Consider the following 137,583-nt stretch of genomic DNA (forward strand, 5'->3'; position numbering starts at 1 on the left):
ACAGCTTGCCAAATTATGTATGACCAAAATATAATGATTGAGCCCTTTCGTATTATGAAAATTATTATTATAACACTGCTACACAAAATACCTTTTTTTGGTTATTTATTCAAGAGTCTTAATAGGAAAAGTGACCAATTTTTGTGAAATTACATTGGTAAGGACTATTACAGAAATATCTCAGCCGGAGGAAGCTCATGCCTGAAATCGTATATTAACCAATTTTAATATAATAAATAGTTTTCACGGTCAAAGAAATATATATTTTCCCTTTATCTAATTATGTTTCTAAATAAAATTCTGTATCTGCATTTTCACTGATCTTTCCCCCGTTTTTTACATATGTATACTCTCCCAGAAGGGGCTGAAGAAGGGGGCGTGGCTGTCGCCTGGGGCACAACGGAAATAATGTGAAAAACATTCGGTTCCCGCTCCCTTTTCCATTGTGATTGTGTGCGTCGACGTCAACGCGTTGATAAATTCAATTTATTTTTGTCGGCATAGTTCTGCTCACTTTCCCGCATATTTTCTTTCCATTTCCCAAAAGGGGAGGGGGCGGGTGAGTGAAAAGAAATTAGCCAGCGGCTGATGATGTGGCTTAGGCGCACGGTCGCGCACTCACACATGCACATAAACGGAGCCGTTCAAATTAAATGTAGCATACTTTTATGGGCCAGTGCGAAATGAAACCAAATACGAAATTAAGTTTATCCGGATTTTCCAAATTGTTTGCCGGTTTAACGGAAAATCTTTCTGAGGGCAAACTTATTTAAAGAATTTTATTTCGTGAAAATAGAATTTTCAGCTAAGGAAATATTGAATAAACAACGTAATTTTCTAAAAAACATTTTAAAGTTGTAATATGTAACGGGTTAGCTTTAGCATAAGTCAAAAATAAATAAGCCCGATTTCCAAATACATTTTATTTTCGTATTCCGCCCTCGCGTATTCATCACAAATGATTCATTATCCCCATTTCCGCCCTACGGATTACCCGTCTTTTTATTAATATAATTTGCCTGGCCAAGTCGGCCGGGATTCGTTTAATACTTTTTGCGATTGTATCGCATTTATTTGCTTTACATATTTATGTTTAGCCAGAGACACACAGATGGCAAATCAAATCCACTCAGGCATGGGCACTTCCGCTCTCTCTACTCGAACTAAATACATTTCCGATGCGCCATATTTATGAAAGCCGAGACGCAATGAAGTGTGGGCTGAGTTGGGTTCGAATCGGCTGATTCAAATGATTCAGATGAGTTGGAGTGAATCAAACGGTGCACTATGGGGCATTTGACCACTTTGGTTGGCCAAAACCCATTTTTTAAAAGTCGTTAAAACAAAAAATGTTGTTTGAGGATGTGTTAACAAAATACCATTTAACAATGTTACGTTTACAGAAATCCGATAGAGGTCGCCTCTGTTAAGGTAGGAGCTGTTAAATCAGCTGTTCGATATGCAATTATCGAGCTGTTGAATTTCGACTTTTTGCTTGCAGTCTTAAAGTGCTTTAAATTTGAGTTTTTAAGCAATCTAAGTAAACTTTTTGGATTGGATTTAAAGGATTATGCTATTTACTAAGGATTTGTGTGGTTCGACGACAAAAATGAGACGGTTTTTTCTTACAAATGAGTGTTAAAGGGAGTGGTCTAACAAGTACATTTTTGTAAGAAAACTAATTTTCAAATGGAGCAACAAAGTGAGTCCAGCGGAGTCCACTTCTGGAACCTATTGGGATTTGTAGATTATCTAATTGTTGTTAAAATGTATATGGTCAGAATCGCCACTTATTGCCACTTTTTCTGTAATTTAATTTTTTAGACCATAACCTCAAATTTCACAAACTCCTATCGTTTGCACTGGTGGCTAAGGAAGTAAGGACTTTCGTGACTTTAAATTATTATCAAAATATAGTAGAAATACTTAGCTTTGTAATTGACTAACTTAAGTGGACTTTAGCGGCTTTAAAACGAAAGTTCCGCTACAACTTGAACAAAAAGTCGTACAAATGTAAAGTAAATTCTTGCATTTGCCCCTTTTTTTTAAAAACTTTGGGATATAGTCGTCCGATTTGTATAAAACTGTTAATATTGTTTTAAAAACTTACATAATTGCTATTTCTAAAGTTATGTGCATTTATCTCCAAAAAACAGCAAAGTTAATTTGATCGTTTCTATGGCAGCTATATGATATAGTTTTCCGATCCGGATGATTATCATATATAATATGCGGGGGGATAAGAAATGGTGACTGGTAAAGTTTCAAGTCAATATCTTTTGAAATGACCGAGTTATTAATTTCGGCCAACAAAAGTGGTCAAATGCCCCATAGTGCGGTGGAGGCGGTGGGTAGCGGGAGGGAATCGGTCTTTGGCCCTTTTCCTTTTCGTTATGCAATGAAATGGCATTCGTCGTCGTTGTCACTTGATGCATAATTTTTCAAGCTCTCTGCCTGTCGCCGTGTAGTTGTTGCACATTTATAACAGCCAGCAAAGAAGCACTAAAACAAAAAATATATAATTTATTTGGGTTTTGAAATATCTTATAAAGTAGGCCACAAAATATTTGTTACTAATATTTTTTATTGAACTTATATTATTACTACTGATTTATGGAGAAATAGAAAATTACTATTAAATTCCACAGGGATTATTGTTATTAATTTCCCCAAGTGCAGGTTAAAATGATTGCATTTATAGAGGTGAAGGGGAAAATGGAGAGTGGGCTGTTGGTGGAATGTGGAGCGAGCAGGCGGGCAAGACAACGACGATGCCGTGACTATTTTAGTTAAATTAATGACGCTCTATTTGCCGAGCAAGTGCCCCTGCGATGCAGTCAGCTTGAGGCTCTGATAAGTGCTGCCGGCATGAGTAACGGCCAGGAAGCAGGTGGTGCAGGTGTTGCAGGTGGGTTTTTGCAGGTGGGGGCTGCTTGGTTGGGGGTCCTGTCACCTGGACGACGGCTGCCGGCATATGGCACACATATATATTCTTGTGGACCCACTTAGCCAGCTAATCACACGCTGCTCCGACCATGTAGTCCATCAATCTAATTATAAACGAGTGCAACTATTTGACCGGGGCAACCAACTAAACTTACACACTTAGTATGGGCAGAAGCTGGAACCCCAAAACCAAAATTAAATGCTATAGACGGCAGTAAATTTACGACACCCCAAATGTTTGCATCAACGCACGATTATCGGTTTTAATTATGACCTCCATTTGACGCGGGGATTTTCCGTTGGCAAATAACCGAAAATATATTGAATTTCCGGCCGCAATCAGCTGCGGTTAATGATCGCAGCCCAGCTAAATAAATTCCGGCAAAAAAGGAAGTGAAATGTGGAAAATGTGGCCAATAAAAAAATTACTATAGTTTTTATGGGCAGCAATGGCAAAAAATAAACTGATAAGCAATCGGTCAAAGCTGTCAGTTAATGAAAAACGCTTCTATTTAAATGAAAAAAAATAAATAAGTAAAAAAAGATTGCAGTTATATTTTAATATTTTCCCAAACATTTGAGCAAGCTTATATTTATCTCGGGTGTCATAAATACTTTAAAACTATTTTTTTCTGAGTCATGGGTCAACGCTTTTGGCTCAAGTAGGCATTACAAATTTAAAGAAATCCTTAAACTTTTTGCCAAAATTTGTAAATTGCAATTGCGCAAAATTCTCACATGTGCGAAATAAAATTTTAGTTTGACATGAGATTTGGGCGAGTATGTAAATGCAGAACGAGTGAAGCAAAACGAGTTGGAATCTGAATCTGAATCCGAATCCTCGCTCACTTATGTATGTATCTCCACTCTCCATCTTGATGCGTATGCAAATAAACATGGAGGGCTCCGGGAGCCATTCGAAATGCACGGGGTCGGGTGATATGGGAGAGTGATTCTATTACGGCCGAAGCTGCTGCTCAACTCGGCATAAAATTGCAAAACAAATTTTATTATTGAAATTGAAAATCAAAGAAACTTTCGCACACAGCCCCGTTGGCAAATGGGAAAAATATCTAAAATATATAAAGGAAAATAACTAAAAGGCGTCTCTAAGAGGCAGAAACTTTTACTTCGATTTTGATAATTTATGAGCTCATCCGGATTGAAAGACAACTCCCAGCAAGTTCAAGTAAACTCACAAGCAATGCAAAAAATGGCCTTTAAACACTGGAAAAAAAACTTAAATTGAAATATTTTTCAAAAAATTTCTTAAAAAATAAATTGTATATGCAGCGGAATTAAATTTTTGTTGGACCTTTGTTAATGAATTAAAAAATTTTAATTACATGTGAAATATATAATAAATATAATTATTTATCAGCTATTATTATTTTTTTAAGTTTTTGAATTATATTAATAAAAGTAAAAAATATAGTTTTTAAAAATAGAAAATTATATATTTTAAAATTTAATGCATACCTAAATTAAATACTCTCTTGTTACAGGAAATCCAAGGTACTTCCCCTTATTTAAGGGTTAGTGTAAAATGAGGAATTTACATTTCAGGTAATTCTAGGACGAGCAAAGCCGGTGTAGGAGTCCTGGCAATGGCATACCAATTTGTATGTATAAGTGGCAGGGGGAGCAGCCACCTTGGAGCGCCTTTTCAAGCTTAGAGAGAATTTCAATTATTTTATTAGCCACATGAGCGGGCCAAGGCTTGGGGTTTCTTTTGAGCCGAAAAGGGATAACTTTCCGGGCAGGTGAGAGTGAGTTTCGTTGGCTCGGTTGGTGCGGCAGGCATTGTTGGCCCGAAGGCGATTATTATGAAATATGTTGCATACTTGCAGAAGGTACAGGGTCTAGTGGTTGAGTGGGTCCTTTGCATAAATCTTTCATGTACTGTATGAAAGCATATTCACTAATAACCCAATATCCCTTTTTTCCGGGGACTGGGCGACTGGGCAGCCGTAAAAAGGACATACATAGTTGTCCTTTTTCGGGGGAATAACAGGGGTGCCGAGGGGATGAAGCGGATGGCTTAGTCTATCGACGCTAGTTTTCGTATTTAGTTGAGTGCTTTGTTCTGGCGGTACAGTACAGCAGAATTGGGACATTCTCGGCCTTGCCTGTGCATATTTTTAATTAAAGCACAAAAGGCCACAAAAACAAAAGGCTGTTAGGGCGACGACAACGAGCACGGAGAGAGAGGAAATCCCTTTTCGGCATGAGCCGGCAAATAAATGAAATATTTATTAACAACCATCCGACATTCTTGGCATTTTTGCCAGCGTAAGTGAAAAGCCGAAAGAAAAATAAAAGCCAAACAAAACCATAAATGAATTCAATTACATTAAGTTTTTCTTTTCGCTCTTTTTTGTATGGCAGCGCGTTCGTTGTTCGAAGTTCGCTGTTCTCAGTTCCCAGTTTCCAGTTCCCCTGCTCACCGCTTTTTTCTGCTCTTTGGTGACCCCTGACCTCGCCCCTGACTAAAGGGGTATCGAAATCGCCAGCGTATATTATGCTTTATTCAATTCCCCACACTCGCCGAACCGAGCCATAAAAAACCAAGGGAAAGAGACCAGACCAGGGAAAGAAACAAAAAATAATAAAAAAGAAACAAAAGCACAGAGTATCCAGCATCCGAAATAAAGCGCAAAATAAACAAGAGACGAAATTCAACGTACGCGAACCGCAGCAATTTAAACAATGTCCAATGCAGTTCCAAGTGGTTTTTACGCCCAACGCTTCACTGGCTAACCAGAGTGGAGATCCGCCCCGCCCACTTTCGCCCCCTTTTCCGACCACTCTTCCCGACTTTTCCCACTTTCCCGGGCTGCATGGCAAAAGAAAATTGTTAAGCCCCAAAGGCCATCATCAAATAAAGATGAATATTGTGCAGGTTTCTTTTTACTTTCAGCTCCAAACAAGTCGGCGGCCCAGGGTTTTGTGGGTCAGACAGTAGATCGAACTGGCAGCGATTGCAAACACATCACAGGAGCATAGGGTAGAGAAGGTGAAACTATTAAAATATAGAATATTTAAAGTAAAAATCTCATAACTAATGCCAAAGCTTAGTCACTTCGGGTCTCTTCCTAAACAATTTCTGGCCATAATGTCTAGTATCAATTCAGCCTAACCTAAACTTTCAATCCGTGGCAAAAGTTCCCAACAAGTTGCTCAATAACTTTGAATAGTTTTCCTTTGGCGAATCCGATTATGCGAGTCCCAGGCATTTACCGCAACTTGAATAGTTTCAGCTCATTGATAACTGGGCACCGCAATATTTACGGTAAACTTACAGAAACAGAGAGCTTAAGGCGACCACCAAGTAATAAGTTTATTTACATGCGAGCTGAACGGAGTTGCTCATTAAAATGTATTTATGCTGGTCCTTGGGATGAACTTGTATGCAGAGAAAAAAATAAGGAGTTCCTTATAAAATAGATAATATAATTAAATTATATTTTAAGTAATTTATAAAAATTATTTATCTTGCTTTCATAATTTTTATACCCACAAAAAAAAAAAATGCAAGGATCAAACCGATATGCGCTTAGTAAATTTCTGGAATTTTTACGCATTGATATTAAATAATATAATTTTGCGAATATTTCTCTTAAATTATTCCTAAAGTCATAGATTTATTTATGTGTTTTACCCTCTTTTTCTAAGTAAATCGTTTTGAATTTTTTGTTGTGTCTTGCATAATTTTTTTCAGTGTTCTCTAGAACACACACCTTGAGCCACCGGGATTATCTGCCTTGAACCGGGTGACCGCTTAACCGTGACTCGCTGCTGATATCGATGGAGTGGCCTTAAATGCCAATATTTCGCATTAAAGGCAACCGCCGAGCGGAGTGGATGTGGGTCAGAACGAGGAGGGTGAGAAGAAGGAGGAGGATCTGGGGAAGAAGGATGCGAATGCGGATGTCCTAGGACGGCAACTTGTCCTGTGGCTCCTGCGGTAGCGGCATCACTGCTGGTCGAGGGCGTTAACCGAAAATCGATGGCCGTGCAAATGGAAGGGATGATGTATGCGGTCGGCGTCTGCCAAGTGGAAAAGTTGTGTACGAGTGCCTCGCCAGTGTATCAGTATATCGCATTTGCGGCCAAGATACTGCGCCCCGTTAGCCGGAGATGTAATTGGAATTTGCGGCATGGCCTCCACGGTCTCTGTTCGGTTCGAATCGGAATGGACCGTGGAGCGGCCATTGTTTACTCACTCTCGCTCTCGTCGGCCATGATTAACTGCACCTGCAGACACCGGTAGGCAACGGAAGGACCTCCCACGTTCAGTTCTTGATCCAGTTCCGCCCACCTTGGTCCACTTTGGCCCACCTTCCACCCCTTTCGTTGGATCGCCCAGTTCGTTGGCCGTAATGCGAGTCGTCAATCAGCGCCGGTTGCATCTGCTTTTGGCCAACGTGGGCGTGTTTCCTTGCAGCGCCGTGTGTGCGGGGTCAATGATAATGAACCCTCATTAAACACTCGCTGCGAGAACGGTCATAAGGTTCAAAGGTTTCCGTTTCGCTGCAAGTGTTTAACCAAATTGAGTGGGAAATTGATGTGGATAGCGTTTCTAAAACTTGCATCTTGAACCAAGATATGTTTATTTTAAGAATTAAAGAATTTTCCTGTTGCCTTTTTTTTTTGTTGGTTTTTTATGTTTGCCATGCCCTATAAGATCGTCCATCCTAAAAATAAATTAAAACAAGAAAGGAAGCTAGCTTCGGCCAGCCGAAGCTTATATACCCTTGCAGATCATTCCTGTTAATTAACAAATCGCAAAAATGTTCAATTTTCTAATATTTCTCATTAATTTTCCGATCGTTCCTATGGCAGCTATATGATATAGTCGTCCGATTTTGATCAAATTAAAATTGAAATTCGGAAAAATTTAAAAAGAGTCATATCCTAGAGTAGAAGATAATACAATAAAAACCAAAGAAGCTAGAATTTATTTCCTATTACTTTTCCATTAATTTACCGATCGTTCCTAGGGCAGCTATATGATATAGTTGTCCGATTTCTTAAATATTTAATTCGAAATTCAGAAATATTTAAAAAATAACATCCCCAAAAGTAGAAGGTAATATTTCAAAAAACACCGAAGCTAGAATTTTTTTAACGTTTTCTTTTCCGATCCTTCCTATGGGAGCTATAAGATATAGTTGCCCGATCCGGTTGGTTCCGACATATATACTACCTGCAATAGAAAGAAGACTTTTGGGAAAGTTTCATCCCGATAGCTCAAAAACTGAGAGACTAGTTTGCGTAGAAACAGACAGACGGACAGACGGACAGACGGACATGGCTAGATCGACTCGTCTAGTGATGCTGATCAAGAATATATGTACTTTATGGGGTCGGAAACGTCTCCTTCACTGCGTTGCAAACTTCTGACTGAAATCATAATACCCTCTGCAAGGGTATAAAAAAACAATGTTTTAGGCGTAAAGGAGTACAGTCAAAATACTTTTGAAAAACCCTTAAACTTAATTTTATTTGATATTTTTTATTTTCATCAAATTTTCTATGTCCTATCCGAACTTTATTTCAAACTAACCATACTGCTTACTGCACTCACTCCCTTTACCTGGAATATTTTATTTATAAAAATCTTAACTTCTCTGTAGCTATCAGTTTTCCAGTGAACATATGAATTCATATCCCTCTGTCCGCTCGACTGTCAATTGAAATCCCATAAGCCTGACATTTTATGTGGACCATAAGGGACCCGGGACTATAAACGATGGATGGTTATGGCGGAGGGCGTCATCGCCGTCCTATTTCGCTATCGGTAGCCGTCAAATGCAACAATTTGCAATGCGATTTTATTAGCCGTCTGTGTATGCTGTCATAAAAGCGATTTACAGGCGGGGGGAGCTTAAGGAGTTTGTCCATAAAAAGCGCATGATAAAGCATTTTGCTTGAAATACTCTTCTGCTGGCCAAAAACTCTTCTGTTCCTTTTGATCTGTGAAGCATATGCTGTGTGTTGTCTGTTGTTCCCAGCCATCTTCAGGCTTCATTTAACTTGGCTGGCACTCAGCGTTTGGCAGGCCGCCCATTACCATTATACCTGGCCATACTTTCAACCAAGGGGGCGTGGCAAGCGCCTAACAGTATCATCGACATAAAATAAACATGCATAATGGAGCATCTTAAATGCAACTTATTTTGCATAGTTAAGCATTTGAGTGGCACCCCTTCTTCGCAGCCATTTTTCCCAGCGTCTTTCCCGCTTTCCTCACTTTTCCCACTTCACTAACTTTGATACTTCCACTCGACTCGACTTGCCTTGTGTTCGGTGGGGGGAGGGGTTTCCGGGGGAGTTTCATGGGCAAACAGGAAACTAAATGAAAATATCTAACGCTGGCAGCTCCTGCCGCCACCGCAAACCGCACACAGTGGCTATGAAAAGTATGCCCCTTCTTGTCTGAAGCTGCCTGGGCTGAATAGAGCTGCCTCTCTCCATTTCCCATTTGCCCATTTTTTTCGCCGCCTCTTTCTAGGCAGCCACTTGCCATATTTACACCAATTCCCTTGTCTGTACGCCAGACTAGCCATTTTTGTGCTCCGCCAGTCGACGGCCTTTTTGCCTTTCGCCGCTCCGAAAAAATTGTTGTTTTTATTTTGCCGCAGCAGCCAGGCAGCAGAGCGGCTTCTTTCATACTTAAGTAAAAAATTTAATGTTTCCCCCATTCTGTTTTTCTGCTGTTTTGCTTTGTCCAACATCACGATGATGAGCAGTCAAAGAAGCAGCCAGAAGCCCAGCCAAGTATGTCTGCCAAGAAGTCCGAGGAAAGGTATAAGCCGGCTATTGAGACAAATGAAAACATAAAAAATAAACTAAACGAGTTTATTCACTAATGAGATAAACAAAATAATTCTCTACATTAAACAAAAAAAAATTAACAGAAATATAATACTTTTAAAAAATATTTAAATAATATTAGGTGCTTGTTAAAAATATATTTTTGTATAAAATAATTTCTTATTCAATAAAAAATTTAATTTTCCTAATAATTGGCCTAATTTTCATTGACTTTTATAAAAGAGCATTGTATAGTCCCCTAGGAATTTATTTTCCTCATCCAATGCACTTCTTCGCTTGGTCCATGGGCACTTAGTCGGTTGTCTGCGCTGCGTCTTTAGAGGGCATTATATTCAATCTTGGGGGTTAATCATTAGACAACGCTCTGCTCAAACACAATCTCACTGACGGGCGGGAAAACTAACTGGCAGATGGACTGGCAGACAGTTAGCTAGTCCGTCAGTGGATGTTTTGCTTTGCAAATTGTGCATAGGAAATGCAGCAGTTGAGCCATGAGATTGAGTGGGCCACGCGGCGTATGATTGATATTTCCGCTGGCAGATTTGCTTTGCTCGCCGATGGCGGGGAATTTGCACGGCTCACGCTAATGACTAACACGGATAATTATAATGGCCTAAAATCCCACCCACGCAGACACACACACGCACATAAACGAGATGTGCTCATTAATTGGGGGCTGAAAAACGCTAATTATTTTGTTCAGTGAATGCGCCTTTAATAAACACCTCTTTTGGTCCTTTTTGTGCTCACTCATCCTAATTAGTTAGCCTGAATTTCAGACATACGGTCTTTATAAATAATACAAAAGTCAAGGACCAAGGCGGCGCCTGATTATCACGAAAATATCTCTTAGGGGCGAAATGTGAGAAACGACGCCATTGAGGCATTTCATTTCGGGTTGGCCGGCATTCGAGGAAATCATAATATTCGGTATAAGCCCTTCTGAGAACTGTTATATGCATGAACTTACTCAAGCTTAGCCTTATATTTAAGCTCAACTTACTGCACTTAGGGCACTTTATATGTCACAAAGTAGAGGGCTCGGTAATGCAATGACTAAATACACTTACGTACGTGTCCTGTCTGATTTAACTTACCTTTGGGGTTTTGGGGGTTTACGGGGAGTGAGCTTTCCTGTTCACTTCTATTCGTTTAATTAACGGTCCCTATGACAATGAGTGAGTCAACCCATGCAACCCCCTTAAATTGTGGTAGATAAAGCTTGTATGGAAAATATTTTGGTATCAATACCCATTAGTTGACTAATGACATAAGTTATCTATGCACATTTTTAAACCTAATAAATATTCGTCAGATGCAGATATTTATTTTAGTCAAAAATATCTTGTGAATTAAAATGAATATATTTTAGAACTAAATATAAATGTATTTGTATTTTGGGAAGATAAATAAAATTTTAGAACGGGTTTTCTAGAACTGGAATTTAAAAGGATATAAAAATATTATTTATTAAAATCCATGATTTAAATTTGTTAAATATAATATTATAAACATATTATAATAAAAGGATATTTCTTCAGTTGAGTTTATCTCTTGCTTTCCCCCATATATATATGGTTATATCCCGCCATTTCTTGCCATAGTTGGCATTTGGTGCTCGCATTGCCGTTGTTGTTCTGCCATTTTTGCGGCTTTCGGCCAGCACACATGCAACAAACATAGAGCAAACAACAAACAAATAGAGAAAGCCAAACAACCAAACCAAACAAAACAAAGAAGTGGCCCAAGGACTGATGGAGGATGCGACTGCTGCAGCCCATTGGATGCGACTGTGAGAATTTCTCTTGGCATTTTATTTAAGCGGATTATTTGGCACATTTGCGCTTAGGTTTTTTCTGTTTTTTTTTTGCTGCCCATTATTTTGCCCTGCTGTATGTGTGTTTTTGTTAGGGCTTTTTGGTTGGCATTGGAATGCCTAATGAAAGCATTGCCGACGGGCATGTGTGTGTACGTAAATTCACCTAAATGATGTGCACCCCAAATATGAAGCTTATTTGGCATTGTGACAAAAGTTATTTAATTATGATTATGCCGGGCCCTTGGTTCTTAGCCCAGGCACCTAACTGCTCGTCCGTGTTTCCCCCGACTGCCCATTTGCACTAAAATTTACTTAGTTCCGTACTAAAGCTGCACAGGCTCAGCAAATGTAGACATAAAACTTAAACACGCACAACCAACTACATACAGCTGTGGTCAGGATAATAGTGGTGGTTATACTTTAAAAAAAATTTGGTAATAAAAATATGGTTTAATAAATTTACAATACACTAAGTACTAATTAAATAGCTCAAACTTAGACGACTATACTATACTATACGACTATATACCAAGAGACTAAAAAAATGGAAAATGTCTTGCAAATAAAATAGCTTGACATAAAAATCTACAAAAAAAAAACAAAATTCGGAAATATTTAAATAGGGGAGAGCGGGGGAGCATCTTGAGACACGTTATCATATTTCTATTTTTATTGTTGAATGCGGTTAGCACCAAGATTAAAAATGTGGCATTCCCATTTTTTTTAATTACCTTGGTGATTTATAAAAAATTAAAAAGTAAAACCAATATACTGGGGCAATCTCACCACATACAGGGGTAAAATCGCCACAAAACTGGGGCATTTTCGTCACCTGAAAAATGTAGGGAGTTTAACGCCTGTAAATATGCTTCACTGATCAAGCGTACCATTTTTGTTGACGTCCTATATTTGTTGCTGCTGCTGGTAGTCTGTTTGTTAGCCAGCTCGTCAAATAAAAAAAGATGTATCTAAAATAGGTGCGAATTTACCCTAAGCATAGGGTGGCGAAATTTCCCCAGACAGTACTTTTTTAGAAATAATTATTTTTCTTCCGAAATTAGGCGCGAAGTTAAACATCACTAACGCAGAAATGCACATTTTAGCACTGTGTATTATATAAAAAAACCTGTATCTTATCCCTTTTTAATTCTGGCATACAGAAAAAATTTCGTCGAGAACTAAATGTAGCTTTTGAACTATTAAAACACATTTAATATTATAGCTTAATTATCTTGGCTTTCTGTGCAAAAAAAACGCATTGGTTGTGTCTGGCCGTCTTGAAGGACTAAAACAAAAAAAATATATATTTTTACGACTTATGGATTCCGAGATATTGCAGGTGACGAAATTGCCCCTGTGACGAAATTCCCCCACTCTCCCCTATACATTTATGTATTATTGGTTACCAGGCTTACAGATCCAGTCTTATTTAAAACAAAATATTTTTTTACAATACATAACAAATAACACAAACAAAGTACAGTTCTTTTATTTTCTCCAGTATAACAAGCATACTTGTTTGCACCCCTATCGATATAGACCTCAACTGTATATAGGCACTACCATTGTGGACTTTCGGTCAGAGGAGAGAGCTTATTTTGGTCCGAAACTGCTTACATGTTAACTTTGGCGCCAATGTCAAACGCTGGGCACATGTCGCACGCACACTCCTCTCCCTTTTCAGCCCACCCATCTCCAACTCCATCTCCTTGGGATGTCTTTGCTCTTGTAATACCCTCGTTGTAAGTATCATAATAATTTCCAAATTAAGTAACAACCGAGCTGGTAAATGAAGAGATCTGAACCGAAGTTCTCATATCCTTGCCGTGTTTTGCCAAATATTATCCTAGTTAACACGATAATGGACTTTACATTACTAGCTATAAAAAGGTTTGTGAGGAACAGTTAAATAAAATTTAAACTAGGTATAACAACTTTAATGGATAACAAATAACAAATAATTTACATTTTTATAAATTTTGTTTTTCATGCACAAGGCAATTAGGACAGTTTTAATCAACTTTTATAATAATGCAGCAATTGCTTATTGATCTTGATCTTTTGGCCTCAACTCTGTATTGCAACATTGTCGGTAAATGTCCATTTTAATTAGGCAACATATTGAGCAGGTAGAATTTTGTCCATTCGCTATATTGCATTTCATCTAAATTGGCCTGTATTAAATTCCAGGAACATGCCTACCAATTTTAAGTACAATTGCGACAGAGCCCACCTATTAAATGTCGTGAAGGCAGGGGGAAAATGGGGACTGTGGCCATGCAAGTTGATCGCCCATTCATATATTCATTTATAATTCAGACGGACAGTTATTAAGCCCCCGGGCTGAGTTTCAGAAATTTGAATGGCCATTGCCGACACATTCTGACGCTACTGTCCGAAATGCTCGTGTTTGTGCGCTTATCCACCTAATGAAAATTAATGCTTGATTTCCTTGCATTCTCTTTGCGAGGTCGTCAGGTTGATAATCCCCGTCAGGAAGATACACACATATATCCAGTACCACAGTCCCAGCATTTGATTCATTTTCGGTTAAGCCCCACATTTAATTAAGTGAGCATCACTGCAAGCCGAAAGAATTTCCCTTCGTTAATGCAGCAGAAGTGCGTGTTAAGTGAGTGTTAAGCTGATTGAAGTCTATAATTAATTGAAGTCCCCGTTTTCTCGGGAGGGTAAGTACAATTTGATATGGTTATGGGTAATAGCTTTATGGGATTATAAATTAACGAAAATGCTGGGTGATGGGGTGACACTTCTTTTCCACGCAGCTTAAGGGATTTATAAATTTTTTCTCATTGTGCCAAACTCGTTTTATGACAATTGAAAGCCTCCGCTGGGCTTAGTTCAATTATAACAGCTTTTGCCAACTGCCAAGAGAGAAAAGGCGAATTGCGAGAAGCGTAAACAAATTAAACTCTGACAAGTCGAAAGCAACGGGGAATGGATGCAATTGCAGTTCCCTGAACAAATTGCACTTTGACTGCAAAAGGCAAGTTTTAGTGCCTCGCAGGGGGGAAAGGGAAGGGGAATGGAAGGGGAAGGACGAGGGCAGCAAAAGTGCCCTCCAATGCATTTGACGGTCGTCCCGGGCGACCAACTGCCACTGCTTTCTCTCTCTGTTCTTCTCTACATCTCTATCCCCATCTCTATCTGTACAGAGAAAGAACAATAGTATCAGTTTCATTATAATACTATCTGAAGCATACAAAATAAAAAAGCAAATTTTCCAAAATATTTTTTTAAAATTAACCTTAATTTTTAAAAATTCAGAAATTCACTAGCCTTGTTCTCAAACTAAATACAAATTTATATTATTAAAATTAAATTTAAAATAAATTAAAAAGGTGTATAAAAATATGCTGCAAAAAAGAACGTGGAGTTTGGAAATGTACTTAAGGGACTTCCCGAAATGTTTGCTTCCTTTAACCAGTTTTTATAATACCCCCAATAAAACTAATATATTTTATGTTTATATATCTTGATTTTCGTATTAAAATTATAAGTTCTTGAGCAAGGATCCACTAAATAATAAATAATTTTCCGCCGTGCATCCCTCCCCAGTAACTTTGGTTTTCGGAGCAGTCTAAAGCCAAAAACCGAAAATGCTAAACCAACCTGAAGACGGGAGATGGATGAGTGGTAGCCATTTTATGGGCAAGGCAGCAACAGCAACAGAAACAGCCATAACAAAAGTCAAGAAAATGAAAACAGAGCTAAGAAGATGAAAGGGGCCAGAATAAATAGGGGAAATGGGGAGAAGCCGTGGGAAAGACAGTAGAAATGAATTTCAAGTAAAACGAAATGAAATGAAACAAGGGAAATTACAAAGTTTTAATTCAAACATTCGCATTCGTTGAAAATACTTAAGCTGCAGCTTTTCCAGAGATGGATGTTGAGAGGGGCGGCGTAAGGAGCTGGGGGCGTGGCAGTAGCCCTGCTGCTGCAGTGAGACTAAACGGAATGTTTTCCTTTCCAGCTGCAACCGCCGGCGCCTTGACTTTCTCCTTCGACCTCAGCAATGCCACCCACTCACACTCACCTGGTTTTTCCGCACCCTTTTCCCCACTCTTCCCTTTTCCCGCCCTGGGCTTTTTCCACTCTGAGTTTCCAACCCCCCTAGTTGGCATTTTGATGCAAAGCTGCTTGTGGGCTGCATTTAATTGCAAATTAAAATTCTGCGCACAAGACTTTGTACGTAAGAGACTGACAGACGCAAAGGATCCTCAGATCCGAGTCCTTTGGGGTCTTCTTCGGCAGTAGCAAAATAAATAAATGTTGCCGGCTGTTTTTGGGTTCAACACAGAAGGGCCTTTTCCCATTTCCCATTTCCCCGGCATTTACCCAGCACTTGCCGCTTTTGTTTTTCTTTTGCCGAGCGCGCTCGACAAAAACTTAACACAACTTTACTCTTAACTCGTTTGCCCGAATTAAATGTTGAGCGTTAAAATTTGCCAAACCAAAAATACCCGAAAAAGTGCAAAAAGCGGAGGAGGGCGGGGCAGAAGGAAGCATGTCAGCTGCGCCGAGCGACAGCCGCAGGACTCCAAAAGAGCAGGATGGGTAAAACAGGACGAGAGACCCAGTTGCACATGGGCAAATTAAATGGTTTCCGACTTCCGGCTGACGACAACAGCAAAAATAACAATAACAGCCGGAGAAACGGCTGCTATTTCATTTTTCCTTTTTTTTTGGTTCACGTTCATTTTGGCGAATATATGCAACTTTATGCTTTTATGGCCTGTATTTTTTTGCGGCATGTTCGCTGAATATGGATTTATAGCTGACTGAGCGCAAGGAGCGACCCGCAAGCGACACATAAACTGTCACCAAGTTATAAATTAGCCGCCGCACAGACAAATGCCTAGAGGAATTGCGCGAAGTCTACATTAGGGATGGAAAATTACAAGGAAAAAAATGGTGTTAAGATATAAATATTTCGAGCATGCAGAATAATTCCAATTAGCTTACTTCAAAAGAATAATAAAGTGTACTTGCCTAATACGTTATTTTATTATAGGCAGTTTTACAATTTAAACTAATGGGGGTAAAATTCCTCTTAAGTGTCTAAAAGTATGTAGTGAATTAAGAATAGTCGTCTTCCTGTATAAATTCATATCACCTTAGGGCAGGGCTGTGAACCCATATTATTTTTGCATGGGTTCGGTTCGGGGTTCAAACCTAATCGACAGATAATGTTCCGGTTTGCGAACCGGTTCAATGATGAGCAGGAGCAGGGTTCAGGTTTGAACCAGGGTTAAAAAAAAAAATTTTTTTTTATGAAATTATAAAGTCAACATTTATATCGATGTATTTTCATTAAAATATGTACCATAACATTAAGACTTATAAGTAAAGTTACAAGATTTATGATTTATAAAGTGTTTACCAGTTAAGGCAAAGAGTATACTCTTTGATTTAATCATGTAATTTTAATGTGGGCATACTGAGAAAAGTTTTGGAAGATGATAGCTATATATTATTAGATTGGTTGAGTTAGATGCAGTCATTGCATAGACAAAATATTAGCGCATTTTTATTTCCCTTTGTAAATAAACTCTATTTTAATATGATCAGAAAGCCCCCCACAATGTTGAATAAAAAACACGAACACACAAAATAAAGTTTTCGTAAACCGAACCGAATATCAATCAAAAAAAGTTCCGGTTCGGTTCCGGTTCAATTTCAAAAAAATTCGGCGCTCCGGTTTACGGTTCGGTTCGTTTTTTGAAAAAAGTGAACCACTCCGGTTCGGAATGGTTCAGCTCCGGAGTGGTTCACAGCCCTGCCTTAGGGTTCAAAATATATTGTAGCATGACATTTAAAATTAAATTTTTATATCTTGACATTCTGTTCTTTAATAAAACTCCTGATTACATGATGTAATATAAGCATTTTAAACTTTTAAGCACTCTACTGACACACTAAAACCCCTTTGCATGCCTAATAAAATCAAAGTTCAGAGCAACTCTGATTTAAAATAAAAGCTTTTATTATTTGCTTTAATCGTTGACCCTTTGTCTCTTTGTTTATTATATTTTACAGAGCAAAGTTCACAACTTTGAAACTTTTCAGTGTTTCGAGTTAAGCCCCAGTGGAAATGAAAATACAAGCAAAAGGGATTGCTTCAAACTTTCCGGGAATATTTCAAATGTCACCAGCATTTGATTGTTGACCTAATGCTCTTATATATTAAATCATTTTTGAATAGAAAACAAATTGAGTTTATTAAAAGAAGATTCGTTTCATTGTTGCCATTATAGATTCAATATTGGTTATTCAAATGGAAAGGGCACGTGCAAATTGTTTTTGGGCCCACTCTTTGATGGACAAATTGAATAAAATATTTTTGTGGTATTGTATATTTTCCATTAAAATCCAGTGGCAAATTGTTGCCACATCTCCACTTTACTAACGCGCGGCCCCACAAAAAAATCCACTAAAACTGCGGCGAGGACTAAAGCCACGTTTGCATATTGTAAAAAACTCGACCATAAAAAATTGGTATGGCGCGGTGGCCAAAACTAGCTTAGAACTGCATTTATGCGCTGACAAACTGACCAAACTGCAACTCCATGATGGGAAAAATTGCTGTCACAACACAAAAAAGTGGACGCCCACCTGCGAATTTGTAGTGCTAGAATGTGTGGCTGAATAAAACCGCTTAAGTTTTCACTCAGCGAACTGTAAAACTGCATTTGAATGGCCCGAAAAGAAAGGGTTTGGATTTTTTTTGAGAAAAAATGGAAAAATAAAAGACCATGAACTTGTGCGAACTGCCTTCAATGTTTATAATAAAAGTGCGCGACTTGTCACACATTCAGGACGGCGAAGCTCGTTTAGATTTTTCGCCATAGATTATGTTTTGATGGAACGCCAGCTGCAACGGCAGCATCTGCCTCCGTCGTCTGATGATGATTTTAGTGGCTGCCAGATGTTGTCGAGCCGCAAAAAAAACCAAAAAAGGAATGAATGGAAAAACAGAAAAAGAAGTTGGCGAAAATAGAAAATACCTTCCGCTGAAAAAACATCAAGCCAACGACGACGTGAACTGCTGACAGCGGGAAAAGGAAAACCAACGTGTAGCTACGGCAATAAAAACCGCAGAATCCGAATAAAAATGCTGGCAGTGACGTGACGTCGCCGCAGCCCAACTCTCAATTTTGATGGCCGCCGCAGAGAACAACTAAAAATCCTCGAGCTGGCACTCTAGTTAGTTAGTCGAGCCACTGCCGGGCAAGAAATTCTAAATCAAAATTCCATCCAGCCAGCCAGAAGGGATCCCCGGATCCGGATCCAGGTGGGTTAGGGGGCTGAATCAGAGCTGAGGGCTTTCCTATGTATTAGCCCGAATCTAGCTATGTGGTATTAAAAAGGTTTCAACTCATGCCAGCCGCCTAAATACATTATTTTACTCATTTAAATAATGATATAAATCAAATGAAGGTCCGAATTAAAAAGTTTACCATGGATTTTATGCATAGAAAAAATATGATAGAGAATATTTAATTATGTATATAAATGTATTATGTATTAAATAGCTCATAAAAAATTAAATTTTTTTTCTTGAATTTTTGTTTCAATTTAAATTGCATTATTTTCTGTAAAAGGATGAGAGGTGCTACTGAAACTATAAGGGTTTTTAAAATAGCTTCTAAAAGTGTCTAAAAGTATGCAATGGAAATAAGCGCATTGTCCTACGAAGTCTATCCTGTACTTAAAATAAACTATTGTATACTTTTAAACACCTTTAGAACTGATTTTTAAATTCTATTAATTTTTTATTAAAATTAAAAAATAAAAGGGAGTTGCCCGTCGTTATTATAAATCAGGACTTTACATCACCCTTACTTATAGCCAACCAAATACTTAAATATACGTTATTTTCTTCTATTTTTACCCACAGCTACTATTTTATAATCCCCAGCGGGGCAACACTGGTAAGTTGGTTAGTGGGTTTCTGGTGCGGGCTGGCTAGCCATTCAGTTTGTAAACCGCGCTGCGCGTATAAATAAATATTTACAACTCGTTTGCCGCAGCCAACGGCAAACGCAAACGCAGGAATACGGAAAGGATCCGTCCGGACGGAGACGGAGGTCTCCGGAGCCGCAGCTTCAGGTGTTGAAGCGTTCAAGGACCTGCCCACCTGCCCATCCACCCACCTGCCGCCTGGTGGCCACCAGGTAAAGCTGGCAGCTCCAAGCTCGAACACCTTTTGCGACTACCGTTGCCGCAGCGTTAACAATGCAAACTCATTGTCAGTTTTGTTTTCTTATTTTCGTGGCCGGAGAATGAAAACGGTTTCTTTGGCAGTGGCTTTCAATGAATTTTGGTGACTTGTTTAGCGGCTAAGAGAGTTTTGAGCCACCGAGAAGGAGCTGAGTGGGGAATAAAGCACACTTTTAAAGCAATCAGGAGACTCGAGATTATTAAACCAAATTAAGTGCGGCACTAGGGGTTGATTTTATAGTGCATTGAAGGAGGAAACTAGGAAAATAAAAACTTTACTATGAGCTACGTTTATTACACTCGATTTTGGTTTAGTGGCTCGTTGTAGTGAATTAGGTTTTCATAAAATGAAAAAATCTTTGATATGCAGGTAGCAAATATATTTTTAATGACCAAAATAATAACATTTCTATTTTTATAATCTTATAAACAAAGATTATTCTTCGTTTTTTTATTTTCTGATATAAACATGTAATCTTTAAAATTATGCCATCCATCAGCTACAAATAAGTCTCTTAGACCGATGATCTCTGCCAAAATGTGTGCTTTTAAATCATAGAGAGTGAGCCCGCCGGCGAAAAAACGGAAGTGGAATGCATGGGCCGAAACAAAAAACTTGGCTTCATGAATTAAAGATGACTTCGCCACGCGTTCTGCCCTGAAAAGGGGGCGTGGCATTCGGCACCACTGACAAGGACATTGACTGTGCGAACAATGCGAGGTGCAAGTGGAGGAGTTTTCGGATCCCTGGAGTAAGTCCTTCAAAGGGTCGAGGGATTCGAGGGGCAGGGGAAAAGAGCTAAGGGAGATGCCTAGCCAACCGAGCGTGACCAAGAACGCCCAAACCCTGTTTAATGTAAGGAAAAACGCAATCAAAATGCGACACTTTTTCAAACACTTGGGTCGCGGGAGACAATGAAAATTTCATTTCTTCATTTCAACGCATGCTCGGGTGCCCAGTTTTTCTTGTTTCTTATTTTTCACTCGTTCGTCAGCCAAGAACAATGCTTAAATAAACTATTTATTGTCCTGGCTGCTGGCAAGGACAACGGCAGAGGACGAAGGACCTGGACCATCTGAGCAAACGCAATTAAATTTGTTTGCAGCGTATAAATAAATTTTAAGTGGCAGTTTAGGGACTTGCAGTCCTGCCAAAGCTTAACCGAAATCCCACACAGATTGCATAAATCTAGGCAAAAGAGCAAATCGAACAAATCAATATTCCGCTGGGAGCTTTGGCCTAAAAATCCACCAGCAAACCTATTTAAATGTTTATGCAGTTTCTAATTTTTTGGCATTTCCTCTGCCCGCCAGTTAAGCCAGTCGGCCGAGGATTGTTTTTCGCCATTTGACATTTTAAATTATTTACCGGACTTTTATGCCGTGGCAATAAATATTGAAATATTTCTGTGGGTTTTGCGTGTACTGTCGGTGTTCTTTTTGCTTGGATTTAAATAAATTTCCTGCCGCCAAGCCGTTTAAATAGTTTATGTGCAGCATTTGTGCACTTCTATTAGGTAAAATGCATAAATTTCATTTTCATTGCATACTTTGCAGAACAAAAAGCTGGCAAAAAGAAAAACAAGTTCGCATAAGTCCCAGCCCATATGTAAATGTGACAGCCCGCATGGAGCCACCCACCCACTTGGAATGGAACACACCACCCACAACCTTGGCTGGGGATCTGTGCGAAATCAGTGCGTGATGAGGGGTCTTGGGGACTCGAGGCTCGGGGCTGAATTATAAGCCCAAAGTAGGCGCGCTGCTTTACGAGCCCATAAACAAGATGAGCCGGGGTGAAAGGGGATTCCGGGGGATGGGGATGGGCTGCCCTTGGGAGCCTTGTCATAGATTGCTAAAGTTGTTCCCAACTCCGAATTCGCTTCTTATGCAGGAAGGAAATAAATAAAATGGAGGAAAGATGGCAAACAAGGCGGGAGAATGTCACTATGACATTACCATTAAGAAAGATTTTTTAATTTCAGAAAATTCGTAATTTTATATTTAAACAAATTATTTCAATTTCCATCCTCCTCCTAATTTCTCTCGGATTAAGGATTTCTGGAACACCGGAAGATTGTGTTTCGTATTTGCACTTTGCTTAAATTTATTAAAGCCACATGGCAATGTTGGAGTTTTGGACCAAAAGCTAAGGCGAGAAGCCAACACCAAAAACTGAAGCGGTTGAATTGCATGCATAAGTCAGGTCAGGTCGGCACTAATCAAAAACATAAATTCACATAAAAATATCAAGCAGCAGCATCCACATGGACGTTGATGTAAGGACACCTGCATAATGTCCTTGCCGATGCTAAAGTTGAAGGTTTATGAGCTGCACACAAAAATGGAAATTGTCTGCCGTAGCGTAGGCACTGTTGATGCTCCCAGTTGTATTTTCATTTACACAGGGGATGAAAAAACACACTAGAAATTAAAATTAAAGTTTTGGAATTAATAAAATTAGTTTATTTCATTGAATAAAGGATTATTTAAATAGTTCAATTAGTAATTTTAAAAATAGCTTAACTTAATCCTTAATTGTTATTTTAATAAAATATTTATAATAAATCTCACAGAAATATTGAAATACTTAATTAGGAAAAGAGACTCAAAAATTCACTGATATTTTATTTTAAATACTGAAATTAAAGCGTTCTTATAAATTTAGAATTTTTCCCTTCCTTAATCCATTGTTTCCCTAAAATGGAATTTTTTTCTTTTTTATATTTTATTTTCTAAATATTTTTCCGCGGTGTAACGCCAGTAGTTGTTTGGCGCAGACAGCTCGGCACTTAAGCAGACTGCTCAGAAATGGGCCTAACTGCCGGAGACACCAGACGACAGTTGACTCTTCGTCTGGTTGAGTCTGGTCTGGTTTGGTCTGGCTTGGTGTGGCTGGTGTGTTTCCCGTGAGTGTGTGCACATGTAATAAGCATAACAACACTAAATGGCTACTTATGCATGCAAAGGCAAAACACTCGGGCCAGTGACAAAAATTGAGTGCATACGAGGACTACAATTACCCACTGCACGATCTCCCAAGTGCTGTTGCCTGAGCCAATTTCCCATTTTCCCAAGATGACAGTCTCTCTCTCTCGTCGGCGTCTGGCGGTTGCAGCCCAGCGCCGCTTTATGGCTCATTTCCTAAATGGTCTGCAGCAGCAGTTAGCAGCGGTTTCTGTTGCTTCAATGGGATGTGAACCCGGCCTATCTAGTCGCATAACACGTGGAAATTGCACTGGAGTAGTGCGCCTTTAATGCACCAGTCTCTCGTATTTACTTAGAATTTTTATAAAGTAGAATCAATTTTATAGAGCACACCTATGAAAAATTCTTAATTTAATTTCAAAACATTTGTCTCTAGTCTTGTATTTATTTAATTCGAATATAAGAACACTAACCTAATACGCCATTAAATTCATTTCTAAATTTAATTTGGTTAAACATTTCTTATGTTATAATTTTTAACCATAATGTTGTACGTAAAATTATAATTAATATTATTTGGACTTAAAATAAAATAATTGTATTTATTTCTGTCTAGGCTTATACCAACTAACAATTCAAAACCCGTAAATTAAACATTTAAATAACGTAATGTTTAACTTTTTTCCAATTGAGGTAAGTTTGTATGTAATTTTCGACCACATATTCGGTGCCAAATGAGAGTCAGCAGAATAGTTGGGTCCCAAGTTAGTCCGCAATCATCCGAAATATCCCAGTGCCATCGCATTGCCCGCTTATCTTGCAGCTGTAACTCTCTGACAGAGCAATTATAACCACATCTCGCCTGCTGTTCAGCTGTCGCTTTGGCCGCGGTAATCGCTGGAGGAGATCTGCAACAGTTTTTGGCAGCGTTCCCCGGCTGCAATGGCCATGAAATGGAGCCGGGTTACGGGTCGTTTAGTTCGGTCAATGCGTGTGTAATTCCAACCCATTGGCTCTGCGGTCTGACATCTATGCGATTATACGGCGGGATTTGGAATTCGGCTACTGCTACTGGAACTCCCGACTGCGTTTCGTATGTGTCATCTGGGGCCATTGTGCAATTGACAGTCGGTCAGATGAGGGGCTAAAGCAAAAGCAGCAGCAAAAGCAGCCGGCGGGCATTGGCATTGGTATCCAAAATGGGAAAGCGGCAAGTGACGGTGTCCCATTTGCTCTGAATTGGTGTTCTTGTTTTCGATCGCGAACACACATTGCGCATTTCAATTCAATGTCGCTGACTGATGGCCAAAAGGAGGCGTTGCAGCCTTTGTGGCCAAATGGCCCACGTGCCACATGGCATCCCCCATTTCTACTCCACTCCTGCACTTCTGCAGTCCCGCGATGCTTTGACTGAATGCCCCACATTGTTTGGTTCCCAGAGTGGCAACTGAAACAAGCCGGAGCTGTCACGTCGGAGCTGCTTTTTAGGTGCCTGATCCATGGAAGTATAGAAAAAAACACTGGGAAAAATATATTATAATTTCTAATTTAAAACACCGTTCAGAGAAAAGTATCTAAAAAATTAAGGTTTAAAACTGAATTCATTTTGTTAGTTTTAAAAGTAATTAAGTGCCCAATAATAGTATTTTTATAAAATATAAAACTATTCTTTTTTTTTAGATTTATATTTATTATATGCAGTACTGCATTTAAATTTAAAAAAAATTAAGATCTAAATACAAGCACGGTTTAAAATACTACTTACTACGTACTACATTTTTATAGAGCTAATCTACACTGTAATTAAATTGTTTTGGGAGTATGTAGTCATTCTGTTTTTAAGGCATCATAATAACTTAAAAGGCATAATAAGAAGCCAAAATTATATTTGGTCTCTCTCTGTAGCTGAAATGAATGGCTTCCCTGAGAGTATTTGCTGAAAGATCCTTCACTGTGTTGCCTGGCATTCCGCTTTTCTTTGCATATCTCCACCTGGCCATGCCCCCTTGCACCGCCCCTGCTGCAGTTATCTCATTTGTGCCCTTAACTTTTTGAATGCATCCCCTTTTAGCATATTGCCAAGCACTTGGCTGCCTGCCCAAAGTACGAGTAGTATCACTTGACACTGGACGACCTGCCTACCTTCCGACCCCAAACAACACCTTATCTCACCTGCGCACAGAAACACACACATGACAGGTGCACGTCTTCTGGATTCGAGGAATGCTAAAATGAATTGCCGCTTTTGTTAAGATTTCTTGCAAATGCTCGGTGCCTTCGCCTTGCAACTGTGCAGCTGCCACTCGGATTCGTCTTCCTTTCGCCTTTCGACTCTCGCCTTTGGCAGGAGTTCTTGTGTAACAAGTTTCACGTGCATGTTCTCAACAATGTCGCCATTGCATTCGCCATCGCCTTTACCCGTTACCCGTACTCGTTGCCATTGCCGTTTCCGTTTCCGCCCTCGTCCTTGGACGCTCGTTCACAAGACGCTCGGACGCGCTTCCATGGATAAAATGCCATGCAAAAACATTAATGCTACCTTTCAACTGCTCCGCACTTGCAGTTGCACTTGCTGCCTTTATCCGGTAGATAAATTGTTGCCCACACCCCGAGACATTTGGCTACAAATTCTTACCATTTCTTCACCTGCCAACCGTTTGTGCATCGCATTAACCCAGATAAGTGCGGTCGAGCGTTTTTATTTATTAATTCGGTTTGTTTAGGGTTATTTATGATTCTTGCAAAGGTTTTCGTTTGATCAAAGGAGCCAGTTTATCTTAGGTCTTAAAAATTTTATTAGAAAAGGAATGTATTAGAATAGGATTGTGTTAGAAGAGCTTTGCTTATAACTTTAAATTATAATTAGATTAGGAGTAATCTATCGTATCCCGATACGAAATGAATCAGTTGGAAACCCAAATAATTAAAATAAAATAAATAAAAATATGATGAAATATTTTATAAATATTTATGTGGATAATTTAAATTAATTTTATTTTAAGTGTTATTTTTTATTGTTCTCTAAAGTTTAATTAGGTTTTTTTCCTCAATTTTCTTTAGCCTCTTTTTGTGACTAAGTTTTTACGACTGGCTTGATTCAAGTGCTGCCTCTAATGAAGTAGCTAAAAGTGCTGACTGCGTCAAACGCCAATCGAAGTGCTGTCAATACCATTTTCCGCCCCTCGCCTCACACAATTGCGGTTTGGTTTTTCCCCGCTTTTCCGTTTCTTCTCAGCGAGTGCATTTTAAAAATAAATTTTGCCCAACGGTGCAATTTTCGTGCTAACAAATTTATGTGCTCAACAATTGATTTTCCAGTGCAGCAGCGGCAGGTAGGAGCCATTTTATACAGGTGAAATAAAAGGCGTCAAATTGCGGGGTGGGGCGGAAAGGGGCGGGGAGGCCGCAAACGGTGCGGCACTTCATAAAATATGAAATTAGATTTGCAAGCAGCTCAAACCGGAGTACCAGTAGTCCGTAGTCCGTAGTCCGCAATCGTCCTTTTTGCTCCCGAGGATGTCCATATATACATACATCCGGATGCTGGTGGGAAAAAATAGCTTAATGCTTGCGCGCGGCCAAAGAATGAAGGAAATTGGTGGAAGGGAAGGGAAAGCGGATGGCCAAGTGGATGCGGAATGGTCATGGCAGAGTCAACCAAGCGACCGACATTGACTTGAATGACTTGACATTCGATCAAAAAGTTCGACGGGAAAGACCACGAACAGAGGCGGAATCAGCAGCCGCGTCGGACAAAAAAAAGCAGGAAAATTGCCGGGCTTCGGGATTTTCCTTTGGCGAGAAAGAATACTGAGTCACCCTGAAGTCAATATATTTTTATTTTCTCTTTAATAAGCTGGATTTTATTTAATGCAGCGGTATAAATATAAATGCAAATTTATTGAGGGCTTAACTGTAAAGTGAAGAGAAAAATCTATTTTACAAAAATCGAATTTTATCGTAAAATTATTGTTTAAATCAGATCTAATTTTGGCTGCACGTACGGTAAAATAAAATAATTCAATTAGAGAAGGATTTAAAAAATTTAATTTCAATTAGGGAAGGATTTAAAAAATTTAATTTCTGTTTAATCAGCAAAAAATGGCTTGGATTTTAGGAAAAAAAAGAAATGAAATAAATAATAATTCAGATTCCTAAAAATGTTTACTCGGTTTTTACCCTTTTCCGTTGCACGTATAATAATTTCAATTGAAAAAGGATTTCAGAGATTTTAAACATTATTTTACCAAATTATTATTGTATATTTATATTTTGAAATGCTGATTTACTTCCATTCCGGAATATTATTTTTTTTTCATTTTAAATTCCGATTTATTTCTCTCTCAAATTCCTTGATCTCTGTGCAATTGGAATGCAAGCAGTTGGCAGAGTCGACAATGCCTGACACTTTATTCGTGATTTGTAGCGCATTGAATCCGGTTACAGGGGCTTCCCAATTCTGAGGGAAATATATATAGAAAACGAAAGACGAAGGGCGGGCGTTGGAAAATACAAAGCGCAACGCGCGGCTAATGCCGCTTAATAGTTTTTACATTTTTTGCCCTGGTCTTTGTTCGCTCGCTTGGCCAGAGACCCAGAGACATGCTGACTTAACTGGTTTGCCCCCAATCCTGCCGCCCCCCCCCCTGCCCACACCCATTTTCCTGATGATTTTCCTTGAAACTCCGGCCACCGTTCAATGCTTTAAGACCCAGCGACCATGTTCAATAGCTGGAAAATGTAAATCCCATTGAGTTGGTCGCTGGTTTCTTTCTTTTTTTGTGTACTTTCCTTTTAGCCCTCTGCTTTTTCGCCCCCTTTTTGGCCAGTCTGCGAAAGGGGGTTAAATGCTAGGGCTAATGCAACACTGAAAAGGGCGTGGTCAAATGTCTTCATCGGTTTGATTTTCAATTTGATTGCATTTAAGCGACATCCGGGCATAAGCTACCAGTCGTCGTCTATTGTCGTCCTTATATTTATATGAGTGAGTGCCGTAAAAATTTATCGCCAGACCAAAGTGTCTGGCTCCTGCTATATATAGTATTCTCGCCTCGTCCCGGATCGACGATTTATGCGATGATTGATGATTGCCGACATATCTTGAATGCAATTTACACGCTTATCACTCGACATAACCGTATATGAATAATAGTCGAAGCCGAGGAGGGATTAAGCAGTGCAGAAACAGGTGGGTGAGCAGGTAGGTGGAGAGTTATTTATTCCGCATTCGAGCTGTCTGCCACATTGTCCAGGCTAATAAACATAAATTTGCAGCTTTTCCCTTCCATTTGTTATTGCCGCAACGAAAGCCACAATTGTTGACAAGCTCAGACAGCTGCACAGGGAATAAGGAAAGTGAAATCTGTATGAAGAAGGGAATTATTTGTTCAAATAAAAGAGCGACTTAACCAATATATTAAATAGATTTGTTTAAAAAGACCTAAGTGCAGATTTCATAACTCTTTAGTTCCACAACCCAAATTTTTCCATATTTTTAAAATATTCTTAAAATATTTAATATATTTTTATTCTGAATTCTTTTTTTCAATATTTTTTTTTATTTAAATATTAATGGAGTTTTATAGCTTAAAGTTCCTACACATTTTCAAGAATATATTGACCAATATTTATCCTTTGTGTAATCCACACACCAGGTAAAAGGGACGTCAACGGGGACAGCTCCTCTGCTTGACAACAATCAATCAATATTTATGTCCTCGGGCTGGTTTGTAGGTGGCTGTCAAAACTTGCCTCAGTCTATATATAGAGACGTGTATCTGATAGATACTTTGTGCCCCAAACCAGCAGCTGTGATTGTTGGTGGCGGTTCTGTGGCCCTCTAATGATAATGACAACGGCAATAATAGTCAGAACAACAAGGACGCCCAAGGACGAGGAACTTCCACGGCCACCAAGGCGTCTTGTTCTGGAACTTTTGTCATTTACACTTTGCAGATTTATGTTTATCCGCTCGACGGGCTTTGGCATCTCCCCCTGCCCCCTGCCATTTGTCCTTTTGGAAAATCCTTTGATTGATGTCCAGACTAAGCTAATTACGTGACTCAAAAAGTGCCCGGGCACCCGTAGACGAACTTAAGCTGAGGTATTCCAAAAACTTTTGCCCTGGCAAGTGGCGCGATTAATTGATTATTTTCAAGGGTGCCAAACAAAGCACTCAACTCGAGGGCATAATAACAATAATAGCAAAAATAATAGTCTTGAGGTGCTGTCATCATAATGTTTATAACATTTCTCTCCTCTCTCGTCTGGCAGGCGTTGGCAGAGATTACGCATTAAATAAATCATCAGCCTACGGGGGCGCGTTGATGTTCCTAACACTTCACTTTGGCCCGGAGAACTGGGCCTAGAGAACTGGATACTGGAGAAGAGGAGAAATGGAGAAACTGGGGCCCCGGAGTCGAGATTTATTGTAAATAAGCAAGATTATCATAGCATCACGTATACGCCATGTTGAGCGCGGCCAAAAAGCAGACAAACAATTGAGATGCTGATGGCAAGGCCAGCATTTCAAGTATAATTAGCTATGGCCAAACAAAGCTCTGAGTGGGGGCATTACATTTTATTTCTTTATTATAGATGTGCCCTTTTTATGAGGATTTTGCTTTAGGTTTATGTCTGCCAATATTAGATTTTTCTGAAACATCCAACTGTCTTAAAAAATTTTAATAAGGAAATGCAAAATGTAAATAAAATTTTAAGCTCAGTTATTGATCAATTTGCTTAAGTATAAATACTAAACAATTTTTTGCAAAAAAAATATGAAGTTATCCCTTAACAAAAATGCAAAAATGGGTCGAGAATTAACAATTTAAAATCTTCCCCGTAATGTTAGCTTAGCTTGTTAGCTAATAGGCAGTCTCCTAACTTCTGTTTAGTTTAAATTCTTTCTAAGATAGAAAATTTGCTATGTAAAAAATATCTCAAAAAGTTACCTACTGGTTTCAGGGACTAAAACACTTTCTTTTCGAAAGAGAAATCAAATAACAGCAGATTAAGAACGAACATAGAATGCCTTTTAAAAGCGTGTATTTTAGTTCTCCCTGCACGGTTTGCAATATGCGGCACTGCGCTAAACCCAATATCACATTCAGTCGCTGTCACAACTCGACTTGGCTTGACTGTGAATCTGATTCTGAATCTGAGCCTGAGACTGCTGTCTGGCTGTCTCCTTTCGCTTCGCGTAACCTCAATGTGTTGCCAGAGCCCATCAGAGTCAGCATCAGCAGCCTCGTGTCCTTGGCATCCTGCGCCCTATTTCTGTGCGACCACCACCCACTATCCACCCACCACCCACCTTTTACCACTCCTTTAACCACCCGAAACGGCAGCTTTGGTCGCATTACTGTGGCGCTTAAAAGGTTAAAACGTTTTTGACTTTGAGCGTCGACGTCTGCAGCCAGCAAATCGTCTAATGAAAGCGACTTTCGCAAATGAAATAATTCCGCTGCCTTTTTTTCGCGGTGGTTCTTGTGCTTTTCCTTTTCCATTTTCCATTCCTGTGTGTTTGTGTGTGTGTGTGGCGGGGTTGTGCCATTTTAATTGAGCCAGTTTGTTTAATTAAACATTGAAATTTGAAAATTATAAAGTCAAATATTTCAAACCGCTACGTTGGCGTTGAAATGGAATGTGGCAGGCAAGGTGAGATTTTAGGTCTCGACGGGCAGATGGTTTAATATAATTTTACTTTAAGGTGAGGTTACCTAAAAGCCTTTAAGGTATATTTAAATTGGGTATGTTTCTTTTCTAATTGTTTATTAAAATAAAATAGGTAATGCTATATAAATAAATAGTATTTCCTATGTTGAATCCTTCTCCCTATTTGTTTGTTTTTTTTAAATAATATGACTGATTTGAATGCCTTATTTTTCAAGGATTTTCGTTCCAAGGAATTTTACGAATGTTGTGCCAAAGCTCATCATACGCAAATTACGCGCATTATAGAAGGCTCATTGCTGACCAAATGACCTAGACAAGGGCCCAAACTGCTCGTTAGATGACCCCCAGTAAACTTTGTGGTTGGAAAGCGAATGAAATGGCCAACTGAAACAAACTCCTCTCCAATTTGACCCAGTCCGTGGTCGAGTTTCCCCAGTTTCACAGTTTTCCGGTCCAATCTAGGGAGATTTACCTGTTGCCAGAGAGAGAGAGGGAAAAAGATACTTTAAGTCATTTATGTACCATGGGTTTTTCCTTTTCACTTTTCCTTTCCTTTACATTCCTCCGCTCTCTGGGCAAACGACATTCATAATTTTTATTTACTTTCCTTCTCTCATTTTCATTTCGCCCTTGGTCCTGGGCTTTTCCTTTCGCATTTTTATGCTCTCTCCCTCGGCGACATGGCGCGTACCACATTTCGTATACTTAATGAGATTTTTCGCAGACATATTTGCAATTTGGTAGGACCAGCGTGTAAAAGTTGCGACCGCAAAATATTCCATCCCTCCGCCGGCGTCTTTCGTTCAATTTGAAAGTTTCCCTTCAGTTAAACCCAGAAGCAACAAAAACTAATTACAATCTCAAGTTGTTTTTTCAACACTCGCTCGAACTTAAAGCTAAATGTTGGTGGGGTTAAAAAAGGAAAATAGCAGTGAAAATGGAACGCATATTAAAAAGTGCAGCAATGCGGAGTCGCGGAGCCGGTTTAATTTTAGTTTTTCCAACTATTTTCCGTACGCTGCTTATTCTTATTCGTATTCTTATTGCTGTTTTTCTTCGTATTTTCCACTTGGCACTTTGTGCGCGAATTTATTCTATTCCTTCTCGCTCGCTGCAAATTGCACCTCTGTGATTATGGCCACTTGGCATCGTCTTCGCCTTGTTACTCCATTTGGCCATTTAAGAGGTGTTCCCGGGACGGTGGCCTCTAATGACATTCTCTCCCCCAGCGAAATGCACTAGACAATGCTCATTAGAGGGGCGGCTGAGCCATCGTGGCCATCCCAGCTCGTTGGGCACGAACCCAAGACAACTTCAGCCAATTCGCAATTGGCCGGAGAAAGAGCAGCTGCCGGGACTCCAGATTTTGGATTCCAGATGGATCCTCTGGTGAGAGACGGGGCGGAACATCCTTCAAAATTTGCAGCTAATCTCTGCCAGCAGGCCGGCGAAAGTCCCCCGCTGGGGCAGTCCAATTGGAAACTCCCTGTTGGTGGCCTCTCTGCACTGGTAACACATTTATAGGTCATTGAAAGCGTTTTCTTTTAAAGTAAGTAGTGAAATCATATAGTTGTAAATATTTGAAGTGGTCACTAGAGTTAAAAAACTCTAGAACTTTAAAATAAAGCATGCTTATGACTTTAATATCAAAAAGACCGATAAAAAGTCTAAAATATATTTTGTGTATTTTTGTTAAATATTTTGAAATATGCTATATTTTATTTTAATTATTGGTTTTCAACTCATAATTTTTAAAGGCTAATAAAATAAACTTTTAAATTTCTGTTTGTGCATCGCCCATTCAAATTGTGTTGCGTCATTATTCAAAATGTCAATGTCATTTCATTTTCTTGTGCTCTCTCGCAGGCTCCTTGCCGTTCCCCTCCTTTCCTTTCGTTTGGTGACACTGCAGACTCGTTTTTTGGTGGCTGAGTTCTCAACTCACTGCACTGACAGCTGATGATTGCGGAAGGATAATGGAGGGGTATCCTCCCGAGATGTCCCGGCGTTTGTCATGCCTAACTGCTGCTGCTTCTGAGGCCTCCTGACAGCCTTCCCGGAGTTTAAAGTTTCATCGGGCACTGCGAACAATGGTGCCATTTTCGGGGGCCAGCCCTAAATCATAAACCCAATATTAGCTCTCCGCACATTCCAGCCACTTGTGTCCCTTTCCGCATTCACTTGCTATTTGCCAAGAGGTCCGCAATGGCCATCAATTTATTTAACAAATGACAAACGCTTTGCAAATCAAACAACAATAACTAATATACAGTTTGTTTGCCGTTCGTTCTGCTTTTTTTTGTGTTGTTCCAGTTATTTAGTACAAATGGGCCCGGGGGTCGCTTATCTTTGAGTCCAGGCAACCGAACAAAGGGAGGGATTGTGGGATCGGGGCCCATAATCAGACAGCCACAGTAATGCACCATCGAAAATGTGCGATATATATAGCGAAGTATGTATAAAATACGTATGCATTATAGCTAATAACCGATTTGCGTGCTGAACGCACATAAGCCAAACTCGGAGGTCGGAGGTCGCATTTGGCCAACGGCATGGCTGCCTTTATCGCTCGTTCTTTGTGGCTTTTTGTTGGGGGCACAATGCAATATATGATAAACGTTTATTAGGATTTCGGTTAGGAAAGTCCTTTCAGCAAACTAGTTGCATTAGTGGATGGTAAAAAGAGTGGAAGTAAAGGGAGTATATTCCTAAATAGTATATTTACTCAATAATTTCTTAATAAAGTAAATATAAAATATTAAACACAATTAATTACATTGTTTTTATTAGACATTCTTTAAAAATTAAAATGCTAGCCAGGACCTGAACCCTTAGGCTAGCTCTCTCTGTCGCACGATCAAAGCTCTATTCCCAACCGATCATCGTTAAGCTTAGCTTAGACACCCACCATCCCACGATCTCTTCCCACCTGTGCTAGCCAAGTGGGAACACCGATCAACAGAAGTCAGACCACTCCACTTACTATTTTTGATCTTTTTGAGGGGTCGTTTAGACGGCTTTATAAACGCGGCTTAAACAAGAGACGCGTCTCTGCCGACGCCGCGGTCGCTATATGGCCGATGCTATTTTCGAATTGGGCGATCTGTCAGCGCTACGAAGTCGGTTTGGCTGAGTTGATCAGTTGAATTCACGTCGTCGGCGAGTCGAGAAGCAAAACGCGGAAACGCTTCACCGAATACAGCCGAGAACCTGAGCTGAGTGTTAAGAAACTTTAAGTGTGAGGTTTTTGCGCGGGGTTTTTTCGCCTATTCGTCTTGACATAAATCAGAGCAGTTTGCAGATCGTTTATTTTTATGCGGCCGTTGTGAATGAGCCAACAACAGCGGCGATTATTGTGCAGTGCAGCTTTCAAATCCATCTGAGTGTGGTAATTTTTCTCCGTTGGCTAATTGTGCAAGTAATACAAAAATTCAAAACAACAACCACGCCGTCGTCTAGTCGGTAATAGTATCTGTGTGCCAGTGGCTTTCGGTGTGTCTGTGTCCGCCTCAATCTTTGCTCAATCGCAATCTTTGGGCATTGCCAAAACAGGTTAACTAAAAGCAAACGTGTTCTTTACGTTTCTGTTGACTTTGCCAGCCGCAAAGCCAAAAGTTAGTCAGCAAAAATAAGGGAAAAAATAAAAATAAATAAAAATTACAAGGAAAATCAATAACAAATTGTTGCCACAGTTCCTGCAGTCTACGATCCGTGGCCTTTCGTCGGAATAAAAGCAGCTGCTGCAGTCGGTCGAAGAACTTCAAGGAGCACACAGGTAGGTAACCGCAGGCCAATGGCCTCCCTGCCATTAAAATGCCAAGGGCTTAAATGGATGCTGCGGGGAATTCCCCACTCAACCAGCTCAAGGATGCCCAGATAATGCATTCCCAAGAGAAAAAACCAAAAGTAAAGCGGGGAAAAAGAAGCAGCTTCGTCAACGACCTGCTCCAATTCGATTTATGCAGCCCAAGGTCAACAGCAACGGCTTTAAAATGCAAACTCAGCGAAGTTGAATCTCCAAATGAATGCGATGTTGCTGCTTCTGCTGCTGCTGCTTCCTCTGCCTCTTTTGTCTCGCGCTTTTTGAACTTTTCAGCTCGACCCGACTTTTGTTATACTTTGTTAAAGCGTCGAAGCGCAATAAAAATGTAGTGAATGATTTAAGGTTATAGCACAGAGAAACAATATTTAACAAGAGAAATATTAACAGACAATATCAAATTAAATTAAACATTTAATTAAATTTTAACCTTATTTTAGTCAGGGAAAGAAATGCTTAATTGATTTTTAAAAATATAAATTTAAAATTAAATAGTAGTTAATCGAAAGGAAATTATCTCTAAATTCTTTAATACTTTTTACTAAAAAAAAGATGTATTTTTAAGCATAAGATTTTTAGCAAAATATTTTTAATAGTGTTTCTCATAAAATACTAGAGTCTTCTGCCTAAAAGTTTTGCATTATCAGCTGTCCTTCAGCCTAAAGAGGGGCCCATAACTCCGGCTTTTTCCCAGTCGTTTGTAATTATTTAATTTGCTGCCTCTAACCGGGTACTTAACCTTTCCAAAATTTACCACAAACCGCAACAATGAGAGTTGCCACAACAACAATAACCGAGGTGGCCGCGTTACTTGGCACAACTAAAACCGCAAAACTCGACTCGTTAGTTAACTTTGACCTGCTAAGCAGAAAAAATATGAAAAAAAACTAAACGCAGAAAGGTTGCCATGCACCCACAAAGTTTAGTGATTAAATTTAAAGAGGAGGCCGTAAAAAAGGAGGCATTAAATCCTGACTAATTCATATGCGATGGTTTAGCCAATGGAAAATTATGCAATTAATGTTGGTCAAGGCGTCTTCACTAGGGCCTGCTCAAATTAATTATTTCACGTGAGTTGCACAAAACGGGAAATCAAGTGACTCACTTAATAAAGCATTACAAAGTATGGCCATTTTTTGTTCACCTCTGCAAGGGGAAACCATAAAGCCGATAAGAAATATGTAAATCCGCTCACAAAGTTCTTAAAAATATCTTGCAAGTCAGAGTGAGTGACACAAACTCGCTTTTCGCATTTTATTAAAAACCAACTTTGTCCATAACAACTCAATAAACAATGACTGCCCAATGGCTTTGTTAGAGCATGAGTAATAAAATTCGCATTCATCAGCTGCCAATTCTATCAGCGGAAATTAAATGAAACTTTTCCATGGCTCTCGCACATTTTTTTGGTAAATTGAAATAATTCTGCTTAAATTGCTAATTGTTTTGGCCAAAAATTCTAATTAGTGCATCCGTGTTCAATTTGAAGCACTCGTTAGCTGTTGGCTGCCAATTGCCGACGGCAATAAATTGCATTTACCATTTCGGCACTTGTTTGGGGCTTTTTAAAGTGCAATTAACGCCAAGCTGATGCACAATTATTTATTTATACATATTGTATGTTTTTTGTTTAACTTTTTGTCGCGCTTTGACAACACTCTCTGCCGGGGGAGGCGAACTTTTATTGAGTTTGTCAAGGCGCAACGGCGTTTTGGCCATTCGTTACATTCCGCCATCCAAACGGATGCACATGTAATGGCAATTGATTTACAAGCCATGCGAATCGATATAAGCCGAGTAGCAAAAAAGTATAGCCATTTACGTGCGAGTGCGTGTGTATATAATTATTCAATTAAACGACCGCACAGCGAGCCAAAGGTAACCACCAATAAAAATATTCATCCAAATACAAATAAATCTATATATTCCTTTCCATTTATATGCCACTTTTTTTGTGCAATTTTTCCGATTTTCCGGCATGAGACATGGAGCCACGAATGCAATCAAAGTCGTACTTTATGCCACCGGCAAAAAATTAAAAAACGACAGTCAAAAGTCTGCGGCAAATTTAATTTATTTGTTTGATTTTATCGGCAAAAAAGTGTCAGATAGCTGAAAAACATCATAATAAATGAGCAGCGCGTGAGGAGCCAAAGGATGCCCTTTAAAAAAGGTTTACAAACAAGAAAGGAAGCTAGCTTCGGCCAGCCGAAGCTTAAATACCCTTGCAGATCATTCCTATTAATTAACAAATCGCAAAAATGTTCAATTAATTTCATTAATCTCATTAATTTTCCGATCGTTCCTAAGGCAGCTATATGATATAGTCGTCCGATTTTGATCAAATTAAAATTGAAATTCGGAAATATTTAAAAAGAGTCATATCCTAGAGTAGAAGATAATACAATAAAAACCAAAGAAGCTAGAATTTATTTCCTATTACTTTTCCATTAATTTTCCGATTGTTCCTATGGCAGCTATATGATATATTCGTCCGATTTTTTAAATATTTAATTCGAAATTCAGAAATATTTAAAAAATAACATCCCCAAAAGTAGAAGGTAATATTTCAAAAAACACCGAAGTTAGAATTTTTTTAACGATTTCTTTTCCGATCCTTCCTATGGGAGCTATAAGATATAGTTGTCCGATCCGGTCGGTTCCGACATATATACTACCTGCAATAGAAAGAAGACTTTTGGGAAAGTTTCATCCCGATAGCTCAAAAACTGAGAGACTAGTTTGCGTAGAAACAGACAGACGGACAGACGGACAGACGGTCAGACGGTCAGACGGACAGACGGACAGACGGACAGACGGACAGACGGACATGGCTAGATCGACTCGTCTAGTGATGCTGATCAAGAATATATATACTTTATGGGGTCGGAAACGTCTCCTTCACTGCGTTGCAAACTTCTGACTGAAATCATAATACCCTCTGCAAGTGTATAAAAATGCTAACAAATTTTGTAATTGATCTTCAAATATTGGAGAACCATCAATAAATTTTAGAAATTTAAATTAAATTTGTTATAAATTTAATAATTCGCTTTTTGGTTTCTTAGCCGCCTAGACCCTTATAATATTCACTGCCCTACTTCTTCGCTGTCTTGGCCCATTAATAAATATCAATAAAATCAATTTGCACATTTCCAAGCCCACAAATCAGTCGAGTTTAATTATTGTAAATAGCATTTGAGCCAGGAAGTAAAATCAATTATGCAAATGCCCCTAACAAAGTTATGAAACATGTTTGGGAAAATGTGCGGAATAAAATTGACTTCGATGCGAAATCAATGGATTCCTATTCACCGATAAACAATGAGCGAAAGTAGATTTTCCAACTCATCGCTTTTTTATGCCGCCAAAAATGTTGATGAGAATATGCAAAGTTTCTTTTTCTTTTCTCTTCATATTTGCAACGTTTATCCGACTTCCTGACAGCCAACAGACGAAACACTAACAGTAATAAGCCACTTGTAAGGCAGCAATAATGTAGATCTATGGGCCAGATAGATACAGGGCCCTCTCCTTTCGACACATTTGCATAATCTGGGGCAAATCTTTGGTAACAAGTAATCGAAAATAAATTTGCATAACAAATGCCAGCTTAGAGAGCCGAGTGTCAGTGGGAAAAATGAGCAATAATCTGGGAGAGTCTCTCCTTGGTATTATAGAACAATCAATAAAATGTATAAAATGTATACAGATGCAAAAAAATATAGGTAGACGATATATTCTGCATTGGAGCGCACTGAAATTTAATCAGAATTTAAATTGAAATTCCCCCGAAAGCAAAACGAGACGAAAGGTCGCCAACGCCAGATATTCGCATGTATTTTTGCATACTTATTTGTATATCAGCAAATAGAACAAACAGCGGCCTCCAGGCAGCGAAAAAAAGCAGAGAAAATAAAAGAAACAAAGACACCGCTCCGGTGCCGAGTAATTGCCAAATGTTTACGCACATATGTACGAGTAATATTTGCATATAAACAGGCATATGTAGCCGCTTTTCATTCCGACATTGCAACGCTTTTTTAGGGCTCCCCCATTTGCATTTCATTTCAAAGCTTGTTTTTTCAGATATTCCTGTTTTTTATTTTTTGGGGGATCGGTCTCCTAGGGGCATACAGAATATGAAGTGCCAAACGATGGGCCGTGATTTCATTTGCCAAGCGGAATTTCTGTTTTAAATGGAGATGGAGACGGAAAATGTGATGACATGATTTTCAAGGGTTTACAGATCGCTGACATTGAGAGAACTCTTTATTGCAACACTTTAATTAATTTGCCTTTGTCCCGCTGGCTTTGGCTTAATTGAAAAATGTACTGGGCCATCCTATCATCATCACGAAAAACAGAGAAGGCGACTCCTTAAGTCACTGCCGACAGATTATTCCGGGTTAATGACTCTTTCAAGTGACACTTGAACGCTTCTCCCTGCTAAAAGCCGCTTAAAGTCTGGCCTTTTTGGTTAGTGGTTTCCCCCAGCAAAAAATGTAGAAGTGAAGCAAGTGAAACAGAATTCAGTTTGCGATTACTCACCCAGCAAAGTTGACTAAGCAACTAAGCTCAGCTGGACGCTGAAAGCCGTGGCTTGAAATTGGATCACAGCTTTGCTCTACCATCTATTTTTCTTTTTTTTGGCAGTGCTGCAGTGTTTGTTTTTGCCCGAATGCCCGCTCAACTGTTAAACTGAATAAAATGCAATGCCAGCGCATTTTTAATTGTTATTGCCATTGTTGGTGGACTGTTGACTAAATTTAGTTGAAAATACAGTTGAAAACGGGTGTGTGAACCTTGAAAATGAGCGTGGAAATCTGTGCATAATTGTTTGGAAAATGTTTGCACAATTCACACATCAAACCGTAAAGCGAAACCAAAGTCTGCAGCTCGCATGAGGTCGTCTGTTAATTACCACAATGCAGACTCAATAAAAGAATACAAATTAAATGCTGCCAGTCGGGCAAATGAATTACTAGGGCCTGCGAAAATATTAAAAACCCTGCACGCTTGTCCCACTTTTTTCTCCGTTAGTTAAATCATAGCCAAACAATTGCAGGCGACAGTCAATGCAAACACAGGAATAAAAGCGAGAAGTACAAAACGTTTGTCACCAATATTTATTTATACCTCCGCCTATATCCAGAAATTTACAGCGGTGGTTGAATTATTAGCAGCAGGAAAGCAGAACAATCTTTGAAATATTTAAGCATTTAAAAATATAAAATTTCGAATAAAAAGTTGGGTAAAGAAGTATTGCATTTATTTCATTTTAAGGAAAGTGAATATTTTCATATTGTTTAGTTAATATTCATATTAAAATATCCATTTAAAATTGTCCTTTAAAAGCATGTTTTTTATACAGCCTCGACATTTTTCCATTATTATAAAAACAACTGTTTTTATTTAAATGGAGACGAAGCCATGTGAGTAAAAATGCAATCAAATAAATTTGTATTTTCATTTTTATGGTAAAACAAAATGGCTTTTGACTTGTGCATTTCATGTGCATTTGACGCCCGTTTTGCTGTCCCTTTATTTATTTCTTTATTTTACTGTTTCAGGCGACCTCGGAGACCTTTTGTCGTTGAATATATTTATCTTGGCCAATTAATTGTCGTTTCGATTGAACAACTTTCTTGCCCTCGTCCCCGGGGGGTCGCCCTAAAAGGTCTTTAAAACCTTGAAGAGGCCATAATTTGCCCAGTGTCTGCATTTGCCATTCACGAATATGAATGAAAATTTCTGCCCCGCCAGGAGAAAAGCAATAAAAGCCTTTAAATATTTACACACTCAGCCAGAAAAGAGCAAACAAGCGGGCGCGCAATCTCCTTCTCATATGCAAATAAATGCTAAACAGTCGAGGACCTTGAATCCCTTCGTTTTTGCTTTTTTTTCTCGCTTTTTTGGGGCGAGTGTGTTTGCCAGGATTTTGACTTCAAGTTTTGCCAGCTTACCACACGCCGTATACTTGATCGATTTACCCAAAAGTTCAATGTGAGCCGCATATTCGCTATCCCGATTTCCCGCTTTATTTGTTTGTTTATGTGAACTGCAGGGCTGAAAAGTGATTGTCGGTGTCACACAGATTTGTTCTAGTCCCCCTCCTCTAACTTCCCTTTATATTCCCCTCGGCTGTGTGTTGCGTTTGTCGCACAAATAACAGCAACACTTTGTGTGCAGCTGCATCTGCAGTTGCATCTGCCATGTTATTTGCTGTCTGATGATACCTAAACCCAGCCCCTGAGCCTTCAAAACAACCCACTTCCCGTTCCCCCGATATCGCCGCCCACAAAACAACCCAGACGCAATGCACTTTATGTCTTGATGCTGCTGACGGCGGCGCCAGCGTCTCGAGGGTTTGCTTCTGAAACGGCTTCTGAGCACTGAGATAAAATGGAATAAAAGGGAGTATTTTATATATATATATATATTATATATTAGTGACTTCATTTAAATATTAGCTAAAAAATTTAATCTGATAACTATTAATTTCTAATATCATTTATGCAACAGTTCTTAAAATTTTTTGTATTCATGTTTGGAGTTCATTAAAAATTAAATCATGCTTTTATATTTTATGAAATTAAATGCATTTGACAATATAACATTGATTATTTCTGTAATAATTGTCAGAATTTTCTAATGTTTGCGTTTTTTCAATAGAACATTATTTTTAAATGTTTTTTCTGCAAATAAATTACTAATTAGTCAGTCCTTTGATGTTATTGTATATATTATAAATGTGTGATAGTTGTTTTCTGTGCAACGAGGCTGCTCTGCCACTTCCCCTCTTTTGCACTGATTGTCACCAGCAGCAGCACTACAATATCATCATCATCATCGTCATAGTCGTCGTCTTCCTCGTCGTCATCCCCGTTCTCGTCCTGAAAGTCCTTGTAGTCCTGCTCCTGCTCCTGGTCCTAGTCATCCCCTCCACGCTAATCCTTGTCATGCTCCGACGACCCAGCGACTGCTTTGCTTGTTCCTCCCTGTTGTTATTGTCAAGTGCAAATGTGTCGGTGAAATATGCAAAGACATAAATATTTCAACGTGTTCGGGGGCCTTTGGTGGTGAGGGTGGCTGGTTGCAGGGGAAAAACTGCTGGGAATGTGTGAAAATCACCGACTGAGAAGTGAAATCACGATGCACAATCCCTTCGGACATCGGACAATCGGACAATGTCTTATGCAACGGCAATGGCAATGGCCCAGTAACTGACCTTAGCCAATTTCCCGGACATTGCGCACATGCGATTCCATTCAATTGGTAGCTGGAAAATTTATAAACCCAGCCAGTCGACTCGCCACTCGACTGAGCTCGAGTGCTCATAAATAGAAATCACATTCGCATGCTTGAAGCTTCTAGATTTCCAGGGGATATATCATAGTGTTTATATTTAATTTAATGGGTGTGTCCGAATTGCATACATTTTGCAATCATTTGCATTTCATATAAGCCGGTGCACCGCATGCGACTGATGCTGACGTACGTGCACTGAAAGGAAAATATAACTGAAAATGTATTCTAAAATAAATGACTTAAATCTATAAATATTGATATGCATTTGTAAGCAATATTGACACTGAATTTTATTTTATAAAAATGGTTATCATATTTATGAATTTTCGAGAATTATTTAGCTATTATTGCCAGTGTACAACCTGCCACTAGTATTTTCCATTTGGGCAAACAACGGGCGTCTTCAATGCCAAGTGCAGGCCTCAAGTGGCCAGTCGTAAGTCAAAGATACGGAAACTTAGCCACACGAGCGCCCAGTTTATGGTGCTTGCGAAACGGCAATGGTTATCCAAAGTGCAGCCCCAGCTGACCCCCATTTTATGACGGATCTGTCATTATGAACAGCTCGGAATCCGGTTTTTCGCGCCAAACTGTTAGTAAGTGAGCGGCGAGAAGATCGACTGTTGATCCAATGGGCTTCATATATGACATGGTCCACCCCTTTTTTCTAAATCCGCGACTATGACTTCATTGTTTGCCACTTGGGGATGCACATTCCTTCAGCTGCAACGCGGTTCTCTCCATAAGATTCGCCAGAGGTCAGTCCTGAGTCAAGTGCTGGGTGTCCAAAGTCCCGCAGTTTTAGCGTTGTATAAGCTGATTGCACGCCTAATCATTGAACACGGCAGGTAATTGCCCGGCAATTGCTAATTTCCCTCGGTTCAAAGTGCATAAATCAGGCAATGGCAGTGCGCACTGAGTGAAAGTTCACGCAAAAGGCGGCCTACCTGGGCAATTAGGAAAGATAACAATTATTTAATATTAGCTCAACGTGATTGGCTACAAAATACCCGTGGTCCATGCACAGTAGCTATTAATTTGCTTCTCAATTTGCACTGCAATTAGAGAGCAATCAGTTCGGTTTTCAAGAGAACTGTTTGTAGAGTTGTTAATGGGAATGGAAATTAAAATGAAATCTCTGTTGAGCTGAGGTGAGGTTGCTAGGCAGATTACATTGAAATCGGATCACCGGTTGAGCTTGTAATTATCAAGTGATTGAATTCAGACAAAAGGCCGCTATAGTTTCGCGGATCTGTTTCTCAAAACTCTGCGCTCCGAAACCATTTTGCAACATGTTTTAATTGCAATCAGCGAAACATTCTGCCCCTGCAGCAATTCATCGACCCATCGATTCGCTTGCCTGATCAGTTATTTGTCAAAAGCTGATTTCGTGGCCGCCTGCCTCGTATTTCGCCGTTATTGCAGCGCGATTTTGCCCAGGCAGCTGTAAACTAGAATTTTGAATTCACAAATTCACAATTTTCAATTAACATCGCTGGCAAAATGCGCTGACTCAGCGAAGGCCAGAAGGAAATTGCGAATACCCAATACCCAGCGCATTGGGTTTATGCTGCAAAAATACGAGACTCCCAAATCGTTCATGACTGGGCGGGTTACGGCTTTCCACCGACATTGTGACAGCTTAATTGGGCCAGAAATGGGTTGAGTGGGCCGGATTTCGCCTCAGTGTATGCAAGCACATGTCTTATGCAACAGCTGGAAACTCACAAATGTATGCTAGTCGAAATGGGGAAGGTTTGAGTAACTGGAGGATTTTAGCGAAGCGAGGAAAATGAGTTTTAAGGTTCTAAAAAAAGCCGTGATTTCATTTATACCTACGCAATGATTTATTATTAATTTATTTATGAGTTTCAAAGACAAGCAAAAGTTATAGATAATTATATAAATATTATTCAATGATTTATTATTAGTTTTTAATGAATTTTATATGCAAACGAATGCTCAATAAATTTGTTTAATATAATATGTGTATATATGAGTGCAAAAATATTACAAATAATATTCAACAATTAAATGATTTATAATTCATTTAGTTTTGAATTACAAGTTTTAACAAGTAATATAAATATAGCATAAAGGCGTATGAAGTCAAATTCATATTTATTTTTTTTTTCTCCCCTTCCAAGCTATACAATTTATATGTAGATTATTTTTTTTTGTAAAAAATCAATGTATTTCTCCCACATTCCAAAACCACTATCTGAGATAAGAGCAGGCATAAACCTTTCGTTAGGCATCAGAACAACAGGCTCTCTTCTATCAGGAAAACAGGCAACTAATGACTCGTAATAATTGCGGTTCATGTTCGGTAAGAAAAATAGGCTTCATTAAATACAAAAGCGCTTAGCAGAAGGCCTTCTGCCCAGCCGCCCAGCCGCCCATCCGCCCACATCTCAAATCCCATGGTGGAGTATACAATGTAGTAACAACATCGGGGCAAAACCATACCAAACCATAACAGCACGAGCATAACAAACGATCTATGAACATTTCTGGCCATTTCAACAAGCTCGAACATTTTGCGGTTACACCCAGGAAATTGTTTGTTGGATTTCTGAATTATATTTTGCTGGCTTTTGCTTGGCTTGGCTCGGCTTCGTTTGGCAGGATGTAAAATTTAAACCGGCAAACAAATATTCCAGCATGTGTGCCCCAGTTTGTCTCGAGTGAGTTTATGCTACTGATTAAGTTGTGCGGCAGCCTTTCAATTTTTAGCAGCTTGAAAATGATGTGAAAATGGAATTTAAATGCAAACAATTTGTTATTAGCCGTTTAAGCCTGTTTGCCAATGCAATTTTCCTCCTCGTCTGCGGCTGAGTACACGAGGCGTATACACAATGTGGCCAACGGGAAATTATGTTAAACGGTTTATGGCCTACAGCCGAGTAGCCCTAAAGAACACGAACTGGAAGAAGAATCCGCCTTTGACTTGTGCCCAAACTATTTGCACATTTGCAGCTCACCGAAAACGGAGAATGGGTTGTTGCGAATTATTTGCTAACTATTTGGGAAATTGTTTTACTCCTCCACGAGTTTGTGAGTGTGTTTGTCTGTGTGTGGGCATTACTAACACATGAGCGCATTTTTCGGCGCTGTCCGGCGAAATTTTTGTTGTGCAAATTTATTGAGCGTAAAATGTTGTGGAAATTCATTTCGTTTTTTTTTCTACCCCACATGTGCAAAACTAAAAATAAACATAAATATTTATTAGTCTGCAAAGAGTTGTCCCATCGCTTTGCATATATTGTGTATGCAAATGACTAAGTGAAGATTTGGGGCCTGTCATTGACCCATTTCCGGTTGGCCTCAACCTCGTGGCAAAGCAAAACACACAGTTAATGTGCTGGAAGCTCAGGCCCAGCAATCAAATGATTCACTCAAGCAGATGGTAGTGTTATGTAATTTTAAAAAACCTAAAGTGATTTGTAGTGAGAATTTATTGGCGTAGGCTTCAGATTAAAAAATATTAAACCAAATTGATTTGGTCAAAAAATGCATAAACCTTTGGCTAAAAGTTTAAAAAATAAAAACCAATAAATTTTTTTTTTTGAATTTTTATTAAACATATTTTCAAAATACATCAAATGATTTACTTTAGCAAATAAGCATTTTACATAGTTTTGAAAAGAGCAAGAAACAAGTATAAAATTAATACAAGTTTACTTTCAGATTTAGATTAAATATTTAGCAAACATTTAAAGGCATCTTTGGACCATTTAAGTGTTCTTTTTATTAATAATTTTCTAGTAACCTTAAAATAATAATAGACTTGTATTTATAGAAGGAAAAATTACTTAATTCTTTTTGATGTTATAATAGTAAAAATATTTTGATGTTATAAAGTAAAATATTTTCGAAAATATTACAAACATTTTGGCTCTTTAGATGCCACATCTATAAGGATTACTTAATCCCAAATCTAGAACGCATCTGCAACCGAATGCTTAGTTAACTCTAAAGACACCCCATAAAGGCTACAAAGATCGAGCCGTAAATTCGCCCGGCACATTGTGCTCACAAATAAAAACGCACTAAAGCAAATGCCCGGGGAAGATGTGACTCGAATGCCGTGCGGGGTTAAACATTTCGGTTATTTACCTGCCTAAAAACAAATCCCCGTATAGAGAGATACGTGTATCTATGGCTAGACAAGTGTCAGGCACCAGATAATCATTTCAGTTTACAACTTTTTCCCTGTTCCCCTGAATGTTGTTGTTTTGGTGTTTCTTCCATTGTTGTTTGTTTTGGGCAGAGGCAGACGTAGAAGCAAAAAGTTTTTGGCATCCCCTCGACTCATTGTCGCGCCTGCTTTATGGGCGTAGCCATTGCCATTGAAGTCGTCGTTCCTTTTTATTGCGGCGTTTATATTTGTTGGCAGGAAATAGCTTTCGTGTGCTCACATTCGATAGATACAATCGCAACACGCAACAATTTGCACTTCTTTATGTTGCCGAACTTCAAACTTTGTTTGGGTCCTTTATTTTGTATAAACATATTTTACCTTTCATGCATGTGCGCACCTGTTCCCCTTCCTCAACTTCCTCTACTCCTTCCTTGGGCTTATCCGGTGTGCTATGTGTGATTTTATTTATTTCCGCCTGCCTCTCCTGCCAACTCTCTTACCAAGAAAAAAAGCCCAGAATGCGGATACAAATCTGTGCAGGCACACACGTATCTGGTATCTGGTGTTTCGGTGATATGACCATGGGAAGGCCAAGTTTAAAGATTCAGTTTCCCTTTCGACCCCGTTTTCTCTGCAGCCTTTATTACATTAAAAGGGATACTCGTAACGGGTTTGGGGCTTTGCCACTAACACCTTTCTTTTCGTGTCTTGAAAAATGACTGCAGCAAACTTTTATTGTTTGTTTGTAACTTCCAGGCAATCTGCGTTAGTACAGCGGAGGTTAAAATTAAAGATCTATGATATATGAAATCCCAGGAAATTTACTTAAATGAAGTCTAATTTTTAAAGGTCATTAAAAAATCCCACATCATATTCACAGAAAATCATAAAAATATTATTCAAACATTACATAACATTTCTGTATAACTATTTTACTGCTAATTAATGTCCATCTAATGAATTTTAATTATCGAAGATATTAAGCCACAAAATATCTCAAATTTCTATTCCTTATTATTAACTAGAATTTTAGCCGCAGGGGCGTACATATTACATTATTCGTAGAGTGAGTGAGTAGTTACGGATATTCTTGGTTTTACAATTCTTTGATTAAGTTCCTAGGGGACGGGGCAAAAGTTTTAATTAGAGGCCAAGATTCATTCAAAGTCCCTTTGGTCATTGGTCCTGTGTGTGTGCTGTGCATATTAATTGGATTAAAAACAAGTTAATTAACATTGAAGTCTGTTAGCGGTTGACCGAACCACAGGGCGGATGAGCAGTAAGTTCCACAGCTGTGGCTCCCGGAGTGAATAGATCCACTTGCAGTTATAATCAGCTTAGCACTAAAGTTGCATCATCATCAGCATCAAAGGGATGATAGCTCCTACTCTAACCTACCCATCTGGCTGCTGGCTACTTGGCTACTTACATGTTTAAACAATATTTCTTAATTGAAATGCCAGAGGGCAAACCCACCAACATTAGCAGTGACAGCATATAGCTCATGAGTCGGTCGGCAGCCACAAAACACCAGAATACCAGAATACCAGTATACCAGACCATATCGCACCGTATAGCAAACCAAACCAGGGAATTGTCTGGCTCTTCCCTCCATTTTTTGGCTGCAAGCGGGAGAGCTGAGCAGAAATTAATTACATTGAAGTCATTTATCAAGAAAGTTTATTTCTTGCAGTCGGTGCTGGCCAAAAAAGCCAAAAACTAAACCAAACCAAAACGAAACGAAACAGAGTGGAAGTAGAACCGAAAGCCAGGCCAACTCAACCACATCCCGTCAGTTGTTGTTTCCGTTACTTGGTTGTTGTTATGCTTATTTTTATTTTCATTTTTATTTATTTGCTTTGGCCCTGCCTATTGTTAGTGAGAAGTAAATCAATAAATGGCATCGGGCTTTCGGATTTTGTTTCGGTTTCTTTGGCATTTTTCCTCCTTTTTTTTTTGGTCCACCCAACCCCATCAGCATTGTTTTTTCCGTTGAGCTGTGCAAAATAATTGCAAAAGTTTTGCCCAAGCTGGCAAATTGTTTGCTGCATTTTCGATTAGCAAAATGTCAATTTCGAATGAAAATGAAAATAAAAAGCAACTACCAAAGCACTTGGCCAAATTGTCGTTAACTGGCAAATGCCACTACACACAGGCGATTCGATGGCGAAAATAGTGGATGCTGGGCACTCTGGACACTGGACACTCGGACCCTCGGACATCCTGGTTATCGGGACATCGGGGTCTCTGGCGACAAGCGGAGCCATTTTCAAAATTTGATTTCATTCGAGCCAAAAATGGCCAATACCCAGCATCCGCACCGAAAAATGGTGCTAGGGTTCGGGGGTCGCATCTACATGACAGCAATATCCATCACGAGGCTAAACCTTCCACCGAGCTCCATTCTGGCTTGACGATATACAAAAATTGGTTTAATCAACTGTGAAACAACTGCAGCAACGACACTAGCTAAAATAGCCAGCAACAACAAGGGCGGCAGTAGCGACAAATGTTGCAACTTGGCTGGGATATAGTGACATATAGGGAAGATTATACCCTTTTGAAGATTTTACAAAAATCTTTGGAGTTCAATAAGTTAAAAAAAAAATGTAACCAAAGGAACTTAAAACCAAAAGGTGTAAAAAATGGAAAATATAAAGGCGAAGTCAGAACTCTTAGTTTTAAAAATCAAGGGAAAAATGTTTTATGATTTTTAATGATTGTTTCTTACAAATTACACATTGAAATCAAAAAAAAAATATTTCTTATTTTTATTTATTAATTTTTTTAGGCTAAAGTTCAAAATTCATGACAAACCCAAAAAGCTTTTTAGATTATAGCTGCATGCAGCCATTTTCAGCGTGTGCTGATGTTGCTGCGTGGGTCATGTCGTTCTATCACTATTGATATTCACTTTCCTTGTCAATGCACAGCAGCAACAGCAGCAGCAGCAACAGCAGCAGCAGCAACATCTGCAGCAGCAACAGCAACGGGAGCAACAGCAACTCCAGTGACCAAGAGCTGTGCCAATTTTAGTTTTACTTATTCGCAACTCCCTGTCCACTGCAAGCACCTAAACTAATATCGATTTATGGGCTATTTGCTATTTGCAGGACTGCCGCGACATGGACGCCGCTGCCGACGGAGTACCGCCAACGGCGCCAGCTGCGACGGCGACGACGGCCAACAGCGATCTGGACTTGGCGGCACGTCGCCGGCTCTTCATCTCACAGCCCTCGACATTGGCGACGCGCCGCCAGCAGGCGGTTTGTGTGCGGCGGGCCCACAAAATGTATGGCAGCAGCAAGAACCCCAACGTTGTCCTCGACGGGCTGAACATGACAGTGCCCAAAGGATCCATGTGAGTGCTTGCTATCCGAATGGATTAAGATATACGGGCTAGTGCTCAGTTGCATTCGGTTTGTGGCTAAAGTGGGTATACACATTTTAAAAGCTCTCTTCTAGTTTAAACTCCGGTATGGGAATAATGCTAGAGAAAATTTATCATCACAATCCCAGAATTGTTTGTTATAGATATTTCGTATTTTAAGTTATTCCTTAAAGATACAGAACACTTGGATAAATTAAAGCTCACAGCGAAAAGATCGACTGTTTTGAGCAGCTAATAATATAAGCTATCAATCAATTGATGGGGATTTTAATTATGGACTTAACTATCCTTTGCTGTGAAAAACAAATTCTGCTTTTTTGGGTAAAAAATAAAAAATGTTTAAAAATTTCCCCTGCAGTTAAAAAAAATATTAAACATTTTAAATAGATTCACTGCTCAGTGTATTATATCTAATTCTAAAATATTAAATGTTGATCAACAAGCTGTTGGTCTACGTGACCCTTGGCAGCTTATTAGTAAGGTCCAAAATGTTCAGTTTTCCAAACCAAATGTTTTCATTTTCTAATTGAGCACGCGGAACATGATTTGTGTAATGCCAGCATATGTAAATTTTCTGTTTTGCTCTTCCCGAGCTAAGCTCATTAGACTCACTCCACCCGATGATTAAACGTGGGTACAAAAAATCATATGCAGGTCCCCACACACGGAGAACCGTGATGACCAAAATCCGAAATCGAATATGCAAATGTCGAGCTCTGTGGGCTATGTGGGATATTGGAATTAGGATTGGGATTTTCCGAGGGGGCGGGAAAGCACTACATGCTAACGAAATGCAAATGCAGTTTCCGCGAGATGTATTGAGCAGTTGCGTTCGCCCATTGTTTGAGTTTCAGTTTGAGTTTGAGTGCTGTGTGAATGGCCGCGAAATGTTACTGACCGCAATTAGCACTCAGCATCCGATGAACGAACACAGCCGCACACTCAAATGAGGCGGCAAAGTGGTCAAGACGATGAGCCGCAGTCGACAGACCGAAAGTGGGTCAATGTCAGCTCGGCGCTTGAAAAACTGCCAAATTAACAGCGGCAACAACAAAAGACCACGTAGCTGCGAAGCCCCGAGCATCCATTGAGATAACGAAAAACCAGTTTTTAAGCCAAGACCGAAACCCGTCTAAGCGATCTTCAGAGTTGCCACATCAGGCAGATAGAGTACCTAACTATTTTGAGGCGAGATTTGAGTACCATATACATTTTTAGAAATTTTCTCATTTGTTACCTATAATTGAAAGATGAAAATTGTACTTTTAGACAATCAACTCATTCCTAATTTTCCTTGTAAATTAAAGATAATTTATATTAAACGCATGTTAAGTAATTGATTAACTTAAATGCATTTTATCTAAATGGTCAGACTTTAATTCCGCTAATTTCTTTTAATGATTGCTAATTTTTACGATCATGCTATGAAAAGTATAAAAAATGGTAGTCTTTTAAAAATATGATTCATAGAAAATAAATGATATTTATTATAATTCTGGGAAAACAAGCCTATCTTAATTTATTTTAGGAACAATTTACACCTTTTACATTTACCCCACATTCCAAGAAAATAGTACAGCTCATCTATCCATAATTCTTAGCAAGTATCTTGTACTCTGACCAGGTAAAAAACATTTCCATCATATTTTGCCACAAAAGCGGTCCAAAAAGAGGGGAAGGGCGTTAGGGCGTTAGCCTGGCCATGATATAACCATCGCCTTGATGTGGGTGTTTGTTTTGGTCATTTAGCGAGATATTTCACACTGCCTGGGCGACTGACTCACTGACTGACTGACTGTCACACTTGAAAATCTGTGAAAAACCAACAACAACCACAAACAAAAGAGGCGCAGCTGGGGGAAAAAAAGCACACAAAACTGAAACAGCAAAATGAAGAAAGAAAAATTGTCAGCGGCGCGTTAGTGTGAACAAGAAGATTTAGCACAAAATATGTCGCCCGGACTCTCACTCCGGACAGAGGACTACGGCCTCAGGACTCCGGACTCGGGACTCCGGATTCGGGACTCCAAACCCGCTTCCACTTCCTAACATTCACAGATTCCCTGAGCTTTTGGGCCCACGCTGTCAGTCACCGCACCCAAAAAAGCTGAGCCCTTTACACTAAAAAAATTATAAATATATAAAAACAAACAGTAAAATATTCTACGAAGCTATTATTTATTTATCTCATGCGTTCACGTTTTAAGAATTAGGTTTTAAATATTTCCTGGTCCAAAATTCTAAATTGTATAAATCGAAATATATTAAATTTAATTTATCTAAGAATTTTTCTAACGAAATTTAAATAATTTGTTTAACGACCTAAAAATATTTAAATATTTTCTTTCACTGCACCCAAAAATTGGGGGAAAAAATCGAGAAGATTTGTGTTTTTGTTGTCGCCCAAAACTTTGAGCCGCTTTTGTAGGCGCGGCGCAGACAGTCTTCCCCTCTTTTTTTGTATTTTGTTGTCTGTGGGCTGACTGACATTTGTTTTGTTGGATTTCTTTGTCTGTGTGAGTGGAAAAAGGGGGGAGGTGTGGGCGGAGTGGGTGGTTATGAGCCTGTGGCCATCATTCGGATGTCTGACTGCTCCGTGATAAATAATTGTGTTTTTCTTGCTTTATTTGCAATGAATTATAGTTATTTTTTTACCCAGCCAGGCCGCACAGAGCAGAAATCATGCATACACATATACGTAGTACGGATAGACAAACAAGACAAGTGTAGACAACAATGAACACTTGAAGTGATGTTTGTGGTCTGGGCCAGAGTGTTTGCAAATAAATCACGCCATTGATGCATAAATAAAGCGCAGAAATTACGCGGTCTCTGCAGCCACTGAATGCTGAATTTATGGCCATCGGAGTGTGTTTGATTTGGCGGATTGAAAAGTCGCATCGCGCATCGATGGGATAAATTGAATTGCGAAAAATGGTTTTTGCAGATGGCAGGCAAATAAAACGAAGACCCACGCTTGAAGCTGCGTAGCTGATGAATTAATTTTGACCATCATTTGGACACGGAAGCTCTTAAAGTCTATTTTGCAACCAACTTATTTCGTCACTTAATAAATTGAAAATATTTATGTTTCATTTATTATTATTATTATGCTGCTTTAAAGGCCTCAAACGTGACTAAATTAAGAACAATAACCATAATCAGACAGAGTTCTGAGCCAAAAGTTCCTTGTGGTTTCCTGCGATTTCAATTGAACAGCTCAGTTCATTGGGCTGCTTAATTTGCTGATGATTTCATAATCCACTTCCTCACAGACCAGTTTCCGCAGTCAATTACTTAAAGACAAAGTGGTTTTCTTTAAGGCATCGCTGCCAGCAAATTGATCAACTAATTGCCGATGTCTCGTGCGAGTAATTAAATGTTTTATTTCACTGACCCCAAAAACGAAATGTCCCGCAACGACAGCAAATAAACCGCAACACTCGAGCATTTTCCACAAACTTCCACTTTTCAACCCATTCCTCTTCCCCTCCCTCTGGAAACTTGTTGCTCTTGACCAAATGGTCGAAGGTTTTCTTGGCCCTAACTGACGTCTCTGGTCGTCTTCGTCTGTCTTGTGGTCATCGCCATTTGGCCATGCTTTATTACAAACTTTATCTAACGTGAAGAAAATTGAGGAGGCAACTCAAGGGCAATGCTGTCATATATTTGAAATTTATCATTTTCACAAATGTTGCCAGGTCTTTCTTTATTTGAAATGGTAAAGCGATAACTTGGACATTTATTTGAGTTTCATCTATATTACTTTTTTTTAAAGAATTTTTAATAATAGTAAATTAAATTTTTAGTGTTATTAAATATTTTGCAAACATTACTATTTATTTTTGCAAATAAAATCTCTACATATATTTTAAAGAGCTCAGGGAAACGTGAGAATGGCTCAGCATTTTGAACTCGCATTTGGACACACCCAAAAGCAGAGTTGCAGCATTTTTGGGCGTGCAATCGCCATTGGGTTTTCCAGATGATAATGATGATGATGTGGCCACCATCCTTTGCCAGGTAAAACAACCAGGACAATAACAATGACTGCCCGTTGCCGCCATTATTTTGACATACGAGAGCCTCAGAACTGGGCGGGCAAAATTCAGGGACCAAAGCGGTTTGGAACAATGGAGAACACGGCGATGTTTTGGGGCGGGGTCCCTGCCCCTTGCCCCCTGCCCATGGTCCTCCTCCTGTTCCCAGGACCAAAAGGCATTACAATGCTGAAGGCTCTGGGGGAAAAGGAGCAGGAGGAGGCGGCGGAAACATGGGCAACACGAAGAAACATAATGGCTGCTTACAATTTGTGAACGAGCATAATGCGAACATTACATCCGCGCCATTGTTCTTGGTCGAAGCGAGGGGGAAAGGGGGGATCGGGTCAACAGGGAGGCTAAAGGGGGTGGTTAGCAGTGTAGGCTGGGTGGCTCAAATTAAATTAAAGCTGTTTAGTTGTAATTGGTCGTTGAGAGGGGTCCAGACAGTTGGCGGGCTGCTATTTGGTCTGGAAGTGACCCTTTTTCTGGGTCCTTGACGGCGTCGACTTTTGGTTGTGTTTCGCTTTTCGCTCTTTGGTCTTCGGTATCTTTTTTTCCGCACTTTATTGCACCTACCATGAAAATGGTGAATTAATGGACCATGAGTAACGCTAAATTGAGTTCAGGCACACACATAATAAACTCGGGCCAATGTCTGAGATTTTTAATCTCCGCCAGCCGCTTCTAATTGATTGTAAATTGTTATTGAATTGAATTATTCAATACAAAGTCAGGGCCAAGGCTGAGGTTAAGTGTTGGCCATTTTGCAGCGCCGTTTAATGAGTCTGTAATTATTTTGTGATAAATGTCAGGCACGTAAGGGTTTTTTGCTTGTGCGTCATAAAAACTGCAACTCACAGTTATGAAGAATGTAATTGATACTTGACTGGGCTGTATAAAATATCAAATCAAACAGACATGTTTAAATCTGCAACATTTGCGTAATTGGGCGAATGTTACAAGCGAAAGGACTAAACACAAATTATAATTGATTTAGAGAACTGAAAACTAAAATGGAAGGAATTTCAAATATTTGCCTAATTAAACATTTCATAAATCGTTTTAAATTACGCTCGCCAAGAACAATTCTAGGATAAGTTTGTAACTTGACCACAAATTAAGTTAGACTAGTTATTACTATTTAATGTTTATTTATTGCAGACTATATTTAGCTGATATCGTAGACTTAGCATTGCAATCGCCTTCACGTGTGTAATTTATCTCGACTCGAGTCGGTTGATATTTGAGGTCAATAGCAAAATCATTATCTACTAATTACACTCCGATTTATGCATAAACAAATCTACATTTAATGCACCCGACTCAATAGTATTGACCATCATGGCATGTGGTCATTAGGCCGCACAAAACCTGCCAATCAATAGTTTGTTTAGCCTTATATTGTTGATGACAGCGGAACGCCTTGGTGATTTTCGAACCGTATTTGCGTAAGAAATTGCCTGCCCGGGAAATAATCGGCACAACATATGGCAGAGGTAGTGCGTCAATCGAATTATTATTTCAGTGTCGACTATTGGATGTGATTTGATTTCCCTTTCTATGCCTAACAACCCGGCAATCACAACACGGAGTACAAGACATTAGTAAATTATTGAATGCCTTTCAACGGCAACTCACACGCCCTGTTGGCCCGTCAATCGATGATCCCCCACTTGACTTTGACCAGTTTCAATGCTCCCATTTGCTCTCCGATTTGCGTGTGTGGCTACGATTTACAGAGCACAAATAAACCAGCACCCAAGAATGCACAGTTAGAAATTAAGTAATCCAAATGATAAGTTACACATTTAAACACTTTATTTTAGAGAGGGGAAACAAATACAATTATTCTAAAGATTTCCCTAATTATTAAAAAAATCTAAATTCATTTGTACGAAAATACACATATTTAGTATTAATTTAATTTTCATATTATTTATAAGAAATTTCCTGTTGTGTGCCTCATTTGTTGAGTTCAAGTGGCTGAGGGTATGTCAAATCGTTTAGCTATACCATTGCTCGGCCAACAATCATATCACTTTTGGTAATTTGTGCTTTGTCACCGGTGTCGTTAACGTTCGGTCCTCGAGATATTGTCAGGTTAAATGAACCTAATGAATGGAAGTCCCTGGCCGTGTGGAGAGGTACTCGGTAGAACTTCACAATTTAAATGATTAAACCCTTTTCGAGTGCAAAGCCTAATCTTGACTGACAGCTTCTGGCTGCTGGCAAACCAATTACGGTCTCGCTTAATTCTTGAAAAATATTCAAAAGGCAAACAAAAAGCCCAAAGAGTGTTGCAAGGATTAGTCCCATCCGCCAAACCCAAACCACAACGATAGACTTCTTCCCTATTAAAAGGCGGAAATTAAAATCTTTATGGCAAATGATTAACCAATAAGGAAGAACCAACAGAAAAGGGCCAGTCAAAAGGAAATCAGAGCGGAAAGAGTGAAATTTTGGAGATGATGAAATGGCGCGCACTTAAAAAAATAATATTCTATGTTAATTAAAATGAAATAGGTGGGTAAAAAAATAAAATAAAAATAATACAGAGTCGAATCAGATTTAAAAATTTAATTTATAATTACCAATGTATACTGCAGATTTTAATAATCTGAATAAAAATATTTATCTACAATATTTGCTTACAAATTTTAAAATGTGTTTGGATATTATCTAGAACAATAAATAAATTTACCTTTACCTCGTTTTTAAATCCAATCACCAGTTTTTTTTGGGTGTGGAGGCCAACTGGCTCTTCAACGGCGCTGAACTGTTTTGGCATATAATTACCGAAAGTGGCCGAAGGCTTAGCCATCCCAGCCACATCCCCGTCGCGCCGGAAGTTCAACAGCCGTTGCAATGGCCAGCTTATTAGTCAAATTAGGCATCGCCATCCAAGGGAAGGGCAGGACGAAGGACATGGCGCCGCGTCGAGAGTTTGTTTGGCCATTTAGAGCAGGCCAATTGAAGCGTCAAGTGAGTGAAGTGACGAGCGAGGGTAAGACGAAAGAGGCAGACAGTTGGCCAGGCCAACGAGTCGGTAATGAAAATCGATTAAAAATGGCAGAGGCCAAGTTCCTCAGTTCCCTGGCCTCAAGACTCCGGCGTAATGGCAAATTAATTGTAAAGTATGCGTCCATTTTGCTTTGGTTTTTGCCTTCGCCTAAGGACACTGGGAGTTCTCTTCATCCCGCTTTGTGTGTGCTTTTTTTCTCCATCTCCCATTTCCCCTGCTGTTGGTCCTTTTGAAGGATTGAAAGCGGCATAAAACAATAATTAATTGATTGAAAGAGGACTGAAGTGCTGGTCGCGCCAGAAGGCAAAACGCCGTCGAACTTCATAGCCGTCGTTATCGAAGTCCCCTGAATCGCCCCTCCTCGGTTAAGTGGCATAGAAAATTAGTTCTGCCCAAGAGGTAAAATGTTAATTTTCCGCATAGATTTCCCTGCCAACGAGCACTTTAGTTCCTTGGCTAGTTTTGACATAAAAATCTTTATAAAATAAATATTATTTTATTTAAAGTTTTGGTATTGAACTCCGCTTTTACGATTATTTCAATTATTTTCAAGACTTTCGGTTATTCTTCATTACCAAAGAGGAGGGTTGAAATAAATCCCCCTTTAAATTACTAAATACCCTTTGAATTTCCTGTAAATTTTTAAAGCAAGAGATCATATTTAAGGATGGGATATTAATACCCCTAGCCCAAAAATACGATTATCCCTTTATGGTTTCCCTGGCTGAATGGAAATTCAACGCTAGAATATCTTGCTGGCGGCTTTCGCCCCAATTTGGCTCGCTGGAAATTCAATTTGCATTGAGGCTGTGACAAGTGCAGGATAACCGAGAACATTCAGCAGCGTTTTAAGGCAACCTCCCCCTGCAAGCGACCGTTCGAATTGAAATTCAAGCAGCAATTATCCAGAAATGAAACGAATTTCGGGTGGCGGTGGTGTAAGGGGAAGACTCCACTGTATTCAGGACTCGGCGTATCCTGGGCAAGGACTTTACATGGGAAGTGGAGGTGGAGGACGCGGCATTTGAGTGTTGGCCGCAATTAGGAGAATGCGACGAATTCAATTTGCTTAAGCCCAGTGGCTGCTGTTGCTGTTGCTGCTGTTCTTGTAGAGCAACTGTTACTGGGAAATGTTTAAATAATTGCATAATGCTCTCCAGTCTCAATCTCGAGATCCGATGCGATGCGAATGGGAAGCCGCCTCCTTGCCTTCTGTTTGCCCATCCATTTGCTGTCAGTGCTGTGATTTTGCGCTTAATTTGCTTAAGCTGCGCTTCATTCTTGGCTTTCCGCACTCCCTCGACCTTTTTACCAGATCATTCAAGTGCACGGTGAATAATTTCGAGAGCTTTATGTCGGTTTTTGAAATTTAAATCTGCCTAAAATGCATTTAAATTACAATTTTTGATTTAAAAGTTTGTACAAATATTTTTTAAAGGCCTAAGAGTATTTGAAAATAAAATAAAATTATAGAATAGGAATTAAACAGATTTCGGTCTTAAAAATATATAAAATATTTATATACTGTGCGAAATTTAAGCACTCTTCAAATTTCAATTATAAGGATATTGCCATAATATCCCTGAAAATATGTAATGATTTTTTCTCCGTGCTGACTGCGGTTTTTTTGGAATGGTCGGCTACTGTCAATGTTTATCCGTGTTAACGCTTTTCCTCTTTGCGGCCACGCACTTAAAATGCTGGTAATTTGCTGTGCACAGCAATATCAAAATGTCAGGCTTTCTTTCTTGCGAAGCCGATGCATCCGTCAGTCAGCCAGCCATTCACTCCTTCAGTCCGTCAATCCTTCGGGCAGTCAGTCATTCAGTCACCCAGTCATTCAGTCGTCCATTGCGGCATAGTGTGCGCTGTTGAAAATTAACAATTACGCACCGCAAAAGGAGGCGGCGGCAGTGGAAGTCCCGTGTGGCGGGTTATAAAAATATACTATGCCGCAGGCATTACAGCGGAAACGGAAGTGCGCATTAAAATTGTGCTCGGCTGGCATGTGTGTGTGTGGACCCGCAATTAGCAACTCACACGTGCACACGCAGTTATGTGTGTGAGTAATTAAAACGGAGTGTGCGCATTTAATAAGTTAAGCGTTCCCTCACCAAAAACCGACTCATGCACTGCACGGGTAACCAAGATTGAGAAAGAAGATCTATTTGAAATATTTAAAATGTATTCTACATTTTGAACGCCTTTTGAAGAAGAAGTATTAATCCCAGGGGTATGCAATAAAATTTAATTTTTGTTAAAATCAAATTTAAAGAATTTTAAATAATTCCTTAATTATTTCTTATCTGTGACTCTCCCCTTTTTATAAATATTTGTGCTCTATTTTTTATTTACAACCTGGCTTTTTCTACAGTGCATAACTCTGTCCAAGCTTTACCGGGCATTCTGATACATAGTTGCTCTCCGATTTTGTATGCCCATTTGCTTGTAAAGTCGGCTGGCTTCGTGTATAAATCAGGTGGTGCCATACTTTATGTCCTCTGATAAGGAGCGGCTTACCCGTAAAGGATTATGGGACCCGAAAATTTACAACTATTCGGGGTGAAATAAATATTTAAAGTGTAATAGCGGGAAGAATAAAAATAATGCAGGTGACACGGGCATTCGGGCAGGCTGAAACTTTAACTAGCTGCCTTCTTGTGATCCCTTTTATTTTATTTGCACCACTAGAATACGTGGAATATGCTCCCCACACACATAACGGCGCATAACTGGCGGCGCTTTTTCCTTTTTTTCGGTTGACCTTCCTTCAACACGGCGTATGCGCAACTTCCGGCAGAAAATATTGCATAAATACGAAACTAGAGGAGCCTGCAACGAACGGCCATAATGGCAAAATAAGCAATTAAATTACGTTGGCCAGCACCTTTATTTATATGCTGCATCGCCTCGGGGCAGCCGCAAAAATAACAAAAACAAAAATAATAACAACGCCAGTGCTAAGTAGAAAATTTCCATTAAAATGGAATTATGTGTGCGTCAAAACTGAAATTGCATTATTTAGCGAATGCATTTTATTCGCTCATTGTTATGCACCCCTGACAAAATGGCTGCCATTGCAATCGCTAAATTGTTAATTACATGGAATCTACGCCGCCAAATTGCATGGGAATTTTCCATTTCCAATTGGTTTCGCATCCGCACGCACAGCTCAATGCGATAAATTTAAATAAATACCCACACGGACCTAACTCCGATCCGTTTAGCTTGTCAATGGAGCAGCGCAACGAATCGGGGCTTACGACATCAACGAAAAAAAACAGTAATTGGCATATGTACTATACGAGGTTTATACTTTATATGTACAGATACAACCGATGTTTGAGGCTGCACTCGATGGTGCTGCGTGTTCGGGGCAATTTGTCTCTCAGCTGATTTTGTTGATTCACGCTACATTGTCATGATTTCATTTAGCCTGTAAACAAATGGCCAAACAAAAGTCCTACACTGTGATTTCGCTTTGTGCAGTAAAAATGGCAAAAAGAAAGGATGGCGTAAAAATAAAACACATGCTGTAATTAAGTGGGCTGAACTGATTAAATTTTGCAAATATCCCATCAGTATAAACAATAAAGTTTACTTTAAATACGTTTAGAGGTGGACTACACAATGTGTGTTTAATTAGATAATAAATTAACTTTTATTCAGTTAAGGAAAAAATAAACTGTCATAAATATTGTTGTTTTAAACAGGTTTTTTATTTACGGGAAATAAGAATTTTTTATAATTTTTGTGCAGAATTTATTAAAGCGAAAATGTGCTTTAATAAATGGTGAAAAAGAATAGATAATTAAGTGGCTAATAAAGTTAAAGTCCAATTGGTAGCAGCAATTCAGCATTTTTGATTTGTTTGCGCATCCTTACTGCTGACTTTCAAACGTGTTCGTTCCTTCCGGTTGACTTGCGTATATTTCGTGTAATTTATATGCTCTTGCCCCTCGAAGTTAGTGCGAAATTAATGTCTGTCCTTGAATTTTTCATAAACTGCCAATTCAACAGAAAGTTAGCGGACACACGAGCGTAGAGCAAAGCTCACTGAAACAGACAGATACAGATACATACAGACAGGAGGGGAAAAGCGCGAAAAGTTGGCGAAAAAGTTCATTCGACTAGAGTGGGCGGTGAATTCTTTTAAAAAGCATCTTAATCAGCAGTAAATTCACAACTAATCAGTGGCCCCATTGTTTGGCCCTTCGACTACATCTGCTCCTCTTACACCGACTCGCAATTGAAGTGCCTGATCACATATTTGTAACCAGCGCATTAGCAAAGACCCCGACTTCGAACCCCGGCCAACTTATTGCAACATAATTACAACTTGCAAGGGCTGCGGTGCATAATAAGTTCGTACTTCAGGGCGTATGAGCGATGAGGAGCTCTGAAAGTAAGGGATAATGGGAAAAAAATAAGGGAACTGTGATAGAGATAAATTGAGAATGATTTTATTTTGCAGAAAATTGGTAAATGTAAAGATAAAATTTTTATTATCTTCCAATGAAGAAAATTATCCTTAATTCTTTAAATTTTAATTGTAAATATATTTAAAGCTTTAATTCTTTTTTTAATAATATTTATTAGGATTCTTGGGAAACAATGACACAACTTTCCAGCATAAAACTTCCATCAACATTTATTGGTTTAGCCACATCTTTTCGTTTTATCTACGACAAAGTCTTTAACATTTTTGAGAATTTTCCTGCTATTTTCTTCGACTTTTTCACTTCTTCTCCTTTGACCGCTATTCAATTATAGTTCGTTCCTTGTCTCTGCAGCTAACCGAATTAAATCTAATTAAATCTATCTCTCGCAATAATTGTGTTTAAATGCAAATTAAATTGCAAATATTTGAAATTTCTGTGCTCATCTCTAGTCGAGAAAGAGATTTTCTCCGTTGTCTGGAGCAGCGCATCGAACTTACTTTTAATTATGCTGGCCACATGGACACGGACATTGTTTGCGCTTTGCTTGGCTCTTGGCTTAATAAATTGCAATTGTTTGCAAGCCAAACTTTGCTTGCCCCTCTCTGTTGGCCCAGTTCCGTTGGCTGGCTCTTTGGCTGTGTGGATTTTGTAATTGGTTTGGTCTGCAATTGACAAAAGGAATGAAATAAAAGAGTCCGAGCAGCAGCAGCGGCAAAAAAAGTATGGATTCGAGCGCAAGAAAGTTTAGCATTATGGCCAGCGACGGGCGGCAAACAAAGTTTTCGCAAACATTCAGTCGCAGGGAGACCAATGTTTTTTTTCGGGTTTTTCTCTGTTTTATTCGTGTGCGGTTAACGAAGCAAATAGAAAAATGTTGCAAATATTGTCGAGCGGGCCGAACCAGAGTCAAATATTTGGCCAAAGTTCCATAAACCAAATGGCCAGACAGTCCAGTCACAAGTTAGAACTAACTCTCTCCCTGATTTCGCCATTTAATAAGCAATTGTTGTGAGCACAGCCAGGAAAACTTGATTAAAATGCCAAAAGCCAGTCCGAAAATTGGATATGAAAACGAAAACGGGTAGGAAAAACTATTTGAATATGCGAGCGATGCGAAGCGAACCCTTCTGAAAATTGTCTAAATTATAGGAAAATAACGATATGCTGGTCACTGATATGCAACAGACACGCTGCCAGACAGAGTAAACAAACAAACTGGACATGAGTGCATCCACATCCAGCCAGGGTGAAAGGTCTTCTCACAAGCAGAAGCAGATAGCAAGCCGAAGGACCCGGGATGCAGGACGCAGGACGCAGGACGACCGGAGGATCCGGGGCCACATGTTATTGTTTTCATTTGTTTTCTCCATGCCCGGGCACCCGCACTCCACACTCGAAAAATAAAGAGAGCTATTTCTAGCAACATATTTCTAAAGTTGCCTTAAAATCACCAGAGTTCTGAAAGATTTACTAAAACTGCCTAAAAGTATGCAATGAAAAATAGAGCGTCATCTTAAAGAACGAATATCTCGTTCATTCGTAATTAAAAAATATTGCTGTCTACTTTTAGACACTTATGTTGCATCCTTGATCAAAAGAAGATCAAAGATACTTTTTTCAATTCACCCGAGCGTATTTAATAATTTATTTTCTCTGTGTGTTCCCACAAAACGGGCGCACTTGACTAGCGAAAATATTTGGTTAGAAGACGAAACAGCCAGAAAAAAAAGAAATAGCAAGGAACAAAGAAAGCTCAACAAATGCTGACTCGGCAACCGCAAGTAATAGGCCAAGTCTGAGCGGGAGTCGAGGTAACAAATAATAACCGAGCACTTTCCTCTTCCGCCCGGCACTCGTTTTTTGCCTTATTCCTGTCCGACTGGACATGGAATTGTTTAAATTATTTACACAAGCTGGAAAATTAAAATGGACAGCTGCTGTTCGGGGGCAGCAAACAGAAAGCAGAGTGGAGCAGCAGAGCAGAGCAGTCATTGTTATGACTGTTGCAACTGCTTGGGTCAAGTGTTGTGTATTGTGGCACGTACTGTACTGCTGTACATGGGTGTGGATTTTGTGGAGTGGACTGGAGTGGACCAGTAACTGCCCGAGCTGTAGTTCATAACTTTTCATTTTGGCCCCTCTGTGGCACTCGCCTTCACTTTGCCTCTCTGTCTTTCGGGGCTTATCCTTTGTGGCAGGCAAATTTTAATTATTACCAGGCGGCTGACGGGGAAAAGGTCCGATTCCTGAATCTGTTACTAGGTCTCAGTCTGTTTCTGATTCTGAGTTTTATGAGTTTGATTGTTCTCCGGTCCGCAGGCATTGCGTATGCGTAATGCGTGCGTCTGTATCTAATTGAAAAAATCAAGCATACGGCCTGTTTTGCCATTGTATTTGACGGAGCACAAGTTGGCAATCGGATGGCCATAACGCACAGCTGTTGCTACATAGTCGGCACTCAAAGAGCAATGAGTATCTCGGAAAAAACTAATGAAATGAAGCGAGCACTGAGAAAAAATCATTAGTAAAAATACAATTAATTTAAAAATCCACAAAATAAAGAATGGAATTTAAGATTTATTGAGCTATTATTTCTTTTACAACAAACCTTTTACATGGTAAAATAATCATTAATTTCAGCCGGCGCATCAGGGAATTTCTCGTGGAAAACCTGCTCAATGATATGGTATTTAGCATAAATGCCGCCGCCTGGTGGCAGATTTGGAATATTTATGGCCATCCTCTTCATCAGACGAATGAGAGTTTCAAAGTCGGTTACTTCGTGCCTCTCTATCACTTCCCTCGTCATTTGAGCAATTCTCTGATCGAGATTCCGTTCGGCCTTAACGGCATCCATATCGATGGTCGGTGCGCCGGGCAAAAGTAACAAAAGCAGGGTCATATTATCCCGGCTGCCCTTGTGCAGGCAGATGTCCATCACGCTGTTCACAATCAGCGGCAGGTCATAGGTCACCAAGAGGCGAGAACCAATGAATTCACAGACCTCGGTGCTGCTCATCACGTCCCAAATGCCATCGCAGGCGATTACGATAAACTCATCCTGTTGGGAACGCTCGCAAACTATGATATCTGGTTCGGGAGACACCATCTGATCGACGGAGGGCCTGGAGCTATTGTTTTTAAAATCAAAGTCGCCCAGAGCTCGCGACACAGCCAAAGTGCCATTGACTCTTTTTATCATCACACTGCCGCCGGCATTTTGAATTCGCTCCTTTTCCCTGGGCGAAAATGGTTTGTGATCAATGGTGTAGATGGCAGCTATTCCATTTTGCGATATCACAGCCCGTGAATCCCCACAATTGGCCAAATATATTCTGTCCGGCGAGATGAAGACACATACGGCCGTCGATCCACCTGGCTTGTGCTGATATATCTGCCGCATATCCTCGTCCAGCTGCAGAAAGCCCTCTCGTATCCCGGCCTCATATCTCAGCTTGGAGAACTCATCAGCTTGCATTATGGTCTCTAGAAGGTGTTCCGCACAATACTGTGATATTCGATTACCGGCATGGCCATCGAATACCGCAAAGAAGGACCAGAGTTCATAGTCCTTCTTCAAGCTGCAAACAGCCGAGTGGGCGTCCTCCATTTCCAAGCGCCAGCCTTGCATGGAACTCACGCAATATCGCAGGTTGTTCCCGGAACCCTGTTCCACATGCTTTTCCGTTTCCGGTTTCTCCAAAAAGCCTCCCATTTTGTGGTCTATTTTTGAACAATACTCATGAATTTATTTCAGTAGTTTATTAATTCACTTTTTTAATCAATGAAGTTTAAGGCATAACCTTGAATCCATCTTTTTTTTATTTTTCTCTATCATTACTCAAGAATTTTGGGTAAATTATGATATTTTCTGTATTTTTATTATTAATTTCTTTCTGTGTAGCTCAACTCTTGTTTTCTGAAGCATCTAACTTTTGGCCAGGCGACTGGAAGTTATTGGTTTTGCACATCTCTGGAATCTTTGGCGAGGCTCAATTAATCGATGACAATTCAATTAGCATCGAGTCCATAAACACACAAAAGATTCCCCATTCACTCATTGGGCTCCCAGACTCCCCGGATGACTTCCACCCAGATTGAAGTACCCCCGAAACTTTCGATTACAGGCAGCATCCTTAGAGGGTGAACTACCGAATAACTGGAGTAAAGAAGGAGCTCTCGGTGGTGGGAATTGAATGGCCATAAGAAAAGTTTACCGTTTAATTGGACAGGCAAATAGGCAGCTAGGCAGCGGGGAGATTTTACCGACTCGTTGAGAGAGTCTAAATGTCAGTTAGCTAGTTCAGCTCAGTTTCTAGCTCTCAGCTCCCCCGACACTGTCGGTCGCATTCTGCCGAACAATGAGCTAAATTTTCCATGGAAAACTACTAAGTAAGCTTGTTAATTAAATACGCATTACCGCCCCTGTAATTGCCTGTGACGCGCTGCTAGGCAACAACTACACCTACTAATGAAATCGGGTGGCAAAGGTGCGGAATGGGCTGAAACGGCTGGAACTCGTCCGGAATTGGATGGGGGAGGACACAAACTAATTGTTAAAGTCAAGTGCAAAGTTTCAGAGCCCCTTCGGCATCTCAGTTTCGCTCCCAGATTTCCCCGTGCAGCTCGTCAATGTGTCACGACAAGGCGGAAAATAAAATGATATGGGTATAAAAAATGTAGTCACTTTTGAAGGCAAACAACTAGCTCCTAAATGGGATTAAACATGTTTTTGATTAGTTGAGAAAGGTAAACATATTTTAGAAAATTGTAATTCTTTAAATTGTGGCTAAAGAGACTAAGGTGACAACCAAATAAAACATTTAAAATAGTTTAATATAATATTTTTCAAGTAAAATTCCTAAACATGTTTTTGGATAGTTAAGATTGCTAAATATATTTCGGGAAATATATGTTCTTCAATTTATGGATCTTATTGTGAAACTTATTAAATAAAATTCACCCTAACTAAATAATCAACTAAATTCCCCACTGCCGCCAGAAGCGGAAAAGCAATTTTAAATCCCAATATGGACTTAATGATCCTTGCAAATCACGCGACTTGCGAACGGCAGCCGTCAATTAATTAGCGCATAATTCATTCCCACCGAAATGCATGCCGAGCGACCCATTTGCACACACAAATCCACAAATGAACAAATGTACGTAGAAATCATCAATCACGGCCATCCAGAAATGAGTTGCGGAATGCATCAAGCTCAGGCTAGATGCCGTCGCAGCAAAGCAGTGGGACAAAAAAAAGGTTAATGGGTTGAAATATCAACATCAACATGAACTCGGGTCGTCAGCGTCGACGTCTGCATCGCTGCTTATTGTTTGCATTGTTTTCCTGCGGGCAAAAACACACTAACCCCGTAGAAGGTGGACAAAAACAGGGCTTACGGAAAGCACCGAAAGGGGCTAAAATATGCGCACACCGCGGGTAAATGTTGGTAATTTGTGACTTGGAATGTTTTTCAGCTTCTGTGTCGTCTGCTTGCAGCCGTTTTGCCCGTTTTGCCCGCAAAGTTTTACGGCAGCGACCTCTTCTAACACGACACTCGCCCATTTAACGCTTTATGGCATTGGATTTATGCTATGCGATACGCGATATGCAAAGAGGCAATTGCATGCAAAGCAGCAGCGGAATTTGCCACAGGAAACTGAAATAAAACTGGGCGGGAATATTGAATTGGCTAGCGGACAATGAAATCGCGTCACCTTTGCTCCAATAATGCAGAACAATACGGGCAAAATAGCACAGTAAATTAGGTGTATGGAAATATCATGTAAAAGGCTTTTTAAAGTCAGAAATATGAATTCAACACTACAGAATTAACTATATATTTATATAATTGAACAAATTTTTTCTGTCTTCTACTGAAACTAAAAAAAAATGTCATAAATAAAAATATACCTGAGTTTTATAGGAAAAACAAACTCATACGTTAAAAAATATTCATTCATTTTCTCTTGCATTCTAATCAGATCAGAAACTCAATTTGAGCTATAATAAAATTTTAAACTAAAAGTTTGATTTAAAATGGCTTTTATTTTGACGGACTTTAGAGTTAATTTTATTCGAAATAAACGACTTAAATAAAGTGACTTTGAGATAAATTGAATTATGTTAGCAATTTTTTCGTTCAACCCTTTTTAAAACTTTCGTTGCACCGAAGGTTATTTGCACTTTATATTTACAAAGCTCATTTGGCCAAAGTTCATCTGAGTTGAAACACTCAATTAAAGCCAACAAATTATCCACTTTCAGTTAGTTTTATCTGAGCGCTTCAGTTTAGTGGAGAGTTTAATCATATCTGGCTCTATTGTCCCACCCGATGCTTGTTTTTTTTTTTGTCAGCCAACAAGCCAACAACCAAACACCCCCCCTTTTGGCCTGGCCAACTCGGGTGTCCTTAAGCTGGACCGAGAGGACTGAGCGAGCAGAGCAGTGCTTTTATTTACCCCTTTGGCTTTTGCTTTGGCTTATACAAGTGTGGCTCTTTCCCCCCTTTGGCCCAACTGCAATCGACCTGCATGTTATTCATGGCTAAACACACACCTGCACACCTTAACCGACCTCAAACCGCGCGACCCCCTCCCCGTCAGCCACTCCCTCTCCAGAATCCCGACCCCTGACCCCAGCGCAATCTAACTGCCAACTGCCAGGCCAACAATTTTCTAAACTCGCGCGCTGCGCACGTAATAAAAAATACGCCAACTTGGGGTAGCTTGTTGAGGGGGTGGCAAGTGGGCGGTGGGCGGTGGGCGGAGGCTGACTGGCGCGCTAAGCTGTGCTAAACATTCCCTAAATATATTTTGCAACAGCTCCTCCACACACGAGATAAGCGGCGCACATACCACACCGACCTGAACCTGAACACGAAGATAGTAGTGTGGGTGGAAAATGGGGTGGAAAGTGCGGGAAAGTGGATGGCAAACTACGGGAAAGCGGGGAAAGCGAGGGGCTTTGGGCACTAAGAGAGCGCTCAGAGAACACCGAGCACCGAGCAATGAAACTTTTTGCGCCTGAATATTTTTGCAAAACTATTCACAGTTGATTTTTCACCTGATGCTTTTCATCCTTGTGTGGGTGTGTGTGTGTGTGTGAGTTCGGGTGTATCTGTGTGGGTGAGAGCACCTGCCGCCGAGTCTTTGTGTGAGTGCTTAAAATATTTGAGCGGCATGCACACGGCCGAGAGGAGTCGCCCCCGAAAAATATCCGACTATCTGGCCAGCAGTGCTCTGGCCTCCTTTTGGGCCCAACTTAAATGCAGCTGCCATGGCAGTTGAATTTTCCGATCGGTTTGCCCTTTTCCAAGGGGTTTTCCACCCACTGGAATTTACAGATTTACTTGTAATTATTCTTCCTCACAATCCAAAGGAATTTAACCAGGCAAATCCCAGGATATTTTAGTTCGAAAGAGAATAAACAGAAATTAAACAATAGGAAATGGAACAGCAAAGGATATTTTAAGCATTTACTTACTTTGAATATCCAAAATATATTTTAATATTTCTTGTAATTTAATTTTGTATTATTCGGTTTTATATTTCCTTAAAAATAAATACAATTTAGATATATATTTTCAGCATACAAAATTTTCTGGGAGCTTTTGATATTTTCTTAGCTAAGATATTACTATTTTTCGGCCCAATTTGGAACTGAGCCGTCCCTGCTGAAAACTATCTGCATGCTTATTTGCCTCCGCGCAAGCACATATATCTCATTATAAAAACGACTTTAAGCTCAACTAACCGTGTGCAATTGCAGATACGGTCTCCTGGGCGCCTCTGGATGTGGGAAAACAACGCTGCTCAGCTGCATCGTTGGACGACGTCGCCTCAATTCTGGCGAGATTTGGGTGCTCGGCGGACGACCCGGATCGCGTGGTTCCGGTGTGCCGGGACCCCGGATTGGCTATATGCCACAGGTGAGTTGGTCCCACCCTCCCCTCTTTCCCACCTGCCCTCCACTTTCCTGTTTTCACTCTCCACCTGGCTGGTGCTGAATTTTTCATGTGCTTTTTATTACCCCCTGCCAGAGGCGACTAAATTAAATAAACGCAATAAAATGGTGAAAGCACAAAAGAAAACATATACCTACCGAAAGTTTTAAATGCGCCACTCGCCCAGAGAAGGAGGAAAACTTTTAATTTTCACAATCCATAAGAATAACTCAACTGCACTGCATTTCGTTTCGTGTTTGCTGTAGAGGCGATGGTCTTAAATGGAAATTATTTTCATAAATAAATGTTGGGTCGTTTGGACCCTCTCGAAATATATAAAATGTAAAAATTATTTGTTTGTATTATTTTAACATAATACATTTAAAAATTCAATTATAAATAAATTATAAAACACACACTTATATTATAGAGTTATTTAGTGTAAAGTTCACATTTATAAGACAAGTTTAAAGTGAAATTTATAAAACAAAATTTATTTAAAGAACAATGAATAGTTTGGTCTGGAAAAAGTCAAATTGCCATCTTTTAGTGAACTCTGCTGGGAACAGTGGAGTCATAAACCAGCGAATCCGGAAAGTGACCTGGTTTTTTCTTTGTGGAAGTGGTATAATATACGTTCCCCAATTTCGGTTTATTGCAGGAGATAGCCCTTTACGGCGAGTTCACGATGCGTGAGACCTTAATCTACTTCGGCATCATCTCAGCCATGCCCAAAAGCGACATCGAGGATCGCACAGAATTCCTGCTTAAATTGCTCAATTTGCCAAATGCCTCCAAATTTGTCAAGAATTTGAGTGGCGGCCAGCAGCGTCGAGTGAGTCTGGCTGTGGCCCTGCTCCACGAGCCGGAGCTCCTCATCCTGGACGAGCCCACGGTGGGCGTGGACCCCGTTCTGCGACAGAGGTGAGTCTAAAATCTTATAGTTGGTACATAGAGAGAAAACAATTAGAGCAAGAAGCATACTAATTTTACATTCGTAAATTATGAAGTTATTATGTTATTATTATGTTATTATATGTTATTATGTTGGATTATTGTTTGAGTGTAAATAATATTGTTCAACAAATAATAATTAAATTAGAAAATATAATATTAAACCTATAATTAATATAACTGTCAGAAATACGATACTACCCACTAGTACTACTGGACCTACGAAGCACACTAAAATTAAGAATTTAAGCTGCTCACGAGGGGAACCCTGCTTCATCTTCCTGTCTATTTCCGTCTTAATCATAATAAATGTAATCATTATAAGAGCTAGTAACAGCATCAGTCCACAGTCGTACAGTATTGCAGACCGATATGGCGCTGTGGGAAGAAAGAAAAGCTGTCACGAGGATGAATACAATAGGAGACCGAAACCCACCAAAGATGCAATCCTTTTTTGCTAGATATTCTGTGAAGATGAACGCGATGCCCAAGGCGTACTTGTTACCCAGTATTTGAAACACCTTCCGGGCGAAATGGGCGAAAAACGGATTGGAATTATATGTAAAATATAACTCCCGGCCAATAATGGCAAGCCAAAGAAGCGTAGCAATAATGAAACCTGAAGAAGATATTGAGAAGGATTTTGTTATAAATATGCCTTGCTTATAAACTCCAATCAGCTAACACAAACAGAAGTCCTCTGATATGTTCCACAAATCAAGCAATAGGAAGATATGTCCTATAAAAAGGCAGGCCACAAAGCACATAAAGCATTTTTCGTGCAAGACTTTCAGTTTCCGAACCATAAGATATGCCCTGATCGTCAGAAGTAAACTTATCACCGATATTACCATCACTGTGTAAAAATAAATAAGTTATAATAATCAAGTTGTTTCGAAGTCATTCCACGAATCGTAGAAAAAATCTCGCAAACATTTGAAGAATTTTATTTCCGATAGTGGAGCCAGGAATAACCCTCGTATTCGTCATCTTCTTCAACTTGCACATTTACTTTTTATCGGACGCCACAGTTTTAAGCTTTAGCGTACGATAAAGAAATGACGAATACGGCTTCTTATATTTAGCTCAAGCAAATATTTTAGAGAAGTGACTTCAATTGACGTGGAAGCTCATGTACCTTTTACCTACCGACAGTTGGTGCTGGTTTATGAAAAGCTACGAAGAAACTGCTTTCGGTAATCTCCGCATTTGTTTTCTTCGCTATAAGCAGAAGAGGTGTGACGAACAAGACCAGAAAATTTCGCATATTTCAGCAAAAAAAACTTTGTGTTAAAAATTTTAAATGATTTTACATAGATAAAAGCAATAAAATCAGAGTACGAATAAGCTTTCTGACTTCGTACTGACTCACGAAATCACAGACGTAATGTGCTCCCGACAATGGTTATTCATCGACTAAATATTGTACTTTAGGAATTTGAGACTTTGGTTTACCCCTACGGAGGGTAGGTTTTTTTGGGTACGTTTTTTTATTAATATTTAAGATATTATTATGAGTTTATAGACGACCTTGGAATTTTATATACAAGGGTATATATAGTTCGGCCTGCCGCAACCAACATTCTTTGTTGTTAGGAAAATAAATAGAAAGAGAACAAGAAAAGAAGCTAGCTTCGGCCAGCCGAAGCTTATATACCCTTGCAGATTATTCCTATAAATCACTAATTTTCCGATCGTTCCTATGGCAGCTATATGATATAGTAGTTCGATATTGATAAAATTAAAATCGAAATTCGAAAACAGTTAAAAAAAGTCATATCCCAGAGTAGAAGATCGATCTCACTAATCCGCAAACACTTATAAAGTTAGGGTTCCATGAACTAAAAACGAAAGCGTAACCGACAATGCGTATTTGCCGACTGATTTGATCAAAAAATGTTGATGGGGATTTTCCCGGAGAATATTTTAATTTTTTTTAAAAAAATTATAAAAAAACTAACAGTAACTAAGAATTTTTCTAACGAAAAGTTTTGTATTTTTAACTGTCATTGTTTTTGTATATACATAAATATGTATGTGTGTTAATTTTTGTTTTAAAGTAAACCACTTAAAAAATATAACAACTTTTTTTATGAGCAAAAATAATATGGAAAAATTAATATGGTTTAATTTTTTTTCCTGAGCCCAAAAAGATACATTTAGGAGCTAAGTGACGGATTCACCGCATCTTTTTCTAAAATTGGAATCGTTTGTATTGGAAAGAGCTAAAAGAGAAGAAGATATATCAATATTAACATTCCCCTAGAAATGTATTCGGATTACCAGCGATGGGAATCCTGGATCCAAATTCACATCTTCAAGAGGGATCATGTTGTTAGCGACAGTAACTGTCTTGTTAGTCATGCTGTTCAGGATACAAAAAACTGGTTATGAAAACATTTTATAAAAAAAACTGATTACTTACCTCTCCCTTATAAGTTTAAGCGAGCTTTTCTTTAAAACAAACAGAAGAAATATTATGATACCTTGAGACCAATTAAAAAAGTCCAGAAAAATATTTGCCCAACTTGAATTGCTTTTTACCAAGTAAGAAATTATATCAAAGCTATACGAAAGACCCATAATAATGAAAAGCCGCAGTAAAAATATAAAACTGTATTGAAAATGGGAGGAGTTAATATCATACGCATGTCTACATTATAAATATATTTACGTAATCTTCTGGTAGGGTTTATTACACCTCTCTAGATTCCTGTGAGCCTTTATTATATCCACAAGCGACCGGACGAACATGGTTATATTAAATAGAATAACCAACAGCATCGGCCCATAATAGTAGATCATGGCAGACCAATCACGAGCTAAGGGTGAAAAGAAATGCTATATAAATGCTTACAAGGATGAATAAGAGACCCACTATTGATCCAACACTGGCCTTCGCTGCCCACGCGAGGATTCCAATCCGCGTTCTGTACGATCTTATTTGCAAGAAAGGTTAATCCAGTGAAGGTCACCGCTGTGGCCCAGGCGTTAATGCTGTAGGAAATAAATCGATGATTTGCGATGCTGCAATTGGCCAAGGTGGAAGGAGGATTAAATGAAACATGGAGGTTCCAACTAATGACAGAACCCCATAAAAAAGATGCAACTACGAAAAAGTAGCCCAGAAAACCTGGTGAAAACATCAAACAAAGGTTATTAATCTCAATTCATCCGACTCATAGAGTTGCAATCAGCTAACCTGCTGTTAAGCAGAAATCCCGCGATAAGTCACACAAGTTAAGTAGTAAAAAGAGATATCCCATAAAGAGGCAGGCCACGTAGCACATGATGCACTTTCCCATTAAGTTTTGCAGTTTCTTCACCACGAGATAAGCACTGAGCATCAGAAGGCAACATATCATTGATATTATCATCACTGTGCAAAGAGAAAAAAGGGAAAAAAAGTCAGAAAGTTTCCTATATGATTATTTTTCGAACAAAATGACCTTTAACTTACCCACGATTTGTCCAATTTTAGCCGAGTTATGCGGTGGATATGTATATGATTTATTCTGCAGATTCTGGACTGACGAGCGATCTGCAGTTTCGGAAATATTTCTATAGGTAATCTCCGCATTTGTCTTCCGCACTATCAGCAAAATAGCTGTGACCAACAGGATTAGAAAAGGCCGCATTTTCTGCAAGAAAAACTTAAAATTGCAAATTTTTAATTATTTTGCAGACTTGACTCACACAATTTACTTGAAGTGTTCCCGACAATGTTAATTTGCCGACTAATTCAATCCACAAAAGTCGTTGGGGATTCTCTGGTGGAATTAATTTATTTCGGGATTATCTGGAGTTTTTATTCATTTATATTCATAATTGTATTCATATTTTTGCCAAAAAAATAGTTTGTTTAAAAAAACTAACTTTCACTATCAAAAAAAAAAAATAATAAAATGACTGTGAAATTTTCCAATGACAAATTTTAATTATATAAATAATGAATAATAATTGAAATAATAATATTATAATAATAGTCTTGTATTATTAGGTACGGCTTTTTATAGCAGTACAATTGAATATAATTCTCCAAATCGATTATGCTTTTCTGTGTAATATATAGAAAAGACAAAAATTAATTTCCTGACAATTTATATTAATACTTCACTCTTTGTGACAACTGATTAACTCTTCATCTTGTTGATTACAGCATTTGGGATCATTTGGTGGACATTACGAAAAATGGTCACACGACTGTGATAATCACCACGCATTACATCGACGAGTGTGCCCAGGCGCATATGGTAAGTAGCCGGAAGATTTCACTTTGCGGGGAAATGTGATAGGGGATAAGGGATGAGGGATGGGGGATGACGGGGTTTCGGTTACGAAGGCTGGGCCCAAGTGTCAATGGCTCTTGGCGCCCACGCATTGTTCGGCCCGGGTGATTTATGGCCAGCCGGCTGGCTGGCACATCCATGTGTAATATGCGGCGTATGAGCAATATTATGCTGCCACTGCCAAGGTGAAAGTTCAGCTATTAGCCACGCCGAGCGCTGTCAACATGCGGCACTAAGTGCTTCCGCCTGCCCCTTGGCAAATTTGTATCCTGCGAGCTGCAACAAATCCGTGTCCTGTCCAAAAACGAAAACGGGAAAAAAATGAAAAAATGAATGGCTAAAAGAGGAAAGCCTGAGTGGAAGAGGAGTAGAATATTACTGGCGGCTGTCTCCTCTGTTGACCCATGGCCATGGCACGATTTACGAGGCATTTCCGAGCGAGACACATTGCAGAAATTTACTTCAGATTTATTTATGCCACCGCCAGCGAAACAGATGAGTTCGGTATAGGGAAATATAACTGCGCTAGTCATTTAATGCGTGCTGCAAACAATGAACTCTGACTGGCATGGTGAAAAAATACAAGAAATACAAGAATAAATCGTGACAAAGCTCGCAAACAAACTCCCATCACAATGGACAGTTGGATAGACAGATAGATACACGGCCGAAGCGACGGGCTGAGATTCAGATACTTGGCAACACGCACAGGATATGCACACATAAAACAAACAGAACAGAACAGAATCCTTGCCCAGGAACAGGGACTCACGAAGGCTCAAGTCGAGTGTGAGATGAGATGGTTGAATATATCAATGACAACACTCTCGAAAAGATTGATGTGGGGCGCGGCGTGGGAAGTGTGAATTGTGCCGGAGATCGACACTCGAGACACTCTACAAGGAAGCCCGTTTAAGGTGATTGATTGGCTGCAGGAGAATATTCATCAAAAGCGTTTGACTTTAATCAGTATTTATTATTACAAAATATTTTACAATATTCATCACTCCATGATTAAAATCTAAATGGTTAGAAACTCAAAAATATCCTTAAGAAAAAGTTTTACTGACTTGGTAACATAAATATTTACAAAAATAACATTTTTTCGGCCAAAGAAGATGCCATTCTACAAAAAATAAATAATAATAATCGAGCAGAAGGTATTTTAATATTTCTGTTAAGACTACAGTCTTACTTTAATGTTACATTAACTTTGCGTGATAATCAATATATTGATTGTTAGGAAACTAAAGCAAAAACGTTTAAAATGATTGATTGATACCCGAAATTTATTAATCATCGGTGTTTACGGGGAATTTTTATTATTAAACAATATTTCACTATATCAATTCAGAAGCGCTTTAAATGCTGTTTATTAATACATAATTCATGCGGAAGCCCTTTGGCTCTGATTCCCGTAATACCGAAACAATCATCCAGTTCTGCGGACTTGAGCCCTCTAACCCCACTTGACCCCCAAGGACATTCGGGGTGTTAAATGGCTCACATGCTGAGCGGCTGCCAACAATTGACAACACGTTTTCGCCACCGACCAGAAACGAAACCCCTTTGAAAATCCCACCACCTACCAAAACCATGTGGATCTGAACGGATGGGAATCCGAATCCCAATCCGTTGTCACACCGCCGTGCCGCCAAAAGTCATTGCGGTAAAGAGTTATGGCCAATAAACAAAATCACTGGCAGGAATAGAATAGAAAACTCGTCTTTTGTTTGTGGGCAATCGACATTTAGCATTTGGCACTTGGGAGTCGCACTGGGATTGGGTGTCAAGCAAAACAACAATCGACCCAGTCGCTTTGGTAGTCCATAAAACCAGGCACAAGGATCGGAAAGGAAGCATCCTGGTGGCCAACCGAGTTAATCCAAGCGTCAGGCGTTGAAATGTGAATTTAATGCGAATTGTTAGACCAAATTTATGGTTTATGGGTTCTATAAAAAACCAACTTGCGGAAGAAGTTCCCATCCCATCGCGGCCTTATATGCAAAGCCCAAGGGACCAGGACCACGACCACCACTCCGAGCGGAATGAGAAGTTGTTGTGTCTGTGCGAAACTTCTGGTGACAGTGTTTAATTGCTCATATTGAACACGTGTTGGCCTCGCAGCTGAGCTCAAATGGAACAGCAAGCGGGTCTCAGCTTAGATTGTGCACGCCTCAGCTGGCTGATAGTACACAGGGAGAAAAATTAAAAGAAATTTAATCATTTTCTTGTCATTATATTTCAAACACACCAAAATAATTCTTAAAAATAAATAATAATATTTAGAGGACCAGAACAATTTTCTTAGGCACCAAGGGAGCTATCGTCAAACAAAAAATTACCTATAAATTAATTTAAAGTTAAACATGAGTCTAGAAAAAGTTTAAATGCTTCCTATTTTTTTAAGGTTTTTGGGTGAATATATATATATATATTTATTCATATTTTTTCTGGTGTACGAGTATTATGGCCGACAGCAAATTGCTTTTTCAGCTTTGTCACTTTTTCGTGGCACGCTTTGCTTTCGGCCAGCTCAAGTCGAAAGTCCGGGACAGAAGAGGACGAATCTTCAGCTCGGTTTGGCCCAAGGTAGTTATCTGCACATATTTTTCGCCAATTCTGCACGTCACGAGGAGTTCACCGTAGAGTTTTTCTGCTGGACTTCCTTGTGTATTCTGTTTTTTCTTGCCGTCTTTGTTTTTGGGCGCCTGTTTTTTCTGTTGAGTCAACGGAATTGCGTGTCCAAAGTGGGATTCCTCGGCCAATATCGGCTAAAGTAGAGCTCAATGCGGCACATTCACAGACACAGACGGGCACATAAATTTAACTGCCCTGGAGCCTGATTGAGTGAGCCACTCCAATTGGCACCTACAAACCTACATGGCACTTGATCTATGTTTTCCCCCCTTGAACCAACTGAACCATCTGAACCACCTCAAAAGCCGGGGCATTAAAGTGATTATTGCCTGCTGGCAATTTATAAGCTGAAAATTCATGCGGCAATAAAAATTATACGCAGTAGGTGGCAAAAAACAGCTATTTGTTTTTCTGATTCTACTGCTGCTGCGAAAAGGAGTGGTGAGGGGAGGGGATGCACTCAAACAAAAGCAGGGGCATTAAGCATAATCGTTAAATGCATTTACGACTGCATCCCAGAGTGTTGTTAAAACTTTGCCGTGCTTAAATTCGGTTATTGTTATTTGTATGCTGCAGCGATTAAAAGTTTTATTTTAATTGAAAAATATTTATGGACATTAAAAATTTGTACGTGTCTGCCGGTGTGTGATCGAGAGTATTCTGTACTCTGTGCATATGCAGCAAATGCCGTATCTACGGGTATCGTCTTCACAATGGACCAGAAATTTTGATGTCATTATCAAAGTTTAATGTGCGAAAATAAAGATATTAAATAGAGGCTTATAAATAATAACAAAATATGAGGCACTGAAGCATAGAGGTGTTTTTTTAAATTTTTGTTGGCAAATTGAAGGGCAGGAAATGTAAGCTAGGAAAGTAGGCCACAAAAGGATTTAGTTACTGCGGTAAATGCAACATTGATGTTTTATGTTTTTTAAACTGTTTTATGTGAAAAGAGGAAAATGAATAACAATAACAGCTTAACAGATAAAAATAAATCGGTAAGTCGAGTTCACAACTCAATATCTTTACTTTAATTTATTTTATTAGATATAATAAAATACTTCAGACTTGGTGGAACAAATATTTATATTTTATAAAAAACTTTGAGTTATCATACAAATTTTACCGAAATATTTTCAAAATTAATAGTCAAAGAAAACTTCCCAGAGAAAATAAATTTAAATAAGACATTTGTAAAATAGTTCTTAAAAAATGTTAGCATTGTTTAGATACGAATATTTTATTAATAATTCTATTTAGACTAATTTCTGTGGTTTTTCACAAAGTAGAAAAATATCACTAAAATGACAGTGGAACCCACATCAAAGTATGCTCCGCATTATGACAAGCGTCAACGCCTGCATGGGTGTCGGCATTAGCTTATGTCAGCCCTATACCACCACCCACTCAAACTCCGAGCACCCAACCCACCGCCCAACCACGAGGTCAACCAACTCGGCCCACACAACAGAATCCCGAATGGCTTCCAGTCTCTCGCTCCTAACAAAGTGCAGCGCTTCACTTTTTTTTGACAGACATTGCTCCCCAAAATTTAATGTCAGCGCTGGTGCCTTTGCCTTTTGGCTCAGGGGAAATTGTTGGCTCGCCCAGAAAAAAAAAATAAAAGCGTAGGAAAAAGGAAAGTAGCTAGAACAAAAAAAAGAGGAAAACCAGGACAAAAAGGAAGAGAATCGCGCATACGCCACATGGCCACCCAGCGAAGACAGAGGGGCGGGTCTTCGCCTCCAACTGTCCCCAGTTGTACATGCAGCACTTTCTGCTCTAATAAATGAAATCAGGGAGCGTAACATTATGTGATAGATATATTGTTACGAGTGCTCTACTTCAGCATTTACTGCGAGGGGCAGTGGGAGGGGTAGCCGAACCCCCGAATTCCCTCCTGGGCGCGCCTTTAATAGATGATATTGTTGCATTCCCTTGTATTGCTGCCGCTTTTCCGTTTTTTATCCTTATTGTTTGTCGCGTAATTTTCCGCATGTTGCCTTCGAGCAGCCAGAGCGCAAAAAATAAAAGCAGCCAGCACAACCGAAATGCAAATGGACAGTTGAATAATTGCTAAAGCTGATGAGTGACAGGAGATACACAATAACCAAGAAAAAATAACATTACCAACTCGTTTTCCGTTTTCCGTCGGCCGATGAAGTGTTGATGTGTTTCATCCACTTTGATTGCCACTTTAATGCCACGTTGCACGCGGCGGGTTATTAAGCATTAAGCTGCAAGAATTGTGGCACACAAAACTAAAGTTTGACATTTAAGCCTTAAAACCTTAATTTTAAACCAGAAAAAAATAAGTAAACAACAAAAAAATTTATTTCTATCATGAAATTTGCAATCCATTGACATTTCAACAGGAATTTCTTTTTTTTTAAACAGTTTTAAAAAGAACGGGAAGCAACCCCTAATAAAAAATAATACATCATCCAGAAAAATTACAGTTTTTTTTTAAAGTTCTTATACTGATTTTCTTCCCAAAAAAACTTAATATTTCCTAAATATAGCTGATAACATTTGTAGTTATGGCTTTGTATCTTCATAATTATTTTGTTCACATTTTTTATGGAATGTGTTTTAAATTATAATGAAAATCTTCAATCAGTCTCTTTCTTGGTTAAAAGAATTCAAATCCTATGTAAATTTTGGGGAATTTCAGATGAACATCCAAGATTTATTTGGTTAGCCCCCACTGCACATATATATTCTAGAATAAATTTCGAGCTCGCCCACTTCCAGTAAATGCCACCTACGAACCCAGCCATAAATATCATGTGCATTTTTCAATTTCCTCTGCGTGCTGGGGGAGAACGAGGCAAACGGAAAATTATTTATGGCATGCAAAATTGCCGGCCATAATAATGCATATCACATAGTTGGCCAATAAAATTACAATTGGCTGCCTCGGCCGGGAAGACCGTAATTTAGTTTGCCATTGCAATTCAATTAAGACGTTAATTGGCCCTGAGAAGTCGAAAAGACAGTCGACGGTAGTCGGTCGACCAGTCGCCGCTCGAATTGGCCAAACACAACATGCTCGGGGGGAAATGGCCGATTTCCTAGCTGGCCAGGAAAATCAGGAGCCGAACGAAGCCAAATCAAGTGGCAAAAGTTTGCTAACTAGCCGAGTGTGTGTGTGAGTGTGGTTTATTTAGCATAGAATTTGCCTGTGCAGTCGGAAAAATACAGGATGGGGGGTGGGGTAGTGGAAAATCGAGACAGGAGCAGCCCACTCATGTGCATGCCTAATGAAGCCATCCATTTCGTGTGGAATTGATGAACAAGCAGCAGCGTCTTCTTCTGGGGAAAATCCTCGAGGAGGAGGCGGCAAACTTTTCGCTTCCGTCTGCCGAAGGACTAAAGGGCTAAAGGGATGACGGCTGGTCATGTACGGACACAGAAATCAATTAAGTTAATTTCCGCACGTTGCGTGAACAAGGGATTACGCCGAACATGGGAGTCGATAAAACTTCATCGAGACATCCACATTCGCAGCCATTCAACAATAGCAACAGGATGAGGATGAGGATGTGCATGGAGGGCGGAAACTTTGACAAAGATTCTGGACAAGGACAAGGACGACTGGCAAGTCGCATCAAAGTCGAAAAGTTTAATTGGCTTGGCGACACTTTGTGAGAGCACGCTCCAAATCAATTGACTGACAAAGCAGGGATGTCACACAAATCTATTTCCACTTAATTTCGAGGTCGCACAGATATTTTGGTTTAGTGTTGGAATAGTAAAATTAAATAAAATAATTGAAGACTATTTAAATAGACCGTTAACACCTTACAAATATTTTTAAAAATCTCTTAAATAGTTATCCATTTTATAAAAGATTTATTAGTTTCTTTATTCATAATTTAATATTCTTCTTTATAGATTGGCTTATTGCGTGGTGGAAAAATGCTGGCAGAGGAGTCCCCGGGTTATCTGCGTCAGCAGTACAATGCCGACTCCCTGGAGGACGTTTTCCTCAAGCTCTCCGTTCTGCAGAATATGGGAAAACGCCGACGCTCGTCGATAGCTCAGGAAATTGTGGAACAGGTTACGGTGCCGGCGATCTCAAATCCTGCCTTGGACATGTCCGATGAGCAGCATGCCGCCGAAATTTCCGGTGAATTCGGCGATAATATATCCATGTCCTCGGCTGCCCGAGATCCGATCAGCACCACCACCCCCGCAGCACCGCCGCTGCCGCCGCCCCAGGAAACACCCACGTCCTTCTGGTACAACCTCCATGTGATGCAGTCCCATCACCTGCACGCCCTCATCTGGAAAAACTTCTTGTGGATGATGCGCAACGTGGGGTGAGTAATAAAGTTTGCAAAAAACATTTTTAAATTAAATCAATCTAAGAAACATATTTGAAGAACTCTTAAAGTTTGTGTACTATTGTATACACCAGCTTAAAAATAATATTTCGAATTCAATAAAATACATAATTTCAGAATCTAAAACAAAAATTAAAATACTAATTTTATTTCAACTACTATACAACATTTAATAAAGTTAAGATAATTGATTGAAAACCAATTTTACAAGAAGGTTTTAACTTGTTTATTAAAGAGCACAGCTATAATTTCAAGAGTCTTGGACTAGTACACTTTGCCTCCAAACCCAAGCTCATATAGCATAGGCTCCATAGTAATAAGCTAATTCCTAGCAGTACTCATCAATTGTAAACCCATTTCGGGTGATTTTTCGCAGGGTGATGCTGTTCATCGTGGGCCTGCCCGTGGTGCAGATACTGCTCTTCTGCTACGCCATCGGCCATGATCCCACTGGCCTCAAATTGGCCGTGGCGAATCACGAGATGTCGGGGGAAATGATTATGGAACAATTCTGTCCAGTGCACACCGGATGCAATCAGACGATGCTGAGCTGCCGTTATCTCGATATGCTGGTCAAGAACAAGAGCATGGTTGTGGTGAGTGCAATGCAAATTACCTACTCGGGTTTCTCCACCCCTCTTATAATCCCCCCGAGAGCAGAAGGACATGGGCAGAGGCGGGAAAGGGATGAAGATGAGGCAGTGGCAAATGCAGATGCAGCTGCAGTCGCAGGATGCAACTCCCAGCCGCCCGGGGGTGCAATATCAGCTGTCATTGGCTTTTTGGTTAAATTGTGCAGTGCGAACTTTACAATAACCACTCATGTGGCTTATATTCAGGGCCCTGGCCCTCCGATCCCCATTCGAACGCCCTCTGCTGGCCGCTCCTGTAATTTATTTCAATTTGTGTGGACAGCCGAGTGGCTCCCCCTGTTGGGCGGCTCCGGGTGGGGGGTTGGGTCCAAGGGAGCTGCCTGGTCTTCAATCTACTGCACACATCATTTCGCCCTGCCGCACTCCTAAATCACCCCCTCCACATACTTGTCTTTGTCTTGGCCACATTGCTGAAGTGGTGGTGCTAACTTGGCTATTTTCTGGTTAGATATTTAGTATTTCAAGAGCCTATGTAAAAAGAAGCCTAAAAACCTTGTAGTTTATTTTTATGAAAAAATAAACTGAAGGACCTTAAGGTTTTCTAAATTCCAATACAAAACAAGAGAGAACGCTATAGTCGGGTTGTTGTCCCGACTATCTAATACCCGTCACTCAGCTAAAGGGAGTGCGAACGCTGTGTCGGGTTGGTGTCTCGACTAATAATCGTAACTCAGCTAAAGGGAGTGCGAGGGAGATAGATATATAATTTTTGATTGCGTATAACTTTTTAATGAATGGTCCGATTTGAAAAATGTCTTCTACATTTCGATAGGTATAAATATACACAACAAAATTGCATTTATACTTCTCGGAAATCTTTAAAGATGTGGGCGCAGGACCCATTTTAAAATCGTTAGTGGCCGATTTTGGGCGTTAGAGGGGGCGTGCCGCTCGGCTAAAATAAACTTGCGCTGCGTAGGAAGGCAAAGAATATGTGTGGTAAATCTCAACCTTCTAGCTTTTGTAGTTTCTGAGATCTCAGCGTTCATACAGACGGACAGACAGACAGACAGACAGGCGGACAGACGGACAGACGGACAGACGGACATGGCTAGATCGACTCGGCTAGTGACCCTGATCAAGAATATATATACTTTATGGGGTCGGAAACGCTTCCTTCTAGCTGTTACATACTTTTGCACGAATCTAGTATACCCTTTTACTCTACGAGTAACGGGTATAACTACGGTGTAAACATATAAATATAATAAATATTTTATACCAATTAAAGCAAGAGGAAATTTGTTTATCACTTAAAGACAGCGATATATTAATTTAAAAAATAATTTGTTGTAGTTAGTCTCTACTCTAAAATAAAATCATTTAATACTTATAAAAAACAATAATTATACCCGTTACTCGTAGAGTAAAAGGGTATACTAGATTCGTGCAAAAGTATGTAACAGCTAGAAGGAAGCGTTTCCGACCCCATAAAGTATATATATTCTTGATCAGGGTCACTAGCCGAGTCGATCTAGCCATGTCCGTCTGTCCGTCTGTCCGTCTGTCCGTCTGTATGAACGCTGAGATCTCAGAAACTACAAAAGCTAGAAGGTTGAGATTTTCCACGCATATTCTTGGGCTTCCTACGCAGCGCAAGTTTATTTTAGCCGAGCGCCACGCCCCCTCTAACGCCCACAATCGCCCTTTACCGATTTTAAAATGGGTCCTGCGCCCACATCTTTAAAGATTTCCGAAAAGTATAAATGCAATTTTGTTGTGTATATTTATACCTATCGAAATGTAGAAGACATTTTTCAAATCGGACGATTCATTAAAAAGTTATACGCAATCAAAAATTATATATCTATCTCCCTCGCACTCCCTTTAGCTGAGTTACGATTATTAGTCGGGACACCAACCCGACACAGCGTTCGCACTCCCTTTAGCTGAGTGACGGGTATTAGATAGTCGGGACAACAACCCGACTATAGCGTTCTCTCTTGTTTTATATCTGTAAAAATCGCTCCTCTTGCCATTTTTTGAATTTCCCCATTTGACTATTATTTCCTACCAAAATCAGGCAACTCTGCTCCTGGGCTTTGCTCCTTGTTCGATGCAAAATGAAGAGGATGCTGCCGTTGCCTCTGCCACTGCCACTGCCTCCGAGTTGGCCGTTGCCCTTGGTGTTGGCGAACACAAATTACAGCTGCTTATCTTTGGCACAGCAACAACAGGCCGAGTCGACTTGACTGTCGGCCAGTCGGTCGAGATCATCAATAAATTTACTGCCCTGCCATGGGCGTCGATGTTGGCCAGGAGGATAGTGGGCCAGAACCGAACGGAATAGGGCAGAATTACCAGCGAGGCCAAGGAAAGCCGCTTGTGGCAATTTATTGCAAATTACGCTTCAAAAACAAAGTCGCTTTTGTTGCCTAATTTGAGTTTCGTTTCGGTTCGAGGACTTGGGCTCCGAGTCCTTCTCGACTTACGATTTCATGCATTTTACATTAGGCACTATAATAAGCGTAATAACAGTAAAGTAGCGCCGGTAGTATGGGTGTTTTTACGATTAGTTCGCACAGCATTCATGCAAAATTGAAACTTATTAACTGACGGTTGTAAATTTTCGCCTCTATGGAGTATGGCCATCTCCCAGAATCCCTTTCGACATTCAATTGCGTTTCGCCGAAAGACAATAAAACAAAATCAGCACTGAGATCTCAATGTCCCATCAAATTATCCCGCCAACAGACCGTGACCTCCTAAACTTTTTCGAAATTTCCAAATAACAATATAATAAAGACCGCAATAATAAGGCCAACAGCAACCGTCCGCATGCCTCAACTGGCAATTTGCGGAGAAAACTTTTTACCTTTTGGAAATTGAAAAGCATCTCAATCTCCATCTCCCCCACCACCCGGCTATCAGACTTAATTTGTATAACTTCGGACGAAAATAAGGGAAAAATGGTGAAAAAATAATACGCGGCCGTGTATCTTTGGACCGCATCAAAAGACCCAGAGCAAAATGAAGGAGAAAAGGAAGGAGAGGAGGCCAAGTTAATTTTGGTCAATGAACAGCATATCAACGTGCCATCAGCACTTGGCCAAAACCCTCGCCCGGCTCACCTTACCAAAATCCTGGGTAGAGGATGAAGCCTCGGGCGAACCTCGAGGGTGGGTCAAAGAAATTTGAATATTCTCCCTTTATCGACGACAAAGCGCTTCGTGCTTTTCAATACCACTTTTCTCTACCACGTAGTCAAAAAATGAGTTTGGGTATGATGCATTTATCTGAAAGACTTGGAAATTAGTAAAACATTTGATGACAATAAAAATGTAATCTTAGAAATTTTGATCTATTTTAGGAAGAACAAATAAAAAATATTTAATTAGCCACTTAATAAAAATTCTGGCTTATAAATTGTAGACCTTTCTGATTTTTATAGAATTTAAAAAATATTTTATAAGGCGAAAAGCATATCTGGAAAATAAAAGAACATAATTCTTGTTGTCCCCTGAATTTTCCTTACCCGTATTTCCTTGTGGTTATGTGTTTTTTTCTAGATCAAACGCATTTTGTTTACCCTTGTCTTAACGGCACAAAAAATGTCCTTTGTTTTGTGGGCGAAAGCCCCCAATTTTCTGGAGGCAGCTCCCCGAACAGCTGCAGTAATAAACTTGCCCCACGGCTGAAAAACCCCAAAAAGGGAGTCTTAATTTATGGGGAAATTGAAAAACATATTGTGGTCAGCCGATGTCGTTGGCTGTTGTCGTTGCCTCTAATTAAAAGTTCATTAAGCATGACAATGTGGCTCATTAGTGAAAAGGAGCGGCTGGCGAATTTCATGGTTTTTGGTGCAGCGGAAAATCTAAGAAAATCTGGAAGGAGATGTGCGTCTGAAAATCAAATTAAACTAATTTTATTATCAGAATTGTAAATGATTATGCTTTTCCTGGTCGCTGAAAATGCTACTAATTTCTTCTAATGAAGCACCTTTGATTACTTTTAGCCAACAATCCCCTTTTTACTACGCTTCTGATGGCACTTGATTAGCGACAAGCTTTTACTTGAAGAAAGTGCTCGAAAGTGCTTTCTTTCTACTTTTTTTTGGTTTTTTTTTTCTCCACCAGCTAGGAAGATTTTATGAGGCAAGTTAAGGCAAAGTCGAAACAAAAATTGCCAAGGTAGCTGAGCAAAGTTTTTCGCCCAGCTCCTTTCGAGCTCATTTGCGTCGAGCTTCTGACCAAGTTGACTTCATTTGCGCATAGTTTGTGGCTCAAGTTTGTCATAAACAATGTTGAAGTTGGGGTTAAATAGTAGCATAAAAGTTGTTCGGGGCCTGCAATTTGATTGTCCGTAGTCATGGCTCTTCGCATTATAATTTATTCCGGGTCCCAAGTGTAAAACTCACCTGAAGATGGAGCTCAAGATTCAAATCCAATCTGGGCAACATAGTTTTGGCCAAATCACATACCACCACACACACATCCCTTTCTGGGCCATCAAATCTAATGAGGCCAATTAAACCGCACACTCTTGTGTGCTGGCCCCAAAATCGGGGAATGTGTGCGAGGCAATTGCGTAAATTTCACGCCTGTTTGCGAGGCGTCTGAGTCTCTGTCCTTGTGTCATTTGCGTTTAAATAACTGCAGATCGAAGCCGCAAAATTGCCCGAACTAAGCCCAAATACAAATGCCAATACACGCAGCTCGGGTTTTGTGGCCAGGCCTCTGCTCCCTGGGCTCAGATTGTGATTCCTGTGGTTGTTGTAGGACACACAAGTGACTGGCAAAAGTTTAGGCAAAGTTTTACGCCCCTCGAAGTTCGCAGTTCGAACAGTGCGAAAGGCAACCTAATAAATGTGTGAGCACTTGCCGGAACTAGCTGAAGATCCCAGGGATCTGCTTTCAGGCTGCCAGTTCATTATTTATTTCACAGCCAGCAAAATGAAATTGTTACAGATAACACAAACATATTGTTGACAAAAAAGTGGGCAACGCAACGAGAACGCCCTCCCTTTGTTTCTTGATTTGTTTGCCTCGCTGAATTTATCGCCTGGCGCAAAGTACGCACATTAATTACGGGGAGTTACTTTTATTGTTGCTACAACGGAAAATAACAGTGGAGAACAGTGCCGACGAACAGAACGCCCCACATGCAGCAAACAATGCGACAGGAAATGAAGCGGGACGCACAAAGAGACAGCTCACAAAGCTGCCAAGAAAGGAAGTGCCGTGGGCCGTGGGCCGTGGGCCGGCATCCCATCCTGAATCCTCCTGGTTCCCCCACTGCCGAGTCCTCGAATCGCGACATGCGTTGCTCAATAATTCAGCGGCTCCGATTTTAATTGCACGGCAACGGCGAAAACAATACCCACCAGCCGTTTGGCATCTGTCTGGCAGGTGCATTGACTTTTTAAGCTAATTGAATGAGCATTTGATTGACTGCTGGCATTTACCTGCTCGGGTTTTACCCCCGAGCATTGAGTCATTTTTAGATTCTGAGAATTTCATTGAATAAAATAAGTAATTGTGAAATAAAAATAATGGTATAATTGCTATATAAAGGAAAAATATTTAAAATGATCTAAGAAATATCCAGCTAGTAGAAAACCCAGTTTTTTAAGAATATGGTTTTATCGATTTTATATTTAATTAACATATTTTGTAAACAGAAATTAAGCTACTATAATTCTAATTAAATATGCTTTATATATGCTTTTAAATATATTTTTGCAGAACTATGTGACGGACGACGAAATGGCCTATGAACAGGTGAGGAAAGGCAAAGCCTGGGCTGCCATAGTGATCCAACCGAACTACACGGCTTCGCTGATGGAACGCGTAGAAGATGGTCGTTATGCAGAGGATGGCACTATTGAGTCCTCCGATCTGGCAGTACGAATGGACTGGTCAAGTAGGAATAAATATGAGTTTTTTAAAAATAAAATGCTGGAAATTAATGCTTAAATCTTCTATTTAGATCAACAAATCTCCCAGCTGCTGTACCGCGACCTCCAGTACACCTTCTTCAACTTTGTGGGCGACATGCTGAGCGACTGTGATGTTAATCCCAAGCTGGGACGAGTGCCCGTGGACTTCCAGGACCCCGTCTATGGCTATCGCAATCCCAACTTCACGGACTTTGCTGCCCCCGGTGTTATCCTGACCATTATCTTCTTCTTGGCGGTGGCCGTTACCTCGGGCGCCATGTTGATCGATCGGAATGAGGGCATGTTGGAGCGTTGTTTGGTGGCTGGAATCACGGGTCCCGAGATTCTACTTTCCCAGGTGGTCACCCAGTTTACGGTGATGCTGAGTCAGACTATCTTCGTGCTGATCGTCAGTTTTTACTTCTTTGAACTCACTCTCGTGGGTGATATTTGGCTAGTGGTGGCCCTCTGCATCCTGAACGGATTGTGCGGCATGAGCTTTGGATTCGTTATTTCCTGTGCCGTGGATACGGAGAGAACGGCGACCTATGTGGCCATGGGTTCCTTCTTGCCCATCGTTATGCTGTGCGGAATTATTTGGCCCATCGAGGGCATGTTCCCGCTGCTGCAGTTCTTCACAGCCTTCCTGCCACTCACCAAACCCACGGAGTCCATGCGATCCATCCTGCAACGCGGCTGGGGCATCGACAATCCCGTCGTCTACAATGGCTTTATTTCGATTTCGTCCTGGGTTCTGGTATTCCTCATACTCACCATCCTGCTGCTCAAGTTCAAGAAGGGTTAAGTTCTTAATCTGGGTTTATCCACCACAGGAAAAAATGTGATGAAATATTGAAGGGTTAAATATTGCATAAAAATTCCAAAAGCTTTGATAAAGTATAGTCAAAATTGTATGTTCCATTACCCCAAAATATATGTAAAAAGGTTTATTAAGGAAATACGTTTTTAGCTTAGTAAAAAAATTTTAAGGAAATAATTTTCAAAGTTTACATTTTATTTCTCCGAAAATTAAACAAATAGTTTGAATGAATTTTAAAATTAATTTAAGTTGTATTGAATATAAACAATATCCACTTATACATTTTTAACGGTCAATTGTAATACCCAAAATCATAATTTTTCCTGTGCCCGTTTCTTATGATTTTACTATGTTTTAAGGGTAGACCTACGCTGTCTTAGCCAGTAATTAGTACTTAGTCCTAGCCCTCCTTTCACTGGCAATAGGTTCCGGATCACCACTACCACTCTAAGTATGGAAATTGTTGTGCCTTGTAGACTAAGCCTTCCCATTTCATTGTACCTTCATAACAACCATTCTCACCGCACAAAAGTCGACATCAAAACATTCTATTTATGTTGTAAGCTTGTGAACGAAAATTCGAAAAGTTTGAATAAATTGATAGAAAAACTTTGCCGAGATTTACCTCAGAAATTATTGCAGAAAGCTTTGCTTTCGGTAATTGTGATTTATTCACACAGGAGAGGGTCCTGTGATTGCTCTGATTGCACTTGGTAAGTCGGTGAGTCGTTGTGTCGAGTCGGTGAGCAAACTGGGCGAAATTTCCGGACTCCGGACTTCAATTCGAGCTGAAGGCAGGCAAAGTTGCTGCATTGTCGAGGTTGGTGCCAAGTGGTCCTGTGGTCCTTTCAATCAGTCATTGGTTTTGCCAATATTTATTTACCAAGTATCTGCAATCAAAGACCTCAAAAAGAAAGGACCTCACAGCGCTCCCTTTGGCACCCTGGACATTCTTCGAGGGCACAGGGCCTCTCGGTTGGGATCCCAATGGAATGTCAGGGGCGATGATGTCATGGTGGCTCGTTTTCGACACATTTCACATTTTGTGGCAAAATCAATTAAACCGGAAATGCATGTAGACCATGACTGAGTGTGTGGGTGGTTGGGTTGATTTGGGTTTGGATGAGTAGGTGGTTGGCACACGTGCAGCGATGGGTGGGCGGTATCCAGCATCCGCTTAACACGAAAATTCAACTTAACAAGCGAACAAAGTGCCAAGGAAGCGAGTGGAAGGGGTTGCTGCCCAGGATCACTTGAACAAATATCTGAGTAACTATCCGAAATAGGGCGATCGAAAAATAAAAACTTTAAGAAAACTTTGCAGATAAAACCTTCTTTAAAAGTCCAAAATATTAAAAGGACAACGTCCACATATTTATCAGATATTCTTATTATATTGTGTACCAATAAAAAACTTGGTAATGTGCTGCTATTAAAATCTAAAATTCTATGGATGGCTTTTAATCCCTAAGAAACTGGGGTGAACAATAATATTTTCTTTAAATTTTCCAAACAATTTTTGCCAGTGTGGATTGGCCATAAAAAAACGCAGGGACGCACACACACAGGGCAACTTATGCTATTAGGTGTTACATATGCATATGTAGGTCAGCCAGCAGGGGGCGTGGTTGGAAAAACACTAACTGGATCCACATGTCGTCCGGTTCCGTGACTGTCGCTCTCCATCGGATTGCATCGATGCGAAAGTTCAGACTCGATTTATCCGTTCGATGTCCAGTAGAGTGAGGAGTCCACTGTCCCCGCAAATCAGTCAGACCTTCGCTATCCCGACTCCCTTCCAGAATGGCGCCCAATACGTGTGTACTTACAATTAGATAGCCGTCAGCAATCGATGACATTTCAAAGCATCGCCAGGACATTCGAAGGAGCCACATCTGCCATTACTTTTCTGGCATTCCACTTCGGATCGGCGGCGTCTGGGATTGGGATGCCGATGCCTCGCCCATCATTGATTACTCGAGTGTAGCTGACGGCGGCACTCGAGCACACAAATTGGAAAATACAGCAGCAGCTCGGCAGAAATCTCATTTTCATTTTCATTCCCATTTACCCATCCTCCTCGACGGCGCTTTTCGCTTTCCACTTAATTGAAAGTTCAAAGTTTTCGACTTGCCGCTGAATTAATTTTTCAACTTCATAATTTCACGTGCTCCGCGAAGCTTTAATAACCGCCTCCTCTCGGGCCATTTTCCATTTCCACTTGCCATTTTCATCGCCAGCTGCCTTCGATGGCTTTCTTTCATTCTTTGTTTGTGGCTGAGACTCGGCAATCTGAGCCTTTTCCCGCCATCAAATGAAGGTCCTCCTCTGCCTCCGCCTCTCCATTGGCGTGTTAATTAATTGCTCAATTAATTTAATGTTCAGAACTCTGGCTTCCCGCCCTGCAAAAGTCAATTGTCCGCCCCTTCCTCAGTGGTTTGAATTTTACAAGAAATGTCAACTTACCAACTAAGACCTTTATCCCCTTTGTTTGCCCAGGGTCAACATAATCATGCAAATTAATAGCCCTTCTGGGCTCAGGTAAACCAAAAGGGATGCCATTCCATCACACACTTGAGTCTTGAAGGACCATCCAGCCATTCAGTCCAGTTGAGTTATTGTTGCCCATTTTTGCATTATTGATGCTCAATAATTAACCATTGGTCAGCCAAGATATCTTCAATTATTCAATCGCAATTAAAACCGGCTTACTTAAGGCACCTGGCAGCCCTCGCTCATATGCACTTTATTATTTTAATGATTGGCATTAATTATTTGCGGTGCATAATGTGCAATTTGTTTTCCCGGGGCAAACAGCATCCAAATTGAGAAGCCGTCGCCGAGGCAGCCCGCTCCATTTATCCTTCGGTTTGCTTTGTCTGGCAAATTGTGTAATGAAAATGTCAATCAATTTTCCCATGATTTGCCATTAAAGTGGTGGTGAAGGGGGGAGTTTTCCGGACACATCTACACCTTGGCACACTCGCACACACTCAATGCCAATTGCAAATTGAGTTCATCTGCTGGCGGCAAATATTGACATGACAGACACATTTTTATTTTATTTTATTTGCATTTTTATTTCACTCGCTCACTCTACACTCTTCACCCGCTGGCAACCGCCAGCCAACCAAACACTCACTCGGGCCTCCATTTCTGGTTTATTTTTCGCCTTTTTCAATTTTCCCCTTAGCTTGTGGGGGAAAACTCCTTGGCTCTCCTTGCTGGCATGTCCTTCATCTCCTGTGTGTGCAGTCTGTGTAGGTGGCAAAAATGACATATTAATTTCCAAAGGGGAAACGAAATAATATAAATGGAGTTGTCGCTTCGAGCTTAAGCGTGTAAGCCGTCTCTGCTTTTTCTTTTCTCTTCTCTTCTTCTCCTTTTGGAGCAGCACATTCATATGCAAATTGCCCCGGCGAAATCTAAGCAAATATGATCGGGGAAATCAACACTTTGGTCCTGGCATCCTAGGTAATTGTTTGCGTATTACATTACGCATATGCCATCGCGATATTTCGGTACATTTTTGGCGGTTTTGATGAAGTCGTTCGCTGTCAGCGCGCCAGAAACCTCCATCAATCATCCTTCGATTTCCCCACCCATTTGAAGAAGGAGCGGAAAGGATATGACCGTCAGTCTGTCATTGAGTCAGTTAGTCAGCCAGCCGCCTCTGTCCATACCTCAATTGAAAAGCACTTTGGAAAAGGATAATAACGATAAATTTTTTATTGTAATGTGCCTTGCAGTGTTTACACGCCGGCTGCGCCTTATGGCAGCTGGCGAGGGTGGCTTAACGAGTTGTATTTCAAGAGAAATAAATAATAAGAAATTAAAAATATACAGAATAAATCCCCAGCAAAATCTTGAAAATCGTGAAACATCATCAAAATAGTATTTACAGAAAGATTGAAAATATGTAAATTAAATTTGGCATTTATTTCTGGTTAATTTATTAATATAGATATTTAATATGATCGTTAAAAAAAGTAAGACAATTTACTAGAAATGTTGTATTAAATATTTTCCAGCTTAATCAGCGAAGTGTCTTTGTTATCTGGATTTCTTTAAGATGAGATGAAAGGAAACGACTTGGCTAGCAACCCTCGCTTAGCCATAACAACTGCCAAAATAGCGTGTATTGCCATTATTTTCCAAGCAGGGTCTGATGTCTTCGCCGATGCTTTTGCTAGTCCTCCGTTGTCCTGGTCTCCGCCGTATGTCCTTCCTCCCCCATCCCAATTCCTATCCCAATCCCAGTCCCCCATCCTAATATGAGGACAATTTGCAGTCTCTGCCGCCTTTCATGCTGTTGCGCGCGCTTACGGGCAACACTTAATCGGCTTCCGGGGATATTTGGGATTTAGGGCGGAAACCTATTTGTGTCAGGACGCAGCCAGCGTTCTGCTCTGCTTATCCACCTCGCCCTCATTTCCCTGCATCTCGCCTCCCCCACCCACTTTTCATTTTAGGCAGCATTTTCCTTTGGCAGGCGGCAGCATATTTAGTCTTTTGTTTCGCCGCAATTTGAAGCTTGCTTTTTTACTTAGCCATACTTAAAATTTATAACAAAAGAGGCTCCATCTTAAAATGAACTACTTAGTTTTTCCTTCTTTTCTTCTTCGAAAGGCGGCTCGAGGCGAAAACATTACCACAATGAAGCCAATTCCGTCAACAGGCCGCGGGCTGTTGTGTACATAAATACACATTTCTTTTGGCTTCTGGGATAGTACGTGATAATGGCCGAGGAGCGAATGACACCGAGCCAAAAGTCAGCCATGAGGAATCGGAAAGGGGGGTTATCCCCCCATAAATATGAGTACGGGTGTATTTCTTGTCCTGCCACGCCCTTTTCTGCAGGACTTATAACAGCAGCCAGATGCTGCGGGGCCCATTGAAAAATGCTGAGCATTCTGACACATATATGTATGGATGTAAGTACGATAGAGAAGGGATTCCCTGGCTAAGCGGGATCCTGCCATATACGTATGTCTGGCACTGTACGTATGTGTCTGCCAATTCCCTGCTAATGGCTCTTTTGTGAGCATTCCCACAACTTGGCTCAATGAAATGCCAGCGGCAGTTGCTCCATCCGTCGACTGGTCGCTCATTTTCAGTTATTTCCTTTTAAATATTTATGATTTTCGAAATGCCAGAGAGCCGTTCAGGCACCCGGAGTATTTATACACTCCCATTGCAGCGAAAGTTGCTGGACTTGGACGGAAATAATGGTTGGAAATAAAAATAAGGAAGCCTGAAAGTATGCAAGGTAAATTAATCAACACTTTGTAGTTTCCGCTTTGACACACCTTATTGACAAAATAAATTAAATTAAAGATGATCGGAATTTTTATTTGCATAAATTAAAATAAAACAAGCAATATAATAAAGAGACATATGGAGCGCATTATATTGCTGATATGCAAATTAGTGTAGTGAGTAATATCATCAATAATAATCCCCAACCAATTTATGAAAGGAACCATAATTCTTTCATTCATTTTCACCTGTGCAGAGCATTAAATATTCTAAAATTATTGATATTTGAACTGCCATTCCTGGTCGTCATCATTTTGAGCCATATTAACCGAAAATATGCCTTCATTAATATTGCTTAAAGCATCTTAGTCTCTATCTGCCGTCTATTGTAATCATCGTTTGCCAAAAAAACGAAAGAAAATATGCAAAAACCATAGAAACGTTGGCGGCGGCGCCTAAAAATCAATAAATGACACGTGCCTGGACCGAATCACGCATCCGCCATGTGGCACGTTGCGTTGCGACATGATGCCTGGCCCGAGGCTGGGCTCATTTATTAGCCGGCACTCAAACACAGACGCATCTGCGGACACGCAGCGATAAAAGCGAATAAAAATTAAATAAAAACGCATTGTGGCCGATTTTAAGTGCGAATTCAACATATTGGTATAATCAAATGTGCATCGGACATTATTCAATCGATGCAGAGCGGCATGTAATAATTTATGCGATAACAGAGATGTCATAGTGATTCCCCCTAACAGAAGGACGGATAATATTTGAAGCTATAAATCAGGGTTTATTTACTTATAAATCTAAAATGGCGACTCTATCAAGGTGCTTAAGCCATCAGCTGTGCCTCATATACTCCACTTATACCCTCACCAGCCGAACGAACAGCTTATCAAACTGCCGCCGCTTCACATGAATTAATAACGTTTTTAATGCCATTTTTAAATGCAATTTAATTGCCACCACTCCGGCGAAGGGATGATGATGGGGCTTATCGATGCACATGATGCGCGTGCAAAGCACTTTTAAATAATCAACACAATTTTATTAATAAAAGGAGCGCAGCGTGAACGAAATATAAATAAAAAACTTTGCCAGGCGATGAATACGATGAATGCAGGGGACGTGTGCCACCAGCCACTTACAAAACTTTTGATTATTAAAATGTAATCAAAAATTAACTTAATTAACGGTGCAGAAATGCGAACAACAATTTTTTATTGAAACGCTCGACAATAAAAACAACAACAGTGTGCGGGGATGGAAAAAAAGCAGGGCAAACTGATAATAAAAATCAAAAATAACGCATACGCAACGTGTGCCACGAGCATGACAATGAAGAAAGGCGCCCCCGTAAACGTGTGTCATGCATAAAAATTACATATTAAAAGATATTAGTGTGAAAATTGATATAAAAATCAATGAAGCAGCAGCATGGGAAGCGACGAGCTGACAGCCCGGCGACAATTTTAAAGGGTGACACAGACTTCTTGTAAAGCGTCATGGCCGTGTACTGTAAGTGTTGACATAATCATTAAATTTTATTGTCCTTTTATAGTTGGTGGTGGCTGTAGCTGTAGCTGTTGTTTTTTCCTTCTCCTTCTCCTCCTCCTCGGGCATCTTTCCACATACTTTGCACTTTAGTTTTCATGCTGCGAATTAACGAGCAGGTTGCCCCGCCTCCCTCCCCCTTTCCAATATAAATTAGTTGCCCAGGTCCGCCCACTGGAAAACACACACGCACGACATTAAAGTGGCTTTGGCCAGGACATGTCTTGAGGCGCGTCCTGCTGGGCAATAAAACGTATTTTTACGAGTCCTCCCATTCGAGTGGCGCACTTTGCATGCAGGCCGGGCCACCGAGATGCCCGGCCCAGCCCGTAAAGGGAGTCATATCAGCGACAAATAGCGCCACTAAATGGCCACGGATTATAATGATACAAAGGTTGGCCGGAGCTCTCGGTCCGCAGTCTGTCTCTGGATGGGCGGAGGGCGCTGCCGGGGCCATTAAAAGTATGCCAAACTAGCCGTGAACTAGGCACAGTCACAGCCAGAAAGTCATCAGCTATAAATGTTAGATTTTACGAGCCACTGAGACTTGCGTCAGGGAGGCATGGAATACACACAGCAGGCACTAAAAGAAATATTCTAAAGCCAGGATTCTGGACAATCGTTATGCACTTAATTGATATGATATTTTAGAAAATTTCCAAGAGTTTTATAAAAGTTTGTGAAAATAATAAATATTTAGCTAAATAAGTAAAACCAAAGATCACAGTAAATAAATTAATATTGATAACTTTCCAAATTTTTATAATAATCATCATTATTGGATTAAAAAAATGCATCTTTTGTGAAATAAAGTTTCAATACCAGATTAACTCAAATTAAAAATTCTTAGCAGTTAAAAAATAAATAATCAACAAAAAGTTATTCCAATAAACAAACTTAAAGAATAACTAGCAATTATAAATCGAATGTTTTTAAGCTAGGAAAACTTGCATTATTGTTAATGGGCAATCAATTCTATAACTACCCGCTTTATTGCTCAATTAATGGGCCAATATTTTTCTCAGTGAGATACAAAGCGACAGGTCCCAGCACGGGGCATTGAAATAGTTTTTGGTCTGGCGAACATCAATGTCAATTGATTGCAACCCTTTCCAGGACCAGGTCGTCCTGCACCACTAAGTGTTTTGTATGCTGACCGATCCCATTGCCATTTGCCGCCCCGGCTATTTGAGGGCCAGTGGAGCATGCCGGTTGGACGCTGATTTCTCCATCTGATTTCTTCTTTTTTTTCTGTATTTTGCTCTGAGCGCCACGGGATGCTTAAATAATTGAGCAGTTAATCGCACCAAATTGCTCGAATAGAATTCCCTGCACTCTCCACTTTTTGCTTTTAGTTTTGCCGCCGCTTTTATTTTTATTTTTCCTTCCTTTTTTTGCGCTTGACCACGTGCATGATTATGTGGGCTGCCATTGATTGTATGCTCATTGAATTATGCAAATGTTGCATGACCTTACGGCAAATTGTCAATGCAGATGCCCCGGCCTCGTTCATTGCGAGTCGAGTGTGAGAAAATTATCCAAAGTGAAAGTAAATTGATTGCCCGTATTCAGCAGAAAATTTCTAGGATTTACGTGAGCGAGTTTTGGGTCAGCGAACAAACTTTCGCAGTCCTTTGGCCGATAAATATGTACTGAGCTTGGTCATCTTGGGAAAATGAGAATGAAAGTCTTAAGAACTCAAATGTTTATTTTAGAAATTTTTAAGATACTATTTTATTTGCTTTCATTTAAAATTTAATTTATTTAATAAAAGATTTTTTATCACCCTTCACTTCCATTGTCCGACCCGGATCCTCTGGCTGAATTTTCCCGGGGAGCATAAATCTTTGATTGGCTCTGAATGTTGCCCCTACTGTCAACACTGGATCCCCGCAATAATTCTCTTGTTTTCTCCCCTGTGGCTGCTGCCATTGTTGCAACTGCAACAGCAACTTGCAACTGGCATACACAAATTCCGAAAACCCCACCTGTCGTTTTCAGTTACGCACTCAGCAAAGCCAATCACGTTCTATGCGTTACACATCCGAAAAATAAAACCCCAACCCCCCACGAATCGGAGAGTTCAGTAGCTAAAACAATTCAATTGGAGCCAAAAATCCAGTGCGTATTTGTTTTTTCAATGATGCCTGATTATTGAAAATCTAAATTCCACGCGCTGATGATGCCCATGCTGATGATGATGACGTATTCGTACGAGGATGCGAATGGCGAGAGGACGATGCAGCTGTTCATGATCCTGGGCCCCACGTAAGCCCCATTTCCCATCCTCAACGGCGAATGTCGCCCTAGCTACCAGCACCCGTTTTTGTTTGTTTTGGTCATAAAGCTGAGCTGAGCTCAGCGTTAAATGCGCGGGGATTTGTCGGGTGGATGGAAAAGCGTCGCCGGCTGATTGGAAAATAGCTGCAGGTGATTGCTTGCCATTTTCATTTATGAGTGAAGCGAAATGAATCGAAAGCATAACGCAGCAGTTTTCTCGTTTTTTTCCCCCGTATTTGTATGTCGACATTAGAGCCGCTGAGAGCTCGAAAAGCTCAAGTTTTAATTCTTGATTAATCCATTTTAATTAAAATACGCTTAAAGGTGGGCCACGTTTTTGCAATTGGATAGTCCCGCTTTTCCTTTTTAAATTGTGTTTGTTGAACTCTTCTAAAGTATACATATTTTATCATATTTAATAATGTATTATTTTGCATCCAGGATTAGGAGAAGGATTCGATTAAACGTATTTTTTTATACCATACTAGTTACAATATTTGTTAAGCAAATCATTAAAATTGTAAAAAATTAGTCTTATGTATTTCTACACAAAAAAATAAATATTTATTTCCTTCAAGCCATTTTTAAAATAAGAAAAATTATATTTGCGCATAGAGAAGCATTTGATTTTAGCCTGCAACGGCAAAGCTTTTGTTATTATTCCGCAGCAACCGGCTTGAATGTAAATTTCTCCGACACATAATTTAAAATTCGCGTCACTCCGGAGCTGTCGCCTCGGGGGCAGTGAGTCTTTTCGAGCAGCGACAAAATTTCGAGCATTCATAAAACCGCTCGGATACAATTTATTACCAATTTAAATATAATTTTAAAAGATATTGCGAGCGGGTTGTGCTTAAGGAGAAGTTTGGAGACTGGCTCATAAAAGGACCTAAATGTCAGAAGGAATTGCGGCAAGCGTCGTCTTAATGTTGTCATCGCTCGTTGAAACAGTTCCGAGTTCCCAGTTCTCAGTTCCCCGAGCTGCGAGTTGCAGCTTAATATTGTGCTTATGTGGTGGCCATGATGAACTGCGCGAGACAATGTAGGAATTTTTATTAACCATCAAAAATCCGCGCTTACTGCGGTCGGGAGCAGTGTTCTGCGGGCATCCCCAGGATCCCTGGGATCCCCGGATCCTAGGCAAGAACGCCTGGCGTGTGGCACGCACATAGCCACAGATTATCTCATGCAACGCGCATTCCAAACACACAACCACTACCAGTTGCCAGTTAGTACACTGAGCAAAAATCGTAATGCCATTTTTAGAAACATCTACTGAGGCAAAGAAATCGGGAGAAGAAAATGAGGAGATAATTATTCTGTTTTAACAATTATATGTATTTAAAGTAAGAAAACCGTTTTATTATTTCTACAATTCGTAAAATATGAAACGGCGTTAAGTATTTTTTTCTCATTAAACAAATGCGATTGTAAACATAACTGGAATTATCAAAAAACTCGTATGGATTAATTTCTTTATAATATTTATTCAATATTTATTGTACTTAAATATTATTTCAGTGCAGCCTTCGTCTTGGAAAACGCTCTTGAGCAATCAGCGTGCCCTGGTAGTCATCATAATGGCAGCAAAGCGGTAGCACACAGTTCAGTGCAGTGGGCGTAGAAGGAGGAGGTGGGGGCGTGGCTGGGAACTGTGGGCATGGTCTCGTGGTCGGGTTGCAGGCACTTGTGGTCTTAATATAAAAATCACTTTGTGTGTTGTGTTTGCCTCGCGCGCTGCTTTGCATTTCTAAGCAGGCTGAGCGCAGGCAACATTGTTGATGGGGTAAAAGGCGAAAGAGTGCAGTTGTGGAACCTCCCACTCCGCCCACTCCACCCCCCGTTGCTTTTGTTCAGCGGAAACGGAAGTACAGTGAAGCTATATGGCTGGGGGAAAACTTTGCGAATGGGCCTGCATATGTTGGGTGCACTTTAAGTGCTGGTCCTCTATTCCAAATAGACAGAAACGCTCAAAGGGAGACGACGGATGAGTCGACGGATGACTACCACTTGGACGATGGCCACCGACAATGGAACCAGGGGTCAACGAGGCGTATGAGTAATGTCATAAACAGCTGCCGCCATCGCAATCACAGCAGCAGCAGCAGAGGAGCAGAAAAGCAAACCGAGCGACATTTTAAGCTCTCAGTGCAGTCAGGCGAAAATGTCGCCAGGCCACACAGACAATTCACTGTCTCTCTCGCCCTTCATCTGGCCATCTCTTTCTATCGCTCCACTTTCCGCACTTTCCGCTCACTTGCGAGCGTCTTACCAATCCTCTTTTTCCTCCCATTTGTTTTCAGCTGCCTGCCTGCGTTGATGGCTTAAATGGATAAAAGTTAAGTAGCTTTGAAGTTGGCCAGATTAGCGCGCATATCGCGTTCGCCTGAAAAGGAGCAGCCAAAGAAATAATGAAAGCATAAGGAGCCGGAGGAACAGGAGGAGCCCTAAGCACTTGACGGCCGTGAAGATGGAATACCCTTTAACATATCCGATTATAGGATAGTTTTTCAAATTACACTTAAGTGTAATTACTTGGGAAGTTCCGCTTTCTATTTTAGAACTGTAAGGGTTTCTTCCAATGCGATTTATATCGACAGAAAAGTAGAAAAAAGTAAAAATATTTCTAAAAATATTTATAGTTTAAAATTCACCTTTAAATTCATAAACTAAGTTTAGCTTATTGGTTTATACAACCTCCTATTTGTTTTCTAAATTTTTTAGCATGCCTTAATAAATATTCCCAGTAGCGAAAACCCAAGTTAAGCCCGCCTAAAAAGTATGAGCCATCTGTCTGCCTCAGAATCCCGTGCAAATATTTTAAGCAGTAGGTACAAGCGGACTTTCCGACAAAAGCCAAACAATAAAAGTAAGCTCAACTTTCAAGCAACTAAACGCAGCCAGATCCACAGTTCAGTTAGTCAGTCAGTCAGTCAGCCGATGCCTTTTGTTTGGAGTTCTCTTGCCATACAGAAATTCGCCGAATTTTTTCGTTGTAAAATTTTCATGAGCTCGGTAAAGTTTTCATAAGCTGACGGCAGTCGGCAAACGCAGCATCAACAACCGAACAATAAACAATATCAACGGCGCAGGGAGGCTGTAAAAACTAACTGAATTTTTAATTATTCGATATTTCCACTCAATGAAACGAACTACTTTTTGGACAGATCCGGTGAGATGTGGGTGGTGAGCCATCAAGAAGGGCATAAAATATTTTGAAAGGTTTTCAATTATTTATAAAAGGCAAAAACTAAAGTCCGTGGCTTGTTGCGAACTCTTTGGCGACAGTCATGGCGTATTCTTAACAAAGAGAGGAAATGAATCACTTGGCTTTTGCTGTGAATTGAAAGGAATGAAAAGAAGAGTGGAAAATACTTAAAGGAAGGAAAGTATATTTTCGGATATAGTTTTTTTTCCGAACACCTTTTCCTTTCAGTAACAGGAAAATGCATTAAAAAAGGTTTGAATTGGAAAGTATTTTATTAAAAGTCAAGAAAAATCTATTTTATTTTCCATTAAATTCCTAAAGATAATAAATATTAAATTTTGTGTCAAAAAACACTAATATAAAAATAAAATATAATACAAAATCTCTGATTTTCTCAAAGCCCTTGTCTTTAAAACATGCTTTTGCCCTAATAAACATTAATGGCCATTACTGGCAGGCTTCCCACCAGAAGGAACTCAAGCTGAGTGTGAAATGCGCATTGTTGTCGCCGCTGATTGTTTGGCATTGATTTGGCACAAATTAATAACAATTTATTTATGTGCGCAATTAGTCGAGCCATATGAAATGGCAAACAATGCGAGGCAAAGCTCCCTGGCATATAGCGACAAGATTGGTTGAACAAATACGCATAATTTGCATATTTATGCACTGGCCGCCACTCGCAAAGCCCAACAATTGCTTTTATTGCCATTTTTTTGTGTGTTGTGTGTTTGGGCTTCAATAAACAAACAAACAAACTAACGTTATCGTTTCGCGGTGGCTGTGACTCCATTTATTGTGATTTCGTTTAATATTTATTTATTTGGCTTTCATTTTGTTTGCGGTTTCCAGCCTAGCTGCCTGTCAAATGATAAACTTTTTGAACAGTATATACGGCATTGCTTCTTATCAACTAAAAACTGAGTCAATTTTATTATTTCAGAAATTTGTTTAACAAGAAGTTATTAAAGAAATAGTTGGGATATGACTGTGCAGCAAAAGAATGCAATTTAAGGAAAATATATTTTATTTTTAATTAAATCTCTATTCATCAATTAAATTTCATGATTTTTCTTTATTTTCTTATATTACATTTATTTATATATTTTAATGAAGTCTCAAAACCCGAAATAATTATTTCTCAACCACTCATATTAAACACACTTGAAACTGAGTTCCAGGAATGCTCAATTAAGTGCGAGGATGGCGGAAGGCCTTTGCATATTTGTTCCCGGAACTCGCACCCATCCAACACGACGGCGGGCCACATCCTTCATCCTGTCGAGTGTCAGTCATGCTGGGCGAATAATATCCTTCGAACAATTTGCACAACTGCCGTGTTCTCTGCCGTGCCGAAATTAGCAGCTAAATGCTACAATTCATTAAGGTGCCACCGATGCCCCGATGCCAGAGTGCCAGAATGTCGGGTAAGACTTAATGAAGTTGGCCTACAAAACACGAATGGTCGTGGCATTTGTGTTTGAGTTACGTGTATTTTTCGGTGCTAGCTGTGTTTGCTCTGTTTGTCCGCTTGTTTTTGGCAGTTTTGTAATTGGACTGAAAAATGCTCGAACACCTGCTGCTGAAGCGAGTGTGTGTGTGAGAGACTGTTGTGCTTTCTGGAGGGTGTGCGCGTTATGCCATTAAAAATGTTGAAATCACACGAGCGGGGAGTAAATATTTTACATTTGCATTTTGACGCTAGTTTTTTATAGCCCCCGCCCCCAACAAATTTGCATATTTTTTTGTGACCTAGGTACGGTGGCATTTTTTTCCTGATTTCATATTTTATTCTCGCTTTCGTTTAATGAAGTCAGCAAGTCGCATGAAAAAATAATACTCTTACCGGAAACGCCGGAGTTTGGGGCTCGCATTCACCCCTTGCCTCACCTTTGTGTTTTGGCCAACTAAATATTTGTTACAAATTATGCTCTTAATTAAGTGACTCTGCTGTGACCGGGGGGCTATACAAACACATGCACAGCAAGGACACAGAAAAGGGTCCTGCAAGGGGGGAAAAGTGGTGGAGCCAAAGGCTGAAGGATAAAGGAAGCTACGTGGCAGACGCATGACAACCGCACAAAGCGCTCACGAAACGAAAATAAAAACTGCAGCCCAGTGGCTTAAGGACAGCAAAAGCCTTTGGCCGAGTCCTTTGGACTGACCAAAACAGTTGGCGGAACTCGTCAAAAGGTTTGTTTGACAAATGCCTGGCCACTTTGTCACCCAGGTAGCTCATTAATTAACTAACAAAGGTGGTCATGCTTCAGAAAATATAAAAATCCTTTAGGAGAATAAATTATAACTATATAGAGTCAGAAGATGTTTATTAAAATTGTCAGAGAAGTTATAAAATTTTCTAGGTACACAGTTTAGTTTATTTGTTATTTTTGAAATTTTTTCTCACTACCAATCCTTTTCCAATTAACCCACATTTCCCACTTAATAAGCCAAGTTAAATTGCAGAGTATGTCCCCGCTTTCCTTACACACATACAGGCCTCGGAAAAATGCTGGCCTGGAACCAGAAACCTTGTCGAATTGGCAGCATTCTTTGGTGTACGTGCTGTAATGACTGGGATCCCCGATGCTGACCAGTTTGAGACCCCGGCGAAGGTAACCTCCAATTAAGCTCATCAGTTTAATGTGCTCTCCGTCGCCGGGCGGCATTAATATGTGTCATCCCCTCAACTCTGAACCCCTGACCCCTTGACCCTCTGACCCCTCTGACAATTCATCCTGCCACGTAACTAGCATGTCGACGCTTTCCCGTACGTGCTGTGGAATTGGGCGGGCCAAAAGAGTGGGTGGCTGACTGGCTGGCCGGATGAAATGACTTAAATTTCAGCTGGACCAAGAGTCGGACTCGGGATACTATTGACACGTTTTGCTGTAAACTTGGCATTGCTCATAAGCCAGCGCATGGAACAAGCATAATCCCCATATATCCCAGCGCACACATTTGCTTATGACTCATGCAAACACAAAACTGACACCCTCACGGACACCAACGCATATGGAACACTGGAAAAAATTAATGACCTTGATATAATAAATCAGAAGAATAATATTTCAAATATATAATGCCATACCTTGTTTCAAACCTGGAAACTTTTATTATTAAACATTTTTTGGAAAAATCCCAAGCGTTATATACAACAGATATTTAGCTACCAACATTTTTTGTAGTTTTAAACATAATTCTTGGATTATTTTAATAGACTCAATTGGTTTTCTATAGTAAAAGCAACATACAGTATACAATTTGTATGTATAGTAACAGAATTTATTTCTCTGCACTGTCAGTGGAGCAGGGAGCATCGACAGCTTTCAGTGCTGAATGTGGATTACGGGTCGTATGAGTAATGCAGAAAATGTTCAGTTCCTCGTTCTTTCGCCCCTTTGGCTCCTCCTTGCTACTGGTTACTGGCTGCTGGCTGCTCGGCTGCCTGTTTATTTGTTGCCATTTTTAGTTGCTTTAAACTTGCAGCTTAATGGCAATTCTCCGCTTGGCCACCACTTGGTCGTTGGTCGGCAGGCAACCCTTTTTTGGAGCACTTGACTTGTTTGCCGTACCGTTTTGTCGTTTGCCCGCTGGTCAGGCGGTCAGTTGGCCAACGCAGACGTCTCCGTAAGTGTACTATATGTACTCTATATGTTTTATGTGGGCCAGGGATCCGGGATCCTGACTGCTGCAGGTTCTGCCTGTTGCCTTTGACAGTTGTCCGGGCTAATACAGCATTTTCCCCGCATCTGCATGTTGAATCTGTACTATCTGTAGTCGCCGCACTCGAATATGTGTTTTACTTAAAGTGCAGCAGCATCGCATCTGAATGGAAAGGGCACTTAAAACATTTTGATTGGCTTCCAGCTGACTACTCTCCATCCGATGATGAGCATTTCAGCAGCACAAATCTGGGTTATAAGGTGCACCATTTGACATTTGGCCTGCTAAAGCAGTTAAGTGAAATTCGTTTTCTTAGGATTTGGTTTCACTTGAAAATCGACTGGTGGGGTAAATGAATTTTCATTTCAAAAGAGCTGTTTCATCAATGAGATTCCCTTTGCTGTTTGGTTGCATGGCAACAGTCGGGGGATTGGTATCTCATTTAAACGACAAAATATCGATTAATCCATCTATGCTGTTGTAAACTTGGTATTATCTACATCGTATCTACATATTATCTACATGACATTATTGTGGCTTTAAAAGTACTTGTAATATTAGCAAATGGAATAAACTTGACATAATTAAGTAATATATTGCTTATAAATCGAAAATATCTATTTAATAGCTTGTTAACTTGAGAGTCTTCTTTTAATATTCTTTTAATTGGAGTTCTCTTTTGCGTTCTGTGGTTTCCAAACGGGATACGCTTTTTATAATTGCCAACAGTTGAAACGTGTCCCAAAAACGTGCCACAAAGCAGAAGTAGATAAAGACTTCCCATTTTTTGTGGGCTTCAGTTTCAGGTGGCGGATAGACAAAGGCTGGCTGTTTGGATGTGCCAAAAATAAATATGTCATTGTTCCCAAATACAAAACATCCCAAAAGGGATCAAGGGGATGCGATTGGGATAGGGAGGATAGGAAGTTTAAAGCCGCGTAATTTGTTTGCCCGGGGGCCTCGGCGGTTGAAGGGTCGCTTTGGTCAACAAAATGCGATTGCCATGGGGGCGCGGCCGAATTCCCTTTGAATTTAGTTTACACACTGCCTCGCAGGCCGGCTCTTTAACCTAATTAAACCGACAAAAGGCCCGCGAGTCCTTCAACAGGCTGCAGCGGCATTAGCAGGCGGCAACGGTTCGTGTCTTTTATAATATACTAAAAATTGGTTTATAATTTCGTGAAATATTTTCGCACGGGCTGCATAAATTTTGGCAGGCGAAAATTTAAATTTTTCGCCAACGAGAATTAATGCCATTGTGCGTTCAACGAAAGTGCTCGGCACCGTTCCTGTGGCAACTTTGTGCGGCATTTGCCTCGCCGTCTGTGTTTATATTTTCACCCCCCTTCCTCCCGAAAAACAGACCCTAATTGTTATCTATGTAATGTCCTGGTTTTCATCTTTTAGAACAATTTTTAGCAGCATGCAGCGAAAACATTTTCCTTTGCCATTTGTTAGAATTTTAAATATGTTCGCTGGCTGGCAATGTTGATGAAAATTTAATGAATTTAATGCGCCACTCCAAGGAAACGGCCATTTCCCGGGGATAAGCTGGGGCGAAAATAAAAGAAAAGGGCTGTCTTTAAAAATATGCGGCAGGCGCACGCCATTATTTAATTAAGGTGGGGAAGTTGTATATAAAGATATCAAAATAATCACAAGTGCAGCTTTCAGCGGGCAAAGAGGTTCTTGGAATTTTTTCTGCTTTCGGGGGCAGAGAGAAATGATAATTCCAGCAATTAAACGAACCTGGGGATGAGATTTTTACTTTGGGGGTGGGAACGAGATGAGCTTTTATAAATAAACATGAAAGCAAAGCGTGGTATTTTAAGAAATTGAAAATATTATTTTAAGACCCTTTTAAGGGCGGCGCTGCATAAATTACTTTTCCTGCTTGCTTCGAAAGTCTTTGCAGAATTTATTTAGCAAATTGGTCATATTTTTAAAGACTTTGGTAGGTGAGTGGTGCATTGAGAAACTGTGCCAAAATATATTTTAAATTTAAAATCTGGGGTTTAAACAAAATGTTATATGATTTTGGCTAAAACTTTTTCCTCTGTAAATGTATAAATATTTTTAAATATATATTTATTGACCAATAACTTTCACGCTCTTCTGAATCAATTATTTTGCACATTCCTATTTGTTGCCGCGCAGAAATATTTTCTGGTTGCCTTTTCCAATTGAATAAGCGCAGTTAAACAATTTGATGCACTTAATTTGCCCATTACCCCCGCTTTTAATACCCAATTCCCTTTTCGCGTCACGCGCTAACAACCTCAAATAACCTCGTGCCCCATGGGCCCAAAAACTCCGGACGCAACTTCGGACCAAGTGGGCGACCATTTATGGCATTTCAACAATTTCAAGTAGTTGCCAACGACCACTTCCCCAGCCAGAAAACCACCCCAAACCACCCATCGCCCCCAAGGACGCGGAGAGAAGAATTTTTGTTTATGTTGTAAACACATTCCGTGCGTCTACTACAAGCCAAAGCTTTAAAGTACAACAACAGCGGAAAACAAGAGGGAACGTTATAGTCGGATGCCCCGACTATCAGATACCCGTTACTCAGGTAAAGGGAGTGCGAGGGAGATGGAGATAGAGATAGAAAACGTTGATCACGCATAACTTTTTAACGAATGGTCCGATTTGAAAAATTTCTTCTACATTTCGATAGGTATTGATAAACACAATAAAACTGCATTTTTACTTTTCCAAAATATTAAAATTTTTAAAATCGTATATAAGCGATGGTGGGCGTTAGAGGGGGCGTGGCACCATTTTGAAACAAACTTGCGCTGCGTAGGAATTCCTAGAATCTGCATGCAAAATGCCAATCTTCTAGCTTCTATAGTTTCCGAGATCTCAGCGTTCATACGGACAGACGGACAGACAGACAGACGGACAGACGGACAGACGGACATGGCTAGATCGACTCGGCTAGTGATCCTGATCAAGAATATATATACTTTATGGGGTCGGAAACGCTTCCTTCTAGCTGTTACATACTTTTGCACGAATCTAGTATACCCTTTTACTCTACGAGTAACGGGTATAAAAATAGAGGCCCAAGATGAAAATCCAAAGCAACAACAAAGGCTGGGTGGGAAAATTGTCCTTTTGTCAATGGCCGAGACACCACGTCACCCCCTTACCCAACCCCCGCATTTCTCGCTGTGTATCTTTGCTTTCCCAGCCCACGAAGTCTGTTAACTGTTTGTTAAAAATTTTTGGCATTTTAGGTGTTTTCCCCTCTCGTTTTTTCCTCCTTTTGAGGCGGATGACGAGGACCCGAGTGTGTTTACCCAGCGATGGCACATCTGTGTTTTATAATCGAGCCTAAGCCTAGGCGGCGGCCAAAAGAGGACGAAAAAATGGTTGAAACCTGGCCAAAAGGAGAAGGTCGGAGCCCGGAGCTGAGCTTGAAAGTGCACTGGGGATTTTTGAGGAATAAAACTTATTGCAGGAGTTCTTTAAAATGTAACAAAAAATTAGTATTCTTATTACAAATATATTAAAATAACTTTTGTTGTACCTTAAAATATACAAAAATTACTTTCCAAAAATTAAAGCAAGCTGCTGAAAAAATCTCCATTTAATTTTTCTATCATAGTAGTTTCATAGTAGTTTCATAGATTTTGTACATTTTTGCCCGTGCATCTGCAACGCGTTGGAGATCGGGAGAAAGCTGAAAGGAGAAAGTCCGAGAAGGAAAAAAAAGTAAATTAGTGTTTTGGCACTTTCGGCAAACAAAGCGAGCAACCCACTCGCAGCGAGTGACCCCGGGCCAGCCACCCAATGACCCCCACTCAGGTGCTAGTTTATACTGGACGTCCTCTCCACGTTGGACGCTGAGTTATCGTCCAGTTCTCCCTACCCCTTGCCGCCCCTTCGCCTTTCCTGGCTACCCTTCGGGTTTTCCACCCTTGCAGTTAGTTAGTTTCAGTGTCCTTCAGTTTCTGTTTCTGTTTGTGCTGTTTGCTTTCGCCTTGTACACTTTGTTTTGGTTTTTCACGACTGCCCTTTGTTGTTATTTACCTTTTGGCGCCTTTATTATTACGTTGCACCTTGCAAAAGCAACAATAAAGGTCGCCGACCAAGTGACACGTGGCCATTAAGCAAAGGCGGAATTGCTAGGGAAATGCCGCCCAAAACCCAGCATCCTGGCTAATGGAAGAGTTATGAATTTATAACTAATACGCATTTGGGGGCCAGTCCACAGAAGGAGATAGAGCGAATGGAAAACGGGACCTGTGCATAAATTAATTAGCCCGATAAAGAAAGCGTTTGGCTGATGCTGTGCAGACAAAGGCGGAAATTAATTTCAAATTAGGCAGGCGGCGAAACCCAAAACCGAAAACCCAAAAAGTGCGAAAGAAAAGAACCAACATCGAAAATAAACAGATACTTTGCTTATGCTAGGCATTTCGTGAATTCTTTAGCCTAAAATATTCAATAAATTTAAATTTTGCTTTGAAGACTTTATTTAATTTCATCTTATACTTATTAATTGATAAAATATATTTAATTTTACTTAACTTGGATTACAAATTGTTTAATTATTTACTATTGCTCAGATATAAAAAAAAATAAGTCATTTAAACATATTTTTAATAATGTATTTATTCTGAAAAGCTTTTTTGCGAAACAAATGTTTCCAAATTGGCTTCGTATAAACCCACAGAGAGATCTCCAGCTAGCGATGGTGAGATGGAGAGAGCAATTAACATGAAAGGTCCTTGGACTTTGGCGTTGCCTTCGCCTCGGCCACAATTAGCGATAAGCCATGGCCAGAACAGAACAGAAATACCGCCCCTCGAGGGAAACAGCTGCTCAAATTATGGATAATTCCACTGTCGCAGACGGTGTCCTGATTACCCGATAAGGTTCGCCCTCACTCAAGGAAAATTGAGTGTAAGCTTGCCCCGAATAGATAAGGACTGAAAAAAGCAACTGGGGTCCCCGGCTGTGGGTTAGGGAAAATAATTTGGAAGTCACTTAAATGCGGTGGCTGTCGGTGGAAAAAGGTGAAAGTTGGGCAGACGAAAGCCATGAGTTCGTTTTTGACCAGATAAAAATAACCAAATTAACATTTTGATTGCCTAACAAATGCTGTTAGATGAAGAAATTCATACATATTTAAATAAAATAAATTAAATGAAAGATTAAAAGATATATAAATGTATTAAATTATAATTGGTGCAGAGATCACCAATAAATAAATCACAAATACAGAGATACAATTTTTCAGTCGTGAAAAAGATTAAAAAAGATAAGGAAACACTAATAACGTAGAAAAAAAAACGTAATTTAAAAGTCTTTTATATATCTTTCACAAAATCTTATAAGTGTTTATTTACTACTCGGAATATTAAAGCATTTATATAAATATAAATTTTATTTGTAATAAAAAAATATTGAATTAAATTGTCTTCAACTTTTAAATAAAGGCTTGTAATTTCTAATATTTATTTAATAGAACATTTTTTTCCAACAAACGCAACAAGAGTACTTAACAGATTAATGAAAAAAACAATTTTTTACTATTTATTTTGAGAGCCAATCATTTTATTTAATTATCAAAAGTATCCCAAGCTCAGTGAGTCATAAAAACCGATTCAAGATTGAAAAGACAAGCTATCCGCGTTACTCGTTTACGCTTCACTTGCAGTGCATCTGAGATTCGTTGTCGGAAATGCTCAACTCCATGTTTAAATTGTTTTTAATTAAATATGCAGTGCAATGAGTGCGCTGGGCTGCATCCACATCCACATACTCGTTTTCATCCTCTTCATCGTCGGTCGGCGGTCAATGGCAGCCACAGACATCGGAGGACATCGCACAGCACGGAGCAAACCGCTTGACAAATGCCTTTTTAATCCATTTTCACAACAATTACGTGTAGCTGTCAGTTATATAAGCAGGCAGTGGGGAAAAAAATGGAACTTCACTGAGCACAGAGCACATACAATGGAAAATGGCCAAAACTATGCATAAACATAAATCCATGCATGACAAATCTGTGCGCGCCGCAAAACTGTCAGCCTCCCGTCCATTTGGCTTTTTGTCTCATTCTGATAGGCAAATGGCACACATTTAAGTTTGGCCCTTCTTCCTTCGTCTCTGGTGCGAAATACTGAAATATATGGAATATACAGCTTACAGCTGCAGCCTCCCATGTGTTTGTGTTTATACAAATAGCGTGGTTCGGTGACTGCATGACAGACTGTTAAAATGTCAAAATGACACATTTGCCTAGCGTGTCATTAATATGCGACAGTTATTCCCCTCCCCCTGTCCATATTTTCCCCCCATATTTTCCACCACTCCCCAAACTCTCTGCAGATGTGGCATTTTAATTTCCAGGCATCGGCATTGGCAACAGCCGCGCACATTGACTGCTAACCGACTGACACAGAAAGGCAAAAGGAGCCGACACACGAACGGAAAATGCTAGCTAGCGGAAAGCGGAAAACTCCCCGAGAGAAAGAGAGAATTTCCCGAAAGAGCACGCTCTCTCTTGGCAAACGTTTCCCCCTATTTTCTCTAGCTGTATTTTGGCATAATTAGTAACGGGGGAAACTTCATCAGCGAAGGCAAATGCAATTTCAAGACTCCTTTGCCTTGGGTGTGAATTCATTTTCCTTTTCCCCATTTTCCAACCACTCCCACCAGCAGCAGCAAAAATTGACAATTTCGGTTGTTGACTATGTGTAAACCCCATTACGTTAGCATAAGTACATATTTAAAATTGCAGTTGCAATTCACATAGAATTAGGAATTATGTCAAGACTTTTGTCTCCATTAACACGGGCCATTCGTCCTTGTGAGTTTTCGGGAATGCGAAAAATTCAATTTAGCAAATGACAGGCATCAGCATTTTCATTTGTTTCTGTCAAAAGTGTTTCAACATTCTGTAGGTAGGAGAAAAAAAAATATATACACTTTTTTCAACACTTATTCTTAAGTACTGGTAGCTAAAAAAATGAATAAGGGTATGCCAGAAATAAAAGTGAATTATAATTTTTATTTTTAACTTTTAAAATATCTATAAATTTTATTTTCAATTTGTTGGTCCTCACAAAATAAGTACAAACTCTTGTTACTTCTAAAAATGTATTTCCCAATTTCCCGAAACCAACACAGTTTTATTAGAGTTCACCAAACTTAACATATTCATTTATTTGAAGGCATCTACGACAAAAGTTTTTCCCGTTTCCGCTGTGCTGGGAATGCCCGAGGTCTGGCTTTTCGCGAAAACCCTAAAACTCGACGCAGACACATTTTCATTTCTTCGAGCCATAATTCTTAACTAAATTGAGAACAAAAAAAAGCGCAAAAAAACAGGAGTGCCAGTAAAAGGTTGGTCTGGAAAATGACTGGGGTTCCGGAACCGGGAGGTTCGCCTGCAATTTCGACAAACGGCCGACTGCCAACATTTTTCGGTACTTTTCGAGCGCTAATAATTCATTTTTGGCGCAATTTGCTTAGCGGACCCCTCGTTCTGAGTCTCAGACTCTTTGATCTGCTGTCGCTGCTGCCGCTGACTTGGTCGAAAAACAGGATTACCATCTTCGGGCACCGTTCTCAAGATACCTTTTCACACGTCTCAATGAGTTCATGAAATTTTTAAAAACCGAAACGAAAACAATGCGGAGCCAGGAACATAAAGCTTAAGTATAATGCAGGGCATAAGCGTGCGTGCCAGGGTCTTATATGTATATCTCCTACTTATACTTATATATTATGGAGGTGGGTGGCAGAACCCAACTTGGGTACAAATTGCTTTTCAGCCTGTTTGTGCGCCTTAGTTTCTTGTTTTGCATTCGGAATTTTCACAACAATGCCCGTCATTATTATGATTATTTTTCAAAATCACACAGGCGCACGGGAGTCACAGGTGCTGTCAGTTGTTTTCCTGCGATTCCAGCACTAATCAACAATTTAAATCCATTTTACTTGGCCTTTTTATGCTCATCCTTCAGGAGGAGAGCAGGACACGCTCCTCACGCAGGATATGTCGCTTTAATGGCTGCGAAAGGAAGTCACGCGTATTTTGTTTATAACCCAAAAACCTGGTCTAATGTTTAATGCCGTTGTCCTTGGCTGCTGCACACGGGAAAAACTTGTAATATTACAATTCATACGAATACAAGAATTTTTAAAAAATTTAAAGAATAAGTAATAATGATAATAACTACGAAAATTATCAAAATGGTATTATAAAAAAATTTGAATAATAAATTATAATATTTTCAATACATCATTACTTTTTTATCTGCCAATATGTACTTTATAATTCGTATTCCGTCTTAAAAAATGTATCTCATTTATTTTTAAGTCCACTATTATAACAAAAAATTTCGAATAGTATTATATTTCTTTTCAGTGCCGTCACCTGAGCAGCAGAATGTGTATTCGCCTAGATGGTCCCTAAATCACGAACGGATGTACAGAGACGGCGTCTTCAGAAGCGACGGCATCTTCAGCCACCCCACTCGCACCCTCGTCTATTGGGTATAATTAGTTTCAAATATTTGCTCGGAGGAAATTTAATTTTTCCCAACGCACTTTTGGTAATTTCAATTTTATGCGCAAATGTAACTTGACATTCCGGTCCCCCAAAAGAGGAGGGGAAGGGGCAGGAAGTGGGCTAAGTAAGCCAAGGTAATGAGTGGAAGAATATGTATGTGCTGCCTCGTTCTGATGTTTGGAAGTTTTCAATTACCCCAAAAGATTTTGGTGACATTTAGATTCGGGGCGATAGGAACGTGACCCGGCATGGTCTGCATCGCAAAAAAATAAAGAAAATAAACCTAATCCGGGATTAGTGCCCCCAACTCAAAATTCAGTCACGAATCGAAATCTCCGCCTGAATATTCTGCAGGCAGCTAAGCCATTAGGAAAATTGTAAAACAAGTTTTTGGGGGTAAACCCGAGAATTTTCATAGCCAAACTTACGCATACAATCAGAGCGAGAGGCACGCATAAATATTCAATCAAAGACGCAGGAAAACTTGCCAGGCAAACTGCAAACAACAATAAAAACTCTATTAAATACGCATAAATTAAGGACGAGAGTGGAAGATATGGCATATAAATGGGGCTGAGGATATGGGGAAATAACAGTGCTATCTGCACAGACACTTGAGAGCTGGGAACTGAGAACTATTAGAGCCGTGTTCACCTGGATTTTATGACCAGCCGAGTTTTTAATGCCGTCTGTCTGCCTCTGGGAGAAGTTCATGTGCGAACTTTTATGCCTTTTTCCTTTCCGCAGAGACTCATTCGCATTCAAATCAAATGAACACATCTACGGTTGAAGCCGCAGAGTGGAATAGAATTCAATGGAAAAGTTTTTGGGCTTACCGCAGCAGGACAAAGCCACAGCAAATCTAACAGTTTTCGGCCAGGCCTTAACGCCTTACCACGGTGTCGGGGTGCCCGAAAGTTCAGACAAATTATGCATTAGACCGTTAGTTAGTTAGTTAGTTGGCCAAGTTGCCCCTGCCCCCTACCACGTTGGCCAAAAGCAACTGTCCGATCTGTTCAAAATTTTGGAAAATTCCATAGTTCTGATAGAAAATAGTAATTTTTACCTAGAAATACACTGGCAATAAATAAAAGAAAATTACGGAAATTTAAAAAAAGAATTTGGAGTGTAATATCTGCATTAAAGCTCTTTATAGAGCATATATTTTGGCTTTTGTGTTTTATTTTTATTTTACCCATATCGTTTTGTTTTTTTCCTGAGTGCAGAGTGATGATGTCCTGCCGTTTCCAGGGCTGCGGCTAACCTCGGACTTACCTGGTGGGGATGTGCTCCGGTTTTTGGATTCCCGCTGACGATGACAGACAGGCAGCTGCTAAGCGCCCGAGCGAAAGTTCAACGTTGAACAGAATTGGCAGCTCCCAGATAGTTGCATTAGTATCTGACAGCCTGTAAAATGCAACGAACGTGTGAGAACGAGTTGTTGTGGGCGAACTACTTCGGCAGAAACTGTGTAAATATTTTACTGGGAATTTATGGAAGAGCAGTTGCAAACTCAGGATAAACACATTGCGACATTTGCCCCAAAATAAGCAAAAGCCTGAGCCAACAATGTGTTTCTTGATAAACATGGCCCCGAAAAAGAGGTACATAAATAATTAACAAAGCTTTTGGAGTGCAGTAAGGTAAATCAATGCACACTGAACAAACTTAATAATAATACACCCTGCAGTCGCCATTGGCATTGTTTAAAAAGCCAATAATTCTGGCAACATGTGAAGCATAAAAACTAATGGCCCGAGGACCTGTAAACTTTAAGCTCACACACAAAAAATTGTTTAACGAAACTTAGGGTAAATATGCAATTTTTTTAGAGGGCATGAAAGTTTTATTAAACTCTATATGAATAGGTTTCTGTGCATGAAATTTATATGGCAACAAACAGAGATTTGCAACTTTAACAGTTCCAAAGAGTACACACACATGTCATAAAGTCCTGCGAACCATAACAAATTTCAACGATTTCCTACCCGACCCATCAGCCAAGTATTCCGGGCAATAACTTCCCGTTCATATCACTCAAAATGAAGATTTCCGAGCAGGAAGTCTCCACTGACATCGCCCATCAGTCAGCTGCAACTTTTGGTATAAATTTTAATTTTTCCGACTTGCAAAAAGGATTTCTTAGGCGTTCGCCCGCCGGCAGGCACACACTAACGCTAAATATCAGTCACTAAAAAGTTATCAGGATATCGTGAGTGCGGGTGCTTGGGTGCCATTGAGAGGATTTATTACGCTTGTCCTTTTAACAAATTTTGCGCATTATTTACGGTTCTCCTTTACGCTTTTACCGCACTCTTCCACGTTTCATTTCACTCCTTTTTCCCGACCCGCAGCAGCTTAGACATTTTTTAAAAGTCACCAACACGCACGCATTTGTCAATCTCTATCAAAGGGCAAAGGAACTAAAAAAATCAGAGAAAAAAAAAAGAAAGGGGGAAGTCTGAACCAACCCGCATGCTGACTGCCAATCCTTATTGACAGCAGCACTTCCGCTTTGGCAGCCAAAATAGCTGCGAGCCCCATAAATTAAACTCGTGTGCCACGAATTCAGCTCTTTTCAAACTGCCTGAAAAAATATAAAAAAAATAAAAAAGGAGGAAGTTCTAAACCCCCCGCAGACTGAGAAGGCCTGGCTAAAAGGCCCTCAAGTTGCCGTGCCCACAATCAGGACATTCAGGACATTCGGGACACTCGGGACACTCGGGACGCACTTGGCGTAAGCCCTCTCACAGTTTAGTATGCGGTAATTGACATGTAATGCGGTTGCGATTGACAACACCAACAACTGCGACAGCAACAACGAGGACATGCAACAATGTCGCCCACTTCCGGTGGCCATTTTGACTTGTCGTGAAAGAGGGAGAGAGAGAAGGAGGGAGTCTCCGCCGCGTGTCCAGTTGTGTGACAAATTTCGATGGCATTCCAAGGCGGCGAACGAAAAGGATCCGGATCCGCAAGGCGGACCAAACTGAACCAAACCAAACCGAAACGAAACGAACCAAGCCGAGGTGAACCACAAAAACGTACGCCACCTAAAACTTGGCCAAAGATTCGGGTACTGCCTTCTACAGTGGGTTTATATTTGAGTTAGTTTAGAAATCATATAAGAAATTATGTCTCTTTTGAGTTTTTATACACATTCCATTTATTTAAATTAATAAATTATTTCTCTTTGTTAATATTGTTCAGCTTTTGCATACATTTATCTTAAGGAAAAAGACCTTTTTTTTCATGTAAGAAAATAGTGATTTATCTCCATCTCAAAAATTGTAAGAATCAATTAGCTGGCATATTTTTCAAAATTTAATTTTAGTTTATGGCTGTCCTAAATAAATAAATAGCAATGAATAAAATATTTGCATTTTTATTTCTTTCAATTCGATATGTTACTTCACCAGTTTCCACTGTATCTTTAAGGCCGTCTTGGCTGGCAATAAAAAGCAACTCAAATGAAATGAACCCCATGAAAAATGGCCAAGTGTTTGCCAAGAAATGTTTGGTTAGGTCTTGCTGCTCGCTCGCTTGCCCATTTCCCCTGCTCAGTCCCAGCCTTATTTCCCTCTTTTTTTGTGGGGGCCAACCACCTGACCATTGAGGCGTGCACTTGGTCCCTGGCAATCGAACTGAAGCCACAGCCAAGACCAATAGCAAAAACAACTCCAACACCGAAAAAACAGCGAGTTGGGGGGCAACAACCACAGCATGTCAACATAAATCAAAAGGCTGAAAGCAGAAAGCATCCCAGACGATGGGCCAAAAGTTGGTGGGCAGGGGCAAGAAGCCATAAGAAATCATTTCTAATCCCAGAAGTTCTCTGCTAGCCCGCTCGACATAGTCGTCGTCGGTTGGCAAAGAAGCTATCAGCAGGCTGGCCATGAAATGTTGCTTACTAGTCACCGATCTAAAAAAAAAGGAGGAAGGAAATCTACACTCAAATATAAAGTACGCTACCCAGTTATTCCATATTCAATTAATATTAAAAGCTTTTAAAGCATCACAACAGTGATGAAAGTACTTATAAAGGTGTCTAAAAGTATGCCACAAAATATTTTATATTTTATGTATTTATTTACTGCATACTTTTAAGCATTCTTCTATAGGATTTTAAAAGGTTTTAAAGCCAGTGTTCAACAAAGGGGTTTAAAATCACTATAACAAATTCCCGGCTTTTCCACCCTCCGAATTTACAGTTTTTGACTTCGTTTTCGCTTTCGCCCCGCTTTCCCCCACCCGAGGGAGCGAATAAATTGGACAACCAATTTAAGGCCTAAAAACCACTTTTGCGTTTATATTCGGGAGCTCAACGCTTACATTTTTTGTTGGTCCTGGCAGGCAGAAGTTAAATGCCAGGACTCTCGGCCAGATACCAATAGCCCAAGACCATAGGGATTTGTTTGTGCGGCTTCGGGCTCCTGGCTTGTGCCTTCTGGCTTTCGCTTCGGCTTTGGCTTTGGCCTGCTTTATGGACCAAGGTAAAGCACGTGCAAACATTTGTCGTGGTTATTTTGTTCGGATTTGAATCGTCCTTGTAGTTTACAGCCGGCTGATGATGATGCCCTGACACTGATAATGCCACGTCGACACTTGCCCATCAAAAGTGGCCACGTGCACGCTTTGCCGGCCTTAACTTGGCTTCCATTGGATTGCTGCGTTAATAGCCGAGGCGATAAGATTGCCTGACTGACTGCCGGGCATTATTTTGCAATGTTTGCGGTGTGTGACAATATTTTTCGCTGGCTCTGTGAAATCTATAAATTGCTGAAAATACCTCATAGACGATACACCTGTCTTGCTAAACTACCAAGTTTCGGGCATATCTTGCTCAACTAGTTGGATAACACATTGAAAAACTAGTCAATATTTTCAGAGAGCTCCTCAAGAGTTTTCGGTGGAGCGCTGTAACCACTTTAGCAGCAGCCAGAAGGGCTAAAGATAACAGCCCAAAATCCAAGCCAAGTTATCCATCCCGCCGCTTAGCCATTCGACTCTTTCCTGGCAGCAGCAGCAGCAGTATGGAAAACACTTGCCAAAACAAGTCGCGCACTTTGCCATAAGTCGATGGGGGTATAAGGAGCGTGGATATAGCAGGCAGACGGCTCGTCTCAAGGACCCAGGCTATATGCATACGAGGCACTATAAAGTTCGCCATGTATTCATATTTCACATATATGTATAGAATATTTCTTGTACATGTGCAACTCTTTTGAAGACATAAATTTGCAAAATGCCGTGCGTTAAACAGCTGATGTTTTATGGCCTTCTGAACAACACGAATGTGCAGAGAAAAAAATTTATTTATCCCCGTTATGAATATTTTAATAAAATAGATAAGAGGTTAAGCTAATTTTACACATTTTCTATTTAATTTAGTTTTTAGTCTAAATATTCATTTATTTATTTTCTTATTATGAAAGCTAGTGTTCATAATCTTCATTGTAGTCATAAAAATGTTTGAGGATGTCGTAAAAAAAAAAACCAGTTAAAATGTAAATCCTTTTATTTTTTTAAAAGAGTATTTTCATTTGAATGCTGGCTTAATATTAAGAAACATTTTGAATTAGATTAAACAAATCCATATCAACAGCCTTTATGAACTCGATTTTAAATCTATCAATTTATTCTTCTCTGTGTGACATTGCGGCTAGAAAGGCCGTCGAACTGCCTTGGCAAAGCAAATTGCAATGCATTTCGCACTCAACGCGTCGGGCGTTAGTTGGAATTTCAAATTTGTTTTCGGTAGTCGTCTTCCCCAAAAAAAAGACAAAACAAAGCAACAAATAGAAAACACAAAAAAGGATAAAAACTCTTGCCTTGCCTTAATTTGTGTATAATAAGTGCTCTGCTCGGGCGCGCTGGCGTATGATGAATATTTATAATGCAGAATGGCAGCGATAGCAGCAGCAAAAGCAGCAGCATCTTCATCGCTCACAAACTCGGCTCCCTGAACTTTTTAAGCAAACAAATGAAAAATGAATTTCCTGCTTATGTTTATGCTTGGCATATGCTGAATGCTCCAGCTCACACACCCACACATACGCACAAATACGTTACAAATACCATCAAGGCGGACAAAGGCAGAGCGTGAATAAATATTACTCATACGCAGCGTTGTGCAACATTGTGCAAATGCCAGAGGCAAGTATTTACACCTAGACGGAGCACAATCAAATGCAGCACAAATGTGTGAAAAATGCATAATATCCACAAGCATGTGTGTCGGTCCGTCCGGGCATCCATATATCCGTACATCCGTATATCCATTTATATATATATATGCGAATTGGTGCTGCAAAATGGCTTCCATGGCTACAATGCTGTGTGGCAGCAAGTGCCGTCAGCAACAGCAGAAGGCCAACAGAAGAAACAGCAGCTCACGCTCATAATGATTATCCATTGAAATGGAAATGCCAGCCAAGGATTTAATATAATTCGCAATGCGTAGAGTGCGATCTGCTGGGCGCAAAAGTTTCTCAAAACTTCCCAAGCCATTTTCCCCGAGAAGCAGAAAGAAGCGAAAAGAAGCAGAAACATCAGACACAAGGATGCAGCACCTCAGCATGAGTTGCAGGCCCGAAGAATAGAATTCAATTTAAATAGATTTCCGCTTAGGGGAAATTTAAAATAGGGAAAAAAGGCGCTTTTCCCAGCAGAGAAGGCAATTGTTAACACCGAGCCGGCTTGCTGGGGCGTTTCCGTTATTGTGGATGTGTGGGCGTGCCATGCTGATTGAAAAACTACTAACTACAAACACTTAACACACCGAACCATGTCCATGTGGGCACTGGAAAAAACGGGGGATTTCTGTTAGAATTTATTTAACAAAAATCCATATTAAAGATAGGTAAAATATTAAAATTAAAATAACATTATTAAATCATTAAAATCATATTATTATTTATCAAATAATAACATCAAATATTACTATACTTTATTGTATAAAATATTTCTTCCTGTGCATCTATGCATTCAGATGGCCCACACAAAAAAGCGATAGAAAATAAATACGAAAATGAAGAGCTGGCATAACAATTGAATGATGTTTATTTAGACGAAATTGATATTCTCTATTCGATTTAAAGTGCTGTTAATTTAAATTGATTTTGAGCCTTCTTATGGTTCAAAATTTGTTCATTTTATGAGCCCAAAATATATATTTTAAAATCAACACAAAGTATATCAGAGGGATCTTCATGAATACAGTATACCAAACAGTTAGAGCATTTCCCAGGATGTCTTAGCGTTGCCGTTCTCGCTGGCAAATATCCTGCTCAAAGGAACCGAATGCTAAGCAAACGTGCGTGCGAAAAAGGTAATTGAAAAATAGTTACCATTTCCTGTGCTACCTGGAGAGAAGGAAAACTTCACTTCAGTTTTCCTTTCGCCATTCGCCTTTCGACGATTTCTTTTGCTCAGGTGGCGAAGTTCTGCGCTGTTCGCAATGGCAATTGCTTATTTTAGCGCTTCCCATTGGCAATTCGCAATTGCAATTCGCAATTGAAATGCAGCCAAGAGCCTGCCCACTTACTGGCAATTCCCTGGCACTCGAATTAAATTTTAATGAAGTTATTTGAATTTTAATTATTCCGAACTTGTTCAGGACACGACGCTGCTTCTGCCTCTGCCGCTTCTTTTGGCGCCGCTTAAATCAATGACCGGAAAGCATTATACAATTATATGTATTTATGTGGCATGCATATAGGGGTGAGTATGGTGTGGCCGCCTGTCAGCCGGCGAATGATTTAAGTTTGCCCGGTGCAATCCTGGTATTTTTTGGCCCGCTCGAGCGACCACATGCCGGCAGCATATTTCAAACTGTCCGGCTAAATCACGGGCCAACGCAAAAATAAAATCACACAAAGGACAGAGCGGCCAGTGACTTTCGGAGGCAATAAAACATAATAATTAACATTTTGCGAGGAGCCGCTTTTGATAAATGACGATGCGGTGTTTCGTTTAAATTATACATAACACGTAGCATACTTTTCAGCGTTATGCTAATGGCCAAGCTCAACCGCAGACTTGCATGGCAAGTTTTAATTACATTTCGCCCAAGTGTGTGACACATACATGAGGTATGTACATACTGGTATGTGGGTGTGTGCTGCATTTCCATGCGAGCGACTGACAGACAAGGAAAAGTGCGAGCGGAAAAGCAGAAAATGTAAGTAATGACTAAATGCGCACTCTGACAGTTTAACATGACAAAAATGTTCTCGTTTCCTTATTTCTGTTTTATGTTTTTTTCCTCCTTTTCGTCATTTTTCCCCCTTTTTTTCGCTGAGCTTGATAAATGATAGTTACCAGTAACAATGTCCTGGCAGAGTTTTTCTGGACAGATACGGTTAACATTGTTGCTACACTTTCACTGCAATTCGTTTGACCTCTTTGTTCGAGGGGGGAGGAAAACCTTTGAGTGAGCGAGGGGGATTTCCCATCATAAACCAAATACAAATGCACATGAATGTGTTAAAGTAAAAGGCCAAGTCCCGGCGGCGAATGAAATGAAATGGAAAGGAATGCTCAAAGAAAGTCAGAGAGGAAAAAAGAAATATATATATAACAAGAAAGGAAGCTACCTTCGGCCAGCCGAAGCTTATATACCCTTGCAGATAAAGTAATGCTCACTCGGTGCTGTTCCAGGGATTCCAGATTCAGCGTTTCTATTTTTGAATTTTGTTTTTAAAGAGTCAAGAATTAAAACGCCTACTTCCTACAAAGTAACAATGAATTTTCTTATATATCTCTGAATATTCCTATGGGAGCCTTAAGATATAGTGGTCCGATTCGACTCGCTCCGACATATGTACTACCTGCTATAGAAAGAAGACTTTCGGGAAAGTTTCATCGCGATATCTTTAAAACTGAGAGACTAGTTCGCATAGAAACGGACAGACGGACCGACGGACAGACGGACAGACGGACATGGCTAGATCGACTCGTCTAGTGATGCTGATCAAGAATATATATACTTTATGTGGTCGGAAACGTCTCCTTCACTGCGTTGCAAACATCTGATTGAAATTATAATACCCTCTACAAGGGTATAAAAATATATGTATGCATGAAAAGGCGAGCGTATTATTTATGAGTTTGCGGCAAGTGGCGGTCAGAGATTTTTATTCCGTTTCCTTGGCTGTCCTTTTGAGTAGAAAAAGTCGTTGGGCCAAGTTTTATGGAGTCCTTTAATGCCCTTTAAGGTATTAAATATTTTTATAACTCAGTAGTTTGACATTTCAATTTAGTTTCCATTTTGATTAAAATCTAAAATTACATAATAAAGGGCACTTCATCATTTAGTATACTTTAGCTTGAATAAAAAGTGTATTTCGCTTTTGTGATTTAAGATAAAATGGAATGTACTACTTTGATTAAATTAAATTTTAATTAAATTATGTTTTAAAACATTCTAAAATATTTATAGCTATTTTTATTAGCCTGTCTATCATTAGTTAATATATTTTTATTAGTGCCTGCTTTTAGTTTGCCCTAATTAATATTTAATTAGTTTGAAATGAGCTTTTCAAATATTCCCAACGACCCACTTCTGAGAGTGTGCCACATTCCTTTTTGAGACCATTACACTCGAATTTTGCAGCCGCTAAAAGCTTAGGCCCATTTCGTGTCTCTTTAATTGGTGTAGAGCATAATTAATTAACCTTTGTCGAGGTGACCAAAAGCAACAATGCCCCGAAAAGGGCAAAAGGCAAAGGAAGGCCCTGTGGCAGAGAATTAATGTGATTACATTTCTCTCGTTTGCTTTTAGCACACTTTTCTATTGTTGTGTCATTTTAAATATTTAAAACTAAGCAACATGGCCCGGGCGAACGGAAACCTTAACAAGCTTGAGAGGTGGCCCAAGTCCAAAAAGATATATGTATATACATTCGAATCCATACATATCTGTGTAAAATGGTTGCAGTTGTCGCCAAGAGGCGTTTGCTGACTGTGCAAATTGTGAGTTTCATTGATTTTCAGCTTCACACTTGGCTCGCAACGCTTTTCGGTACGAAGAATATCCTTGGCATCCTGACGGCATGCCATGGTTGCATTTTTAATGCGCATTGCAGTGACCGGGCCGAGCAAATATTTAATAAAATTTTTAAATTGCGCATACGCCGCTGGTGACGGAGGTCAAGGCACCTCCAACTGGGTGACTTTTCTCTGCTCAACTTCGCGAATGCACTTCTATATAGAATTCCCTTGTAAAAATTTAAAAGCGCCTTATTTTGATTATTATAATTTATTATTTAAATAATTGTAATATAATAAACTGTCATATTAATTGTTGCAATATTAAAAGGACTGTGTTTGTATATATAAAGGATTACGTTATTTTGTATGGTGAGCATTTTATATTTTAGCAAAGCAAATTTTAATGTAAAACCTTCTGCAATTAACAGTATTTCCTGTTAAATATTTATTTATTTCTATTCTCATATCCCGGAATCTTTCCTCGGAAAGTTTTTCCTGTGGCCGAGCGTGAGCGCAGCCAATTGTTAAGGGGTCGCATTGTGAAATAGTAGACGAACTCGATGGCACTGAGGATGCTGGCCCCCAGGAAAAGTCCCAGCATTCCGCCCATGGAGACCACGACATCCAGACGCGTACGAATAGCCTGTCGTCGGTACCGATCTGTCGGCAGGAAGGGCATGTCTAGTGTGGCGTTGAAGTACTTGTTTCCAGTGCGAGTTCTATTGAAAAAAATTAATTTCAAAAGCTTAGAAATCTTGTTTAAATTTAGAAAGTTCTACAAGAAATTCAAACGAAAAAGTGAAAATAAAAGTTGAAGGATTTGTTTAAAACTAAAGAACATATTTACGCACATTATGGTGGATTCGTATATTGAAGATATATCGCCATCATTGCAAGACGGCAGGCAACCGCAACTTTCGTTGTTTTTCTTGTTGTTGCTCAATAATACCCTGGCATCCGGCTTGATCGCACCGTTGTCCCCCAAACAGAAATAGCCCTTGAGATCACAGTCCGGATAGCGTGGATCGGCATTTGGATTGTACATGATTGCCGTGCAGTTGCACAGCTTCATCTGCATCTCCCGAATGCATTCCGTGATGCAGACGCTGAAGCTATAGGCTTTGTATAGGCTAGTTTTGGGGTTTTCATCGGGGAAGAGGCAGTTGCGAATCTTGGAGTCGACCTCCCTGACATCCGGATCGTTTTCCATGACCACCTGGTTGAATTGCATATACTTTCCCAGTCCCGGAGTTATGGCTACAAGTCCGGGCGGAGAGAAGGCCGTGTGCGGGATGTCCTCCGCATTTATCACGAACACTTGAATTTCCATATTTGTGACCACATTTATGACGGCCTTCTGATCGGCGGGATCCAGTACGTTGGGTAGCCAGTGCTTCGAGCCAGGCTCATTGTTTAGAAGCGAATTGAGCATGAAGCAGCGGCCAAAGGGGGTAAGTAGGGGGCGAAAATACTGGCAACAGTCGAACTTCTCTCCGGATAACTTGCACTCGACGAACAAGTCCGAGCAGTTGGCTCCATACTGATAAGATTAGTATAATTGATGTTAGAAACAACTATGGGAACACACGTAACGCTAAAATTTTAAAGTTTACCTACAAAGGTGTCTGAAAGTATTTTAACTTCCTAATAAATATGTTTTCTTATTTCACTGAATACTTTTGGACACCCTTATAATTGATTTTTGCTGCAATCTCATTGATTTCGGTGTTCTAAATGTTACAAAATTGCAAACTACTCACATTGTTGAGTATTTGGCGATAACCATCTGAAGGACATTTTGCACACGCTTCTGGGCAATTCGTCTCGATTGACTCACATTTGGTCTTCATATTGTCCTCCGTGAGTGATACAGGAAATAAAATGCACGCAATGACGGATTCTACTTCGAAGGGATATCCGCCGGCGTCATCAAAGCCCAAACTGAAAAGAAAATGTAATGACTTATCAAAGCAGTTTACAAAATAAAATTTGTTTCCGGTAAAGTTGAGCTCCCTAAATAAAGGGCACTTCAAATTTTTTTCGGTTTCGGGCCTATTTTATTTTTAAAGAACTCCACTTTACCTGCGTTTACCATTTTGACTATTTTATTTTGTTAACTGGTGCTATTAGATTTTGAGACCGTTAACCGTACCTCTCTACATATTGCTCCATTGTTTGAAATAATTTAGCCTTATGGGCGACTTCGCAGACGCTGATAGAGGGAAATCGCCATTTGGAAAACGGCGGCTGACTCTCGTACACAATGCTGACGGCTCTTGAAGGAAAAATTCGCTGATAAGCCATGATCAAATGGTAGCAGCCCAGTGTTGAAACGATCACACAAATCATCCAAAATATGCGCTCCGAAAAATGTAACCTACAGGGAAGTAGTTAGTTTTGGTTTGAGCCTTCTTGAAAACCCACCTGGAATTTGCCATGTAGGCGAATCCGGCCAGTGAGCAATTGGAACAGTAATCCTTCAAGTGGGCTACAAAGCCGTTGCTTCTGTTTTCGTTTCTTATAGTCATATCAGCTCCCCGGAGAAGTAATTTAAGCCGTTATCTAAACTCTTGGCTTCCGTTGCGAACTGACTAGGTCAAATAAATTGGTTGACTAATCGAGTAAATTTTTTTGTAGTGCGATTTTAAGTGGATGAGACTACAGTAAGAGAAAACAAATTAACAAATGTTTAATACTTACACTTCTACAATTTTCAAATACACTTCAGCTTTATTTAACTTTTTAGAGGACAAATACTCAGAAAAACAGCTAACAAAAAATTTGTCATATTTGGATAAATTCAAAAAAAAATAACAATATATGGTAATGGACTGGAAATCAGTCAGTCATGGGGCACGTATTCTAAAATAATTATGAGGAAAAACCGCAGAAAAATCATTTTTGGTTGTTAATCCTTAATCGCCATTTTGAATAGAAAAAAATTAATTTCTAGAGATCTTGAAAAAATTGTTTTTTCGATCAATAAGGTAATTCAAACCACGAGTCTTTTGATTCTCAGTGTAACAAATGATAATAACTGAGTTTGGGGAACGGTGCAACCTAATGGCATACAAGTGCGACTCCCGTTTCCACACAAAAATTTCTTACCAAAAATCCTACATCCCACGCAACCCATCCAAAAGCCTTTAATTAATTCAGGTGTCGCGATAAGGATTTAAATGTGCACTTACCCACAAAACAGCACACAACAATTCTATGAAAGTGTGTGTATATGCAGGTAAGTCCAAATGAAACTCGTGCACTTTTCAGCACAGGTGACAGAGGACTCAATAGTCACACTCAAGCTGTTAAAACTAAAACTCGATCGGTTGTGTTCTGGTAAATCTTCTTTAATTCATATTTAATTTAAACACTCTGTTTTTTTGTAAATGTTTTATTGGGTAAGAATAAAATGAAAGCGTATCTTTTATTTAAGTTATTAAATAATTCTTAATGACCACCTTTATTTGTGTTGGCAAAGAATTACAATGCTTTGAAAGAGGTACTTTAAGGTTGGACTGTTAATTTGAAAAATAAGCATTTTAAAGTATAAGAATAAGTTTAAATGAAACAATCTTCGAAATTTTTAATTTTAAGAATTTTAGGACCATGATAATATTTTCAGCAATAACAGAATATTCTGCCAAGAAAGTATTTATATTTATTTTTAATGTTCTCCTAATATCTTGGCATTCAATTTTAGTGACTTTTTGTAGTGGCGGAGCGTGAGCGGAGCATATTGTTTAGAGGTCGCATTGTGAAGTAGTAGATGAACTCGATGGCACTGAGGATGCTGGCCCCCAGGAAAAGTCCCAGCATTCCGCCCATGGAGACCACGACATCCAGACGCGTACGAATAGCCTGTCGTCGGTACCGATCTGTCGGCAGGAAGGGCATGTCTAGTGTGGCGTTGAAGTACTTGTTTCCGGTTCGAACACTGTCGATGAAAATTATTTTAAAAATCTTAAATAACTAAAGTACTTGTAAAAAGGGTACTTACATTGTAGTGGGTTCGTAAATGGCAGAGATATCGCCATCATTGCAGGACGGCAGACACCCGCAACTTTCGTTGTTTTTCTTATTGTTGCTCAATAATACCCTGGAATCCGGCTTGATCGCTCGCATCTTCTCCAAACAGTGGTAGCCTTTGAGATCACAGTCCGGATAGCGTTTATCGGCATTTGGATTGTACATGATTGCCGTGCAGTTGCACAGCTTCATCTGCATCTCCCGAATGCATTCCGTGATGCAGACGCTGAAGCTATAGGCTTTGTATAGGCTGGTTTTCGGATTCTCATCGGGGAAGAGGCAGCTGCGAATCTTGGAGTCGACCTCCCTGACATCCGGATCGTTTTCCATGACCACCTGGTTGAATTGCATATACTTTCCCAGTCCCGCAGTTATAGCCAGTAGTCCGGGCGGAGCGAAGGCCGTGTGCGGAATGTCCTCAGCATTCATCACGAACACTTGAATTTCCATTTGTGTGACCACATTTATCACAGCCTTCCGATCGGCGGGATCCAAGTCATGGGGCAGCCAGTACTTCGAACCAGGCTCATTGTTCAGCAGCGAATTGAGCATGTAGCAGCGGCCAAAGGGGGTCAGCAGGGGGCGAAAATACCGGCAACAGTCGAACTTCTGTCCGGACAACTTGCACTCGACGAACAAGTCCGTACAGTTGGCTCCATACTGATCAAGTTAGTTAGGATAGGAAAACAAACAATTAAAACAATTAAGCCTACGGATTGAGCATATTTACTATAGAATTTTGAAATCACGTACAAAGGTGCCGAAAAGTATGCAACAATATATTTTATTTTTAGACACCCTTACGAGCACTTAATTGTACTTACTTATTTTCTTGTTTTTATATAAAAGTTGCGTTTTTTTTCTTTTAAGACTTTGCCAATTTCTTGAAGGAATACACACTCTTTTCCATTTTGTATACTCTTATTCAACCCCCGCAAAACTCACCCAGTTGAGTATTCGACGATAGCCGGTCGCAGGACACTCTGCACATGGCCCTGAGCAACTAACGTTGGTTACCGCACATTTGCCCTTCAAATTGTTTTCATTGTATAGTACAGGAAACAGAATGCACGCTATTCCGGACTCCACTTCGAATGGATATCCGCCGGCCACATCTAAACCCAAACTGAAAAACCCCGTTCTTTCATTACGAGACTTTAAGACGTCTATTAACAGCACCTTTCTACATAATCCTCCATTGTGTGGAACAATTTACCCTTGTGGGCCACTTCACAGACGCTGACAGAGGGAAAGCGCCATTTGGAAAAGGGCGGCAGACTCTCGTACACAATGCTGACGGCTCTTGTAGGAAAGCTCTGCTGATATGCCCTGATCAGATTGTAGCAGCCCAGTGTTGAAACGATCACGCAAATCAGCCAAAAGATGCGTTCCGAGAAATGTAACCTACGGACTCGGAAGGGGGAAATATTTAGATTTCAGCGACCCAAGAAAGATAAAATTAAAATTTAAAACCCACCTGGAATTGGCCATGTAGGCGAGTCCGGCCAGTGAGCAATTGGAGCAGTAATCCTTAATGAGGACTATCAAGCCATTGCTTTTCTTCTCCGCCTTTATAGTTCCAGCCATTATCATCCTGCCAGGAGAAGTTCTATAAGCCGATCTCCGAACTCTGGGTCTTCGTGGCGCACTGACTGGGCCAAATAAATTGGTCATGACCAAACACGACACGGTCAGCTACTCGTTGGGTAAATTTGTTTGTTGTCCGCTTTCAAGTGGCTCCACTGACAGAAATCAACCCAGGAACTTTAAAATTTTTTTTAATATTTTAATGACTGTAACATTTTTTTTTTAAACACTCCTTCTTATTTTCTCAATCTATATTCTATTATTTAAAATCAATCAATTTTGCGATTAAAGTAATGCCAATTAATTGTTAAAAGTTTTAACTTAAAACTTTGTATTTTTTAAAATCAAAGCATCAATTTGCAAAAATTGTTTAAAAAACCGAATATATCGTTTGCTTATGATATTAGCTATAAAATAATGTTGCCCTTCAAGTTGGGGCATCTATTTTAAAAGAATTACGACAATTCTAAATTTATTTAGACCAAACATTTTTAAGATGTTTTGAGTCCATAAAATAATTTTATACGATTAATAAGACAATTGAAAGCACTTATATTTTTTTTCTGAGTGCAACAAAGAGAGTAGCTGAGTAGGGGTTGGCAACTTAATGGCATACAAGTACGGTACCCTTTCCCACACACAAATTTCTTACCGAAACCCCACCGCCCACGCAACCCATGCAAAAGTTGGCACGGTACCGCCTGTGTAAAGCCTTTAATTGGTATTTGCTTTGTGCAGGTGTCGCAATAAGGATTTAAACGCACACTCACCCGCAAAACAGCACACCTCTTTGAGTGTGTGTGTATGTGCATTTATGTCCACTTGAATTTCATGCATTTTGCGGCCCAGGTGACACAGAAATCAAGTTGGAATTGTCGCACTTAAGCTGCTGAGACTGAAATCCGATAATTTCACCAAGGTCGGTTCACAAAACATGCGTCATTGGCTGCACACGATCGAAGGCAAATATTTTTAAATGACATTTAAGTGTTAACACCAGGTAAACCATTAATTTACCTGTAAGCCTCATTCAAATGAAGCCAATATTTAATTCAAATGTAATTGATAGTTGGCTTTTTATTTTTAACCGTTTAAGCGCGTCATTTATTTATTTCTTTAAAAAGATTAAAGCTAGATTTTAAAATTACAATTATTTTTTAAGTTAACTTACTTTTGTAATTTATTTCAGGTAAGTTGAATTAGTTAATATTATACATAATTTATTTTACCTAAATATACAACAAAACTTGGATTTTTTTTTTAAGAGACCAAAAAACTTAGTAAAAATTAATGAAAAATTAATTAATTTCAATGAAAAAATTTTTTTTTATTTTATCTAGTAAGAGCAAGTTAGTAAATATTAGTTTTAGTTAAACAAACATTTTAAATATTAAGGGTACAAAAAAATTAGATATCCAAAGAACAAAAACTTATATTAATTTTTTGACTTTTCCCCCTACTGATCTTTGACTATCAAGTTTCATTGCGAAACATTTTGCGCCACTTGCTGCCACCTGGGCTTTATGCGAGTACGTTCAACTTTTCAGACGACGTCCCGACACCTTCAACCACACACACCTCCCCCTCAAATTCGGCTGTTAACCCATTCACCCATCCAGACCTTAAACCACCTCGATTTTCCTGGCCAGACTTCAGCTCCTGTGCAGAAAGCACCTGCACTTGCAGTGAGTTATTAAGTAAAATGAGTGAGTGCACACACGACACTCACACAGCACTCACACTGATGGAGACGCACCCACACCGGTTCACATGAACTCACACACGTGCATAAATTGTAGTCAACATGTTTTTGGTGCTTAGAACTCGACGCTAAATTAGAATTATGCAATTACGGCTCATTTGCGCTGCACACGGCTGCTGTTGTCGCTGTTGGAAAAACACTTAAAAACAATTAGAGTGCTTATTGAAATTCGAGCTGACAACATGCGAGTGGCATGAAAAACTAATGCGAACATTTTAATTATTTATGCATCTCTCTTTCGCTGAACATGCAATGAGGCAAATTGTTTTCCAAATCGCAGTGCCAACGCTCAGCGATTATTTTCATCCATTTCTGTGGCAATTTCCATTTGTCACTCGTCGGCAAGCACGGAACTTTAAGTTTATCCTTTATTTGTTTAAAAAGAAGACATGTTTCAGGTGATTAATTTATCAGCAAAATACTTAATTTTAAATTTGGTGAATATAAATAATTATAAACATGGAAACATATAATTGTTGTATTATATTTGGAACAAACATTTCTTAAATATTTTAAATTATCCGCAAGTGTCCATTTTAACGATTCATTTGTGCAATCTGCGGCTTTTACCCAGTCCCGAAAAATAAAATAAAATCGTAACACTCATATGCAAAAATATGGCCAAGTTATACGCACTCGACTCGGTTATTGGTCACAATTGTCTGGCAACACAAGCCAAACAAAGTTGTTTAATTTTTTGCATACTTCATTTTAGTCATTTTCTGCGAGTTATTTTTCCAATTGAAATCGAAAATTGGACGACCGACACGAAAGCAATAAAAGGCCAAAGTAAACAAATATTTCGAAAATAAACAAACAAAATCTCCTCAACCGACTCGTATAAATCGAAAAATATGGCTGGCAGATTGCTTTCCAAAATGAAAAGAAAAATAAGTATCTTTGGACTGAGTGAGATGACCAAAACAATATTGGGGAACTGACAATCTAAAAAAACGTTGACAAAATCAACAGATTCTTTGATAAGAAAATCTTCGATTAAAACCATTTAAGTCTGTAGATTTTAAAGCTATAGATTTTTTATGGAATTCAATAGAGCAGCCCTAAAAATTAATACCTTAGTTTTTTTACACAATACGAATGTTGAAAGGAATAGAAATAGGCAGCCAACGCATTGTTCGAATTTATCTTTATGTTATTGTACCTACACGTGACTGCCAAATATATTTTCGTGTAGTTGCAGGTATATCGATGGAATACCTATCACATGCAGGAAAATCCAAAACCAGCGGCCTAAACAACTAAACAAGCGACAAGGCAATTTAAATACAAACAAGCACACAAAATTCGGTAAACCAACAAATGTTTGAGTGTTGGACGAAGTGGAAATGGAGGGGGAAATGGAAACATCGTTGACGTCGACACACAATTAACTTCAAAATACTCCAAGCCATGTTAAGTGTCAATTAGCCAAAGAGCCAGAGCTTGCCAGCCATGAATGCGAAATTATTCAGCTAAAATATCAAACATACACGAGTATTTACATATTCAGATATAATTTTATACATATAATTGCGTATGCTAAGCAAGTTAGCAAAGCTGATTATCGCCTCCAGATAGACAGGCCAACAAAATTGCATAGAAATAATGAGATCTGCTATCAAGATGGCTTCGGATTCGTGGCGAATGTCTAAATAGTCGAAGACTAATAAAGTTTAATCAAGTTGTGGTGAGATCATCATCATGAGCTGAAGCTCATCAAAGTCATTTGATTTATTTCCCCCCAGCCCAAACATTCCATTATAAAAAGCCAATAATTTATTTGGGACAGACAAGTAAAGTTTTTCGGCCAAATTATATATTAAAAAAGTTTCAACAAAGGCGGTCCTTCAACCAAATGACTTTTGCTTTTGAGTTGAACTCACATAATCTCCAAACATTTCATTTCTAATAACCAGCATACCCAAAATGGTCAAAACAGCGGCAATAAATAAAATCGAATATCGGGAAAAAAATCAAAAATGATATTGGTAAAACATGGAATGACCAAATATAATATGCAGACCGCAAAACAATAAAAGTGGACAGCCAAAAAATTTTGCCAAAACAAAACCAAAACACCCGGCCATCGGCATACAGCGAAAATCGTGTCCAAGTGCCACGTTTTATTTTGCCTAAGCGACAGGGCGGCTTTAGGGCCGTGACCCCGCCCCCTTTTCCACCTACTTTTTTTTGTTTGCCATACTTCACTCCCACAATATATCCCCCTCTCATCACAACCATCGGTTATGTTTGGCCCGGCACGCTTTTGCAAACAAAACGCCGTTGTTTGTGTTTCCCACATGCGCTGACAATATCGCAACAATGTCGGTCGACAACATCCAAGGAACAACGAACGGTGCTTCACTGCTGCCCCAAACTACTCCTAAAGGAAAAGCGTCCGAAAAAAGAAGGAAAATCAAATGGCAAACAAAAAACTCCATCATGGAAAATTCAGCAGGAACTGCACAACAAAAAAAAACTAATAAATACAAATGAAATCGTTTTTTCTGGTTAAAAAATTACGACTGACCTTTTTATTAATGTCAAATAAATCTTTTACGAATTTTAATTGTTATTTCCCCCTTTGATTTCAAAATGTAAAACTAAAAAAATATTTACAAAATAAAATAATATAAAAACGAGGACGGAAGCTAACTTCGGCAAGCCGAAGTTTTAATACCCTTGCAGATTTTACGAATTAAAACTTGACTAGACTAGCAACATGAATTAATAAACAACAAAATATTTTATAATTGAAAAAATAAAATTTTAAAATTTTTCACCCTATTGTTCCTATGGGAGCTATAGGATATAGACGCCCGATCGGCACGCGCGTTTACCCTAATGAAGGTACGCACAAAAAAATACGATTTGGAAAGTTTCATGGGAATAGCTAATATTTTGCGCGAAATATCCTGAAAAACGTCAAATTTTGACCGATTTCACCCTATTGTTCCTATGGGAGCTATAAGATATAGACGTCCGATCGGCCCGCGCTTTTACCCTGATCAAGGTACGCACAAAAAAATACGATTTGGAAAGATTCATGCCAATAGCTCTTACACTGAGCGAAATATCTTCATTTTTGTGAAAGCTATATCCGATTGTTCCTATGGGAGCTATAGGATATAGACGTCCGATCGGGTCGGCTTTCAAACTTGATCTGCGTACACATGTTTTAGGACGACTGTGAAAGTTTCAAGGCGCTAGCTTTTAAACTGAGCTCGCAAACGGTATTGAAACAGACTGACAGACGGACAGACGGACAGACGGACAGACGGACATGGCTATATCGACTCCCCTATTGATCCTGATCAAGAATATATATGCTTTATGGGGTCGGAAACGTCTCCTTCACTGCGTTACAAACTTCTGACCAAAATTATAATACCCTCTGCAAGGGTATAATAGTGCAGAGTACTACCCCATTTGTATAAAAAATGTATCCAATTATTTATTTTTTACTATTGACTTTTTGTGACTGGTTGGTGGTTTCTTTCAGTGTCTCCCCGTAAACAATTGGCGGAATGACACTAATGGCAGCTCTACTTTTGCATAGCCCAGTGTCTTCCGCTGCTTTTCTGAGCTGCCAAGACAAGAAAATCGAGTGCAGAGGCAATAAAAGGCCAATAACAATGCAATAATCATAATAATACCGACGGCAAACCAGGCAGTCGGCAAATGTTGCTGCCGCAACAGCAACTTGCAACTGGCAACTAGCAACCAGTGGCAACAGTTGCTTGCAGTATCAGCAATAAAAGTTGTAACAATTATCATTTGAAAGTGCATTGTTCCAGTTGTCAGATGCGGCGCCTAAGTACTGGGCAACAACAACCACTATAGAAACAACAGCAAATGCAGCTCGTGCCACAAGCGACACAGCAACAGCAACAAGAATTGTCTACGTCAGCGACGGGTAAAATTAATATGCACAATCCGCTGCAATTGCAATTTGTTCAAGAAACAATGAAGCGCGCAGGCAGCAAAAAGAAATATTTTACATATTGTCGCATAAATTTCAAAACGATAATCACTGAAGAATATCAATTAGTTGGGTGCTGGCTGTCCCCAGGGTTTTTCAGTCTTTGTTTAATGTGGAGCAAAAGCTCACATATAATGAGTTATAGATTTGACTCCCAATGATATATGGCTAAGCCAAGAATTAATTTCTCCAATGCGCTGGGAATTCATAATGGAATTTGCCCGCTTCGATGACAAATGAAAGCTGCTTTTTCGGGCGAAAAGATGCAGTTTGTAATGCAAAGTGAAAATATATTCAATCAGTTCTCCCCGACTATCTAGATGTGGCAAAGCCTTCGCTGTCAGAGGACATGAGTGCAATTAAAACCAATACAGAGCAATTAGCCCCAGTGGCCATAACCTGTCTGCCGGCTTCTCCCTGTTGGCTTTTAATAATGAAACCACATAAATCTTTTCATTAAAGTTCAATTAATCAACAGCCTTCCTGTCACTGCGCATAAATCTCATAATGCACCCACCCACACACATGTGGCTTTGGCCCCCGGGTTTAGTTTTCCGAATGCAGAATGCAGACACGGATGCACAGACACAAAACATGGAGCCCATGGAGCTCGCTTCCCGGTTCCTGGTTCCTGGCTCCATCCAAGTTATTTGTCACCATTTCCCATCCGACTACCGACGACTACATATGTACCCATCCCTCCCCCGAATGGCTTCGCCAAACAAATGTGCAATGTGTTGTACTTACAACGAAATTTGCCACGCCTACGGCTTAGTCACCTCCCAGCCACGCCCCCTTGACCAACGCCCCCTTCCTAATATTCAGGCGGACAGGTAACAACAGCGGCCGGCTGCAAACACTTACATTTGAGATGGCAGCGTGATTTTCTTACAGCAGGAGTAAAAATTACAACACTTCAAGAGCATAAATTCCCCTTTTTAAGATCTTTTATGCACTTAAAGCATAGAATGTATTTGTTGGAAAAAGGTTATATTTTTAAACGTATCAGAAATTATTTATTTTGTTTCTAAATTAATTTTAGGCTTAGAATTTATTATTTTGGGACATAACAAATATTTTTAAACATAGGAATCAAAATAAATTAATTTTTCTAAAATTATTAAATTAATTTATTTTACTATTAAATGGATTAAAATATTTTCTATAAAAGCTTATTAATTTTTCATAGTATTTTTTACAAAAACTTCCTTAGCTTCATTACATCATCATTTAAAGGGATACATTTATTTCCTCGTGCAGAAGGAAGTCTAATCGAAAGTGGATAATCCTGGCTAAGGATGCAGAAATTTCTCCCTTATCGTGTCACGCAGCCAGCGGCAATTTTCGGATTAGATGGAACAGCAAGGAGCATTGAACACCCAGTTGACCACCAATTCCTCCCAGCCTGATTACATTTGCCCCCATTTGGGTGGATGAACAGGGAGGATGGCAGGTGCATGGCAAGGGCGTATTATGGTTTGTGTTTCTGCTGGGCAATTAACAAGCAATAAAAGCATGCAGCCCGTAGCCAAGTTGACAAATGTTAACAGGCCATCGAAGGGAGAAAATCGGGTGAAAATCAGGGGAAAATCGGAGGGCGGGAAGTGCAGCACCAATTAACACAAAGATTTCGCAACGCCCTGCTGAATAAAATGTCCCTGGCGGTCCGCCGATTGATTTGGTGGCACGTCTTTGGCCTGAACTTTTGCCAAACGAGACGCTGCACTCTGAATGCCAAATTCGCTGTGGACTGACACCTGCGCTCCGCTGCCCGAGTTGCCTTTGCCTTTTTATGAATGAAAAACTTGAGTCACTGGCCGGAATCGCGTGGGTGGTCCTTCGCCCACCGCCAAAAAGACTAAAATGCAAATACACAAAAAGACCAAAACTGCAGTGGGTAACGACAACCAAAACAACAAAAACAAAATGCCAACGACAACAGCAGCAAAAGTGTTACACGACTTTACGAGCACATTCATTGACTGCAAATCAAAACGTGCGCCACGCCAACGCCAACGATATCGTTCACATCCAATTTTATACACTAGAAAAAAATTGAGTAATACTTACATTAATAAAGATAAATTAAACATTAAGAAAATAATATTATTAAAGCTTGAAATGTATTTGTGATTGAAAAAATTTGTAGGTTACAATTTTTTTTAAACGAATAAGGAACTTTTAATGATATTTTTCAGCTTATATTTCCTTTTTAGGGCTAATAAAATTTTTAGCTAATATTGAATAAATATATTCCTATTTTTACAGTGCATCCACCTCAAGTTCGAAGCAAGTTGAACGCCAACGCCGATAGCAATTACCAGGTGACTGCTAACTGGCAAGGTTATGGCTCTCACAGAAACGCCGCGCAAATGTTTGGCATACCGCGCACACAAATACCTCTAGGCATTACGCATACGCACTGCATGCCAAGCCAAAAAGGTTTTTAATTTTTATTTTTGAGCGCATTACCGGGAACAGCACTTTTAAATTATTGAGTGTGAAGCATTTAACATTTCAGGACGGACTGCGTTGGCTGGCACAATGGTTATTAGCAGGCAGAAAACTGAAAGCAAAAAAAATTGTAAGCTTCTAATAACAATTTAAATAATGCATGTATTTGATTTTCTATTAAGTATCAACAGCTCACTTAATCTGTACGAAATTTTAATATGGAATAACTAAGTTCCATAGACTTTTCTTTATAAATGCTTAGCAAAGATAAATACGATTTTATTAAGCTAAAAAAAAGTGAGTTCTCAGTTTTCAACAGAATTTAAATTTCTTTAAAATATTTTAATAAATTGCTCTCCCATTTTACTTAACACACACTTTTATTTTCCTCGATTTGTGGCCACTGTTCGTGCAATTCCCCTTCGCCTGTTTGTTCAGCACACAGTTTAAAAATAATTGTTATTGGGCCGGGACCAACGCCTCTTGAGTCCACCTCCAAACCGAGTGCCTGTTCCACGGACCTCATGGATCCTGCTGCAAATTCCTCCTTGTCCTGCTGCTCCTTTTTTGACTCCTGCAGCCATTCCATTGTCGGTGCTAAATGTCGCACGCACATAAGCGAAATTATGTGAGGCATTTTTAACGACTGATATGCGCCGGGCGCGATATGGCAAACACACTGCACACAGCCCGTAGGCCCATAAAAAAATCCGGCGCGAAATTGAAACTGCCGCCCAAGTTGGCCATTTTACATGCCGAGCCGCCCCACTTTGGCCCACAGACGGTAAACGCGACAAACGCATGGCCGATGTACGTGAGATTGGGCCGCCGTTAATTGGTAAAAATTGGCCAAAAACCCCGCCCAAGTGCTTATGCGATAATGCGTAAATTTTAATGAAAACTGAAGAGGCGAAAACAAAAACACACTTTTTTTCGGGTCGTAAACTTTGGTCCTCTGTGCAATCGCCTGGAAGTTGATTTAATGAAGATTTCACCAAATGGGCCTTCAGCCGTCGCTGTCTGACATGTTTGGTAGACAAGTGTATATACACATAGTATATTATTATTATTAAGATTTAGATATTGAAGTATATGTGTTTGG

The 137,583-nt window shown here is 39.8% G+C and overlaps 4 protein-coding genes across 4 annotated transcripts; 1 reads left to right on the top strand and 3 right to left on the bottom strand.

The window, feature by feature from the left end:
- The first annotated feature begins 33,587 nt into the window (after positions 1 to 33,587).
- On the top strand, positions 33,588 to 88,782 carry osy (ABC transporter oskyddad). Its single transcript, XM_017152270.3, has 9 exons — positions 33,588 to 34,229; positions 48,843 to 49,090; positions 68,402 to 68,561; positions 69,238 to 69,500; positions 73,690 to 73,783; positions 80,360 to 80,787; positions 81,188 to 81,407; positions 87,149 to 87,326; positions 87,393 to 88,782. Exons 2-9 carry the CDS (start codon positions 48,855 to 48,857, stop codon positions 88,145 to 88,147), a joined length of 2,334 nt encoding a protein of 777 aa, XP_017007759.1. The 5' UTR covers positions 33,588 to 34,229; positions 48,843 to 48,854; the 3' UTR covers positions 88,148 to 88,782.
- Positions 63,202 to 64,417, bottom strand: Nil (Nilkantha). Its single transcript, XM_017152271.3, has one exon. It carries the CDS (start codon positions 64,340 to 64,342, stop codon positions 63,239 to 63,241), a length of 1,104 nt encoding a protein of 367 aa, XP_017007760.3. The 5' UTR covers positions 64,343 to 64,417; the 3' UTR covers positions 63,202 to 63,238.
- A 34,295-nt stretch (positions 88,783 to 123,077) lies between the features above and the next one.
- LOC108064599 (pickpocket protein 19-like) lies at positions 123,078 to 125,391 on the bottom strand. Its single transcript, XM_017152184.3, has 6 exons — positions 125,368 to 125,391; positions 125,092 to 125,280; positions 124,820 to 125,044; positions 124,428 to 124,608; positions 123,519 to 124,207; positions 123,078 to 123,386 (listed from the first exon to the last, which is right to left on the bottom strand). The coding sequence occupies exons 2-6, from the start codon at positions 125,193 to 125,195 to the stop codon at positions 123,113 to 123,115; spliced, it is 1,473 nt and encodes a 490-aa protein (XP_017007673.3). The 5' UTR covers positions 125,196 to 125,280; positions 125,368 to 125,391; the 3' UTR covers positions 123,078 to 123,112.
- A 956-nt stretch (positions 125,392 to 126,347) lies between these two features.
- On the bottom strand, positions 126,348 to 128,283 carry LOC108064600 (pickpocket protein 19-like). Its single transcript, XM_017152185.3, has 5 exons — positions 128,174 to 128,283; positions 127,876 to 128,100; positions 127,642 to 127,822; positions 126,668 to 127,356; positions 126,348 to 126,604 (listed from the first exon to the last, which is right to left on the bottom strand). The coding sequence occupies exons 1-5, from the start codon at positions 128,281 to 128,283 to the stop codon at positions 126,367 to 126,369; spliced, it is 1,443 nt and encodes a 480-aa protein (XP_017007674.3). The 3' UTR covers positions 126,348 to 126,366.
- Positions 128,284 to 137,583: the final 9,300 nt, after the last annotated feature.

The sequence above is a fragment of the Drosophila takahashii genome, chromosome 3R (genome assembly GCF_030179915.1).
Source record: "Drosophila takahashii strain IR98-3 E-12201 chromosome 3R, DtakHiC1v2, whole genome shotgun sequence".
Taxonomy (NCBI): Eukaryota; Metazoa; Arthropoda; class Insecta; order Diptera; family Drosophilidae; genus Drosophila; species Drosophila takahashii.

Coding starts and splice junctions, on each gene's coding strand:
- osy (XM_017152270.3), top strand. CDS start 48,855: ATGGACGCCGCTGCCGACGGAGTACCGCCAACGGCGCCAGCTGCGACG. Junction 68,562..69,237: donor GGATTGGCTATATGCCACAG/GTGAGTTGGTCC, acceptor GGTTTATTGCAG/GAGATAGCCCTTTACGGCGA. Junction 73,784..80,359: donor AGTGTGCCCAGGCGCATATG/GTAAGTAGCCGG, acceptor TCTTCTTTATAG/ATTGGCTTATTGCGTGGTGG.
- Nil (XM_017152271.3), bottom strand. CDS start 64,342: ATGGGAGGCTTTTTGGAGAAACCGGAAACGGAAAAGCATGTGGAACAG.
- LOC108064599 (XM_017152184.3), bottom strand. CDS start 125,195: ATGACTATAAGAAACGAAAACAGAAGCAACGGCTTTGTAGCCCACTTG. Junction 125,045..125,091: donor GCCTACATGGCAAATTCCAG/GTGGGTTTTCAA, acceptor ACTTCCCTGTAG/GTTACATTTTTCGGAGCGCA. Junction 123,387..123,518: donor ATATACGAATCCACCATAAT/GTGCGTAAATAT, acceptor TTTTTTCAATAG/AACTCGCACTGGAAACAAGT.
- LOC108064600 (XM_017152185.3), bottom strand. CDS start 128,283: ATGGCTGGAACTATAAAGGCGGAGAAGAAAAGCAATGGCTTGATAGTC. Junction 127,823..127,875: donor ATGGAGGATTATGTAGAAAG/GTGCTGTTAATA, acceptor GGGGTTTTTCAG/TTTGGGTTTAGATGTGGCCG. Junction 126,605..126,667: donor ATTTACGAACCCACTACAAT/GTAAGTACCCTT, acceptor TTTCATCGACAG/TGTTCGAACCGGAAACAAGT.